This window comes from Rattus norvegicus, chromosome 10 (genome assembly GCF_036323735.1).
Source record: "Rattus norvegicus strain BN/NHsdMcwi chromosome 10, GRCr8, whole genome shotgun sequence".
NCBI classification, from domain to species: domain Eukaryota; kingdom Metazoa; phylum Chordata; class Mammalia; order Rodentia; family Muridae; genus Rattus; species Rattus norvegicus.
In genome coordinates, this window is record NC_086028.1 from 104,089,789 (window position 1) to 104,201,705 (window position 111,917).

Here is a 111,917-nt window from a genome sequence, read left to right on the forward strand (position 1 = left end):
CCAAATTCCCTCTGGGGCCAGTGTCACTCCCCATCCCCCCTCCCATGGGGGAGGGTGGAGTGCTTGGAGGCCTTAGAATTTCCAGCGCCTTTGGCTACTTGTTAAAGAGAGGCTGGGGTGTAGTTACGGTGAACAAAAGAGCAAAAAACTGGCCAGATTTTGGACCGGTAGAAGGACCAAGGAGGGGCCCAGAGGCCAGTAAGCATTCCGGAGCCACCTTTGCTCTGACGGACCACTCTTTGCCCATAGACTCAGGCCAAAGCGCTTCTGTGTTCTTGAAAAGACCAAGGAGCCGAAAGGTGAGGTGAAAGGGACTGGGACAGCGGATGGCCAGTCCCCAACTGCTGGCTGAAGAGCCTGGCTTGCACAGGGGATATCGCCCTTGCCCTCAGATGTTGACCTGCGAGACAGAGAGACAAAAATTGGAGGAAATGACACAAAGTAGTGGCAGCCAGGCACAGGGACACACACGTTTTGGCAACACTTGGGGGACTGAGAAGGAGAACTAGAGTCAGTCTGAGGTCACCTTGGGCTGTACTGAATTCAAGGCTAGCCTAGACTACATAAGGAAACACTGTATCGAAACTCAGAGAGAGAGAGAGAGAGAGAGAGACAGAGACAGAGAGAGACAGAGACAGAGACAGAGAGACAGGCAGAGACAGAAAGAGAAGGAAGAGGAGGAGGAAGAGGAAGAAGAGGAAGAAGGAGGAAAGGGAGGAGGAAGAGAAGGAAGAAGAGGGAGGAAGAGGAGGAGGAGCAGGAGGAGGAGGAGGAGAAATGCAGGAACAAAGAAGCAAAGGAGTCCAGGGCCATGGCTCCTCACTTGAGAGTGCTTATTGTTCTTTTTTTTTTTTTTCTATTCTTTTTTTTCGGAGCTGGGGACCGAACCCAGGGCCTTGCGCTTGCTAGGCAAGCGCTCTACCACTGAGCTAAATCCCCAACCCCGTGCTTACTGTTCTTATAGGGGACTGGATTTGATTCCTAGCACCCAGCCTGAGTGGCTCATGACCGCCTGTAACTCCATCACCAGTATTGGATGCTTCTGGCCTCCAAGGGCACCTGAATTCATGTGCCCGCGCACATAAAACACACTTAAATTTTTTTTTTTAAAGTATGATTTCCCACTATAGTGTGTGGTGCAGATGTGAACCAGGCATTGCCGGGAAACAGGAGAAGAATGGGAAAGTAGTTTTTTTGCTTCAGAGACAGACAGTTCAGACAAACGTTAGACAGGGTGGTTATTTTTAGCACCTTGACAAATCCAAAGTCATTTTTTCTTTTTTTCTTTTTTCTTTTTTTCTTTTTTTTTTTTTTACTGTTGCTAACCTAAAATAGAGTGTGCTATCCCTAAAGTGAGGCTGACATTTTAAAGGTAGGACTGAGGGGTCAGAGAGATGGTGTAGTCAGTACAGTGCTCTCTGGATCTGAGTTCGTGCCCCAGAGCCCAAATAAAAAGCCCACCTTGCGGGGGAGGGGGGGTCGATGTGATCCCAGCACCAGGGAGGTAGAATTCTTGTGACTCTCAGGGGCCAGCATAATCTGTCCGGTCTCCCATCTCCATAAGATCCTATTTCAAAAGCACATGGTCAATGAGGTTGACAGGTGGACCCACATCCACATCAGGTGACTTGCAGCTACCTGTGACTCCAATTCCAGAGGCTCCAGCACCCTTCTTTGACCTCATCTACCACCTACAAACATTCACTTATATGCACACACATAAGACATACACAGACACACAGGCATGCATGCACACACACAGACACACACAGATACACACACATACCCACCACACACACACACACACATACACACACACACATACACATACCCACCACACACACACACACACACATACACACACATACCCACCACACACACACACACACATACACACACACACATACACATACCCACCACACACATACACACACGCACATACACACACATGCACATACCCACCACACACACACATACATACACACACGCACATATACACACACACACGCACATACACACACATTCACATGCACACCTAGACTCACATACACATAAACACAGAATATGGTTGATTCAGAATGTTATAGCATGTCAGATGCCTGTAACCCCTTTCTTTCGTTGTTTCAAATGAAAGACTATTGAATTTTACAAGTCTAGGAGAGTTTATAAGAGAAGTGGGTAACTTGGAGAGATGGCTCAGGGGTTAAGAGCACTGACTGCTCTTCTAGAGGTCTCAAGTTCAATTCCCAGCAACCACATGGTGGCTCCCAACCATCTATAATGAGATCTGATGCCCTCTTCTGGTGTGTCTGAAAACAGTTACAGTGTACTCATATAAAATAAATCTTAAAAAAAGAAGGAAAAAAAGAGAGAGAAGTGGGTAACTTAGGAGCCTGTCTCTTAGAATTTCAGGCACTACGTAAACAGTGATCAAGGGTGGTGATACCTCAGATGTAAGGATTGAAAGTGTCATTAGAGAAGACCAGCGCCAATGCTTGGTGAGCAGGGGAGGCGACAGGGGCCTGAGCTACAACTAGGGGACCACCTGGTGGCTCCACCCACCTGCACCCACTCACCTGCAGCAGCACTTTCACCCACAAGCCACCCCATCCATGTGTAAGAGCTACCCCCATCCGTGTGCAAAGGTGCTGAATTGCTCTCAACATTCTATTTATGGGGCTGGAGAAAGGGCTCACTAGTTAAGAACACTGGCTGCTCTTGCAGAGGACCTGGGTTCAGTTCTCAGCAACCACATGGTGGCTCACAAACGTCTGTAACACCTGTCCCAGGGGATCTGACACCCTCTTCTGGCCTCTGAGAATATTAGATATACACATGGTTCTCAGACATACATGCAGATAAAACCACTTATACACGTGAAATAAATTAATTTGGAATCTTCTTAGTTTTATTTGTTCATTTTTGAGAATATACTGGATCTCTTTACATAGCCCTGGGGGTCCTGGAACTCACTATATAGATAGACCAAGCTGGTCTCGAACTCACAGAGGTCTACATGTCTCTGCCTCGGCCTGTACCTCCACCTCCACCTGTTCCTCTGCCTCAAGTGATGGGATTAAAGGTGTGCACCACCACACACAGCTCTGTAATTTTTACTTTTGATTGTGTTAGGGATGGAACCCAAGGCCTCATGCTTGCTAGGCAAATGCTCTACCAGTTGACCCCCATCCCCAGCAAGATGCTGGCTTTCTCAGCCACAAGTAGGCTTATGGGTAAAATATATATGTGTGTCCATTTCTGGGGTGAGAAAACTCCTCATGTCTATGCTCCCATCTGCAGCTGTCTTCTCCAAGTAGAAGCCTATAAGGCAAACCTGTCTTTCTCTCTGGCTCTAGCTTCCCTCTTGGTATCTTCTTTTTCTTCCACCTATTTGAGTACTGTCCCTATGGGTGATGGAGGTCCCACCATACCGCATGTATTTAGCCCAGGGCTGGGTCTTGGCGAATGATAGGCAAGCTTCTCAAATGAACCACAACACTAGCCCTCCACCTCTTCTCTTGACGTGGGTGGGTGGGCTAACAGATTCCCCTGCACGACTTTGGCATGCTAGATACCCCCTCCCCAGGGCCTGTGGCTGGACTGCGCTGGTCTTACTGAGGGCCAGTGATGTACCCATAGAGACCAAGGAAAGAGAGAGGAGGGAGGCTGGAGCTGGGTCAGAGGGCCGAGAGAAGATGCTGGATTAAGAGGGCGTCGTGTTCTGAGTGAGGTGGGAGAGCTCTGAGAGGAAAAGAGAGAAACAGTACAAGACGGGACGATTCTTCTGGAAGGACAGGCAAGTGGGGTAAGACCCTGTGACCTGACAACATAAGTCGCTCTACGTGCCTTCTCGGTTGACTCCCCAGACTTATCTGCAAGTTGATGATAAAGGAAAAAAAAAAAAAAAAAAAAACTTCCTAAAATGGTGCGTGGGTTCACAGCTATGACCTCAATACTGGGCGGGCTGCCCGCAGGGAGGCCATTTTCTTTTTCTTTCTTTTTTTTTTTTTTTAAGATGTTTTATTTATTTTATGTATATGAGTGGTCTATCTATACCTGCCTGTCAGAAGAGGGCATCGGATCTCATTACAGATGGTTGTGAACCACCATGTGGTTGCTGGGTTTTGAACTCAGGACCTCTGGAAGAGCAGTCAGTGCTCTTAACCGCTGAGCCATCTCTCCAGCCCTTTCTTTCTTTTTTTTAAAGATTTATTTATTACATATAAGTACACTATAGCTGTCTTCAGACACACCAGAAGAGGGCATCAAATCTCATTACAGATGGTTGTGAGCCACCATGTGGTTGCTGGGATTTGAACTCAGGACCTCTGGAAGAGTAGTCAGTGCTCTTAACCACTGAGCCATCTCTCCAGCCCAGGAGGACATTTTCAGTTGCATATCAAGTTTGAAGGTTCTAACCCTCCCCCAAAAAACAAACAAAACAAAACCCTCCACTTTCCTTTTTTTTTTTTTTTTTTCTTTTCTTTTTTTCCGGAGCTGAGGACCGAACCCAGGTGAGCTAAATCCCCAACCCCTAACCCTCCACTTTCCTAAATGGATGGGGCAGCACACACGTGTGATCCCAGAGTAGACTCAGGCGGGTGGAGTTTCAACTCCAGGGTGAGACCCTGTCTCTGAAAAAGAAACGATGAAAAACCTGGAAACCAGGGGCTAGAGAGCTGACTCAGCAGTTAGGAGCTGACTCAGCAGGTAAGAGCTGACTCAGCAGTTAGGAGCTAGCTCTGCTGCTCTTGCAAGGACTTGGGTTCAGTTCCCAGTACTCAGATGGCAAGGTTTACAATTATTTGTACGTTTGGTCCCAGATCACTCAATGCCTTCTTCTAACCTCTGCGGGCACCAGGCATAATGCAGACCAGCCTTGGAGAAAGCACTGCCACTCCGGACCCTGACTCTCCTCTGTGGGGGTGGGGCAAGGGCTGAAGTGAGGTAAGAGCACTGCACCTGGTTACTCCCCACCATCAACTCCAAACAGCCTCCTCCGTCTCTCTGGTTTTGGGGGGTTGGGTGAAGGAAGAGGGTCTCAGAAGATGGCCTTGAACTCCTGGTCCTTTCCCGAGTGTCAGGATTCAGGTGTCTCCCACGCCTCATTTATGTGGCTCTGGAACAAGGTGAGAGTTGGGCAAACACTAGCGAATGATTGACAGCCCTGGAGAGTGTCTTGGGTACTCTCCTGACAGATGGGAGGTGGCAGTGCTTCCAGTCAACAAGCGAGAGGTCTGTGGAGAGGTCTTCCAGGCTAGGATCACACACTTGGAGCTATCACACTTGAAAGAGAGTCCAAGCCCAGAGCTAGGGCCTGGCACCATGCTGAGCTGTCTCCCTCTCCCTCCCACATCTGAGCACACCCAGCAAACATGTGCTGGGAAGACCCAGTAAACACTTATTCCAGGTAAACTGAGGCAGGGTGCCTTTTGGTGGAACAAGCCTCCTGGTACTCATGATGAGTCTGCCAGGGGAAGCTCTACCATTGCAGACCCACCCTTCTTGCCCCATCTCCCCCAGCACATGGTGTTCTCTCCTCAGCGACAGCTTGAGCAGAGCGGAAGCCCCCCTGCATCCCCCCTCTTTCCGGCAGGTTCCTGGAGAGCCAGACGCTCTTCTCAGACATGGGCATCAAAACTGGCCACACTTGCCAGCAACAGGAAGCTGTAGAAGCAGTTGTGGGGGAGGGGTCTTGGGCAGGACTTAGGGAACTGGAAGCTGGAGGCTGTCGGGAGGTGGGCATGGGTTTAAGGATCTCTGTCTCTGGGAGGAGACTGTGCTAGTGCGACCTGGGATTCCGATCAGCACCTCGATGAGCCTCCCCACCCAACTGGGGAGTCTTAGCTGCAATCAGCAGGTGGGGTCCATCCTTCTGGTGGGGCTGTTTACTCAGGACATTCCAAGGCTGACAAGATGGTGAGTTAACAAGAGCTTGGACCTACTTGCAGGTAGGGTGCGGCCCTGCCATAGCTTGACAGTTCTGTGGCACTAAAAAGCATTCCCACAGACGTTTCTTTTTTTTTTTTCTTTTTTCTTTTTTCTTTTCTTTTTTTTCGGGCTGGGGACCGAACCCAGGGCCTTGCGCTTTGCTAGGCAAGCGCTCTACCACTGAGCTAAATCCCCAACCCAGACGTTTCATTTCTTAATCCACACTCTTCAATTGGAGCCTGGCTTCTAAATCTTGGCATGTTGACGGGGCTTCAGGTAGAATAGAGGCTGCGAACCTCTGGCCCTCACACAAATGCTGTCCCGTGCACACACTAGAACTCATACACAATGAACTGGTTGACAGATCGACGGGCTAGCGGACTGTGGCTACAGATTTTTCTGGCTCTGAGTAAAGCAAGCAACAGACTGTTGGAGTGCAGGCTTCTGTTTTGTAGAGCAAATAACACTTCGCTTAGGAATGAACCAGGGACCTTGAGGCCCAGGTGTAGTCCCGTTCCACACTATCCAGGGACATAAAGAAGATAAGAGATACAATAACTAATTTAGAGAGCCGGGCGTGGTAAGGTAGGACCCCTATCATCTCGTTTATGTGACACTGAATGCCTCAAATCCCGACAGAAGCTTACCAAGGCATCCTCGTATCAGGAGCTGGGGGGTGGGTGGGGTCAGGTGACAGGACACCCCTCCCCCGCAGCCTTAGAGCTCTTCTCTCTGTGGTAGGGCGAAGGCCTTGGCCACCACCCATCCAGTACCTGCTTTTTAGGTGATGTCTGCTTGGCCCACAGCTCTTTTCATTTTGGCTTTCCTGTTGTCCCATCTCCATCCATCTTTAAAGAGGGGGGGCTCCGCATCTCCCACAACATACCTCCACTCTTCTTCCCTTTCCCCATAAGCCTGCGAGCTTAGCATTCCATAGCCCACCTGCAGGCAGCCTTGTGTAAGGCGCAACTTCACAGCTTTCTGCCCCCACCCATGTTGGTACAGGGACTTCAGACTGAAAGGGAAGGAGGAATAGAGAGAGGGAGGGAGGGAGGAGTGCACAGAGGGAGGGAGGGAGGGAGGGAGGGTGTCCTGGTGGGGAAACAGGAAGCCTTGTGATGCTTGGCCCCAAAGAATTGCCACATCTGAAGTAGGCTGGATGGGCCAGCATCCCAGAGGACGGAAGGCTGACTTGACAGTGACAGCCCAGCTTCAGCCTGGGCAGGGTGGTGTCACAGGGAGGGACCCTGTAGGGCCAGGTTCTTCCTCTCTCTTCCTCAGGCCTTCTGAGATGGCCAAGCCAGGGATCCCTGCCCTCTTCCCAGAAAAGAGAGGGGTTTGGAGAGCAGGCTACTGCAGCTTTGGATTCTTAAACGTCTCTGGCTTCTCCTTCCCCTCCTCTGGCTCCCCTTTCAAACCCCTGTCCCTTGTCTGCCCCCTCCTCTGCCCCACCCCACCCCTCTCTGGTCGACCCCCTCCTCCCTGCCCCCACTGGGCTCTGCAGGACCCTCAGTGAAGCACTCAGGAATGTAGCTGATGCTAGGAGTCGACGCCCCTGGCTGCCTGGCTGCTCATACCCAGTCTATTTCCTCTTGGCCCTGGGCATGTGGTCATGTGCTTCTGCTCATGAGCCAGTTGCGATGAGAACCCTTCACCCCTCTGGTCCGCCTCTCCCCAGGAAGCTGCCTCAGCTAGCAGGGAGGGGTGAGAGACCCAGAGCTTGCTGTTCAGCTCAGAAGGGTTTGCTTGGGGATGGTGGTTTCAGGTTCCCTGGCCCGCTGGTCTGGGATGGGAGGCACAAGAGGCTCGGGTTTCCACCACCACCACCACCATCCTCTGCTTCCTTTGGTGTTGGGGAGTGGCAGCCTTTGGCCATGATGTCATTGCCTAATCCAAACAGAAGGGAGGCCGTGCTCTGTGGCGAGCTGCAGGCCAGTGCTGCACAGAGTGAGCGCTGCAGTAAATCTCATGGTAAGGCAGTCTAGAGAAACCACTCTACTTCTCCCAGGTCCTCTTCTCCTTTCTGTGCTCCTGACTGGCCTCCCCTCCCTTTCTCCTCTTTCCTCAATTCTTTGGAGATGCTGTAGCATCCCTGTGACATCACCCCTCAGCCAGGGGGCCACAGGGGCTGTCACCTCTAGATGCAAAGCCAGCCCTATTCTCTCCAAAGGCAGAAAGAAGGAACAGGCTTGGGGCGGGTCTCATCCTAGCAAGCCCATGAGGAAGAAGAGGGAAAGCGAAGCTTCTTGGAAAAGGAGGCTTCGAGTCCTTCATCCCCTCTGCCATTCTCAAGTTCGGATCCAGCTTCTCCGCTTTGCTTCTGCCCGCTCAGCTCTTCCTCAGCTACAGAGGCAAGAGGGACCACTCAGGACCATGGTATCCATGTGTGCCTGGAGCGTCCTGGGTAGAAATGGGCCCGGTGACTGACCCTGTCATCTGGTTCTGCTCTGGTGTTCTATGACCCGGGAACACCAGTGAGAGCTAGTCATCCCGCCTCAATTCCCTTGCATGCTTCTCCTGGCTACAGAGCTGTGCCACTGTACTCAGGGTGACCGGTGATGTCAGTGGAAGTGAGGTGAGCCGCAGCTCCCAGCACAGGATCCCTGCTGGGTTCCCTGCAGAGATGAGGGATGCTGTGGGCTCTGCCTCAGCACCTGGCCATTGGTGCTACAATTCTGGTGCCGAGAGGAGGCAGGGAATGTCCCGGATTAGTGATTAGTCCCTCTAATCACTCTTGGTAGCCACACCCTCTCCCATTAAACATCCCTTCCCTGTGGAGTCTGCTCAGCCCTCACACTCCTCCACCTAGAATCCTGGCCATCTGAACAAGATAGAGACCGTCCCAGTCCCAGAGCTGGGACAGCATGGTGACAAGAGAGTGGTCTGGATGAGGGATAGAAAAGGACACTTCGCCCAGTAGCCTACCACAGTGGCCTTATTTTATAGACTGCCGCAGCTTGTCTTACGACAGACTTGTTCTCAGGTCTGTCTTCCCAATCCACTGAATATCTCTTTTACTTGGTTTTGTTGAGACCAGGTCTCTGGCTGGCTTGGAACTCACTATACAAACCAGGCTGGCCTTGAACTCAGAGAGATCCAGAGTACTGGGATTACAAGTATGTACCACAGGGCCAACCTCTGAGTGAATATCTCTTAAGGTTATATAGTTCATATAGGCTTCATTTCATCTGTTAAAAGTATTTCTTGAGGGTTGGGGATTTGGCTCAGTGGTAGAGCGCTTGCCTAGCAAATGCAAGGCCCTGGGTTTGGTCCCCAGCTCCAAAAAAAAAAAAAAAAAAAAAAAAGAAGAAGAAGAAAAAAAAAGTATTTCTTGGGCACACAAGTCAGTCATGCATGTGCCAAGACTAGGGATGGGACAAACAGGACCCTTCCTCTTGTGTGGCACGAACCCCTGCTCAGTAGGAAGTAAAAAGCATGGGCTAAGAAGATGGCTCAGGAGGTAAAGTGTTTGGTCCGCGGCTCTGATCCCATGTAAGAGCAGAGCACGGTGGCTGTGCCTGCATTCCCCGAACTGGGGAGCTGGGGTCAGGTTTATCTCTGGGGCTGTGTGGCCAGCCAGTCTACCTGAACCAATAGCTCCAAGTTCAGTGAGAGGCTCTGTACACACTGAACACACACACACGCTCACACACACACACACACACACACACACACACACACACACACACGAAATACAGAGTATAAGGGGCACCATGCAGTGGTGGTGCCTAGAACCTTGTAGGGGCCCAAGTGAGGAAACAAGGCCTCTTGCCTCAGAGAAATAATGGTTCAGAAGAAGGGTTGGAGTCCTCCAGATCGCAGGGTAGGCACACTTGGAGAGCCAGTGTGCTGGATGTGGAAGGCCAGGGCCCAGGAGCCAGGCTGGCTGTGAGGAGGGGGTGGGGGTGGAGCCGGCGGTCAGCAGGGTCTGAGATGAGCCTTGGTGGAGGGAGCCGGCAGCAGCTGTTGGTGGTGACTCACTGCTGAGCAGGGAGATTGGAAACACATGTTCCCTCGGAGAGGCAGGCGTATTCATTACTCAGAGACCAGGGTTCCTGTTGAACCTGAACCTGGGTGGGGGTTCAGTTGGCAGCAGGAAGTGGTGAAGCCCAGCTCACTGTTGTCACCTGAGGGACTGTGGCTCACCTGTGACCAGACCATAGGAGGCACTGAGGGTCCATTTCTTAGATGATCACTGCAGAGCATCCCAGCAGCCACTCAGGTTTCCCTGTTGTCCACCTGAGAGGAAGTTCTTTTGTAGTAAATACCAGACATCATGACATCATAGTTCCACTTTTTTTTCTTTTCACCCGCCCCTAGTTCCGCTTTTAAAATTGTGTGTGTGTGTGTGTGTGTGTGTGTCTGCACTCCCCTTACTGCCTACCTAGCACGGCTCCTCCCACTACCTGGTGTGGCTCCTCCCACTTCCCAGCATGGCTCCGCCCCACCTGCCTTGTCCTGTGTGTCTTCCCTACACATCCTGGACAGACCCACTGTCCCTCCAGCTCCACCAGCACTCTTAGTTCAAATCCTTCCTTGCAGTCTTTTCCTCTCCAAGGCCTGTTCTCCGCCTGAGCTTAGCTAAGGATCTCACAGGTCAACTGACTGCCCTTCCTGACCCCTCAGCTGTAGTCACATCTCCAACAGGTGTGCAAAGCCTTAGGGTCTGCGGGATGGGTCTGCACAGGTGGGAGAGGAAAAGAACAGTGTTCTAGAGAGATCAAAATGTCCCCTCAGGAGGCCCCCAGGTGGGAAGAAGACAGTTGGGCCATCAGAGCCTACCTAGGATACAATAGACCCCCTTGACTCTTCCAGAATGGAAGAAGCTCTTAAGGCCTGGCCCCAGAGGGCACACCACACTTTCTGACCCCTTGGCCCTGATCCTGAAGCTTGAGAGACTGTCTGTCCCGAGAAGGTCTTGTGCAGCCTCACTCCCAAGCCCTCTGTTCTTCCCGGCTCTGGCCGGCCCTGGTAGAGAGGGGAATCGGCTGTTCAGAATCCAAACAGCGGGCAGCTGCTCCAGACTGGAGGGACACATCTGGAAGATGTGTCCTGGCTGCTGCTATCATGACAGCTGCCAGGGAAAGTACTGCTTTCAGGTTCTCTGTGAGCTGAGAAGGAAAACAAGAGTGGGAGGGGAAGGGGGACTTGGCTCTCAGACTCAAGGATGCAACACCTTGGCCTGGTTGGCAGAGGGAGAAACACAGCAAACAGGTCTACAGCTGAGACAGGCGGGCTTTCCTGACTATCTTCTCTCTCCTCTGGACCCCGGGCGACAAGAGCTCAGTCTGCTGTTCTGAAGGGCTGTGACATAAGGCAGTTGGTACTGTGAGCATAGTCCTGAGATGTGCAAAGATATTGGTGGGGCCCCCACAGTCCCAAATTTCCCCAAGGAAAATGTCTGGCACCACCACACCATTAAACCCAGCCAGCAGTCACAGGGTGGATTTCTTTGAGTCTGAGGCTAGGGACGGCTACATTGTGATACTTTGTCTCAAAAACCCCAAACAAAAATCAGAGAACCACAAGGTCCACCTCAGCTGGAGAGGTGAGTCAGCCAATTACTGACTGCTCTTGCAGAGAACCTGAACTCCGGTCCCTATTGTGAATTTGGTTTATTGCTTGTTTCATGTTAAGTGGGTTCCCAAAATTACTTGGGAATTCACAAGTCTGCATGTAAGATGATGAGGATCCATGCCCCCCAGTTGGCTTTGATTGGTAAAGTTGCTGGCAGGGCAGGGAGACAGAGGCAGGACTTTTAGGATTCCGGGGGTGGGGGGTAGGGGACATGGGACAAAGGAGGATTACCATGCTAGGAAAGGGATAAGATCCAGGCTTGGAAGCGGCAGAAGAGAAAGCTTGCGATCATGTGAGAGCCGGGGAAGAACAGCCCCAGGTCCCCCATGCCCCATAGGGTCTAGGGTAGCAAAGATGAAATATAGGTTTTAGTGAGTAATAACTCAGGATTATAAGGCTTCCTGTGTGTCTCTCACATCCAGGGTCCACAACATCGGGGCGGTATCAAGCAACTCGCACTGCCGTTGCCGGGGAGGTTAGAGCGGGTTAGTCAACAATGGCAACTGTTCCCAGCATCCCACAGCAACTCGCAATTATATGTAACTCCAGTTCCAGGGGACCACCCTCTCCTGACCCTGTATGCACATGGTAAACAGACATGCTCACACGCAAAACACCTGTACAGGTGAAAACTGTCCATCGAATGGTGGATGGATGAGCGTAGCTATGCAAGAGCCTGTTACTCAGCCTCGAGAGTGAGGTGTTTATGTGTGTTCCAAGAATACTAGGCAAGGCAGAGGTAATGGTTCACACCCACATCCCCAGTGCTCAAGCAGGAGGATTATGGTGCTGAGGCCAGCTTCGCTTATTTAGCTACACAGACGTAGAAGAAAAGAACATGGTGCTGGGTGAGGAGAGGCTCACTAAAGCCCACTCCTGTGACAGTGACTGTGGAGAGCCGGGGTGGAAGGGACAGGGACCTGGGGTTGGGAGCTAAAGAGTAGATAGTTTCTTTATAAGTGGCAAAAGTATTGTCAAGTGGATTGGTGGTACAAGGCTCGGTGAATGTGTAAACCCCAGAGCCAGGGGCTGCAGAGGTGGCTCAGTGGTCAAGAACGGTGGTACTCTTACAAAGGACCACGGTTCTGTCACCAGATCCCACATGGCGCCTTGCAACTAACCCTCTGTAAAAAACAGGAGATACAGCGTCCTCTTGTGGCCTTTATGGGCACTGCATACACGTGGTGTGCATACATGTGGGAAGGCAAAATACCAATACACATAAAAATAGTTTAAACCTCTCTACAACCCCAACTCCCCCACCTCACAGGGTTATATACTTTAACTGGATTTGCTATGCGTATGCGGATCATACCTCAGTATCACTATTAAAAAAGAGGTTAGCCAGGCACCGTGTAGTACACACCTTTAATTCCAACACTCAGGAGGCAGAGGCAGGCAGCTCTCTGAGTTTGAGGATAGCCTGGTCTACATAGTGAGTTCCAGGATAGCCAGGGCTACACACAGAAACCCTGTCTTAAACAAAAGCCACAAAGAAGAGGAGGTGGGGGAGGGAGAGGGGAGGGAAATGGGAAGGGAGGGGAGGGGGAAGATGACATCTTGTCCTGGGGATGTCACTCACCTGGCAGAGAGCTTGCATAGTGTGCTCAATTCTGGATTCCATCCACCAGCACCACATAAACAGGGCATGGTGGTATAAGTCTGTGATCCCAGACCTTAGGAGGAGGGGGAGGAAGAGGGGGAGGGGAAGGAGGATGAAGAGGAGGAGGAGAGAAAGAGGAGGGGGGCAGGAGGATCAGACACTTGGGGTCATCTTAACAACATAACAAGTTCAAGGCCAAATAAGGGGGAAAGAAATGTAAATTGGGCCTTGGCAGCTGAGTCATTTAAAAGCCAGGGACAAGAAGCTGTGCCTGGAAGATGGCAGACATCTTGCCTAAACCAGGGAGGAACAGAGCACTGGCAGATGGTCAGGCTGATGGACATTGGTGGATGGGCAGGCAGGGCAAGCAGGGCAGGCTTGGCAGGCTGATGGGCAGAGGCCTCTTCTGAGACACTGGAGGGGGGGAGGGGAGGTGGTGTCAGGGGACACGAGAGCTGGTGCATAAGGGTGGACACACACTTCTCCCAGCTCTCTCCAGCCAGAGAATGGTGGGCGCAGCTCCAGCATTGGTCAGGGGTCGAGGTGGAGTGGAGGAAGACGACATAGAAGCTATGGCAGGATGTGGGAAAAGACAAAGGTCCAATGCAGCTTCTCTCAGGGGAGACGCCAGGAGCATCGTGAACCCTACCTAGGAAGACCAGAGTGTCCCCTGTCTCAGTCCTGCCCTCCTCGTGGCACCTGGACATTTATATTCAGCTCTTGTCCTTCTCATTCCGAAGCAAGTTCCTCAAACCCAGAACGTCCTTGGTGTCCTGACCAAGAGGGAGTGCACTGGACAAGCGTTCCAAACAACACCACTGCTGCCAACTCCCTGGGACAAGAAACCACAGGAGCCTTCCATGCTGCTCACACTAGTCCAGCCCTCACGCTGTGGGCTGTGGGCTTGGGGGCTATCCTCTGACTGAATCACCGGGGAGGGAGGTGTCAGGATGAGGTAAGAGACGTGTCTCAGTCGTGTGGTGCCTCACGGTGATGATTCTAGCATTTGGGAGGTCGAGGCAGGAGGATCACGGGGTCATCCTAAGCTACATAGCCAGCCTGGGCTACATGACATCCAATCTTCAAACAAACACACAGAATGCACCTCCCCCCACCCCCCACCCCCACACACAGATTCTCACACTCAGCCCCAGAAAGGCAAGGGTTTGCTGGAAGACTGAAAGTTGGTAGCAAAGCTGTCCGGGGGGGGGGGGGGGTGCTGAGGGAAAATGGCAGCGGCCAAAAGACTGAGGGGGTTGATTTGGGAGACACTGGGGCCAGAGGTGAAGGCAGTGGGCAGCCACCATGGATGCCATGTGAGGAGAAAAGAGAAGAGGGAAGCAGCAAGGGAGGGGGTTTCTGCCAAGTCCTGAGGGCAATGGCTTCAGTAGATGCTCACACCACCTCTCTTTCTTTCTTCCTTCCTTCCTTCCTTCCTTCCTTCCTTCCTTCCTTCCTTTCTTTCTTTTAAAGATTTATTCATTTTATGTATGTGAGTACACTGTCACTGTCTTCAGACACACCAAAAGAGAAGAGGGCACTAGATCCCATTACAGATGGTTGTGAGCCACCATGTACTCGCTGGGAATTGAACTCAGGACCTCTGGAAGAGCAGTCAGTGCCCTTAACCACTGAGCCATCTCTCCAGCCCTCTTTCTTTTTCTTTCTTTCTTTCTTTCTTTCTTTCTTTCTTTCTTTCTTTCTTTCTTTCTTTTCTTTCCATCTGTCGTCCATCCGTCTGTCTGTCTGACTGACTGATTGTGTCCCAGGTAGCACAGCCTGGCTTGGAGCGCCTCATCCTCCTGCCTCTACCTCCTGAGCTCTAGGATTTTCAGTGTGCGGCCACCGCCACACCCAGCTGAGAACTTTTACTTTATGTGTACGAGTTGGGTTCTTTTTTTTTTTTTTTTTTTTTTTTTGCTTTTGTTTTGCCTGCGTGAATGCATAGCACCCCGTGCGTGCCTGGGGTTCGTGGAGGTTATAAGAGGTCACTGGATCCAGTTCCCAGCACCCACCCAGTAGGCTCACAACCGTGCATATCTGTGGTTCCACGAGGGTGCTGGGAACTGAACTCAGGTCCTCTGCAAGAGCGGCAAATGCTCTTAACCACTGAGCCTTCTTCTCCTGGTCCCACTGGTAGAGAATTTATCCTGGTCTCTTGAGGCAGGGTCTCACCTCTCCCAGGATGGCTGTCTTCTCACTGTGTTTCATCCCATGGTCTCCGGATCTTGATCTTACTGCTTCGGCCTCCCAAAGACCAGATCAAAGTATTCATTTGATTCAATTCAAAGTATTTTCAAGTATTCATTATCTGACAAGCAGACTAACTTTAAAAAAAACAAAAAACAGTTTCAGGTTTACAGAAAATTGATCTGGCAGTACACTGCTCCTGACTGTCCCCTGACCCCTCGGGTTCCCCGCCACCATTTGCCTCTCTCCAGAGTAATATATTTGGTACAGTTGATCCTATATTGAGAGTGAGTGTCCCTCAGCCTCTCCAGGGTGTTCTGTGGGCTCTGCCAAGTTGGGAGAGCATGGAGCCACTTTGTCAGTGTCTCTCAGAGGGCATCGCTGTCTTCAATGTCACCTCTTTGCCTCCACCTTTGGTGTTCCTACCCAAAGGCCAGATGACATTCAGATGGGGCTGACACAGCAGCTGCTTCTGCAGTTGCCCCTTGCCACCTTGCTCCAGCCGAGTGCCAGGGGTCCCTCAGGATTCATTAGGGCTGTGGGCTAGCATGCTCTCTCCCCTCCCTGCTCAGGGCACTGATGGAATGGAGAATCATGAAGAAAGGCAAGCAGCCCTCAAGGCCAAGGTGGAGCTTCAGCTATCTGCTAATGCCACATCTTCTGTCAGCTGACACCTTTGTCTGCAGCAGTGGAGGGGACAGGATCAGGCCAGCAGTTTAGGAAACTCCACTCTGCTGCCTGACAACTTACTTACCAACTGTTTGCTGCAAGCCCCCAAGCAGAGGCAATGCCCTCTATGGCAATTGAGCACTAAGGAGTCCCGAGGCAGAGCTGCTCTCACTGTGTAAGACTGGACAGCTGTGTTGTCTCTCCAGGACATCTGAGAAGTGTCACAAGCAGGGCTAGAAGCCCCAGGCTGCTCACCTGTCTTGACAGATGTGGCATCCATGACTCACTCTCCTTCCTAGAAGTTGGACCCCACAGACCTCCTGTCATTTCTTTTTTTTTTTTTTTTTTTTTTTGGTTCTATTTTTCGGAGCTGGGGACCGAACCCAGGGCCTTGCGCTTCCTAGGCAAGCGCTCTACCACTGAGCTAAATCCCCAACCCCTTTTTAAAGGCTTTTTTTTTTTTTTTCTTTTTTCTTCAGAGCTGGGGACCGAACCCAGGGCCTTGTGCTTGCTAGGCAAGTGCTCTACCGCTGAGCTAAATCCCCAACCCCCCTCCTGTCATTTCTTAATGCTGGCTTCAGCCGCTTGGGGAAGGGTCTGACTCTCTCCAAAGGGAGCATCCAGGACCTCCAGCCTTTCCCAGAGACAAAGAGCTTCTTTCCCTTCAAGGCCGGCTTCCACGCAGAGATGGTCCAAGTCCCATGCTAGCAAAGTGGGTTGTCACTCAGTAAACACCTGCTGTATGGCATGATTTCTGAAACCCATATGAAAAAGATGATGTCATGACATGTTCCATAATCCTGGGCCAGGTGTGTGGAGACGAGTGGGTCCCTGGGGCTCACTGGCCAGCTGGCCTAGCCTACTTCGTTAATTCTAGGCCAGTGAGAGAGTTTAGCCCTCCATATAATATGAGCCTCAGACCTCCAGATACATGTGAACTTATGTGCAACCATATATATATATGTATATTTGCAAGTGCACATAACTACATGCAAGCACATATGCACATGGGCACGCACACACACGCACACACATGCACACACACGCACACACACACACACACAGTACCTTAGTTCTAAGAAAAGAGCCTCATGCATCTTGATAGCAACTGTGCCAGAGACAACCTCTGAGAACAAGAAAAGCATTGTGGGGCTGGGCACCACCTCCCATAGGCCCCTCCCCAGTGCTGCCCCTGCTTAAAGCGGACCCCTCTTGCACTATGGACTCATTTTGCATGGCTTTGTGTGTTATCACCTTCCCAAACACACAGCCTGATTAGCCAGACACCTGTCCAGTCACCTTTCCAAAAGCAATTCTTCTCTTCTTTTGCGACAGGGTCTCCTATGTAGTCCTGTCTGTCCTGGAACTCAACTATGTAAAATCAGGCTGGCCTCAAATTCACAAAAAAATCCTCCTGCCTCTGCCTCCTAAGTGCTGGGATTAAAGGCTTGAGCCACCATGTCGGCCTAAAAGTAATTTGTATTGAAGTAGAAACCAGTCACTGCTAGGTTGGGTTAAACTTTCCGTTTCTTACCAACAATGTCTCCAGTTCTGTTTGTCTAGACCAGGGAGACAGGCTGGGGAAAAGCTGACTGCGTGTCTAAACCTCTCACATCTGGAGCAATTTCCACATCCTATTTGAAAACCCCCACTGCCCATTCGGAGGAGCCAGCTTTGACTGGAATCAGAGGGCAGACAGAAGCTGTACAGAGTGGTCCGTGAGGCTGATCTCAGCACTCAGGAGACTGAGGCGAGGGAACCAGGGGTCCCATGCTGGCAGGTGAGGCAGACGGAGTCTCGTCCTCAAACACCCCCTCACCCCTGGTTTCATGAGCTGCGACTGGGGTAGCCTTCTCTCCCGAAAGCAGGCAGCATAGCGAGCCACTGTCCTGGGGTGTTTCCAGAACACTCTGGTATTTTCTGAGGTTTTCTTTAGTCCCGCTCAGCAAAGTGCTCTGTGCCAGTGCTCCCTTGAGGGTGGGGGTGGGGAGAGTGTAATTTTGAAAGTTAACTTCAACAACTACAATAAAGATAGCTGGTAAGAAAGCTGTTTCACTGGATATGCCCTCCTCTGGCCAACCCCCACATCACAGCCCACCAGCAGCCATGCCTCGCTTCTCCCAGGACCCAGGGGAGGCAGTCTGTGCTGGCCAGGACGGCCTCAAACTCTGGTTCAAGCCATCCTTCTGACTCCACCCTTCTTCCATGCAGTTGGGACCACAGGTGCACATGCCTGTATCTGGCCCCTGTTCTTATCCAGAATCTGTCTCCTCAAACAGCTTAGACTCTTTGGATGAGCTGAGCTATCCTTGTTCCAGCCGGCCCCTGTCCCCGCTGCTGGCCTTGGCTTTGGAGGTTACTTTGCACCTGAGACCAAAGCCACTCAGCAGAGAATGGGCACATGCCATGTCCCTCCTCCGGGTCCTCCACCCACCATGGGATCTGAAGCCCCACCCATTGAATCAGGCTGGCTTTTGTTACCACCTTGCCCAAAAGAGTGGGCAAAATAGGGCTGCGACATCCAATATCAGGTCATGAGGATGTGAATCTTTCACGCCTGTTCTCTCCCTCCCTCCTCTCATCTCTGTGCTCTCCTCTTTCTCTTCCTCTATCATGGGCTCTGGACCTCTTTCCTGCTGTCCCCACTGCCTGGCAGGGTGAGGGTAGGTGACTCCCAGAAGAATTCTGGAAAAGGTCCTGGCTAATGTAAATTTCTTCACTTAGATTCATGGTCTCTCCACTGCTCTGGAAAAGACAGTACCTTGCCAGTCTCTGTCCTCTCATGTGGCGCTCTAGAGCAGTATCCCCCTAAGCTGACCACAGCCTCCCCCAACATCCAGCAAGCTCCTAGGTGTTCAGCAAAGTCCTTGCTTGGCCATACAGTTCAGATTCTTTTTTTCTTTTTTTCTTTCTTTTTTTTTTTTCTTTTCTTTTTTTTTTTTTTTTTTTGGTTCTTTTTTTCGGAGGTGGGGACCGAACCCAGGGCCTTGCGCTTCCTAGGTAAGCGCTCTACACTGAGCTAAATCCCCAGCCCCTACAGTTCAGATTCTTAAAAGACCAGCCTCCTCCTCCATTGACCTCAGGGGCTCTTCTCTCTGACCTTCCCAGGAAGCCCTAAGCCCTGCTGACTCGAGAAAAATCCATTTCTGGGGAGAGAAGGAAGGTGCCAGGGTCTCTACACAGCCAGGGCCAGCTGGCTGGGTAACAACCTTCGTATTCAGTTCTGAGAGCCTTGGGTTGGCAGAAGCAGGGAGAGATATTGAACCACTTCTTTTCCTGGACTGAGAAGGCGTTTATTCCCCTCCCAGGAAGCTCAGGGTCGGTCCTCAGAGGTTCATTTCTCAGGAACGGGGGCTGAGAGATCTGCTCAGTCAGGATTCCTTCCTGGTGCACTAGTCAGCAGCCAGCATCCATCATAGCTGAAGACATCTTCACATACTGCTTCATTCAGGACTCACAACAACCTAGGGTGGGGGGGTCCTCTGTCCATACCCGAGGGTAAGGTTCAGAGGGAGCAGTATCTCCCTAAGGTCACATTGCTGAAGGGCAGGACTCTAGAGCCTGGACCTTTGGTCCTAAAGGCACACACAGAAGGCACCGTTTATGACATCGGAACTCGGTGGTCCCCTCGATGGCCAGGCAACAGCTGCAAAGCGATCCACAGGTGTGGTCCACGGGGAAGGGTGGTCCAGGGTTCACTAAGGCTCGGCACTGGCTTTTGGGTGCAGATGGCCTTTAGGATTCCTGAGGATTGCACCCTGTAAGTGGCAGTGAGGGGCTGCCCAAGGCCTTCCCTAGGTGAGTCTCATTGTGGGCTTAGAATTGTTCCCCCAAGAAAGAAGTGGGAACTGATGTACGTACAGCTGAGGAGGGTAGATCAGGCCAGCTCTGAAGACCAAGAAGTCTCCAGGATAGACCATCCCCACCACTCTCCAAGCCCGTTGCCATGGCAACACCACTCCTGTGTTACTTGTTCTCACCATCGAAGAGCCTCCTGCTGTGACACCCATCTGCCTTCAGGGGCTTTTTGCTGAGGAGGGCGAGGCTGCTCTAACTTAGATCAGTTGTCCAGGACATCCCAGGCTCACAGGAGACCAAGGAACTAGTTACCTGATGCTGGTTCCAGGTTCTCCCAGTTCCCAGGTACCACCATTTTGGCCAGATGGTGCTTTCTCTTTATGGAGCGGTCTCCACAGGAGACACTGTCACACCTTGGGTGTCTTTTGTCTAGCTCACCCTACTGTCAAGACCAAGGAGTCTCTAGGATAGAGGCAACCCATTTAGAACTGAAAGCTGACTCAGAGATAAGCTAGTTTTCTGAGCTCCCAAACAATTTAGCACCAAGCCACGCAGTCTCCACAGGGTTCTGGAAATTCATGTGGCAGCGCTGCCCCCATTTCTCCCCTCATCCCCGACCCCTCCCAGGGAAGTTCTGCTCCACCAACCAAACTCACAGCCCAGGTCACAGCTTAGACCCTGGCTGATGGCTGCTGCTAACAAGGGCCCTGCTCCCTTAAGGCCTTCTGCTTATAAGGTCACCCGAGCTGTTCCTAGTGTCACAGCCCATTTGAGTTTCTCCATCTGCATAGAAGCTGAAAGCCGTGCTCCATCAGAGTCATGTTAGAGATGAAGTCACACAGACTAAATAAATCCCCGGAAAACCACTTGATCATTTCGACAGATGCAGGGTCCCTGCAGTGGGGCCTTATGCTGAACAGAGAGCCTTCACTGGCTCGACTCCCAACATAACCTGGGGGAGTCGAGCCACAGCTGGCGAGAAGGCAGGGTCACTGGATGAACGAGGAGGAAACATGAGGGACCAGAGGAACTCCGGCTGAAGGAGCCTGCTGAAGCCAGGCCAGGGGAACTAGAGGTCACCCAGGGATGGGGGAGGCCAGTAAACCAATCAAACATCTAGAGCGTTGCTTCTTGCTAAGCCGGTGGAGTGTGCTCTCTTTGCTAAGACTGGAGTTTGCAAGCCTATGTATGGCCTAGGAGAGTTTAAGATGGGCTTGAGTTTGATTGATTGCCTGCTCTTCCCAGACTGTCACAGGAGTTGGGGTGGCCAGGCAGTTGTCTCACTCAGATCCCAGGAACAGACACACTTCAGAAGGCCTGGCCTGGAGCCCAGAATCTCTATGTGGCATCCCCTGTCAGACCTGTTAAACAAATATGCTGACTTTGGCTACCTGGACACTCTGAGGTAACAAGGTGACTGTTTATCTCTTGGCCCCTCACTGTATTATCAGCACTACCACCTGGAGAGGCAGGTGGCTTCCTATACCTGGAAAGGCAGTTGTCACAGCACCACCACCTGGAAAGGCAGGTGGCTTCCTGTCACTACACCTAGAAAGGCAGGTGTCACTACATCATCATCAGCACCACCTGGAGAGGTAGGTGGCTCCATCACTACCACCTGGAGAGGCAGGTGGTTTCCTGTCACCACACCTGGAGAGGCAGGTGTCACTACATCATCAGCACCACCACCTGGAGAGGTAGTGACTTTGGCTCAAGGGTGGGAGTTTAGGAGATGCCTTGTCTGAGGAGAAGTGGAGCCTGGTTGGGGGAGGGTACCTTGGAGCCCAGTCCCAGCCTGTCCATCCCCTAACTAGAGGAAGGTCTCCACTAGCCCCAGCAAACTGCAGATTTTGGTCACTGTCCCACACCAGCTGTTAGGATCATCTTCCTTCTCTTCATTTGTCTTGTCTTCCTCTTCTTCCTCTCGACTCTTCAGTCTCCCTGCTTTGGCCCCTTAGACTCTTGGATAATGCTATGATCAAAACCCTCCCCCAAACCCACCCAGACAGATAGCTCTAAATTAATTAAATCCAGTTCTTTTTCTTCTTTTGGGAGGTGCGCAGTGCCACGGCGCACATGTGGAAGTCAGGAGACAACCTGTAAGAGTCGATGCTCTCCTTCAACCCTGTGTGCTCTGGGGCTGGTTATTCAGATGGTCAGGCTTGGCAGCAGGCTCCTTTTCCTGCCAACCACACCCGGCCCTACTGCCGATTTCTAAGCGGCCCAGGCAGTGGGTTTCGGACGCCTCCCACAAAGACTGTCATCAAAGTGGCCAAGCACCTCTGTAAACACAAACTAGGTTCTGTCAAGGACCCTGAGGCATTACAGGAGCCCAGGGAAGATGGCAGCCTTCAGAACCCCGTGGCCATTCGAAGCTAGCATAGTGAGGAGGATACAGCACTGTCGGAGGACGTGCTGCAGGCCCACCCGCTCTGACATCATAGCACGTGGGGTGGGCCTCAGGAACAGCACTCTACTCCCTTAGCATCAGTACCTACTGCATCAGGATTCGTAGCACCGGTATCCATGGGCTGTCAGTCAGGAATGCCGGTGGGTTGAACAGCGCCCTCTCCATACACCAATGATAGTACTAAGCCCGTAGCTCCCCGGGGCTTGTGGGTGTGACTTTTGGACACAGACTTCACCGTTCACGAGGCCAGGGTCATGAGAGGAGATCACTTGTGTTTTGGGAGGCCCTGAGCCTGACTGGTTTCCTTGCTGGAGAGAGGAGAGCAGTAAAGTGGTCAGTGACATCAACAGACAAGCAGATGCTGTCTGAGAGTAGGGAGAGGCACACCCACATACCAAGGGGACTCTGGAAACACTGTCCCTCAGAGGCTGCTGGTGTAACTGATCCCAGGATAGTTAGATCTCAGGCTTCTGGTCTCTGGAGCCATGGGGACAAAAAGTATCCCTGTCATTTTTTAGGACCTACTTCATGACTTTGTTTTTCCTAAGTGTTGGGGTCAAGTACATACCTGGATTCCCATTCTTCCCAGGTCTGCTGGGGATCCAGGTGGGGCATGGGTGGCAAGCTGGTTGCCAGCTGTCACGGCACAGATGGGGCAGGGGGCTGGGTCTTTGCTCTTTCCCTCCCCTGGACAGCATGAGGATGCTCTAGGGTCTTGGGACTGCCCTCAGGACCTTTCCAGCCTCCAGCCTGCACTTGTCATGTTCTGTTTTACCCACACGGCCTTAGGATACTTCCCTCCTCTGGTCTTGGCAAGCACGCCCCGAGGTAGTCTTTGACAGAGCCAGGGTTCTGTTCCTCCAGCTGAAACCAACTCATGTCCTCTCCCTGCTTCAGGCATATTGTTCTTGGCAAGCCAGCTGTGTGTGCCTCTGTCTGGTTCCTGTTAGGCTCTACATGATGTCTATTACCCCACTCCCCAGGTTCCCCCATGCAGGGTCATTCACCAGGTCCTCCTGACACCAGCTAGCCACGCTATGATCCAACTACAGGACCCACATTAAACAATCAAAGAAACAAACAAAACCCAGGGTTTGGCTCAGGCACACAGAAGTCCCCATCAGATGTCTGTCTGGACACCCAGAGCTCCCCACATCCCCTTCCTCACATGTACGAATTGTCTACAATGCTCTCTCAGAAGTCAGGAAAACATATTACTATGGCCGATGGGATACAGGAGACAGTGAAGGTTCACAGGTAAACAGCCACAGGGACAAGGACATGGGGAGAAATCAGGACGACTCCAGAGGACAGAGCTTCTGGGCCATGCAGTTTGGAGTGTGCGGCCGGCCCAGGAGCACATCCCCTGGGCCTGGAGGACCTGGAGGGCCTGTGAGGACTCTGGATCTGTCATGTGGGGACAACTGACTCAGTCTTGGTCTCTCTGGTTCTACTGACTCACCCTGGAGGTCAGGGTACAGCAGGGGTTTCCAGTTCTCTGCCAGTAACCACAGCCACATCGCAAGGCTACCTGGGGGCTACTGCGTCCCCCTCATTTGTATAGGGTTCAGGCAAAGTCCAAAGAGCCTCAATATGAAAGACAGGCTCCTCCCATGCCTTCTATGCAGGGCATTCTGAAGGCCCTGAGAGGCGTCATGGAGGAAGATTTAACTGTGGCAGTCATGTATCAGCTGAACCCCTGTAGACAGATGTAGCCCTCCCTCAGCACCCCAACTCTGCCCAGGGCAGCTGAGGAATGCGCAGGTCAGGTGTGATAAGAGAGGCTTCAGTGAAGACACAGGGCTTCCCCTGCGGTTAACTTGCTCAGCTCTGCTCTGGTGCCCTCCAGTGGCTTTCTCTCAGGCCTGTGGCTGACACAGCAAACCTCACTACAGAACTCAGAGGTCTGGGAGGTCACCACCTTAGGAGAGAAAGGAGCCAGCCAAAGCTAGAGGCATGATGGTGTGAAGAGCAAAGAGAGGCAGGGGACTTTAAAAATGTTTATTTTATTTTATGTGTAGGTATGCCTGACTATACTGGCTGGTTTTGTGTGTCAACTTGACACAAGCTGGAGTTATCACAGAGAAAGGAGCCTCCCTGGAGAAAATACCTCCATGAGACCCAGCTGTAAGGCATTTTCTCAATTAGTGATCAAAGGGGGAGGACCCAGCCCGTGGTGGGTGGTACCATCCCTGGGCTGGTGGTCCTGGGTTCTATAAGAAAGCAAGCTGAGCAAGCCAGGAGGAGCAGGCCAGTAAGTAACATCCCTCCATGGCCTCTGCATCAGCTCCTGCTTCCTGACCTGCTTGAACTCCAGTCCTGACTTCCTTTGGTGATGAGCAGCAATGAGGAAGTGTAAGTTGAATAAACCCTTTCTTCCCCAACTTGCTCCTTGGTCATGATGTTTGTGCAGGAATAGAAACTCTGACTAAGACAATGACTGTCTGAGTTTATATGCACCACATGTGTTCAGAAACCTTTAGAGGCCAGAGACACTCACCCCCCCCACCCCCCACCCCCAGAACTGGAGTTACAGAGTGTTGTGAGCCACCATGTAGCTGCTGGGATTTGAACCAGGGTCTTTTTGAAAGAATAATATGCACTCTCAACCACTGAGATATCTCTTCAGGCCCTGTTGCTATAAAATTACAAAAAAAATGCTCTCTTTTACCCCCACTAGATCCGGCACTGTAGTGCCCCAAGATATCTGGTAGATATTTTCATCTCAAACAGCAAAGCGTCTCACCCGCTCTGCTCTGTCCCATATCACACTGCCGATGGCTTCTCTCTGGGCCTGGCAGCAATTTCTCTACCCATCTAGTTCCCAAGGCAGGTTGCCACCATGCCAGACACACACATCCCAATTCCATGGTGGCCTAGTGTCTCTGGCCGCCACATACTCTCCTGAACTTAAATCGCCACGTGAAAGAACACACAACATAATAACCTCTGATCCAATTGATAACATATAATTGCCCACCTAAACATACAAAGCCCTGTACACATTCATCTCTTAAGAATATTCATTGGGTTGGGGATTTAGCTCAGTGGTAGAGCGCTTGCTTAGCAAGTGCAAGGCTCTGCGTTCCGTCCTCAGCTCGGGGCGGGGGGGGGGGGAGAATATTCATAACAACCTTTAAATGTGCAGAGAGGAATCTTAACATCAGCTTCCATGTTCTCTCTGTGGCTTCTCACCTCTGCCTCCCTTCCAGTCTCCTCCTCTCTAAAACTATCCCCCCCTGCCCATACTTCCCCAGGGAAGTCAGCCCAGATCTATGCCAGACTGCCAAATGAATGGCAAAGAAAAGGGATCCTCTAACCCTGTATTGCAGGGACTCTGTCTAGGGAAGGAAGGGTGTCCTGGGAGGGAACTGAGGTCACCTATGCATATATGTACAGGATGGGAGGGTCCTGGAGGTTACTTGTTTCCATTTTTGTCTTTCAAGGTTTGATTAAGGATTTTTTAAAAAATGCATTTGAACCAGTGGCTACACAGATCTCAGGCCCTGGAGGAGAACTTGCTACTAGTACACTGCTAAATGGACGTAAGACTTTTTAAAAAAAAAAAAAATTGAGACAGGGTCTCTCTAGGTAGCCCTGGCTTTCCTGGTACTCACCAACTAGACCAGGTTGGCTTTGAACTCCCAGAGAACCTCTTGTGTATGCCTCCTGAGTGCTGGGATTACAGGCGTGTACTCACCTTTATACGCACAGATTAATGCCTCTCTCAACCCTCATCAGACAAGCTTTTTTTGCAGTCAATGAGGTTTAACAGAGAGACTCACACCAGCCGACACGTGGAGAATAACGGCACTCTGGCAGCGGATAGAGGAATTTGTTTGTGGCTTACAGTTTCAGAGGGCAGGACAGGCAGGCATGGAACTGGCGTATGTGCGTGCCTGCCCTCTACCATTTGGGTCCTGGGGAGGGAACTGAACTCACGTCCTCAGGCTCAGCAGCAAGCCCCACCGAGTTATCTCTCAAGTCTTGCTTGGTTCCTTTTAACTCTTTTTTTTTTTTTTTTTTCAGAGCTGGGGACCGAACCCAGGGCCTTGCGTTTGCTAGGCAAGCGCTCTACCACTGAGCTAAATCCCCAACCCCCCACATCAATTTCTAATTAGGAAAATGCTCTACCAGCTTGCTTGCTGCCCCATCTTATGGAGGCATTTTCTCAATTGGGGCTCCCTCCTCTCCGAGGAGTCTAGCTTGTGTCAAGTTGGCATAAAAGGAGCCAGCGCACAAAGTCATGAACACGTGTGTTCAAAAAAAAGGTCTGAAAATCACTGTTTGGCCTGGTAACTTCGATAAATGTCTGGGCAGACCTAAAAACTTGTGATCGTCCTGCCTCAGCCTTCCCGGTGCTAAGATGCCAGGCAAGCAAGCGCCAGCATGCCTGGTTTACACACAGGGATGACAAAACCTTTCCGAATAACACTCCACCTTTGCAGCTGCGGCAGGAACTTAACTTTCCCTCCACACAGGAGCCTCTCCCTGCAGCAGGAGCCTGCGAACTGAGCAGATTGTCTCCAACAAGCCAGGGCAGTGCTCCTGATTGGGTGGCATTTTTTGACCATCTACAAGTCTAATCTGACCATCTACAATCTAAAGGGCCTCAGCTTTCTAGCATCAAAGGAAAACACTGCAACAATTTACTTTAAAAGTCTTAATCGGTTTTCACCTAGGAAACAGAAATGTTTCCTTGTATACAACTGATGGGATGTTCTGGGTGGGTTGAGACAAGGAAGGATGAGGAAGGCAGGCAGTGACTGGTCCCTTCGAAGTTACTGTTAACGGTGTGAATCTAGAGCTGCCCACTCCCTCAAGCCTTGTGTTGAAGGCTTGTTCTCCAGCTGCTGAGTTCTCATAAGGTGGTTCCATCCAGAGGGTGCCAGTCAATGAATGAGTTTGTAATGAGGCTTTGAGGTCAACTGGGGTTAAGTGAGGGCAGACTGAAGCCTCTGAATGTGTGGGCTAAATCTACCTTCCCTCCTCTCAGTTGTCTTGCTCAAGGCATTCTGTCACAGTGTCGAAGGGATGGCTGATATGAACATACCCCCCCCCCCATAATGGCTGAAGTTTAAAAATGCTGACAACATGAAGTGCTTGTGGAGACAGGATTGATGGCTCTCATGGGAGGAGAATGTCCATCAGTCAATGCTGAGGGAGTGCCAGGAAAGCTCTGCATAAGCTGTTCCGGCCCGATTTCTGTTTCTGTGATGAAATACCTTGACAGAAAGACAATTCAGAGGAGAAAGAGCTTATTTTAGTTCCTAGTTCTAAGTTACAGTTCATCACATGGGGGCATCCAGGCAGGAGGATGTAGCCCATCACATCAGAGAGAAATTAATGCACAGATACTTGCTTGCTCATCCTCAGATAAGTTTCTTCAACCCTATTTGCTAGCAAGGACTCCTTGCCTAGGGAATGGTGCTGCCCACAGTGGGCTGGGTCTTCCCACAACAGTGAACTCAGAGACATGCACACAAGCATGCAACCCAATGCAGACAATCCATCATTGAGACTCTTCCTTCCTCACGGTTCTAGGTTCTGTGAAGCTGACCAACGAGGATGACCTCTTGATCTTGAGAAATGAGACCTGGGGGTAACACACACACACACACACACACACACACACACACACTCACTCACTTCTTGTTGGCCATAAAGGAGATGGGGAGGGGCAACTTGCTGACTATGGGGTCATGAGATTGTGTGGCTGCCTAGATTGCCTGGCATATGTTACCCTTGGGATTCCTTAACCCAAAGGGTGGGTCCTATGGAGCCAGGTAGGGGGGAACATATATAGTTATGGGTTCCTGGAAAATCTGGCTGAATTAGAAAGCTCTACTTGGAGTTGAGCCCCTGAAGGCCTCTCCTGTACTGGGCAAACTTAGGTATATACACAAAGACACAGACACACAGACACACAGACACACAGACACACATTCTTGTTGGCCATTAAAGGAGATGGGGAGGGGCATCCACTGCTCGGGACTAAAAGGTGACACTCCCAAGGGATGTCCCCACAGCGAGTCACCCAGCACCTAGCTCTCTCTTCTGCCTGATTTCTATCCTCACTGTCTTCTGCTGCTGTGAGTGACTGAATATCTACTGATGTATCTAGAGTCTCTCCACGTATCCGTTCTTAGAGATACTGGACTTTGTCTTTGTCCCCCTGCCCTGGTGCCGGTTCAAGGGCTTCTGGAGGAACAGCTGGTTGCCACGCCTCTACCTTCTCCCTCCACATGCCCTCCGATCTCTTCCTGCTGCTCTTTAGCCTCAGAGTCCAAGCCCGGCAGCCCCTTCTCGGAGATGCCCGTTCTCAGTCGGATCAGACCTGTACTCACCAGCTCAATATCCCTGGTTGCACCCCACTCGGTTCCTCCGTGGTGGTCCTGGGCCAGGGCTGGGATGTTTGCTTGTTACTGTCAGTCTCCCTGATGGGCTCACAATCTTACTCCCTGTCCCCCAGAACCCAGCTCACCTGCCCTCCAAATACTGGAGGGAGCCAAGGATACCCACCCATCAACAAACAAACGTTGTGAGAAGCACGTGCCACTTTAATGATTTCAGATTAGTGACTGTGACTGATGGGGAATCCCACAGGACCTCCTTGTGCCTACAATTGGGGGCCCTGAGACTCTCAGATCTGGAGTGAGTACTGGCTGAAACCTTCTAGTACATTTTAAAGCTCATGGAGACAGTGGAAGCTAAGGGAAATCTGGTGGCAGGCTGCTGGAGGTTCCTACAGAGAGGCTGGAGGCCAAGGAGGGAACACAGGAATGTCTGAGTCCCCACCGCTGAGATGTACCATCTACTCCGTGTCAGTGGAGTTGGTGAGGTAGAAGGGGCGGATGACCACGCGGAAGCTGCTGAAGGCCCCTGAGGCACAGGGAAAGAGGGAGGGGGTCTTGGAACTATTGGTCTCCTGGGTACCTGGAATAGGGGCCTTAGAGCCTATAAAAGTGGTGACATCTACCACACTGTAGCCTCCACAGAGGATCAGCGCTTTGTTCTCGTAGCCGATAGTTGGATCGGAGTAACTGGATGTGGTGAGGCCCAGTACAGGGAGCTCGTCAGAGGTACACGAGAAGCCATAGTTCCAGCAACTCTGGATGGTGGGGAGGTAGGTGGCTGACCAGGAGATCAGCTTGTCCTTGAAGAGGAAGCTGGGGTGTTGTGGGGTCTGGAAGTTCTGGTAGCTGCTGTAGCGGGATTGTGAGCCATAGTTGTATGTGTAGAACTGTCTGTATTTGTAGCTTTGTGTACTCCAGGCACCGGCCATCAGCAGGCTACTCCAGGTAGAAGAGGTGTAAAGCCGGGGTTTGTAGACATCCTCGGTGAGGTTCAGGCTTCTGTACTTGGCCAGCACTTTGAGAGGCACTGTGTGGAACTCCAGGGCCTCCATGGTCTTCCTCTGGAACAGGGCCTGGTGACCTTGGTACAAGGACAGGTTGAACTGTAGCTCAAACAGCTCCTGGGGCAGCATCATAGGAAAGCGGATCTGTTCCACCAGGCGCTCTACATCCCCGTGGGAGGCGCCGGTCGCTGTGCTCCACTGGTCCACTGCCTTCAGCAAATCCAGTTCACTGGACACAGCCAGCTCGCTCTTGGGGAGGAGAGCTTGGATCAAGGCATTGGGAACAGACAACCAGGCCTCGGCCTGTGTCAGAGGCTCGAAGTTCCAGGCCAGGAATTGCACACACAGATCTTCCAGCACAGAGTCCCCGGTGGCCTGCGCATACTCGTAAAGTTCCAGGGGCGTATGGAAAGTGGGGTCCTGGGGGAGGAGGGTGACAAAAAGCCGTCCACAGTAACCCTGGAGCTCTGTGGCTCCATAGGCGGAGGCCAGCTTGTGCAGACACTTGACAGAAGACATGCTGACCTCGATTCTTCGGGAGTAAAAGTACCTGAGGGAGGGAGGGAGGGAGGGAGGGAGGGAGTGAAGGAGGGAAGCCAGGTGTCTGGAGTCAGCCTGTGTTGTGTGCTTGGCCTGCTGCCACCTCAGGCATTGGGCATCGGTGGTCCTCAACCTCACACGGACTGGCAACAACTTTGGGATGTCAGGTGAGTAACTGTTGGCAAAGACACCTACAGCTGCTTTCTTCCTCGTGTGTGAACACCCTCACCTGAGGGGTTTCTGTCATCTCCTGGTCTCTCTGCTGTCACTATGAGCCTTAGTCAGCAGAGGTCTGGGCATGGGTCCCCTGCTGGGTTCCTGTGGTAACCTCTCTCCCTAAGTCAGGTGACAACCGTCTCCTCAGTCACCTTATTTCTGTTTCCCTGTTTCTATGAGCCACGTGGAGGGTCGGAGCCTACTGAGGCCACAGGGACCTCTCTTTGTGCCCAAGTGTTCAAACAGGTCTGAGGTCCCTGCCGTTGACTTCACGGCACCCCAGAGGCTGGGATGGCAACTCTCTCCTCTGGCCTGACCCACCCTACCCAAGTGGCAAGAGACCCTTCATGAAATCAGCTCATAGAGAGGGCATGGGATAGTAGGATGCCACCCCCAACCTCCCACTGCTGTTGAAAGAGGGAGGAGCAGGAAGAAGGGTTGGCACTAGCTTCTGATCTTCACCCCACTCCAGAGTGGACCCTTGGACCTCATGCCTCCCCTGTGTTGCTTGCCCAGTCTTAAGTTTCAGACATTAGCAACAAGTGGCTTGAGGGACAACTGGAGGGTGCATGCATGCATGCTTACGACTGCAGAGGGATGCTGAAGTGGGCTGAGGGGAGCGGGAGGGGAAAGGAGGGAGAGAGGGAGGGTGGGAGAGACACAGAGCACAGACCTCAGGCCACAGCTGGGGGCAGGGCACAGAGGTGTAGGAAGATGGATGGCATCTCCCCCACTCTATGGTGTCTTATACATTGACTTCACCAGCAGGACACTGGATCCCTGCCTGCTCTGAGCACTTAGGCTGGAAGGGAACAGTTTTAATCCAGGTTTAATTGCCAGTATTGTTCTCATAAATGTCATGTTCCTTTATAGAAAGCACCAAGCCGTAAGAGCGAAAGAGAATACTTCTAATAAATGTTCCGCTTTTAAACCACTGCTTTCAAAATGAAAGTCTGAGAAGTTCTGGGTTGGGGGATCAGAAACTTTTTTTTTTTCTTTTCTATTTTTCGGAGCTGGGGACCGAACCCAGGGCCTTGCACTTGCTAGGCAAGAGCTGTACCACTGAGCTAAATCCCCAACCCCGATCAGAAACTTCTTAAAACAGCGTGTGGTGATTTGGAGAGGATGTTTAGAGTCATATAGTGAAAAGGGCATGTATTTGCATGCATTGAATGTGGGTGAGAGTGCATGTGTGCACACCACTTTAGTGTGCATGGGATGTATGTGTGCACACCACTTCCGTGTGCGTGGGATGCTTGTGAGTGAGAACAGTGTGGTGGTTTGATCGAGTATGTTCCCGAAGGCTCAAATAGCTGAGTGTTTAGTCACTGGAGAGTGGGTCTGTTTGAGAGGATTAGAAGGATTAGGAAGTGTGGCCTTGTTGAAGGAAGTGTGTCACTGGGGGGTGGGCTTTGAGGTTTCAAAGCCCCAGTCTTTCTCTGCCTGTGGATCAGGATGTAAAGCTCTTGGCTACTGCTCTAGGACCTGCCTGTCTGCTGCCGTGCTCCCTGCCACGATGACAATGGACTCAAATTCTGAAGCTTAAGCAAGCCCTCAAATAAATACTTTCATTTGAAGAGTTGTCTTGGTCACGGTGTTACTTCATAGTGACAGAACAGTGACTACGACAAGAAGACACATAGGCACATGTAAAAGGAAGGGTCAGATGGATGCACATGTGTTTAAGCAAGTGCAGAAAACATATGGATTCATGATTGTGTGTGTGTGTGTGTGTGTGTGTGTGTGTGTGCATTCATGTGCATGCAGAAGTAGTAATTGAGTATTCAGATGTTTGAGTGTTCCATGCTCCCATGCAAGTATGGGAAACATTTGGATGCATAAGTGTGTGTGTGCATGTGGACGCTTGCATGTGTGCACATGCATGTGCATATGCATATATGGATGCAGAGGTAGTGATGTCTGACTGTTTCATGCTTCCATGAAAAGGCAGGGAACATTCAGATGTGTGCCCGTGTGATTCTGAAGATAGATGTGAGAATTTGTGACCCTTTGTCTGCAAGGGCAGACGTGTGCAGCATGAAGAAGTGCGCATGTGGCTGTGTGATATGTGAGTGTGTGGGACAGACCTGCTACCTTGTGGCTCCAACCTAGCATAGTGGGTGCTCTGGAGGTAAGGAGGAGCGTGCAGCCCAGGTACTCCCAGAGCTGAAAGCTTGGCTTACCTGAGGAAGTCTCTGACGACAGGCATGCACTCAGCGTCCACTCTCATGATGACACTGCTGCCCACCACTTGCCACAGGGCCTGGGCCTCGGGGTTGGTGCGCAGGATCAGTGTGTGGGCACAGAGGCTCAGGTCCCCATGTCCCTGCCCTGTCACCTGGATGAACAGGTCGCAGTCCTGCTGGCTGTCAAAGATCTGGCCCAGCGCATCTGGGAGCTCTCCAGAGAGGTCTAGGATGTGAATGCCCCTGGAATCTGGGATGGACAGAGGCTGTGTAAGGACATGGCCTTTGTGGATCATTTTCTCTGTGACTTTAAGTTCCATTAGACCCCCAGGAGTCAGGGTCCTCATCTGAACCAGACATCCTGGTACCTGCCTCTGCTCAGAGGGCTTGTGGGAAGATGCAGGATGGGACAGGCCTGAAGGGAGGCTGCAGATGCTTTCTGAACTGCACAAAACAGCAGCTGGCCCTGCTGTGCCCTGCTGTACTCAGAGGCTGGCTCCTTGTACCACACACTCAGGCACTTCCTCTAGAGGAGTCACCCACCCTGAGGCTGTGCCCATCCTTCGCAAGCCCCCAGTGACTGCAGAGGCCACCCCCCTATGCCCAGTGAAAAACCTGATAAGTTAGGGTCCCATTGCAATCCTACATTAAAACTTGAGGGTTCCCAGTCCCAAGGGGAACAAGTCCTGAAGGGTCTCTGGCATATCTCAGGGCATCCCCACCTTCCCCTGCCTCCCAGACCCTAATCCAGAACTGCATACCACACCGTGTGTTGCTCTATACGGGCGTGGCATTTGGAGTGCGTGGGCTGGCTCCTTGTGTCTCCTCACACCACAGCCCCAGTGCCCCCTAGCTTCTACCTCTGGTGTCCGTTTCATGCTGTTCCCCAGTCAGTGGGGCCTTCCACATGCCTACACAGCTTATTCACACTCATGAGGCTCCCCCAGTCTGAGATCCTCCACCTCAGATCAACCTGTACCCAAGCCTGTCTGACCTTGTGGGATTCAATACCCCCAGGCCTCAGTTCTCCAACTCAGGACAGAGAGGCATGTCCCAGGAACAAAACTGCCCTGCCCCCCCACCCCCACCCCCCAGGAGGAAGCCACAGACGGTAGCCAGGAAGCAACACTCCCACTGGGCCTCAGGCACTGGAGATGAAGACTTTTGATGGAGTCGGTTAGTGTCCTTGAACATAGCCACCGAGAATCACTTCAGCGCCATCACACACAACCTGTGCGGAGGGGTGCTGTGCAATGTGTCAGAGCAAGTAGTAGCCGTAAGACACCGGCCCTTAGAGAGCCAACCCTCCAGCACAGTGCCATTTGTACTTGGAATACAGTCCCTTGCCCGTAATCTAGCCCTGCTAGAGAAGCTTCTCTGGCGTTAAAGTAACACGGGGGGCTCTCTTGGAGGACGCGTGCTCCCAGCCACAACCACAGTGCCACTTGCAACTTTGTTTACACGGGGGTGGGGGGCAGGGCAGCTCACCGTTGGAGCAGACCACGCCCGCGTCCTTCTCATGCCCGCAGTGGCTCACCATCCAGCCCAGGGAGCTGCAATTGGCCAGTGACGACTCGTTCCCTGTGCATTCCACCTCATCCAGCATGATTGGTCCCTTTCCTGTGGGCACAAAAGGAAAGCCAGGAGCCGCTTGGAGTAGGAACCGGACCTTTGGCGGGGACTGGGGCTGCTCACTGGGGCGCGGGAGGGGATGCCTGAGGAGCACTACTCAGGGACCTCAGCCACACCTGGCCCGAAGGCGGCTCTGCTCAGTGCTTGAGTAGCATTCTCATAGCCCAGGGCCCGGCAGACGACGTGGGCATCCAAAAGGTTCCAGAGGTTGTCGCACACTGTCCCCCACCGGCCTCTGTAGAAGATCTCCACGCGGCCCTCACTGGCTGAGGCCCCATTAACCAGGCGCATGTCTCCATCCTTTGCACCTGTCAGGAGAGTGGAGATTAGCTGGGAGGAGGGCTAGCCTGGTCTGATGCCCACTCCCCGTGTACTCAATGCTCTGTGTGCTCTCTCGTTGAGCAAAGGTCACCCCAAACAGGGTGGAGTGGCCTTCTGGAGATGCCTTGAACCACTTCAAGGGGCCCTCCCCGCACGTGCATTCGTGTGTGTGTGTGTGTGTGTGTGTGTGTGTGTGTAAGGTTACCCACTGAAGGGCTGGAGAGATGGCTCAGTGGTTAAGAGCTCCGACTGCTCTTCCAGAGGTCCTGAGTTCAGTTTCCAGCAACCACATGGTGGCTCACAACCATTTGTAATGGGATCAGAAACCTTCTTCTGGTGTGTCTGAAGACAGCTACAGTGTACTCACATACATAAAAACAAATAAAAAAAATCTTTAAAAAAAAAGGGGGGGGGCTGGAGAGATGGCTCAGAGGTTAAGAGCACTGACTGCTCTTCCAGAGGTCCTGAGTTCAATCCCCAGCAACCACATGGTGGCTCACAACCATCTGTAATGGAATCTGATGCCCTCTGCTGGTGTGTCTGAAGACAGCTACAGAGTACTTATATATAGTAAATAAAGAAATAAATCTTTAAAAAAAAAAAGGGGGGGGGTTGGGGATTTAGCTCAGTGGTAGAGCGCTTGCCTAGGAAGCATAAGGCCCTGGGTTCGGTCCCCAGCTCCGAAAAAAAAGAACCAAAAAAAAAAAAAAAAAGTTACCCACTGAAGAAGAGTGAAAACTCTGATGAGCCCACAGAGGCCATGGTCTATCTAGCTCTCATCTCTGGGTCTTTTTCTCCAAGAGGACACCTTGGCTCTCAGCCTACTGAGTGAACTTGGGGGGGGGGGGAGAGGCTCTTTCCTGGCTCTCTGAAACGCTGGTATGAAGGGGAAGGTGGGTCCTGGGTTCCTAGACACAGGCAGAGAGCAGATTAACCTCGGCTTACGATGGGTGATGTCTTGACACCCCAGTGCCACCTGTCTCATGGCCTCTGGACTGTCCCCACTCAGCAACAGGACATTGCCATGCTGCCTGCTCCCTCCAAAGTGTGGGGACGAGGGAGCTGTGGTGTGGGGTCCCATTGTAAGAGAGGAGCGGGGTGCACAGCGCTGATATCCCAACTCGCACATACAGTTGCTACCTCATCCCTACAGTGTCTGCCTAGAGGGGACAACACTGGACTAGAGACAGTCTGCCCTCAGGCACAGGTAGCCAAGGGAGTCCTGCTCCCTGCTCTCTGGGACTCCCGTCTCTGTCCATGCCGGCTGGGTGCTTGAATTGGGGTCACCCATGCTAGAGCGAGATACTCAGCTGAGGGTCCAGGATGGGCAAGGCTTTCAGACCCATGGTGCAGTTTGTAAACTGTTCCACAGGGACTCTCTGGCATTCTAGCCTGTGACCTGAGAGCTCAAACTCCAGGACAACACAGGCTGCACTCTCCCTCCTTGGCCCACTGATGAGGTGAAAAAAGATTCCTTGGTCTCTTCTCCAACACCTGCATTTCGGGGAGGGGGCAGGGCCCATACAGGGCCACCATTCAGAATGACTGAGGATCCACATGGCAGAGAATCCTAAGACATGGTGTCTTACAGGATGCCACCTGGCTTTTCTGCAAAGATGGGGAGGGGGTGTGTGTGTGACCCACACAGAACAAGGCACCAAGGCGCACGGTCTTGACTTCTGTTTTGGACCTTTCGCTGAGCAGGACTCACCTTGAGTCCCTGGAACCAGCAAGAACACAGAGAGGAGCCACAGAAGAGCCATTGCCTGACCTGGAAGCCCAACCTGCAGCAGAAGGAACAACAAAGTTAGACTGGCCACAGCTCTCCGGAGGAGACTGGTAGTTCCATGGTCCCCTGTCAAGTTTGTGGAGGACAGGATGGTGTTGTGGGTGGTCCCTCTTCCGTAAGGCCCAGATGGCCATGAGATGACCCTTATGCAGGCCTCTCTCTCACATGCTCTATGGGACAACCTTCAGGACAGTAAGTCTCCCCAGATGAGGCAGGTGGGTTGAGGGCTCCTGGCAACGAGAACCCAGGAAATAGACAAGAGGCTATCCCTCAACGGTTGGTCTTATCTTCAGGCAGCAGCCCCCTTCGGGGTGTGCCCCAAAGGGACAAGATATGCCAGTCTGGGAGGGTGTTGTGGATGAGGTTGGAGCAGGGAACTCTCAGGAGGAAGTGACAGAGACAGTTGCAGAGGTCATGGCGTGATCTGGGGATGAGTGGGAGATGGGTCAGGGTCAACTGCCAAGGTGCTGACACACAGGGACTCAATACTAAGACTCTCTCGCCTGTCTGTAGAATGGGCCCCACCCAGGCACTTTCTCTCGGGCCCTGCATGAAGGGGGCTGACCTAGAGAGCAAAGTGCAGCAGCCCTGGTAGACTCATTCTAGTCCCGAGGGCAGTGAGGTCGGGGCTGGTAGTGGACGGTGCTGTAGAGCTCTGTCTCCTGGGCAGGAACTCAGCAACGAATCTCAAACTGTTTTGTTACTCAGACCAGGGGCCCAGAGACCAGCAGTAGAGGTTATCCCAGGATCAGTAGAAACACCAGGATTGTCCTCCACCCCAGACATTCTGTACCAGAGCAGCACGAGCAAGACCTCAGTGATCCAGGGCTCTTGTAGCCATCTTGGCAAGGGTGAAGATAGTCTAAGACAAACTCGTGCCCTTCCCTTCGGTTATCGTACTACTGAAGCAAGGACAGAACTGGAATTCCCCCTGGGAGTCTCATGCTGAAAGGAGAAAGCTGTTGCCTGGTGACAGCCGGAGGGGAAGCTTGTCTCCAGGAAATATCAGCCCAGTCTGGGATTTACAGCCCAGGCATAGGGCAGACCAGTTAGCTATACATTCCTCTATGTAAACCTCATGTTAATATCCCCTATAGACTCTGGGATGTTAATGGGGGAAGGCCACTGGACTCTTCTCAGTGTGGCTGGCGGAGTCTGGCTACCAGGGGAGCATTCTCACTATAGGCTCTGACCGCTGAACTCTATAACTCGATGATGGGTGGGAAGCTTGATCCTTAGTGCTGTGCACCCAGTCTTATCCCAAGGAGGTCTGGGTTCCGGGAAACCTGAGTCCCAGGCAAAGTGCCCTGGGTGCCCACCCCCTCCATTTACTATAAGCTGTGGTTATAGGGTTTGTCCATGCTGGGTCAGGAACTTTAGGCCTTGGGAACATTGCAGGGTATGTGGACATTTTTGTCCACTGGATGACAGGGGCTGTTTCTGCCTGACTCCTTTGTGTGGGAACTTGGGATGTGCCTGCCTATGCTGGCTCATTCAGTACCACTGTGTAGGTCTGTTTAGTCCTGGGTGAGAATCCACAGACCCAGGAGAAGGCCGAGGGATGAACTGTACCCCACTCACCCCTTCAGTTGTTCTTTCAGTGAACATCCTGCCTAACTGTTTAGAGGCTCTGCAGGTCTAGGTGTTCCTGTGTTCTGCGACCCCCCCCCCCAGAAATTATGCTGTGTAGAGCGGGGACTCACCTGGGAGCAAGAGACAGGTAGTCAGTCACCTGTCCAGGCAGCTGCTGCAGATGGTCCTGGAGCCTCCTTGCTGGCTGCAGCTCGAAGCTTTCTGTAGACTGTTCAGCTGAGAAAGGCCCCACCATGTGGTTTTCCTCAGCCTCTTCCCCGGAAATGCTTTATAAACCTAGTCTAGTTTCGATTTCCAGAAAACACATGACGGAGGCTGCCTCTGGGGTTGGCTGCAGACAAGGCTAATAGCCCTCTGCTTGCTGCTCTGCAGGGAGGATGGCAAGCACCCAAGTGCCCTGTGCTGAGCTGATAAAACAACAATGTTGCGGCTGAACAGATACATGTCCAGGCTGGCCAGGCAGGCACCCTGGGAGGGCAGCTTGGAAGGGGATGGAACAGATATATCCCCTTGCTGGCCTGGTAAGCACAGTGGGGGGCAACTTGTCCAGGCTGGCCAGGCAGGCACCCCGGTGGATGGTGAGAAGATGCTGCAAATGGGCCGGGGAGCAGAGGCTCAGGTCACACAGTGTCTGTGAACATGGATGTGGGCTGCACAATCCTTTCCTGGATCTGGGGAGGCTGGCTGTGCTCACTGCACAAACCTTCCGTGCTCAGAGCATGCTCGGAGGGAAGGTATGTGGGCCACAGAGTGGTCCTGAGGGATGGGAATCGAGATAGAAAACAGGAAGCAGGGCTAGGAGCTAGGGGTGGCTTGCTGGTTAAGAGCATTGCCTACTCTCTCGGGGGATCTGAGTTCAATTCCTGGCACCCATGTTGGTTGGCTTGGAACAGGCTTTAAGTGAACTCCATGGGATCAGACTTTGTAGGCACACACATACACCCAAGTGTGCTCATGCATGCACACACGCAGTGCACATACGTTTAAAATTTAAATCTTAAGAGGTTTCTTTAATACCTGTGGTGGCAAACACCTTCAACTGGGAGGCAGAGGTAGGTGGATCTTTGATAGTTAGAAACTAGTCTGGTTTGCGTTGTAAGTTCTAGGTTAGTCAGAGCTACGCAAAGAAAGCCTGCCTCGAAGGAAGAAAAGGAGAAAAACAAACAAACAAAAAACCCAAAACAACAACAACAACAACAAAACTAACAACAACAGAGATGGTAACCTGCAGCCAGCCAATCTTGACACTGTGAGTTTGATCCCTGGAACTCACTGCAGGAGAAAACTGACTCCTGTAAGCTGTCTTCTGATCTCTGTATGTCTACCATAGCCTGTATGTGCATGCACGTGGACACACACAGTAAATAAATGTGAAAAATTATATAAAATTCAAAGAGGACTGGGAGGTTGCTCAGTGGTTAGGAACACTTGTTCTTCTTGCAAAGAACCCAGGTTCCCTTAGGAACTCCCACATGGTTGCACACAATCACCATAACTCCAGTTCTAAGGGATACAACGCCCTCTCCTGATCTCCATGGTCACCAGGCACATATGTGGTGCACACACATCCATGCAGACAAAACTTCCAAATATATAAAATACATTAAAATTAACCTTATGATAGGTTTATACAGTGACCTAAATCCCAACAGCTCCCTGTGGCTCCCCCAGCTGCCAGCCCCATAAGGTTTACTACCTCAAGACACTCAACTCTTGAATGCTATTCAAAACGTCCGACACAAATGACCCAGGAGGCAAAGTCAGGTGACTTCAAATTGGTATAAAATCACCCTGTTCCTTTCTGATGTATGGTTCAGGAATTTACCTGCTGTGTTTCTGTCCTTGGTGTCTACTTTTTTTTTTTTTAAGGATTCATTTATTTTATGTGTGTGAGCATTTTGCCTGCAGGCAAACACACCATGTACATGTGTGCCATACACCTGTGCGTATGGTGGCCAGGGTATCAGGTTTCCTGGAGTTGGAGTTACAGACGGTTGTGAGCCGCCATGTGGGTGCTGGGAATTATACCTGGCTTCTGTGCAAGGAGTATTCCTTATCAGTTGAGCCATCTCTCCAGCACCACCTCCCAAGTGTCCTTTATTAAAACTTCTACATCAATTCTGGTCTGGCAAATCCTTTTATCCTGTGCTTTGAGCTCTTTGTCCCAGGTATGACACCAGGGAGGGAGGCCCCGAGGTCCTCTAAACCCAGATAGTAACTTGTGAGTGGATACACTGGGGTTCCATACACACCTGACTCGATAATGCGATCTCCCTCCCAATGGCCCCAGGGACCCTTTAGGGTTCAGACCACCACAGGCTCTGCCTGGCTTACACCCATTCCCCTTCCTCCACAAAGACAGACAGACAAACAAACAAACAAACAAACAAACAAACAAACAAAAAAGCAAAAGACCGGGTCTTGGTTTCTACTCGGGGAGTCCTCAGTCAGTGCAGCTCAACCTGGGCTGGCCATCTGGTGTTCAAAAGGCCCAGGGAGTTCTGGGGTAAAGCCCTTTTGGGTTCAGCAAAAGGCTTTTGGCCTCAGAGTTCAGGGGTTGGACACTCAAGGACTGGCTCCCTTGGATGTGAAGTTTCCATTGGCTATGGGGTCATTCAGTCCTGGGAAAACCACGCAGAGAGCTACAGGCAGGGATCAGCCTGACTCTGCAGATGTCCAAGCTTGTTGAACCGGGGGCTAACTTGTGGCTTCTGTCACCTTTGGCTGAGAGTGTGAGAGGGAGAGTGGAGGTGTACCCTGGAGAAGAGAAGTGGGGGGGACAGTCAGCCTACCTGGACTGCCTGCCTGGTGGCTCCAGGAATCAACAAGTCTCTTTGGTGCCTCCATCCTGGGGCAGGCCCATTAATCACCTGGAGCCCGGGACCTAGGCTTCTCCTGGGGGAAAGGATGCCAAGTTACAGAGGCTGTCACAGGGTGTGTAGTCTGTGGCAGGCCCAGTTGCTCTATGGTTCTCGGCCTTCCTAATGCTGTGACCCTTTAATACAGTTCTTCATGTGGTGGTGACCCCCACCATAAATAATCTCATGGCTACTTCTTCACTGTAATTCTGCTACTGTTGGGAATGGCAGTGCAAGGATCTGATGTGCAACCTCAAAGGGGTCATGACCCACAGGTTGGGATCTGTGATGGTTTGTTTGTATAAGCTCGGCCCAGAGAGTGGCACTATTAGAAGGTGTGGCCCTGTTGGAGTGGGTGTGTCACTGTGGGCATGAGATTTAAGACCCTCATCCTAGCTGCCTGTAGGTCAGTCTTCTCCTGGCAGCCTTCGGATGGAGATGTAGAACTCTCAGCTCCTCCTGCACCATGCCTGCCTGGATGCTGCCATGCTCCCACCTTGATGATAATGGACTGAACCTCTGAACCTGTAAGTCAGCCCCAATTAAATGTTGTCCTTACCAGAGCCTCCTTAGTCATGGTGTCTGTTCACAGCAGTAAAACCAAAATTAAGAAAGAAGTTGGTACCAGGGACTGAAGCATTGCTGTGATTGGCCTGACCATGCTGGGTTTTTGTTTGTTTGTTTGTTTGTTTGTTTTTAAGAATGTGTATTTGGAAGGGTTGGGGATTTAGCTCAGTGGTAAAGCGCTTGCCTAGCAAATGCAAGGCCCTGGGTTCGGTCCCCAGCTCCGAAAAATAGAAAAAAAAAAAAAAAAGAATGTGTATTTGGGGGCTTTGGATTTGGAAAGCAGTGGAATGCTTTAAGTGGAGCTTAATGGGCTAACCTAGTAAGAATATGGAAGACTTTGTTGCTGGGAGTAATTTGAACCGTGCAGACCTGGCTCAAGAGGTTTCAGAAGGGGGCTGGAGTGATGGCTCAGTGGTTAAGAGCACTGACTGCTCTTCCAGAGGACCTGAGTTCAATTCCCAGCAACCACAAGGTGGCTCACAACCATCTGTAATGGATTCTGGTGTATCTGAAGACAACTACAGTGTACTCATATACATTATATAAATAAAATATTAAAAAAAAGAGGTTTCAGAAGAGAAGAATTTTAATATGTGGCCTAGAAACTGTTCTTGTGATATCTGGGTGAAGAATCTGGGTGCTTTTTGCCCTCATAAGAAGAGTCTATCTGAGGCTAAGGTGAAGAGATTTATATTAATTACATCGATGAAGGAAAAAAGCCCAGCAGAGACTTTGTTCTCTGGTTCAGTCTCATACTTTTTTTGGGGGGGTTCTTTTTTTTTTTTTCCGGAGCTGGGGACTGAACCCAGGGCCTTGCGCTTCCTAGGCAAGCGCTCTACCACTGAGCTAAATCCCCAACCCCTGGTTCAGTCTCATAAAGAGAATTTTGAACAGGCATAGCAAGCTTAGAAAGGAGAAGTATAAGATATATGGTATTGAAGGGGCACCAGGAAGTGAAATGTAGCTGAATCCTGTGTTCAAGGACATTAAATTGAATTAAGGGAGTAGTGACCTTGGGGCAAGGTCCTACCCAACTAAATTTAGGTTCATTCAGGTGTGGCTAGGTCCAGGTGAGGTAGTACAAGCCTTTAATGCCAAAAGATAAAGCCAAGCAGATCTTTGAGTTCAAGGCCAGCCTGTGACAGAGCAAGTTCTAGGTAAAGAAAAACTTCCATCCAGGCTTGGTGGACCACACCTTTAATCCCAGTGCTTAAGAGACAGGCATGCGGATCCCTGAGTTGCAAGTCAAAGGAGCAAGTTTCAGGTCAGCCAAGCTTAGGCAGTGAAGGAGTTGGAGAACAGACAGCTGGCGATAATACAATAGAACAAGGGAACCATGTTCCAGGTCCTGTAAACAGAATTCAGCAGCTTCAGCCATGTCGCTCTGACTTTAGAGGCCAGCATAGAAGGCACTACTGGGACGATTGATGCTGGTCAGCTGGATCTAAGAAATTAGTGGTGACTACGAAGAGACCAGCAGCACTGAGGAAGTGTTTTCTGAGAGCACAAAGAAGCTGTGCTCCAGAGATAGACAAGGTTGTACCTCCTGCTGCAGCTGTACTTGGTAATGTGTAAGCGTCACTTAGGTTTTGAGGGCATGAAGGGGTCATGAAGAGCAGCTGAGGCTTGACACTGTGAGAGGCCATGGAAGGTCATTGGTGAAAATATAGTCTCAGTTCAGTTGATGGCCCAGGACTGAAGGGGTCATGCAAAGGGTCTGAGTCTTGGCACCAAGAAGAGAACCCATGAGAGGAAGACCCCAGGGTATTGGAGATGCCGGTACCATGGGATGATCACCAAGAACAGCAGCAGCGGTGGAGTGGATCAACCTGAGCTTAGAGTGCTACAGAGGGCAGAGCTGGAGAAGTGACACCAGCCCTTTGGAGAGCCCAGAAGATCATGTGTGGATCTCAGACATTGGATCAAGAAGCTGTAACCTGAAGTTGCCTTGGAGGCCCCTGTAGGGTTATTGGTCCCTAGTCCATCCGCTCCGGTGGACAGGCACAGGGCTCATCCACTCAGGGAGGCAGGACTTGGGAAGTTGACTGTGCTTACACCAAGCTGTCGACCGGTGGGTGTCTGGCTGTGGGAAGCCTCAGGACACCGCTCCGGGGGTGGGGAACCACAGTCTGAGGCATGGGACCCAGCTGGAGCTGGCTCGGGGATCCCCTGGCCTGCAAGGAGTCCAGGGCCATCAAGTTCTCAGGCTCTTGGGCTGGAAGCCTCAGAAGAGCAGAGAATGGAGTGGGGGACCCTCAGACTGGATATGGCCCAGGGCTGAGGGGGAAAAAAGAGGATGCTCTGGCTGGTCCATGGGGAAGAGTCTTTGGCTTGATGAGTGTAGGCTGAAGGCTTGGTGGTGGTGCCTGGGAGTGTAGAGAGGCCTTCTACGGGAGATTAGATGGCAGCTCTGTAGGTGAAGGCCATCTCTGTGTGTGGCTCTGGTGAATCCCGATGAGAAGAGACAGTTTATTGCTTTAAGACATTTATTGTCTTGGCAGAAAGTGGATGAGTAAAACCATACCCCACTTCTCAGAACCTCATTATAATGGGGATCTGTCTTGAGCCTACAAGACATTTAGTTACTTCCTCTTCCTTTGGTGGGGCTTGCGGTGTTGTCCTTACGTGACTGATGGCCCTAAGTCTACGGAGGGCAGTGGCTAGTGATGGAGGGCTGTGGCTAGTGATGGAGGGCTGTGGTTAGTGATGGGCCTGGTTTCCCAGGAGTCAGGGGAAACACCTACCATCCCTTCAGGGTCATGGGGGTTTCCAGTCTTGGCTCAACAAACCAGGCTGCCTTTCACAGGCCCCAAGACATTTGAGATGCTAGAGCCATGGGCTATTTGCTGAAGAAAGTTACTATCAGGGGGTGGAACCAGCCCAAGAGAGAGATGTTTGTTGCTCTCAACAAAGATGAAAAGGGAGTTGAAGAACTTTCAGCTCCCCCTGCACCATGCCTGCCTGGATGCTGCCATGTTCCCACCTTGACGATAATGGGCTGAACCTCTGAACCTGTAAGCCAGCCGCAATTAAATGTCGTCCTTATAAGAGTTGCCTTGGTCATGGAGTCTGTTCACAGCAGTGAAATCCTGACTAAGACAAGAAACGCTCTTCTATGTCTATTCCAAAGCCAACAGACGGGTGGTCAATGGGCCCAGACATTGTGACACGGGGGACTTCCCTCCAGCCACTTGGTGATACATGTGATACATCTGGAGACTTCTGAGGGGAAGAAGGCAGGTTCCACTTCAGTTACCCAGGACAAGGCATGATGGCCTGGCCATCTTGTCCCCTCCCCCACCCCACCCCCAATCTGTGCTTACCTTTAACCACAAGGGTCTGAGGGTTACAAAGACCTTTCCAGGGAAATGTCCTGAAGAGGTCTGGGTCACGGTGACCTATAGCAGACCCCAAGTTCCAACCCAACACTGTGCACAGCAAATCACAGACCCTCAGTGCCAAGGCAGCTGTGGACTAAGACCCCAGCAGAATAGCAGCATCGGAAAGAAGTGTCCAGCTGGGTGGTGGCCATGCCTTTAACCGCAGTACTTGGGAAGCAGAAGCAGGCGGATCTCTGTGAGTTTGAGACCAGCCTGGTCTACAGAGCGAGTTCTAGGACAGCCAGGGCTACACAGAGAGATTCTGTCTCAAAACCTAAATAAGTGTCTAGTTCCCAGAAGACATGGGGCTGCCCTCCTGTCACCTCGTCTCTTTCGCTCTGCACCTTGGCTTCCTATGCCCAGCCTCAGAAGCCAGGTCCGTTCCCCATTTCTGGCCACAGAACACATCCCTGCTGCAGCCCTGAGCAGTGGTTGGGGATGATCTACCCTCTGCATAGAAACTAGGCGGAGAAGACGCAGGGAGACATCTGCATCCTTCCTCTTGCCTACAGAGAAGTGAGGCGATGGATCACAAGAAGAAACTGAATTTCCCAGGAGCTCTCACATCTGACAAGGGAACAGCTGAGAGGCCTGGTGCCAGCCATGGGAGACACTCGAAGGATCCCACATGGTCTGACTTGTCAGACTACCTGCTGAACAGTCCAGGAGCCAGGACCAGGCACAGTGCTGGGTCAGCAGTGGGCGGGACCACACCTTGACCATGTGGTGTGTGCGCATGCGTGCATACATGTGGTATAGGGTGTGTGCGTGTGAGAGAAAGCATGCACAGATGCCACAGGGATCATATGAAGGTGACCAGCTTCTGGGTCATCAGTTCCCTCCTCCGCCATGGTTCTACGATCACTCAGTCTGTCAGGCTCGTTAGTGAAGTCTGGGCCTTTTCCATGTCCCACTGCCTGATGTGGCCACAAGCCTTTCTCTGCTTGTCACTATTCCTTGTCTTGGCCTGCGGAGGTTGGGATGCCAAGCCTGGCCTATCGTGACGGCTGTGGTCCATGCTCCAGCACTCCGGGTTCTGTTCTGACTGCAGTAACCAGAGTGGGAAGAGGTGGAGCAGGACAGAGCTTGAGGCTGGGCCAGGCTCTCCACACCACCAGAGCCAAGCCTGGGAAGCCTGGACTGGGCTTCACGTCCCTGCCTCACTTGGAGAGGTGAGGCGTCATTTCATGACCCCAGGGCTTGCATCCCACCTGTTCAGACATCCTGAGGCAGAGCCCTTGGCAACAGCCAACACAGACAAGAAAACCACATTCCCCTGACACTTTATTGTTTACAAAACGGAGAGACACAATCATTCTGCTCACATTAGGGAAAGGAAGGTGTGTGGAAGGCTTCTTAGCAAGGGGGCCCAGGTCTCTCCACCTCTCATCTCTTTCAGTTCAGAATCACACAATCTAACACAGCTGACACACACCAAAGTTTGGCTGAGCTCCCAGCACAAGTACACCAAGACCTCAGCACAAGACAGAAACAGCCTGTCGGACTGAGGGCAGTCAGGCCCCAGTGGCAATGGCTCTCCTAGCTTCCTGTGGAAGGGGTTTGCGATGCTCATCAGGGCCCTGAGCCCACGACAGTACCTGCATCCTGTGTTGCAGACAGCTAAGGTGGCTGTTACCTACAGAACAACCTCTGAGCCCGACTCGGCTGCCTAGGCTCTCTTGAACAGGGACTGAACAGGAAAGCAGAAGACAGTGAGGCTCCCCTGGAGAGAAGGTTACCAAACACTCACCAAGAGCCAGCGAGGGCCGATCTCTAGTCAGACACAGTCCCTCCCTCAGCCACTGCTGAGGGGTGAGAGCATGGCAACTTTTGGAAGTTGCTAGAAGACAGGGGCCCAGGATCCTGAAGCCCGTTCTGTAAAAGCTGGGGCTGCCATCGTGGCTGTAGGGACAAGCCCCTTGCTCCTGCAAGTAGGTATGGGGACTCCTTCACCGTGTGGTGAAGTTTAGTGACTCTGTACTTCAGGAAGAGAAATTGCTTTAATAAAAATAAGTTGGTAATCAGACTTTAAAAGGCTGTACAGCACAAAATCCTCCTGAGGGGAGAAATGAAGTTATGATCAGCTCGTAAGGAATCCTGTGCTAGAGTGGCTTCAGAGTGTGGGCAGGCGTCTCCCAAGGGGTGGGTCCTCACCCTGTCATGTAAACATTCACTTTCCAGAGTATGGAATGCCAGGGTCTCGTGGAGGAGGAGGGGGCCTCCGAGTGCCTGTCTGGCAGGCCCACCTCACACTGTCTCATACTCCCATGGTTAGGCTAGGGTTTAACACCTGGCTGCTTCAAAAACACTGGACAGAGAACTCATAGAAAGGTCAGAGACCAGGGAAGGAAAGGCATGGCTGGATTCAAAGGCCAGAGGCTCGGAAGGTGCCTGCAGCAGTGACCAGTCCCTACCACCAGGTGGCAGTGCAAGTGAGCACCTGGGGTCCAGTGCGGTCCCTGCTCCCAGTCTCCAAGCAGCACGCACACCCGTAAGGGCCAGGCGCAGCTCCCTATTCTGGAACTCTAGCCAGGCACACAGCTCTTAGTTCAAAAAAGGAAAAAGCAAACGAGTGGAAGAGCTCCCGGTTTTTATGAAACTGAGTCCTGGTGTATTGCGGTCACCGGCCCCAGCCCTGCTGGGGTGCAAGCTTACTCTAGATGAATTCTATTCCTTCATACTTCACACTGCCGATCTTGGTCTCTGGAAGCAGGAAGCGGCCGTCCAGCGTAAAGGCCATGACATAGGTGGCAATCCTGCCATTGTCCTCTTCTGACTTGAGAGCCACGATGATCTGGTCATCCGTGTTGGGGATGAACTTGAAGGATGAGAAGCCATGGGTGGGGACCAGCGCCCCCACTTGCCTCACAGAGATGTCCCTGAAGTCCTGGGCTGCGCTCAGCAGCAGGTTGCTGCCCTTTCGCTCGTCCTCCCTTTCGCTGTAGCGCTCGTGGCTCGCCCGTCGTGGCAGGAAGAACCAGCGCTGCAGTGTGTCGCTCCAGCAGGCGGACTCATGAATGAGGTAGCCTGAGGTGGCAGTGCAGACCCACAGTCACCACCCACTCTGCTGGCTGCCACCTGAGGCTGCACTTTGGGGGCTCCACTCCATCTCCCCTCTAACTCTAACTTTGGGAGAGCATTCACACCTGCTATGGATGACCTGGGACAACCGTGGAGCCACCACAGCCCAGTCAGAGAGCTACCCTGAGTCTGCAGTGCACCCCTCACTGGCTGTCCTGGGCTCCTGCAGGGCCTGCAGCCTTCACCAGCCGGGTTTGCTCTTGCTCCCTGTGTGTACATCACAGGACACACAGAAGGTCGACTAGTCAAAATAGGAGCCTTCCCTCAGACTGAAGGACGCACAACTTCAGCATGGGAGAGCTCTCTGGGACTCGGATACCTGCTGCCCTCTGCCCCACAGCTGACTCAGCTTCCTCCAGACAAAAGTCATACTCCTCAGAGCCCAAGGGGTGGCGGCTCAGGGCTGCTTATGACTCACTGGATATGGCGAATGAATGTCATCCGCAAACCCGAGCCAGCTGTGAAAGCTGTACTTGGGGGCTTGAGAGAGACCACTTACCTGGCGGTTGGATCCCTGCGGCAGCTCTCAGGGCATTGTAGCTGGACACCCAGTTCTCGTGTTCCACACTGCCCCTGTGGCCCACCACCTTCACCCACTCAGGGTTCTCGTTCACCACCTCCCCCGTTGTGGTCGTCCACTCCTTGCCCAGGCCACCCACGTACAGATGCTCGTCCTTCACAGCCAGCCATTCCGCTTTGAAGCCTGGGGCAAGAAGAAGGTGAGCTGAGACCCTGGGCCCACCCCCTACACCCGGCCTGTCTCCACACCCTCGTCTTCCTTACCCCTCTCTCCTCCAGGAGATCCATCACTCGTGTAACAACTCTTGAACCACACTAGACCATTCCCAGGCCTCCTGTGCTACTTCTCCACACCCACTTCAGCTTCCGAGGGCTAGGAGCCCCATCCCACTTCTCATGTGACGCCGGCAGCCTCAGGAGCTGCAGCAGCAGTTCAAGCAAGCAGGCCTTGCAGCAGACCACTGAGGGCCACAGCTGACAGCCAACACGGGGCTACCCAATCCTGCCTCTCACTAGCCAGGGTTTTAGACCATTATCATGCGGGAAAACAGCAGAATGACTGGGCCTTCGGGACGAGGCAATGATCGTTTCTACCTTGTCTTTATTTCAGCGCAGTTACTCCAAAGCTGCCTTCAACTAACCGACTTTACAGCCTCCTGCTGTGGCTGGCGATGGAGCCTGCACTGTCTCAGCACGTTCTCCTTCCTCACATCCCCAAGCATGCTCTCCAGCACTCCTTCGAGCAAGCTCCTTAGCCCCTGGGACCTAGGGCTGCAGGAGGATGGCAGCTTCTGACATGCCCTAGAGTGGCTCTGGAGGGACTGGTTCGGCTCCAGGTAGCCCCAGTGACCTCGAGTCAGAGCTGTCCCATCTGCTTGGGTGAACGATCACAGCTCAGCCACAGCATCCCATTACTTGTGTTCTTTCTGTTCAAGAGGGAGAACTACCCCACAGAACAGAAGTTTACAATGCTGACGGTTATGGTTATGGGCAGGAAATGGGCCAGCAACAGAGCCACGGTATCTAGGTGGAGACGGCCACTCCTAAGAGTCCCAACCTTGGTCAAATAGAGAGACTTTTACCGCCCAGGCAGGGCGGGGCAGACAGCAGCAGCCTTCAGCTGGCTGTGAGGCACAGAACAGATCTGCCAGAGCACAGATGGCTCTGCCCCTACCGTGCTGGAGCCCTGAGTCCTACCTGCTACAAAAGACGCTAATATCAGATTGTGTTCCCAAGAGTCACTGCTGCTCTGCACAGACCCTTGAACTGGGTGGGCTCGGGGCAAGGCTGAGCAGCAGCAATTGACCTGTGCTCCCAGTAAAGTGAGACCAGAGCTTGGGATGGCAGTGAGCCACTGGGTTCCGAGCCCTGAAGGTGGGTCACCTGATGGGAATCATACTATATGACCTAAGACAGCTCTGAAGGCATGACACGGACCAGGGTCCAGAGGGGGAAGGATAGCAATGGACATAGCCTGGGCTCATCTGGAAAGCTCTTCCCACTAAGCAGCAGTGATCAGCTCAGAGGTCTAGACACAGCTTCTTGTAAGCCCGGTGAAGGCTGTGCTGTGGGCCAGGCTGGGTCAAGGGTCACTTGGCTGTGCAGGGTCTTTGACAGGCACTTGGATCTGTCTGTGCTTCATCTTGAGTGTCACTTTCACCTTGATGGGATTCATTATCACCATGGAAACACACTTCTGGCCACGCAGGTGAGGGAGTTTCTAGATTGTGTCAACTAACTAGGGAAGGAAGACCCGCCCCACACAGGTGGCCCCATGGCCTGGGCCATGGCCTGGGTTGGGGTCCTGGAGAGAACAAGAAGACAGCAATCTGAGCAGCAGCACTCAACTGTGCTTCCTGGGGATGCCTCACACCGGCCACCGTGACTCCCCACCGACTGTGACCGGTCACACCCTCACACTGAGCCAAAGTAAACCCTTCTTCCCTTGAGCTACTTGTTCAGAGCAGGAAGGCACCCGTGCGGCAGCTGACCAGAGCTCAGTCCACAGCAAAGGGCTCACTTACCCTTCTCCACAGCTCCATCGCCATCAGAAAGGATCACCCAGGGCACTGCTTTGGTACCTTCGATCTGGTAGATGACCCCCGTGCGGTCATCCACAGAGTAGAGTTTCCCGTTGAAGACGATCAGGTCCGAGAGCTCCATGCCCCGCCCCTTTTCTGCCAGGTGGGACTCCAGGACTCCACGGTCTTTATCCCACTCCACACTGACCCTGTCCCCACTGTCCGACAGGGTCAGGTAGCCTTTCTTAAGGTAACTAAACCAAGTGTTCTCCTCCTGGGCCTTGGACCCCGTGTCCAAGTCAGCAATGACTGCAATTCGGTACCGAATCCCACCTGGAGTCCTCTGTGGGGGTGATAGGGGGTAGGTGTCATTGTATTGAGAGATGCGCTCCTGCCTGAGCCTCCAGTTGTGTGCGTTGTGGATGGGGGGCCTGCCCGATACTGGGGTCTGATGGTGGGAATACAGCAGCCAGAGGAGGGCAGCACCCACAAAGGACGTCAGAATCACCCTCCAGCGGGGACGGAAGCGAGGGTCCGTGGCCTTGGTCATGGATGCCAGCACTGGAAGGCCCCCTACACTGATCCGGAGGGAGTGCATAGGCTCATTCCATTCCCGCTGGTCAAAGGGCTGGATGGGCATCAGACTGCACACTGGACAGGACCTAGATCAGGGAGGAAAGAGCAGTGAGTGAGCTGTGGAAGACATTACCTCTCCAGTCCTGAGTCACACAGGCTCAAGTCAGCCTCATCCAGGACAGACAGCTCTTCCAGGCAGTGCTGTCCTGGCTGAACCCTGACCCCAGCAGGTAGTCAGAGTGGAAGCCTTAGTGAGGGCTGCTGCCTGCTGGGAGACACTGGTGCAGATCTGACTCCCTCACTCCCCAGCTCCCAGCTCACACCCCGCTCGCAGGGACAGCAGCAGTCACTGCTGCCCAGCCCCAGCCTCAGCACCTCCACAGCCTCTCGCCTAGCAGCCTGGAGCCATGGAGTCTTTATTCTGGCAGGTTCTACAATGTTTCAATACAAAGAAGACATGAGGCAGTGCTCCCTCTGCTGCTGGTTTTGGTTCAGTTGTTTCTATCAGCACAAGCAGGTACAGGGACTGAGTCTTGCATGTTGCTCACCTTATGAACTTGGGCTATGTTGGCTCCAGGCCCAAGCTGGGCTCTACACTATGGCACAGCTGTAGGTCCAGAGCACTGGAGGAAACTGGGAATTTCACCTCCACACCACTCACTGCCTGCCCTGCCTGCTCCTAGCGTAGCTCAAAAGCTCAGTACCACACAGCCTGCAAGGCCGTGCTGGCTGTGGTGAAAGTGTATGTAGCTCCAGGGTGGCTGCTCACCCATAAGGTACAGCCACTGCTGCTCTCGGCCCCTCCACCCTTTATCTGGATGTAGCATGGCATTTCCCTTGTGGTTGCAAGCACACCAGCCATGGCCACTGCCACAATCTGAGGCAGCACATCAGGGGACTTGATGGGCACACACTGCCAGGCGGCACCTGGGAAGGGCTTGGGGTTCCAGCAGCTTTGGTTTGTGGGGTACCCATGTACTCCCACTACAAGGCTCTGGTGTCTGGTGGCTTCAGGGTGCTCTGTGCTGTAGGTCACCAGTCCTGGATGTGCTCAGGCTTTAGTGCCGAGGGTCAGGTCCAAGGAGAACAGTGATGCAGGGCCTGCTGCTCAGCAAAGGCAGAAGGCTCTGTGCACTTTGAGGTGCTGTGCTATGACCACTTGGCAAGGTAGCCATCTTTTAGCAATGGCTGCAGAACTGGCCACCCCATAGTGTCCCCCACCCAGGCTCTGCTTCACACACTCTTCCCTATCACCGTGGCTTCAGAGGCTGGACCCAGGATATCAGTGCTGTAGCCTCACACTGGACATGGTGCCGGGCCCTGACAAGAGTCAGATACTGCCACGCTCCAATTCCAACCTGCACCTTAGACACTATTTCAAAATATAAGTCCGAGTTCTCCAATTACAAGGTGACTAACCCTCAGGAATAGCCGAGGCTACCACAAACACTACTAGCAAGTTAAAATTCCCATGGAAGCCGGTATAAATGACACACTTCAAACGGTCACACGTGCCAAGAAGTGCCCTCAATCCTTCCCTTCCCTAATGGCTCCTCACTGGCAGGTCTGTCCCATCTGCAGGACCACAGCTCACACAAACATGCCGGTCCCCCAGCCCCTCTACAGCGACTCCTGAGAGCCCTCTGCCACCTCCCCAGCCAGCACCACTTGCTGTGTAACCGCCCATGGCTCCATGGCCCTCCCTCTTGGTCCTAACCACAAGGTCCACTTCCAGAGCAAGCCTCACACGCTCCATGGGCACGGAACACTGGGAGCCATGCTGTTCTGTGTGGCGGCTTCGCTCTCGCCCAAGGAGTCCCAGGAGACTCCCCATCTGCTCTCCTTCAGCTAGGAGCTTCACCCAGTCAGGGCTTCAGGCTCTGGCTCTGCCACCCAGCTCTGAGCTGGGAGACAATCAGCGTGCACCTACTGAAGGGCTGACAGATCAACAGCACCATGGGGTGCCTTCTCTCTTCTGAAAGTGCGTAGCTCTAGATCAAGGCCCTGATGAACAAGCTACTTAAGGGCCCAACATGAGCCACAGGCCCAAAACACATGGCTGCTGTGCAGTGGTAAACACTATGACACGTCATTGTCCTTAGTCTCTGGAACCCACAAACTTGTCCCTGTTCAAAACTCTGCATTCCTGTGAGCCACCACACACCTTCACTGTTGGGCTCGAGTCAGCAGCCCACCTGCTCCAAGAAGCTTCTGTAGCGGCTGAGGTGGGGTACAGCCCAGATCCCCACAACTCTGTTCAAGAAGAGCTCTGTGGGCTGCCCCAATGGGCTGACACTGGTTCCTTGGTCCCTCCCTTGGTTTGCAGGCATCCTGTTTACCTGGCAGGCTCATGTGTGCTCCTGGACTGCCCTCTCAGGGACACTGGGCACTCAACTTGTTTTGTGAACAGAGGATTTGGGAGTACGTGCAGGAGCAGTCTCCCCAGCCCTGCTCCAGAGCCCTGGCCACCACCTCAGGAACATCTCACTCTGGCCCTTTCCTCCCTCCTCTTGCTGCCCTAGGCACAGGTCTGCATGCCTGGGCTATCTGTGCCTCTGCAGATGCTGTCCTAGAGTCAGGGAGACTTCTCTGCTGGCCTAGGGGCTAGCAGATCCCACGTTCTTTATTCTAGGTATCCCCTGGCTGCAGGCCAATTGGTATCAAATAGGCTTCTTAGCAGAGCCCCCAGGACCATTTCAAGAGCATCTGCACTCCTGTCCCCACACCTAGGCACTAGCTCAGCTTGTTCCTGTCCCCTGCCATGCGCCTCTCTCACCTGGACTTCAGACCTGATGCTCCAGACCTTCAGAGTCCAAACTGTTGCTCTGCCACTTAGCAGTGAGAGCTGACTGTCACACAATGAACCCCCTTATGTGGGTCCCAGCATTCTCCCCAGACCTGCTGACAATTAAGCCAGATGCAGAGGAGGGGCCTGCCTGTCCTTCCTTCTTACCCACAAGCTCTCCTTAGCAGTCACAGCCTGCAGAGCACCTCGCTTCGTTCTTCAGCTTCCCACAAACTCTAACTTCAGACAAGAGCAGCTCTGGCAATCCAGAGTCCATGTACTCAGACCATGGTGCGTGTGCTCCCTCCTCCTGCACACGCATGTCCTCTGACCACACAGGGCCGTGTGGAACCTCCTGAAAGTGCCATGACAGTCATCGTGCACTGTGCAGCCCCCTCCCAGCGAGGTCCCCTCCTGTGGGAGACTACTGCTGTCCCCTGTGGGGACCCGAGTGCAATGGGAGGTGGTTTGCTTTCTCAGGACACAGCCTGCCCTGAACTCAAGACAACCCTCCTCCAGCCTCCTGAGTGCTGAGCCATCACGTGTGTTTTCCTACAAAAGGCGGAGGAACCGTAAAGGAGGCAGCAACATGACCACATAAGCAGAGGCTGGAGTCCTGATGTGGACCCAAGCTACAGAAACCCTGCGAAGCCATGAGGACAAAGTAACTGAGTTTCCCAGAGCCTCCTGTGGCGAGACAACGGGACCAAGACCTCTGAGCCGTGACTCTCTAGAGCCCAGGTCACAGTATATGCCATTCTTTATAGTGCCCTAGGAACAACTCCACCCCACCCCATGGTGGCCCAAGGACCACCTGCACCTAGGCCAGCCCACGCATCAAGGGAAGGGATTGACCGAGAGGACTCTCCAAGAGCAAAGGAAGCACAGGGATCGCTGGGGCTCACGCAGCTTTGGTTCAAGAAAGGAAGGTACGATTTCCACAACAGCAGTTTCTAGAAACTTCTGCCTGCCTTCCAGAAGCCTCAGTGAACATCCCTGCCAGATATCCCTCCCCTGGTCTTCCTCTTTTCTATGCTAGGAAAAGAGCGCCAAGTCAGCTAGTTGCCTTTTCACTGATGCCCTCAAAATCCTGGCTGCTTTGTCCCTAAGACTGACTGCAAGGGAGAAGATGGACAACAGTCCCATAGAAGGACAGGGTTGGGCTTGCCTCCTCCTAGGCCCCACAGGAACCCCGAGGTCATTTTGGGGTCTGCATGGTTGTGACAGAAGTAGGTCCACCTGGCCTGAGGCATGACATGTTCTGACACGAGCTGTAAAGTCAGGGTCCCTTCAGGCGGGTGCTGGCCCTGAACCTGCAGACAGGCTCTCCCCCAAGCTCAGAGGCATCCTGCAGCTGCTCTTGTTCCTGAGCCAACCGTGCTCCTATGTTACACGGCACCAGGTCCCTTTCCTCCCCACCCCTCTTACACAGTAGGCGTTGAAGAGCTAACTACCCCCAGGCATAAGACAGTAAGGCCATACCTCACGTCCTCATGAGACACACAAATCCATCTGTCTACTCCAAAGGACACTTCTAGATGACCAGAGGGATAAGCAACACGGAGGAAGTGTTTTACTTTGTGCACCCAGGAGCTGCCAGAGCTTCTGCCTAACGGTGAGGAAGAGCATGGGTGGAGGGCACTTACCTCCATGGGCACCCTCGGGTCTGTACACACCCTATAGAGCTACAGCCAAGGTGGCCTGTCTCCTTGCTTCCTTCACAAGTGGCCTGTGTGACAGGTGGAGGCTCAAACAGGTTCAAGGCAGTTGACTCCTCCCCTCCAGGATCAAGGAAGGGCAGTTCTCGGTGCTACTCTCTTGCCACACCTCATTCCTGCAGAAAGGGCTTCCCCACTCCTTCCACACCAGGGTGGACAGGCCTCACGTTTACTCTGTTCACTTTGGAGCTTGTTTCCTTACCACACGGTACAGCCCAAAGCCCATGGCCGGCACTGACTGCTGGGAAGAAGTAGGCAGATACCTTGGCTTCCCAGCAGCCTCAGATGGCAGGTCCTTATGAAGCACAGACCTGTGTACAGCCACAGCTAGGCACTACGACATGGGATCTGGCTCCTGGTTTTGTGCTTTGCCGAGCTCAGCACTGTACCTTCCCCACTTAGACCAGGTGGATAGCCCAGGGAAAAGAGAAGAACGCCAATGTGTGCTCTAAGGACTTCAGAGACCACTCCTCCTCACACTCAGATCCTTCTATTTTTTTTTTAAGGTTGATTTGTTTACTATATATAAGTACACTGTCGCTGTCTTCAGACACACCAGAAGAGGGCATCAGATCCCATTACAGAGGGTTGTGAGCCACCATGTGGTTGCTGGGATTTGAACTCAGGATCTCTCGAAGAATAGTCAGTGCTCTTAACCACTGAGCCATCTCTCCCGCCCTCAGATCCTTCTCAAAGCCAAGTGTGGCTCCGGGATCGCTGACATCTGCACCACACCCCAGGATGCACACACACACACACTGAGTCAACTTCTGTACTACTGGGACAGCTGAATTTTTCAGCCTGTTTTTTAAGTCAATTACTCAGGAGGAGTGTAAGTGTCACTGCGGCTGTAACTAATTACTGCAGACCCGGCAGCTGAAACATCACACACTATTATTTCCAGCCCTGCAGAAAGAAGTTTGGCTTGGCCTCACTGGGCTATACCCCAAGACTGGTTCCTTTCTCAGGCTCTTGGGGAAGACCCACTCCCAGGCCTTTGCCTCACTCCCCGCCTATGGCCCCTTCCTCCTTGTTTAGAGCCAACGATACTGACAACACCAAGGGTTCTTCCCAGTTGTCCCCTCTTGGTCTTCTGCCTCCCTCTTATGGCTTTAAGGGTCCTGAGATCCCATTTCCCCTTGGGAAAACCTCCCTGTTTCCCGGTGAGTTATCTCCAGCCTCAACTCCCTTTCCTATGCAATGTAGCAGGCTACAGCATGCTCACAGGCTGGGGGTGAGGTAGACACAAGCATCTTAAGGCTTGTCACAGTTCACACCAGGCCTTTCTCAGAGTGGGCAGAGAGGCTTCAGACCCATTGCTGCTCCCTAGCGCCCTGGGAGGAACATAGCAAAGGAGCTGCTCTCCAGGTCAAAGTGGCACCTTAAACACTGGACGCCAGCGTGCCTGAAAACACAGGGCTTTGATGATCCCAGGCCAACCCAGACCAGAACTCAATTCCAGAATGCACGGTTACATCCTGAGGTACAGCTACACTGTCCTGGAGCTTCCCCAAGCGCTGGCTCCCGGGACAAGGCAAGACCCTCAGAACCATTCTGATGGTTCTCAGCTCACACTCACCTGCACTTCACTGCTCACAATTGCTCACTCTCAATGCACAGGAGCTGGCTTAAGCTCATTTCCTGTGACCCTGTCCACACCAGACACAGGTGAAGCACTTAACGGCTACAGTCACTGAAGAGGAACAGGGGGAGGGGGGGACTCAAGAGAAATGCCCGCCAACAGGAACCCTAACACCTCTCCATGCGGACTTCTCCAGGATCAGGGTTATTATTTTTCCTATCTTGTGTCGATGAAAAGAAAGGTCAATACGAAATGTCTTTAAAGTCAGTATACAGGGTTTTAACTCCTCCAGTGTTGGCATTTAAGACAAGCTTTCCGGGACATCTCAAATGGACTCACTGGCTTCCAATGAGTATCTCCATGCCTCTTTGGATAGAGAGGGGAAGGAGTGTGATGACCACCCATGGTCCTCAAAGAGCAGACACTAACACACTGGGACACCTACCGGCAGCCACACCGCAAAGGATGCTCTGAGACATCAGTCACATGCATATGTGGGAGCTTCACGGGCACATATGCCACAGTCGGGGGGGGGGTGACAACAGGACACCTGCCTCTACCACTCTCTAGACCTTTCCTCCTGTACCCACTGCTCAGCAGGCAAAGAATGTTGTGCGCTCCTGGCCACGCTGGTGTAAAATGGCCTGAGGTACCAACAGATTAAACCAATGCGTTCACAGTGCTGTAGGCTGTGCAAGTAAGACTGCAACTGTAAAGGGCTTAGCTACGTACGGTATCACGTGGGAAAAGGGACTGAGGGACAATATGGTCACACTACATGGTTCAGTTGCAAGAAGCATTTACCTTTTGAGAACAGGTGAAATGGAACTAAGAGAGCAAGGAGGGGCTGGGGATTTAGCTCAGTGGTAGAGCGCTTACCTAGGAAGCGCAAGGCCCTGGGTTCGGTCCCCAGCTCCGAAAAAGAGAACCAAAAAAAAAAAAAAAAAAGAGAGAGAGCAAGGAAACACCCAGAATTACGTCTCTAGCCAAACGAAGATGTCCGGGCTCTATGTGACAGAGATCCCTTGTCTTATCCAGAAGGAACTAGGCTGTGCTCCCAGGTACCAGCAAGACTGCTAGGCTGTGGTCTGGGGAGCAGCTCAAAGGAGGGTGCATGGCTCAGTCCAGAAGGATGGTCCTCGGTTAAGCTCCATAGAGGGGCAAGGAGAAGGAGCTCCTAAAGTAGTAACGGCAGTACATCTGCTCCCGTCAGTCTTGTGAGTTTTTAAGTTCTGGTCAGCCAGGTCCCACTGACACTATGAGACCAGGTTCCAGGTTTAAGCTTCATCAAATATATAATCCTGAGATGGAACTGGGAAATGGTGCTCCTGAGTGACTGCAGGGAAGGTGCTTGGGTTTACTGGAGGCGGATGAATGTCATGGGTGCTAGGAGCAGGAAGCACTGTTAGGATGGACCAGAATCTAGCCGAGATTGGGGTTGTATGTGCAGAAAGGGATTAGGGGGTGCGCAGAAGGGGCAGGGAATGTGTACAGTTGGGAAGTAAAAAATGATGGTGCACTATGCTGCCTCCGGGAAGGTCCATCTTGGAGGACGGCAAGAAGAGCCAGGACAGGTGCGAGGAGATGGGCGGTTACAGGTGAGGACGGGCTGGGTAGGTGGGTCTACTGGAGGTGATCAAGTGCCTGACTGGAGAGGCCTTGCCCAGGCCAGGGAGAGAGAGAAGGGACTCGCTGGCGGCATTTGAAGCATGCTATTAAGAACAGGAAGAAGTTTCACACTACTTCTCAGGGGTACAGTACTGTACACTCATCAGAGAGGGGAAGTCTCCCACACTGGCCAGAGAGGGAAGATGTCTGTCTGACCGGCACCAGTCACAGCCTAGCTGCGAGGGGGAGTTTGAGGTGCCTGGGGCCAGGCCGAACGGATGCAAATGGAGACAGGCCCCAGAACACAGCGAGGGAGGGCACTCGGCCGCGGGCGCGCCGTCACTCACCCACTGAGAGCCTGGCTCCGGAGCCCGCGGGCTGCCGCCTACCTGCGTAGGGCCGGACAGGGCGGGCGGCCACTTCCGCCCGGCCGCGCGCTCCCGGCAGCCTCTGCTCTGCGCCTGCGCCCCACTCTAGCGGCGCGCTCCCGGCAGCCTCTGCTCTGCACCCGCGTCTCTGTTCGGCGCAGCGGCCACGTCTTCCCGGCAGCCTTTGCTCTGTGTCTTCCTTCTTACCCTTACCTGCCCCCCCGTCTTTGCTCTGCGCCTGCGCGCTGCGCGCGGGGCGGATGGGAATCGTAGTTTTACGCCTGGGCTTGGGCTTGGGCTTGTTCTTGAGACGTTGAAATTCACTGCTGGAGTGTCTGTTGTTCCCCAGTTCCAGCTGCAGGGTTCTTTGCCTGGTCCCTCCAACCTTCGTTTTAGGAAGTTTACATGTTAGAACTCCTCTCTGCAGTCCTAGTTCTCAGACCCTCTTCTGAGCTCTTGCAGCTGGTCATAGCCAGTGCTGACCAGTTTCCATAGCCAGGACCAGAGGATGGTAGTATGTTCCTGTCGCCGACTGCAATCTGCAACCTTTACCAACGGAGGACCCCTATTCCTCTTTTCCCAGCCTGCTTAGCCCTGAGCTCTGTGCTGTGTGAACAGGCATCCTGGTACGGACCGGTTCAGTCCTAGACAGCGGTGGCATAACAGAACTCATTTAAAAGCCCTCATCAGCCATGCAGGGTCAGCCCTGCCTCCTGACTTCAGCCTCATCTCCTGGTCTCCCAAAAGCCTTCTGGAAAGATGCACAGTGGGGGGCAAATTCAAAATATGTAAACCCCACATGGTGAAAAACAGCCCTTTCTTCCACCCCTCCCTGTCCAAAAGCCAAGGTTGTTGCTAGATTCTGGTGATTCCTCTGAGACACCGATGTCCTATGGGACACACAGTAATGGTAGAACATATACTAAATTACAAGTAAAAAGTGGAAATGTGCTGGGTTCCCCCTCTGTGCTTGGGTTGGCAGGCAGATCTTTCTTGAATTCGCTGTTTCCTGTCAGACCAAACCGAGTCCCAATCAGCCACCCTTTATTTGTTACAGCTTTTCCAATCGGAATATCCTCTCCTTACACCTCCAATGGGAGGCAAGGTCCCGAATACGGTGTTCATCTTTCTCTTGACTTCCTTTGTGGACTTAGCACATAGCTGTTCAGCTCTAAATAATACATTTCTGCCCCGCTTAACCTTTATGAAATGGTGGCAGAGTCAGTGTTCCAGGGGCAGTATAATGGCACCAAACGTCCTCTCCTTGCCCGATTACAGAGCTGCGTGTACGCACGTGCGCACACATGCACACTCAGGTTAATATGTTAATATATATTTTGCTTTGACTGAAGCAGGATCTCACCGTGCAGTCCAGGCTGGTTGCAAACCTGCAATGATCCTTCTTCCTCAGCCTCCTGAGTGAGATTACAGGTGTGTTCCACCATGATGTCCTTTTCTTTTCACACACACACACACACACACACACACACACACACACACACAGAGGAGGGGGGAGGCACATGCATCTGTGTGGGTTTATATATTCACAGGTGCGCATACATTTCCCTAGAGGCCAGAGGACAACCTCAGCTGTTGTTCCATCACCTGTCTTGTTTCTGTATGGCTGTCCAGCGAGCCCCAGTGAGCCCCAGTTCTTCTGCCTCCCTTGCACCGGGACCACAACATCACACCCATCATTTTCATAACATGATTCCTGGGGACGGGACTCACCTCTGTGCCCGAAAGACTTGCACTTTGCCGGCTGGCTTTTCCTCTCAGCCCTGTCACACCTCTTAGACCACGTGCAATTCTTTTGTGGCTACGGTAATATCTCTTTAAGAAGAAATCCATCCTTTCCCCATTGCTGTTGTGCAAAATGAATTTTATCCGAATGGTGTTTCCATAGACACACAGGTCTGTCTGGGGGCTGCTGGGCTGTGTTGGTAGACATTTCTTACTGGCTTCGACTCGACACTTCTTCATCAGCATCTCTTTGCAAGCCTCCTAAGTTGAATGACACACCCACTGCAACTACCCAGCAACCGACCTTTAGGGATGTTGAATAGAATTTCTTTGAACCAGTAGCATTAGGAGACCATCGAGGTTTTTACTATATATAGTCTTCTACCCAAGACTGTAGAGAAGCTGTTTTATTCCACCCTAAAATCTCTTTTGGGATGCCTGAAATCTCATATTTCAGCAACACTTCGGGGAATAGCCTTGTGTTATTAGAACACGGCTATAAAACGTATCTAGGATAAATTCCTAGGAGAAAAGCTACTGGGGCCAAAGTACCTGTTCGTGCAGGAGTGAGCACATGGTTCTGTGGAGCAGCAAGCCTGTGCAGCAGTCCTCCTAAAGCTCTGCAGTAGCTCCATGCTCAAGCACAACTAGAAGATCTTCATTCTTCTTTGCATCCTGGGAAGAGGCAACACAGTCTCCATAGGACCAGAGAGGGATGCTGAGCTTCATCACCCTCCATGGGGTAACAAAGCTCAGGTAGCAAGAGAATGGCACATCAAGCTCACGAAATCCTTCTGTGAGAACCTTCAGAGCTGAAGACCCTAAAACCTAGAGAACTCGTGAAATGTGTAGCCCAAGATGTTCTCAAACTAGCTACATATCTGAGGAGGATCCGGAACTTCTGATACTCAAGTTTCTACCCCCCAAGTCTCTGGGATTGCACGTGTGCACCATCACACCTGGTCTGTGTGGTGAATGGATGGACGACGGAAGCCAAGGCTTTGCACATGCTCAGCAAACGTTCTACCAGTTGAGCTCCAGCTCCAGCCTGGGAATATTATTTTAGTGCTTGGGCTTGATGAAGAAGAGACTTCCTATATAAACATGATTGGACAAAAGGGATGGGACCCAATGGGACTAGGCTGAGTGGGAGGACCTGATGGGAGGACCTGGTGGGAGGAACTGGTGGGAAGATCTAGTGGGAGGAACTGGTGGGAAGATCTAGTGGGAGGAATTGACAGGAGTGTTTGCTTGGTGTCACCTTGACCTCTGGATGCAGCACTACTGGTCAGGTGGGGGACGAGATGCCTCCTAGCATGAAGTTCATGTATCAAGGTATCACCAAGCAAAATGGGTCAGAAAGACTTTTAAAAATAGGCAAACTTTCTCTTTTAAGAAAGACTTCTTCCAGGGGCTGGAGAGATGGCTCAGCGGTTAAGAGTACTGACTGCCCTTCCAGAGGTCCTGAGTTCAATTCCCAGCAACCACATGGTGGCTCACAGCCATCTGATGCCCTCTTCTGGTGTGTCTGAGGACAGTGACAGTGTACACACATACATAAAATGCATGTTTTTTTAAAAAAGACTCCTTCCTTTTATTTTGTGTATGATTGTTTTGGCTATACCCATGTTCACCGTGTGCTTGCCTGGTGCTCATGGAGGTCAGAAGAGGGAGTAGGATCGTGTGAAACTCAAGCTACAGATGGTTCTGAGTCTCTACATGGGCACTGGGAATCCAACCTGGGTCCTCTGCAAGATTAGCAAATGATAACGACTCCTGGGCCCTCTCTCCAGTCCTACAGCAAAAAAACAAAAAACAAAAACAAAACAAAAACCCTAAAACCCAAACCCAAAAAACCCAAAAACCAAAAAACCAAAACAAACAAACAAAACCCAAAAAACCCCAAAAACCAAAACCAAAAAACCAAAACTAAATAAATAAATAAACCCCAAAAAACCAAAAAACAAAAAAATCCAAAAACCAAAACAACAAAATAAGCAAACAAACAAAAAATCTTTAAAAAAGAATGTTTTATGCATTGCTCAACAATGCCATACATGTGTACAATGAATCTTGATCATATCCACTTCCAGCTCCCTCTCCTACTTGGTGCTGCCTGCTGGGAGTCCTGGCTTGATCCATAACTGTCGGGCTGTATCGAGAAGAGAGCACTTTATCGCACTCCTCCCAGTTACCTTGTTTTTTTGGTCTTTTTGTTGTTTTGCCTTTTTTTTTTTTTTTTTTTTTTTTTTTTTTTTGGAGCTGAGGACTGAACCCCAGGACTTTGTGCTTGCGCACAAAGGCAAGCGCTACCACTGAGCTAAATCCCCAACCCCTATCGCACTCCTCCCATCATCCTCCAACTATTTCCACCTCCTCTTCCACAGTTCCCCAAGCTTTGTGGGAAGCGCAGTTCAGATAGATGTCCCATCAAGGGTCGAGTACCCAACAGCCACTTATCCTCTGTACTTTGTAGGTCCGAGAACTTCTTCGACGGCCAGCTTCTACACAGAGAGGAAGAGAAGCTTATGCGGTGTTTCTGGATTTCGTGGCTGGATCTCTGGGAAAGGGGTTCTACTTTCTATGGGGAAAGAGGAGTAGAGACAGGAGGGCTGAAGAAAGTTGAGAGAGGTTTTGCTTCTGAGGGCCTCTCCATCGCACCTTATTCAGCCCGGAGGACTGTACACCATGCCTTGAGATATCATGCTCTGTGCCCTAGCACCTCTGCCACATTCGGAACAGGAGTAGGGGTAGTAAGGACATGAGGAAAGGACTGACACGTAGACACACATACAGAAAAGCTCGTGTCAGCTGGGCTGTGTGAACTCTGATGGAATGGAACCGATAACTACATCAACCCTGGACCTCAAGTGTGTTTGTTAATGTACAGCACAGGAGTATGTTTCTGAGTCTCTGTGGGAGGAGTCTGTAGGCCAGCGGTCTCTGTGGGAGGAGTCTGTAGGCCAACAGTCTCTGTGGGAGGAGTCTGTAGGCCAACAGTCTTTGTGGGAGGAGTCTGTAGGCCAGCGGTCTCTGTGGGAGGAAGCAGCGGCTGCTAGTTTCTGTAAGCACTAATCAATCACTGCGCTTGGACGTCAGGATGTGCCTGGGCCTTGGTGTTCTTGACAGCCATGTCCATGTTAACCGTGAGCCTCCACTTAGGGCTCCACTTAATCAGGGCTTCCTACACCTCCTTTCAGACTATTTTAGTTCCTGTGGCTCTGTATAACGTTTCTTCACCCCAGCCATCCCTTCTTTCAATCTCTCACAGGTCCCCGTAGTTCAGTGCTCAGGACTGTGCCTTCCACCAGGGGGCGATGTCACTTTATTTATCAGGAAAGATACTCCATCAGGTTCATTCTGTGCCTCAGTGTTAATTGACACGGTTTACCAAAACGGGGGGAGCCAGTAGTGATAGAGAAACTGAGGCACGGGGAGGTTAAATGGCTGAATGAAAGTCAAGAGGCACGTGAACGGCCACGGCGCGAGTGTGCTGACCTTACTCTTGTCTTCTTTCAGCTGCTGATCCTGAGCTCCACCTGACGGGGCCTCCCAGAATACAGGCGGCGCCAGACAGGAGCCATGAGCACGGGCCAGGGGCCAGGACTGGTCTGGATGCCAGGTTTCCTTTCCCATTTCAGCAACTTCTGAGGATCTCTGAGCGGTTCCCTCGTCCTCCTCTTGGCAGTGGAGCACCACCCATGGAAGCCTGCCTGTCGCGCTACCCTTCAGAATGGAATTGAAAAGTTTGCAAAGCCAGCCTTTGCCCGTGGGATGGCTGGACAGACGGGACGAGAATAGCTGGCTTGGCAGAATGTTAGGGCCCCAGTGGGAGAAGTCATGGAGCTGCTAATGACATGCTGCGCTCCTCGGGAACCCAATGTCACCCTACAGAAGCCCTGGCCCCACGGCCCTTTCCAACAACCAGAGAACAGCCGCAGGAATGAATTGACCAGGGAGGAGGAACGAATTGTCAAATGGACTGGGGAGGTGCCTCAGCGGGGGGGGGGGGGGCATCTGAGATTGAGGTCTCAAAGGTAATAGGTGAAGAGTGACCAACACCCATCTCCAGCCCCTACCCATCTGGACACACACACATACCACACACACACACACACACACACACACCCGACAATGCTCACAAACACAAATGGAAAAAACACCAAACAGATAACACCACATACACACTTGCACACATATATACACAAAAATAGACAAATAAATAGAGCGCGACAGTATGTCGGGGCACAGGGCATGCTCCCCATGGTAGGCTGCAGGGGATGCTCCACTGACTCTCGTGTTCCTCTCCCAGGAGCTGCTGTGGTCTGATGAGAGAGAGCCACTTGGGAATATGGAGGAAGCCTTTGATGCTTAGCCCAGGCTCCCTTGAGTAGGTGCAATGGCTAGGGAATTAAGGGTAGACATAGCTCGCTTTGGAACTTGACAGGGAGACCCTGGAGGGGTGCTTGGTCTTGACATCTGTCCCATGTTCTCAGGATGATGACCTCTGACCCACGCTCCGCTGACCCAGGCTCTGCTGACCCAGGCTCTGCTGACCTAGGCTCTGCGTCATCTTGGGCTTCATTTGTTAGCTGTTGATGTGCTTCTCTCCATGACCCTTGCCTTAGCCCTGGAGGGATAGCTTTCGCTGTGTGGAAAGCACTTGGGTTCTGGTTGCTTAGGGTGCTTGTGGAAGGGATGGGGGTGGGGGGAGACGGGGAATTCTGCAAAGCAGTCCCTGTCTTGCTAAATTTCCTGTCTTTCTTACAGTTTCAAAGCAGGAATGAAATTGAGGACAAAGGACTTCAGGCGCCTGACAAAGTGTCCAGCTCGGTGACACACTTTCTTTCTTCTGTCATACTGGCACGGGTTGGCCTTTGCAACCTGGCCTTGTGAGTCCTCTTTGCTTGTTTGCCTTTTAGACTGGGTGGTGGGTTGTGATGACACTCCCCAGACCCTCCATCTCTGTTCCCATCCCTTAGAATTCCCCACGTCGCCCGAGTCTTCTGACTTGGGAACCATGGGAAGCCCGAGGCTCCCTTTGCTGTATTTAGTACCATACTTCTCCTCTCCTAGTCTGTACCTCAAATAAAATAAACACATCCCCTTTAAGTCTCTTGGGAGATGTGGGGGCTCAGCCTAAGAGTCTGGAAAGAGGGAGGTTATACTTAGAATACTGGTACTTATCATGGACATTCTAACATGTCCTGCCTACGTCAACCTTTTTATTAGTCATGTGAGAAGCTTCAGGTCATGATTCCTTCTCCAAAATTCCCAAAACATGACAGATATGGTGGTACACATATCTAACCCCAGCAGTTGGGAGGGTGGGTCAGAAGGACTGGTATTAGCTGAGAGCCAGCCTTGGTTACTGAGGGAGGCTCTGCCACAGAGGAAAAACCAGAAAGAAGAATGGGGAGATGGCTTAATCCTTAAAGTGCTTTCCTTGCAAGCATCAGGACTCAACTTCCATCCCAGAAATCATGCTTTTAAAAAAGTATGGTAACAAGTTAATAATCCAAGTGCTGGGAAGGTGGACACAGACAGAGAGTTAGGACTTGCTGGTCAGCCAGCCTTGTTTACTTGATTGGTCCCAGAACAGTGAGATTCTGTGCACCAAGATCCAAGGTTTTCCTCCGACCTCTACATCCATGATTACATTCATGAACATGTACTGGAACACACATGTACACACGCACACTCTCTGGCCACACACAAAAATAAGTAATTCTGTTTGATTATTTACAGTGTCTCGATATGTATCTCTGGGTGGCCTTGAACTTGCTATACAGACAAGGTTGACCTCAAACTCACAGAGTTCCATCTACCTCTGCCTCTCAAGGGCTGGGATTAAAGGCGTGCACTAGCATACCTGGTTAATACATGCCACTGAAAAAGGAAACCACAAGCTGAAAAACAAGCAAATGAACCAACCCCACATCTCCCAAATACAAAACCACCGGAGTCTTGGTCTCTCCTAAGTTTGACATAAACTTGATACAATGTATCGAGCTGTATCTTGAGCTGTCTTGCCACTGCTTGACCTTCATTTATTTCTCCGAAGAACAGTCAGGGCTGCTCGGGTTCCCCTGGGTTAGCTGCTTTTTGAGAAATCTCCATCTCATTCTGAGTCCATCTGCCCCAGTTGACTCCAGATTAGAGACACCTAACCTATCTTCACTTTATCAATAAGGAGTCAAGAAACCAGTTGGGTAGATGTGAAACCTCCCAGTGGAATGAGCCAGCTGTGGAGTTGGCCATCATCTGGTGGGTCTCTAAACCTTTCTTCTGCTTTTGACCTCCAGGTTGGCATCTCAACATCAACATTAAAGAGTGCTGCCTTTCGGGTTGGGGATTTAGCTCAGTGGTAGAGCGCTTGCCTAGGAAGCGCAAGGCCCTGGGTTCAGTCCCCAGCTCCGGAAAAAAAAAAAAAAAAAAAAAAAAACCAAAAAAAAAAAAGAGTGCTGCCTTTCCAACCTCCACCACTAAACCCATCGTGTGTGTGTGTGTGTGTGTGTGTGTGTGTGTGTGTGTGTGTGTGTGCCCCTCTCCTGAGCTACATGCCCAGCTTTATGAATCCTGCTGTCCTGCTTTGAGCCAGGTTTTCAGTAAGCCAAGTCTTCTGGGTGGCGCCATGACATGGAGAAATGCTACATTCTTCCCTCACAAGGCTTCCAAGACTCTCTGTTGCCCCTGCAGCATCCTAGGGGAAATTAAGCCCCCCCCCTTCTGCTGCTTGTTAATGTTAGGAACAGAGAGACAGGGGACAGGCTGGGTCCACATGCTGGGTGGGAAGCTTCGTGTCCCTTACAGGAATGAGGAGAAGTTTATCCTTGTGTTTTCCTATATAGATAACCAAGAATGCGATTTCGCTCTGCCTAAGATATGTGCCAAGAAATAGGAACTCTCCTCAGGGCTGCTAGGCCAGGGCAGGTCACATCTCTGGTTGGAGCACATCTGCTTATTCTCGACAGGCGTCCTTAAGTGCTCTGCTGGGGTACTAGAGGGCCAATAACGTCTCTCCTTCTCATGAACTGGCACTTGGATTTGGAATTTCTGGAGAAGCCTATGGGAATTCACAGGCTTCTGTCTGACGTCAAATCTGCCCTCTTCTCCTTCTGTCCCATTCTGAGATTTGCCCTCTGCCTCTCTATGCCCAGCCTTGGGAGGGGATGACGGGAGGCACTGGCTTGCACCCCTGCCTTCCCCCTTCAATTTGTTGGCCTTTTTATGCTGGCACAGCAAAGAGTAGAAAAGTTCAGTCTGTTTGTTTTGCCTGGGATATCCCAAACCAGCATCTCCTCCTGCCAAGAGAGAGGAGGGGGGAAAGGAGGGGTGGGAGGGGGAGGAATGGTGGGAAGGAGAGAGGGAAGGGGGAGGAAGGGGAAGGGAAGAGGGAGGGGAAGGGAGGGAGAAAAGGAGGGATGGGAGGGGGAGGAATGGTGGGAATGAGAGAGGGAAGGAGCAAGGGAAGAAGGGAAGAGAAGAGGGAGGGGGAAAGGGAGGGAGAAAAGGAGGGAAGACGAAGGGGTAAAGAGGAAAAAGTGGGTAGAGAGAGGGGGAGAGAGAAAGGGAGAGGGAAGGGAGAAGGAGGCAGAGAGGGGGAGGGAGAGGGAGAAGGAAAAGGAGAGGGAGAGGGAGAAGGTGGGGGAGAGGGAGAGGGAGAGGGAGAGGGAGAGGGAGAGGGAAAAGGAGGAGGGGGGGAGGGGGAAGGGGAGAAGGTGCTTTCAGAGCCTGATGTCACCAGGGCAGTTTCATTTCTCCGTTCAGTTCAGATCCTCTCTCTTTCAGAGTTGTGATAAGATTCCAGAGCAAGCTATCTGACTCAGTGTTTGGGGATGGAGAAGAGGAGGGACTGTTCTGGAGAAGCCTGGGACATGATTCCCACAGGAGGAGACTCAGGAGGGCATGTATGTAGAATTAAGAAACGTTCTGAGCAGAGCTGCCCAGCACCACACTCTAGGGCTTCACTGGAGGACCTGGATCTTCCAAAGCTACCCATTCACCTTTGCCTCACAAGGTTCTCTAGACTCTGACTGACCTGATCAATTGAGCGATCCCCTTTCAATACATAGTTGCACGAACACACAACCTGATGCCTTGTTACAAAAGGATTATGAATATCATCCATCCCTGGAGTACAAGTAGCCCAGATGGAAAGTGTCTCAGATGGGACCGCTGCTGGGACTCAGGGTTGCCCACACGCCTAAGTCAACGCGCCTACCACCAATAAAGAGTCTCAGCCCTATTTTGCAGTTCTCTGTCCTCCGTGGGGTATCCTCGTCCTGGGCTCACAGTCACCTCCACATCTGGAAAGACCTCTAGATAAACAGAAGCGTCCACTTCTATTCCCTCCACCCTGCGCCAGCTCCCCAGGGCGTCCAAGAAGTAGGGAGAGCCAGCCAGCCCGCCAGCCAGCCAGCCAGCCAGCGGGCATACACACAGTTAATCCTTGGCGGCTGCTGTTTGGATAGAAAGCACTAGGAGCGTTCTAGTCTCCTCCGCAGCTCACATCTGGCTGGGGTTGGCGCTTTGTATTGGTCCCTCTTTCTTCCTCTCTTCCTCTACTTTTGAAAGAAACCACGTTTCCGCTTCTGGCCAAAGAGACCTTGGAGGCAGCTGAGGAGATAAAGGTGTTGGGACTGCTGTGGCTTGCACTTCCCACACCCTTTCCTCCCCCTAAAGCCCCCCCCCGGGGGGGGGACTTTTTTCTCCCTAGGGCTTTCTCTCTCAGCTTTGACACGTCTGTGCTTCCCCTCTGACCTAGCCTAGAAAAAGGCTCAGCCCCTGGGAGATGCTTTAAGAGACCACTTCTCGAGAGCCCTGAGAGGCGGGAGGATTCGATTGGCACAGCCGGCTCAGCTGGAAGGAGGTAGGTGGCCTGGACATTGGACAGACCGGGAAGGACTCGATGCCTCTGAAGCTCTGTCTTCGTGGCTTCATCTGGGTGGCATGGCTGAGCGGGATCTTTCTCTGGAGTGAGATGTGACGGGGAGCTCATGGCAAAGGAGCAGACAGAGCAGAAGTTTGGGGGACAGCATTGAGTTATTCTTGCTAACACCCCCCCCCCGCCCAGACTGGCTGTGTAAGGAGGCAGCCTGTTGGGGCTCCCTGGAACGTGCAGGGGGCGGGCTCTTTGGAGGAGGATAGGATGCAGACAAGACCAACTGCACATTCTTCCGCTGTTTTGTGGGGGTGTCTCTCTTTCACCCCGATGCTCTTTAGAGAGTGTGGAAAGAGAAAGAGCATATCTCTTTTCCCGGCTCCTGCCACCCCATGCCCTGTCGTATCACCTGGGACAGCTAGGATCCAGGTATGTCCCATCTATCAGTGGTCAGCTGGAGCCCCAACACTGAACAGGAAGTGTGGACTTTGGCCCCTTCTTCTAACAGCCTCGCTGTTCCTGGAGGGCATCCAGCTTGGGCAGGAAAAAACAAATATCCCTTCTCCACGGACCTTCCTGGGACTTAAAGGGACTGCCTGTGGTGCTAAGAGTAGGGCTAGGGCTGCAGTCTCTAAGATGCCCCAGGACCTTTGCTCAGCCTGTGTCCACCTAGACTCGAAAGTCTGGACATCTCTGCGGGTGTAGACGTTACCTGAGTTACCAGTTAACCTGAGTCTCGCCCTCTCTATCCCTGCACCCACCCAGGCAGCTCCCTGCCCCGGAAAGCTAGGGAGCCTCCTCCCAACCACAGTTACTCCAGGCTCCGCCCTTGTCTCTCAGAGGGTGGGGTTGGGGAAGCTGCCGCTCCGATTCCTTTCTGCCGGTTCCCTGTTTCTTGGAATAGAGACCACAGAACGTGCTTCTCCAGCTTTGACAACAGGGTTCGGGACATGGTTCAGAAGCAGGGCGTGTAGTGCCTACCGTGTGAAAGGCCAGGGGTTGCATCTCCAGTACTGGAAACAGCAACAACCAAATACCACCAACTTTGATTTTCACCAAGTGTATTGGCTCAGGGCTGTGAGGCAGGAAGGCTGAAGCTAGTCTGAGCCATCCAGAGCCAGATGGGTCCAGCGGACGGCCGACAGCCGGCACTGTAGAGTGAGATGCTGTTTCAAAGTAACCAAATGAAAAGAAAAACAACAACTGAAAAAGAAAAACTGAGAAATGTCATTGGGATTCCCCTGGGAGCAAGTGACCTCCTTAGAAACTGCCGGGCTCTGCTTTTTATAGTGCACCGACTGTGTGCTGCCTGCACGGGAGCTGGCCTTGTGGGAGGAACTCTTTAGTCTCTACCAGACCCCTCCAGTTCTCACTAGAGAGGAGGGAAACCTGCAGAGGGAAGCAGAGGGTTGAGAACATGGGATCCTCACTGCTGCTTCGCTGTCCTGCTGCTCTGCCTGTCTCATAGCTCTCTGTCTAAAGACCTGCCCCCGGGCCCTACACCCTACCAGGAAGTAACCCAGCTAAACGGTGTCTTCCCCTCCCAACTCAACTTGGATTCTCTGCCCAGGCAAGGAGACAGTGAGTTTTGGTTTTGTTTTGTTTTTATTCTTTTTTTTCCGGAGCTGGGGACCGAACCCAGGGCCTTGCGCTTGCTAGGCAAGTGCTCTACCATTGAGCTAAATCCCCAACCCCCGACAATGAGCTTTTAACTGTCCCATTTTACTTCCTAGAAACTCACACGTGCACACCCCCTGCTCGCCCACCTGCCAAGAATTCAAAAGAGGTGTTCAGAGGTTGGGGCCCAGGACCTCCTCCCCAACCCCAGGAGGGGGCAGGCCCTACCCGCTGTCCTGTCCTGGAGGGAGAGGGCAGCTCACTGCTAATTCCTGGCTGTAACCTCCCTATTCGGAGCAACCAGCACAGCATTAATTTTTTTTCTGAACACACTCCTTTCTGTTATTCTTCCTGGTGCCCGCCCCTCTGCACCCCCCCCCCCCATAATTAGCATGACTCATAAACCAAGTATTCTGGCATTGAACTTCACCCATCAAAACAAAGATGAAAAGAATTTCGTAGAAACTTTGGGTTCACTTGGGAAACCCTCACTCACTGTTTCTTACCCACGGGGGTCAGGCCCTTTGGTGGGTCATAGTTACTAGGGCTGAGGGTGGCTGAGGCTCTAGGGTTTAGGTGAGGCTGAGTGACAATCTGAAGCCAGGAGGGCAGGTCGATGTCCACTGGAGGATGCAGCCTCTGATTGACCACCACTCTCTCTGGAGAGAAGGGCCTGGGCTCTGGCCTTGAAGGACCCAGAAACACCGGAACACGGGTGGTGGCTCCTAGGGACTGTTATTTTCTCCCGATGTAGTCACTGAAAACCTGTCTTCCACTAATGTCAAGTGACCTGTCACAGTGGCTGTCTGGACAGGACCCGGCCACTTCCCTGACTCATTCACGAGGTGCAAGAGACATTTTGGCTTCTCTAGAGAGCAGTTTGCTGGAAGCCAGTGAGCCCCACAGACCCTCTGGCTCTGGCACTGGCTCTGGCTCTGGCACTGGCTCTGATACTGGCTCTGGCGCTGGTGCTGGCTCTGGGACTAGCTCTGGCACTGGATCTGGTTCTCAGGGACCTGCCCTGAGTCTTGCCCTGGCAGGACCACTGATGGGTGACTGCAGTCTTGGAGGCCTTAAGAAGTGGTTCCTCTTTCTCTCCTCCTCAGGCAGGAAGGGATATGCCGGATCCCTGGGCAGGGTGAGGTTTCTGAACCTGGAAGGGCACTGTGTGGCAGAGCCCTGGTTAAAAAGCCATGGTGTGGGGTTGGGGATTTAGCTCAGTGGTAGAGCGCTTGCCTAGGAAGCACAAGGCCCTGGGTTCGATCCCCAGCTCCGAAAAAAAGAACAAAAAAAAAAAAAAAAGCCATGGTGTGATGTTGGTGCGGCCAGCAGTAGCTCTTTCCATACTAGCCGGTGAGATACCTTCCCTGCCCTCACTAGGCAGAGGCAGGGGCTTTGATTCCCCTATCACCAGTGACCACTGGGCATCCCCAGCCTGCTTCGGAGGACTTTGTGTATCTATAGCCACCTCCTTTGGCCCCTTCCCAGGCACACCACTGGTACTCCATTCACTGACTAGGCCTTTGTGTCTCACCATCTTTCTGGCCAAGGTAGGAATTTCCCTTGAAATGAGACAGTTGACCAGGAGACAGCCAGCAGGCAGAGAGCCGAAGCCCAGGCATCGAGGATGAGGGAGGAGCCAATAGAGGAGAATGGTGCAGAGAAGCCAAGCTCCTGGTGCCCAGGGCTGAACCAGACATACTTCTGGCTGCTGTGGCCACATGTGGTAGAGAGCCTCACATCCTGGGACTGCAGCTCCTCCCCACACCATGGGGCATCTGGTTACCAGCTGCCTGTTGCCCTGGGTACCAGGGAAAGAGAAGATCCCCCTGGGGGAGCTGCCAACCATGGGTGGGCCTAAGGCAGATGCAGGCCAGAAGCTAGGCTGGGACTGCAACTTCCTCCCTTACATTACTGGGGCTGGCTCTTCCTGCACAGGGGTTGTTGCTGGGTCGTTAGCACTAGAGCCTGAGCTCCTGAGAGCTTCAGCAAGCTATGTTCAGCCACCGTCCCCAATAGACCAATTACGGAAACAGACAGGTTTATCAGCGCGGCCACATTAGGAAGAACAAATGAAAGAGGCCCAGTGGCCTCTGAGTCTGTCTCTGGGGTCCTAACATGAGGTTCAGATGTAAACAGAGGCTAAGTGTGCAGAGCTAAGCTGTACTGGCCAAGGCGTGGCGGGCAAGGTCAGCTCGCATGGCTGACCCATCATGACTTCCGTCTCCTAGTGGGAGACACCTGGGGTGGGGGTGGGAATCTCAATTTCACGGAGTCCGTTGTTACAACAGTCTAGGGGCCGCGTGTCTGTTTGGAATATCTTCGTTTTTACCAGGATACAGAGCTGGGTTCTGATGGCTGAGTTCTTGTGGAAGATGGGGGGATCTGGAAGGTTTCCAGTATCATGGAGCTATGGAATCTTTTGATATACATAGCATCTCCCTCCTTGGGCCTGGGGCCCTATGGAGAGCCACTTATGAAAAGGAGGTATAGGGCGTGAAGCGTCTACAGGACACTTGACCAGCTGCTGGGGGAGGGGGCTGCTGTGCCGGTGGAGGCGCTGGAGAAGTGTCTAGACTCAAGTCCTAGAGGCTATTGAGTGAGTGTGTGTGTGTGTGTGTGTGTGTGTGTGTGTGTGTTGTGAGAGAGACAGAGACAGAGACAGAGACACAGAGACACAGAGACAGAGACACAGAGAGACACAGAGACAGACAGAGACAGACACAGAGACAGAGACAGAGACACAGAGAGACACAGAGACAGAGATAGACAGAGACAGACACAGAGACAGAGACAGACTAGGCTAGAGCCTCGGAGGCTGTTGGGGGGCTGCCTAGGTTAGAACCCAAGCCTCCTCTACCCTGTGGTCTCCTTCAGTCTTCACACTTCCAGAGTGGATCCTCTGGCGCTGTCCATTCATAATTGACTCCTGGGGTTGGGGATTTAGCTCAGCGGAAGAGCGCTTGCCTAGCGAGCGCAAGGCCCTGGGTTCAGTCCCCAGCTCCGAAAAAAAAAAGAAAAAAGAAAAAAAAAAAGTACATAATTGACTCCTGACATCCCAAGGAATGGGAAGGGAACATTTAGCCCTTCCCTCAGTAAGTAAGGTTTCTTCACACCACTCCTTCCGGCTGACCACTGGGATGTGGCTTCTGGGCCTTGTAATTCAGAGTACACACTGGCTTTCCTTGTTGTTGTCATCAACAGCAGATTCTCCCTATGTTTGTGAGGCTGGCCCGGAACCCAGTGTACTCCCCCTCCCCCGACCAGGCTGGCCTTGAATACCACACAGCCCTTCTGTCTTTGATCTTCCTTGATGACTCTGCCGGCACGCAGAGATTTTTGAACACTGAGCCAGGGAAGACAGTGAGGGGTCCTGGTGCCCATACTGTGCCTGGCACCCTGTAGGAGGTGCTCAGCAGTCCTCTGCTGGGTAAATGATGACCGACTGTTTTCTCACGGATGCCTGCGGGTGTTCCAGATGTCACTAAGGAAGTCAATCAGGTGGGCGCCCCAAACCAGAGCCCAAAGTGTGGGAGCGGCCAATGCCCAAGGGAAGGTCGGCATCTTCCTGCCCTAGATGCTGCTAACATCAGCCCACTGCCCTGCCCGGGGTGTGTTGCAGGCATTCATAAACAAATGTTCACGAAGGAGCGAAAGGATGTGGGATGTCAGGCTTCAGCAGGAGGATGATGTGTTTCTCAGCAGCTCCACGTGAGCCACGAATGCTTCACAATTCCTCCCTCCCCCTTGCCTGTCAGCTTTCCTATGCATAGCCAACTTCCCTGGAATAAACAAAAGGCTCTCTTGGTCCCCAGGGCGGGGCTTATTTTGTCTTTTCTAAGTGGAAAATAATGTGTACTTACTGCGAGGGAAGAGATGGGATTGTTGTAGGCGGAAAGAGGAAAACCCCCGGAGAAGGCCAGGTAAGAGCGTGCAGCAGTGTTGCTCCCAGCCCCGCCCCCACGTGGTGGCTATTGGGAGCGGCTGGGTGAGTGGGCTTCAGGGTCGCTGCTGTGGGCGGGGACGCCACACTTGTAACTGCATTTTCTCTCCTCGTGGTTCTAGAAACTTCTGAGCCCATAAATAATGTATCCTTTGGCACTAATTGCTGCTGCTGGTGGATCTGTGCTCCCCGACCCCCCCCCCGACCCCCGTAGGTTCCCCCTTCGTCTTTCCTTCCTCCTCCTTTAGACTGAAGCAAGCTTTTCTGATCAGTGCGGCCCATACTTCCCGGGGGGGGTTGAGTTTGCCTCTGATCAACAAGCGTGGTCTTCGTTTTCCGCCCAACTGATTACTGCCATTTATCTGATCTGTCTCCCCGGTGGCCTCTGGGGTTCGTAACCTTGGTGCGGAATCAGAGTCTTAGAAGCTTTCTGGGTGAGGAAAAGGGGAGGATTTGGGAGAGGCTAGCTCCAGACTCCAGCGAGATTCAGGCCACCTTCGATTGCACTTGGGTCTCACTCATGACTCTTGCCTCGTCTGAACACTTAGAAGATAGGTGATGGCTTTGCACTTGGGATAGACTGCAGTAAAAATGCCACATCGTGGGGGGTAGGGTGGGGAGAGGCTTCAATGGCAAAGTGGTTGCTGACCTTGAGGAGGATGCAAGCTGTGCTCCCAGCACCCACACTGGGTGGCTCACAAGCAGCTATAACTCTAGCCCAAGGGATTTGGTGCCCTCTATATATGACACACGCACACACACACACACACAGAGATACACCAGATCAGGACTAGATGCTGAGGGAGGGGCAGTGACATCAGGTAGGGGGCCAGGCTGGTTCTGAAGACACGGCTATGGGTGGGGGGAGGCTGTTAAGGGGGTCATCCATCTAAAGACCCAGAACAGCTGCAGGTAGCTGAGTGATGGGGAAGGGGAGGTTCACGTTGACACTCAGGATTTAAACACTTCCTTTCTGGTCACTAAATATCCTTGAAGTCAAGAGGCTTGCTCCTATTTTAAAGTTGTGGCATCCGGGAGACCAGCTGGTGGTAGGCAGGGAGACCTTGGGCCATCTGGCAAGGACTTGGTGCAGAACATGAGAGACCTTTGGGAGCTTGGCTTAGATGTGGAAGGTGTATGAAAGGCCTGGGTATTCGCAGCTTCCACGGTGATGTCTTTCACCCAGCTGCTAGCCCTAGGGGAAGAAAATAGTGTGGATTGGGGGAATAGGAGGAGGGGATGAGGTAACTGGGGTGGGGGGTACAAGGGTCTCATGGCAAGGCAGGCCAGGGTCACGAAGCAGACATCTGGGGACACGGATGCTAAGGGCATAGTCAAGAAAAGCCCAGGCAGCCGAGCCGCCCAGTCTGGTGAGAAGTGTGAAAGCATCTGCCATCTGACCTGAAGTTTTATTGTGTTTAGTCTTAGCTAATTGAAACAGCCCCGTGTGGCTGGCGTGTTGCACAGCGCAGACTTGGACCTCGGCACCACTACTGGGTGAGGATGGGGTTGGGGCAGTATCAGTTGAAGCTGTGACGGGCAGGAAGGGTTTGGAGTAAAAGGAGCTAAGAGTTGAAGCAGCCTTGGAAAGCGGCTTTTTTGGGGGGAGAGCAAGAAGGGTAGATCCATGGGAGGACTGGCAGAAGCCTGTGAGTTCAGCATTGGGGAGCCAAAACAGGATGATGATGAGTTCAAGGCCAACCTGGGCTACATAACAATTCAAGGCCAACCTGGGCTACAGAACAATTCAAGGCTAACCTGGGCAATATCGTAAGAGCCTATCTCCCTCCCTCCCTTTCTTCCTCTCTTTCTCCCTTCTTCTCTCCCTCCCTTCCTTTCTTCCTTTTTTCTTTCTTTCTTCCTTCTATAAGGAAGGGGGAACCCAATAGACAAAATAGACCAGAGCCTGGTACAGAAGAAAGAGTGGCCGAAACTCGCAGGTCTTTTAAGACTTATTTTTATTCTTACATATGTGTATGCTACATGTGTGTGGGTATCCTTGGACCAAAAGAGAGAGCCGGATCCTACGAGACGGAAGTTACAGGGGTTGTACTGGAAACTGACCTTGGATCTCTGGAAGAACAGGAAGTCCTCCTAACTGCTGGCCAATCTCTCCAGACCCAACAAGTAGACAGTTTAACATACTCACACTGGGCGTGGTCTTATGCCTGTAATCAGAGCGTTCAGGAGGGCTGCGGTAGGAGGGTCACCTATGTAGACTGAGTCTACATAGTCAGTGGGTTACAGAATGAAAACCTTTTCTCAAAACAAAACAACAAAGTAAATTACTAAGGCACTCGGGACATTGCAAAGAACGTGGTTCTGCCCGGTGGTGAGTGTGGCGTGAGCAGCCTGGGCTGGAATGGACAGTAGCAGCAAGATTGACAGGTGCCGAGCAAGTCATATTGCTGACCCAGCAGCTGTGTGTTAGAGGGTAATGTTCCCGCTTGCAGAGCATCCTTGGGCGGTTCCTGTGAAAGGCTAGGGCTTGCGCTAACCAGACAAAGGCCAGTTGTACTGCTTGCAGAGGGCTGGGCACGGTGGAGTCCAGGTTCTTTCCTTACTGGGTCCTGGGAGTGGTCAGCCCCCAGGGCAGCGTCATTCCTGGTGCCAAAGAAATGGGCAGTGGGCCAGGCCACCTGCAGAGTGAGGCCCTGGCACAAGCCCCTGGGGCCTCTTTTCTCTCAGATGGTTCTTAAAGCTTCCAGCCAGAGTGAGCTCAGCTGGGAGGTGACCTAAGGACACCTGCTCTACTAGAGATCTTTGTTCTCTGGAGGATGCAGAGTTTTGCAGGCTGGGCTGGTCAGGTACCTCTAGGCTGGAGGCCTTTCAACCTCAGGGCAGGGTCTAGGAAGTCTGAGCCTGGTTTCTGTCAGGACTGAATGGGTGCAGAGTGGGGAGATGCTTTAGGATGGGGGAACTCCTCATCTTCCCTCTCATGGTTTTGCCCCAAACAAGACCTCACATCCATCCAGAGCCAGAGTCCTTTGCTCGCAAGCTGGCTGTCCTGGAGGAAGGCATCTTCCCCATTCAGAGGAAACTCCAAGCCTTAAAAAGTAAGCTCCCCCAGCCCCCTTCTCCAAGACAGGAACAGGAAAAGATATCCAGGCCCTGGAACACATGCGAGCCCATTCCCCGAAAGGAGTCCCCGCTCCCTCGCCGTCTCCCTTAAGCAGCTGGGGGAAGAGTCTCAGAGCAGGATGTCCCACAGGGTCCCAGCAAGGAAATCATGTACTGAAGAGGCTTCTGCAGAAAGGCGTGGACATGGCTCATGAAGCAAGTGGAAGTCCCTCTACCGCCCTCTTGCTCATCCCAAGTTCCGGTGTGCGAGGGATAAATGGAGAAGCAAGGACTAGGAGTTGATGTATGTCACACAGTAGGAGAGCAATGAGGACATCGCACCTCAACGCTGCATGGTCTCCCCCTTGGCTGACTCCTGTGCTCTGTGGTTGAAATCGATTCCACCCAGTGTCGAGCGGAGACTGAGCAAATCCCTGGGTTCCCGGTATTTGAGAGGACTTTGGAGGCAATGGCGGACAGACACATGCCTGGGAAGAGCAGTAACAGTGGGCGGTGTCCATGATGTGCTCAAACAAGCCGAGTTCTGTGCTATCTATGCTCAGTGTGGCCAGGAGCCTGGAGCCACAAGTGCAGTGCAGTTGGATCCAGTCTTAAGGTGCAGGGTGCTGGGACCCAGTGCCCTCTTCTGCCGGGCTTCCTGAGTCCTGAGTGTGAAACTTTAGGGTAGGGTCCAAGCCCCGGCAAAGCTGGACAGAGATGCTTGCCTGCCTTGTCTGGGAGGCAGCCAGAGCCCTGGAAAGCATCTGGTGGGGCCAGCGGCAGGAAGGACGAACGACTTTCGAGGCTCCGAAGGAGGGCTGCTGGTGGGTTGGATGTGCCGGATACAGGGAGGAAGGAATCTAAATGACTCCCAGATTTCAGGTTGTTTGTTCATGGCTCCTGCTTCCTCCCCCGCTGGCCTCATTTTAATCTAGAACAGAGTTCCCCCTTGGAACTGGCAGCCATGCCAGACATGTTCTGTAATGTACTTCCCAATATGGCAGCAATAGCGCCATGCACGCAAGTGTCCGGAGCCCGGGAGGTGACTGGCAACTGTCACCTGGGGAGCAGAATCTTGACTTTATTGTTATGATGATGATGATGATGATGATGATGATGATGATGATGAATAGAACTCAGTATCTCATACATGTTAGCTAAGCGCTCCACCACGGGATCTAAATCCCAAGCCATCTTGAGATAGTCTCACCAAGAAAGCCTGACTAGTCCTAGTTTTGAGATGTTCGGGCAGGGGCAGTAGCCCATTTGGTAAAGTGCTCTTGTTAAAAAGCATAAAGACAAGAGTTTGGTCCCTGGAACCTTGTAAATGGCAGCGTGGTGGCCAGGAGTCCTCTCAGTGTTGGGAGGTAGAGTCCGGCTCTCTGTCTCCTCCTAGTGCACCCTAGGATGACAGGCAGGTGCCCCGCGCTGCTTCGTGCTTGGCTCTTGTCTTGCTTTACTCGATTTCAATACCACAACGGCCACTGTGAGGGCACAAGGTCTAGGATGCTCATCAGTCTTCATTCAACCTCGAGTGTCGGTTTGTTTTTCTCCCTGGACTGTACGGATTGTGCCCGAGATAGGGACTATGATTAATTTATGGCTGAATCACCCCCCCACTCCCCACCCCCAGCTCTTGCACAATGCCAGGCCAATCTCAGAGCATTCCATAAGCCATGCCTGTGTTAAACTGCCAGCTGAGAGGGCGGGCTCCAGCTCTCCTTCCAAGGCTCCTGGCTATTCGAGGAGATTACAGGCCTCTTGCCTCTCTGAACTGCTGCTTACCCTGTGAGGATCACAGAAGAAAACAGTGTTTACAAAGTGCTTTTGTCAATGGCACTGAGCTGGGGGGGAAGAAGGGAGGATACCGAGGCCAAACCCACTCAGGCAGCCTCACACACCAGGAGGCCAGGGTCCCCACACACCAGGAGGCCTTGCTCCACAGAGGCACAGACCCGCCAGAGACAATAGGACAGACTTGAAAGGAATGTAAGGGAACTGAGCTTGTGGATGAATACTGTTTCTGTAAAGGACCCATGAAGTCTAGGAAGGGACAGAAAGTCCCGGCCAGGAAGTTCTCTCACGTGCCACGCCCTTCTCCAGGCTCTGTGAGTTGCTCCTCTGTCTTCTCTTGCAAAGGGGGGGATTCCTGCTTTCTGGGATGAAGGTTGGGTGGAAGCGGGCGGGGCGGGCTGAGGAAGGATGCTGGGCTCCGTCTGTGGGACTCGGAGGAAGAAATAGGATAACAGTTTCCCGTGGAATCAGCTCTCCTCAACAGAGAACAAGGATGGCTCACGCTGGGGTTGTCCTCTGTGACTGCTACTGCCACACAAGCCAGAGAGACAAAAAGACATGGCTGTTCCTACCTACGTGTGGTGGAGGAGAAAGTTTATTGTAGATAAAAGCCCGAGGCAGGGACATCTGGGAGAATACAGAGTGGACATGACCCTGAGCCACTGAGGAGAGGGGGGAGGGGCTGGAGAGCAGCTACCGACCAAGAGGGGCAGCCTGGGCCAAGGGACTGTCCAGGAGAGTGGATGAAAAGACCAAGCAACCAAACCGGTTGGATTCTATAGGGAAGGGGGAGCTGGGGGAAAAGGTAGCCCAGAGGGATGCTGGGAGAATCTCGGCTAGGTCTGCTTTGAAATGTTAAACAGGCACTCAGCCTTTTGTTTGAGATCTAAGGAGGGTGAGTACAGACTGCAGGGATAGGGCGGGGGTGGAGTGGAGGTGGGGTGGGTTGTCACCCCTTGGTTAGGATGTCCTACCCTTCTCTGGACCTCTTCCTGTGTGGAGCCTCACTGCAGGGAAGCATCTCCCTTTGCAGGGAGACCCCTCTGGGCTAGGAACGGAGAGGTGGTCTGTGACCAACTTTGGTTAGGTGTTGGGCAATACTGGTTTTTTTCAAAAGTGACTGCAAGAATCCTATGTGATGGGGCTGACTTGGCCGTAGGGTTTGGTTAAGCGACTGTTAAGACGGTATGGAGAGGGGAGTATCTCAGCCTTGACTTGAAACTGCAAAAGAGCCTCTGTGTGTGTGTGTGTGTGTGGTGGGGGAGGGGGAAAGGGACTGCCCACCTTACTGCCCAACTTACTGTAAAAGCTTAAGGGCTGTTACCCCATCGTGTCACATTCCTAGCCCAGCTCTGGGCACCCCGTTTTCTGACAAACATGTTTAAAATCTCCTTTTCTGGATGGGAAAGAGACACATCAACCCTTGCATGGTGGCCATAGCACTGGTTCCTGGCTGGGGGTGATTGTGCCCCTGTGTGGACATAGGGCAGTGTCTGAAGTTGTTGTTTGTTACAAACCGAGGAAGATGTTAACAAGATGTGGGTAGAGGCTGGGATCCCACAAAGCACCTTTAGATGTACAGGAAAGGGTCCAAACTGAGGGGACGGGACAGTCAGCTTCAGATGTCAGCAAAGTCAAGACCAAGAACCCATGAGGAAGGGCAGCCAAAGTTAGCCTTATGTCAGCTTTCATTCAAATGGCCTCAAAACATACATGGATAGATAGATAGATAGATAGATAGATAGATAGATATAGATATAGATATATGTAGTATAAATGTGTATATGTATACACACATATACACACATATATATTCAGATTTATAGAAAACCAAATTTAAACCTAGTATGGTGGTTCATACCTACACTGCCAGCACTTAGGAACCTGAGGCAGGAGGATCAAGAGTTTGAAGCCAACCTGGGCTACACAGTGAGACGGAAAAATGAAAAAAACCAAACCCAAACAGACCCAAGTTTAAAGAAAGGAAAATTTCCCTTTTCCAGATGCAAGTCTAACACTTACAGGGGGCAGGAGACTAATTATGAAGGTACCAGGGGAAAACAGGAAATACGGAAATAGAGAAATAAACAGATCAAGGGAACTTAGCTGGATAAATATTTGTTGAGTACTAGTGAAGTCCAGGGTACAACTTGGCTGGGCCAGGGACATCCATGTCTGACCGGGAGAGTCTCAAGGGCCAAGCAAAAGTCTCCAGGGCTGGAGACACCTGATACATAGAACTACCAGGAGGTTTTCCCAGGTCAGGGTTGGGGAGGCGTCTGGGAGAGCATGACAGCGCACAGCATGAAGTGGGTCTTGGTTGGGCCATTTGGGCTGGTTCATCTGAGTTGAGCTTGTCCTTGCTCCAGTGCAGCCAGACACTTAGGAGTAGGCCCCAAGCCAGCAGTTCCCTCCCTGTCTTCTCATTGTGTGTGCTGTGCATGTGTTGTGTATGAGTGTGCTGTGTATGTGTTGTGTATGAGTGTGCTGTGTATGTGTGTGCTGTGTATGTGTGTGCTGTGCATGTTGTATATATGTGTATGCTGTGCATGTTTGCTGTGCACGTGTATGCTGTGCGTGTGCATGTGTGTTCACGTGTGCTGTACATGTGTGTGCTGTGTATGTGTGTGCTGTGCGTGTATATGTGTGCTGTGCATGTGCATGCTGTGCATGTGTGTGCAGTGCATGTGCAGGTGTATGCTATGCTGGGCATGTATGTGCATGTGTGTGCAGTGCATGTGCAGGTATATGCTATGCTGGGCATGTATGTGCAATGCATGTGCATGCTGTATATGTGTGTGCTGCGCATGTGTGTGGTGCATATGTATGCTGTGCATGTGTGTGCTGTGCATGTGCATGTGTGTGCTGTGCTGGGCATATGTGTGCAGTGCATGTGCATGCTGTGTATGTATGTGCTGTGCATGTGCATATTGTATATGTGTGTGCTGTGTGTGTGCAGGCTATGCATGTGTGTGTGGTACATGTGCATGGGTGTGCTATGCACATGTGTGTACATGTGCATATGTGTGCTGTGCACGTTCAGATGTGTACAGGAGCACTTCTGTGAGTAGACATGAGAGTGTGTAGAGGCCAAAGAACAAACTCAGTTTTCCCTCGGGTGCCATCTGCCTTGCTCTCTGAGACTGGTCTCCCATTGGCTTGGGGCTCACCAACCGAAGCAAGTCTGGCTGGCCAGTGAACCCTGGCATCTCTCTGCTTGTCTCTGATTTCATGATCCTGGGACTGTAAACTCAGGCCGCCAGACCTGGCTTTTACTTATTCTTATTTAGTACGTGGATTCTAGGAGCGGAACTCACGTCTTTGTGCCTGCCAGGCTAGCGCTCAACCATGGAGAGATCATCCCAACCCCCTCTGTACTCGTTTACAGACGGCATACTAATGAATGAATATTGTCTCCCAGAAAGATTGGCCTGGACGGAATAGAAGTGATTAATGAGGACATGTTCTCATATCTACCCCTACCTCATGGGCCCGGGAAATTAATTGGAAGGATGTACAGAATCTCAGCCGGGGCCCTGGTGCCGCTGCAGGCCCTGTTAACTGCTTATCAGTCCAAACAGGACGGAGGTGCTCCTGGCTAGGGAGCAGGAATGCAGGGCTGCGGGCAGGTGCCCAGGTTTGGGGGTGTGGCTGGGAGGTGGCATGCAGAGCACTATCAGCAGACCCTTGGCAGCACTGGGGTGTGTTGAAAACACAGAGCCCGGAGGCCCTGGTCTGGTCAGCCGAACGAGAAGCCGAAGCTTAAGAGGAATCCTAGATGTGAGAAGCCAAAGGCTGGACCATAGACTGAGGTGTGTAGCCATAAGGAAAGAGGGGCAGGCTTTGCTTGCCCTACTCCAGGAGCTTAGAGATGACAGGAAGATTGGGCAGAGAAGTGGTAGGGGAACACTGGGATCAGGGAGGGAGGGGCTTGGAGGACAGTCTCCATATTGGAAGAGAAGGGTTCTCTCCTGAGGGGCTGAGAAACTGGATTGAGTTGTATGGATTATGAGTCCTAAATTAAGCTCAAACGAATACTCGCTCGGCGCCCCCTGGTGACAAAAAACAGCTGATGCCAGTTGCCCCACACTCACTCGGGATTGGTTTGACTCATTGTCAGGAGTCAGCAGGTGATGGGATCTCTTTTCCTGAGAGGCTGGTGCAGATGACCCTGTGCTCGGTGATTCAGCAGCTCATGTTGTGGGGTGTGAGTGAGTGTGTGTGCGTGTGCATGTGCATATGTGCGTGTGTGTGTGTGCGTGTGCATGTGAGTATGCATATGTGCGTGCGTGCGTGCGTGCGTGCGTGCGTGCGTGCGTGCGTGCGTGCGTGTGTGTGTGTGTGTGTGTGTGTGTGTGTGCGTGCGTGCATGTGTGGCTGAGCACAGACAGCTCTCACTGTTGACTGTTTCTCTGCAGAGTCCCTTCCTAAACCCATGCCCTCTGCTTGTATTTTGGCAGGAAGATGGGCTCCCGTGGACAGGGATTCATGCTGGGATGCTGCCTGCTGCTGGCTGTCACCTGGGGCCCGGTCCTGAGCCTTGTGCCACGAGTTCAGGAGGAACAACAGGAGTGGGAAGAGACAGAGGAGCTGACATCTCCCCTGGATCATGTGACAAGGTGAGGGACTGAGGTAGCACAGCAGCAGGGGCTCTCGATCTGACCGGTCAAGTCTGTGAGGTTTCGGGGGGCTCCGGGTCAAGTCTGTGAGGTTTGGGGGGTTCCGGGTCAAGTCTGTGAGGTTTGGGGGCTCCAGATGTGGTTGCTTCAAGTTTCAAAAGGCAAAGATGAGGCTGAGAGGAGGTCCTAAGGAGGCCGACCCTGGAGGTCAGTGACTTGAGCGTCTTGTCTGATTCCGAGGATGGCAGTCTAGTCCCATCGCAACGCCAGGGCAGCTGGGTCTACAGGAACTTTACATCTCTGTCATGGAGGGCCCCCACTCTGCCTTTGCCCTTAGCTCGGCCTCCCAAGAATAAGTACCAGGACTCTGGGAGTGCATGCAGGCAGGAGGCAGGGACAAGAGGCCTCAAGCAATGTACTCATCTATAAAACAATGATACAGCCTAGAGGACTTGCTGTGGTTCATTTTCTCTGCCAGTTAAAGAACTTAAAAAAAAAAGAGCAAAACAAAACATACAAAAAAAAAAAAACCATACAAACAACAATAACAACACCCGAGAACAATCTCAAGCAAGTGGCCCCAGAGAAGTCTCAAATGCTACAAACAGCAGCAACAGCTGAAGAAAGGTGTTTGTTGGGGGTGGAGGAGGAAACACACACACATGCAGCAAACACATAAAGAAAAGACCCCATGCAAAGCAGAGGGGGAACCTGGAAAGCCAAAAAAAATTCCACTCTCTTCCCAAGGACTGGGATGGCCGACCGGCTTGTAACTGTAGGGTTTCGTGTCCTGATCTGGCTTTGAGCTTATTGAGCGGGTCTGAAAACTGAAGCCTGGTTGGGATACCAAGCCTACAAAAGCCTTTGTTTTAAGCTGCCAGGCTTTTGTCTCAAGTCTGGAGGGAGAGGAAGAAGCCATCTTGGAAATTCAACACCTTTATTGTGGCCCCTCTCCCTATCTGTCTACCTTTTGGGGAGTCAGTCTGTCTAATTCCTCGTCTCTTACTAGGACCAAGCTGGTGAGGATGGATCCGCAGACCAGGTATCAGCTTCCCTTAAAAGGTTATAAAGGACTTGAGAGGATGTCAGTCCCTCGCCTTCATGTGTGTGACCCTCGGTGGTCTACAGACCTAGGACTGTGGGAGACATTTTGTAGGGTCTTCAAATGAGAGGCCTGCACAAGGCTCCATGCTAACTTGGGGTTTCCTGCTCATCAGCACAATTTAACACTCAAGCTTCCAGACAGAATTTAGGGCCAAGGACCCCAAACCCTTTGTTTCTTCTTCCTCTCCTCTATTTTCATTCAGCAAGCATTAAGTAGCTGCTGTCAATCAGGTCATCTTCTGGGTCCTAGAAAGGCATATGGAGGACAGACCTTGGTTTCTAGAAACCCCACGGCCACAGGGAAGACATACACACACAAAATACATTACAGGCTCCAGAGACAACTGCATCCACAACGCTGTGCCAGGGTCCTCCTGGGTGTGGGAGAAAAAGGCAGAGTGCTGTAGGCTGAGGTAGGCGGGTAGAGCAGGACGGGAGTTTGGTTTGGGGTGGTGGGAACTGGGTCCCCGGACTTGCCTCCATGTCTGTGACCCTCAGTGGTATACAGACCCAAGGCTATGGGAGATATTTTGTAGGGACTTCAAACAAGAGGCCTGCACAAGGCTCTGTGTATAGGAAGTTTTAAGCCTGAGCCTGAGGCAGCTGAGTGTGAGGAAAACTCCTCTCATGCAGCCTTCATTCTGTGGGGAGTAGTGAATCCTACAGGAGAGGTTTGTATTCAAGGAACTATGGAGGGAACTATCAGAGAATGCATAGCTGCTAGAGAGACAAACTCTAGGACCGCTGTCCGCATGGTGCATTAGAGATAGTAAGGTCCCAGGGTGGTCCTGGGGGTGCTTAGGGTAGAGATTGACTCTCCAGGACTTGCTGGATATGGAGGAGAGGTCATGTGGGCAGAAGGCTCCTGAAAGAGAGAGAGGTGTGAGTGTCTTTCTCCAGGAACTGGGTTTTCATATGGTTGGACTCAGGGCATGTGTGGGTCCATGTTCCAGATGGTCTGGGGATAGAATGGATCAGGGTCAGAGAAGGGCTGGCTGACTTACTTAGACCCCTCTGTGTCCCGTGGAGCCTCTGGGAGGAGAGCAAAGTGCAATGTTGCACATGGCCATAAGGTGGCAGTGCAGAGCCATTCCCATCCAGAGGCAGCTGTAGCCCAGAGGTAGCAGAAGAATTGAATGGAGACTTTACCAGTGAGTTGAGGGTAAATGTGTTCCAGATCCATAGACCAGTCCTTTACCACCGAAAGACCAGGTCCTGAAGGCGTGGCTTTGCCATCTAAGGCCTGAGGTCATTGGCTTTCGTGTTATATTTGCTTTGGATATATTAAAACTGGTGTGTGTGTGTGTGTGTGTGTGTGTGTGTGTGTGTGTGTGTGTGTGTGATTGTCTACAGTTTGAGTCAGGATCTCAGAATTCCTCCCCATGCCTATGCTAAACAGAGCTTGCATTTCTAGGGGAAGGGGAGCAAGGTGAGGCAAGCCTTGTGTCTACAGCAGCAGGAGAGAGCTCCTACCACAAACACTTCAACACTTCATGATTCTGTGATGGTTTATTCCCTCAGGCCTGAAGAAACACACAAGAGGTATAGCCCTAGCCTGCGTGAGGGCCTCCCCACTTCCCGGTGCTATCGATGCTGTGATTCCAACCCTCCAGTATACCAGACAATCCCTCCGCCCCAGATCAACATCACCATCCTAAAAGGTGAGAGGCTTCAGAAATGGTGTGGGGGCCAGTTCTCAGAGGCTGCTTTCTATAGATGGAGAGGGAGACATTGCTGGGTGGGGCTGGGGAAGAATAGAGGATCACTATAATAGAGCAGAGGTGGGTGTCATCTGGAGGGACGGAAGACATTTTGTTTTTTGAGCTGTAACCCCGTTCCATGAGCAGAACTTTAGAGGTGGCTCAGTGGGTAAGAGCAAATCAGGAGGACCTGAGTTCAAATCCCCAGCACCCATGGAAAAGGTAGGTATAGCCATTTGTGCCTGTAACCCCTGTAACCAGCTTGGGGAGGGGCCGGGGCAGGCAGACTCTAGAGCCAGGCTTTCTGAAGCAGTAAGGTTCAGCAGGAGCGCTTACGTTCGCCAAAAAGTGAGGGGGAGAGAAAAGAGGGCACGCGCATCCTCTCTGGCCTCCCCAGGTGCCTGTAGGGTGTGTATAGGTACATGTCACACACACACCACACAGACAGAAAGAGAGGCCTCGGGGATTCTGCCCATCCCCGTTTGCACAGGACGTGCAGACCTCTAAGTTCTTTTTCTTGACACAACACCTAAGCTATTTCTCTCAAATGCGGTGCCTGTCTCTCCAGATAGCTTCATGTAACCCCAGGGATGCTTGCCACCTGGACCCCACCCCGCTCCCACTGAGTCCATTTACTCAGAGTGAGCCCAGGCCTGGCCATGCAGCCTGCTGCTTGTGGACAAACCCGTATGCTCTTTGATCTTTGCCAGAACTTTCCAGAAAGAAACTGAGAAAGTGTCCTCTGGATATACGTGAAAAAGTTATCTATCGCTAATGATGTGAAAGGCCGGACACCTTTTTTTTTTTCTTTTTTTCGGAGCTGGGGACCGAACCCAGGGCCTTGCGCTTGCTAGGCAAGCGCTCTACCACTGAGCTAAATCCCCAACCCCAAGAGAGGCCAGACACTTCCTGGTCCAGGAGCCTCCTGCTGAGGGGCGCCAGAGAGGATGCTGGGATGTGTAGTCAGACCACGGCCCAGGAGCTGTAGGCTGACCTCCCTTGGGACCTCACATCTTCTTGTTCTCTCTTAGGTGAGAAAGGAGACCGAGGGGATCGAGGCCTGCAGGGGAAGTATGGCAAAATAGGTTCTACGGGTCCCAGGGGCCACATTGGCCCCAAAGGGCAGAAGGGATCTATGGGAGCCCCTGGGGACCACTGCAAGAGCCAGTACGCAGCCTTCTCTGTGGGCCGAAAGAAGGCTCTGCACAGTAACGACTACTTCCAGCCTGTGGTCTTCGACACGGAGTTTGTGAACCTCTACAATCACTTCAACATGTTCACCGGGAAGTTCTACTGCTACGTGCCCGGCATCTACTTCTTCAGCCTCAACGTGCACACGTGGAACCAGAAGGAGACCTACCTGCACATCATGAAGAACGAGGAGGAGGTCGTGATCCTGTATGCGCAGGTGAGCGACCGCAGCATCATGCAGAGTCAGAGCCTGATGCTGGAGCTGCGAGAGCAGGATGAGGTATGGGTGCGCCTCTTCAAGGGCGAGCGTGAGAACGCCATCTTCAGTGACGAGTTCGACACCTACATCACCTTCAGCGGCTACCTGGTCAAGCCGGCCTCCGAGCCCTAGCGGACACCCCTTGGAGCTTCCACGGACTTCTGACCTCCTTGCCTGTCACCTGGCTTATCCCTGCATTCTACGGACACTGGAGTCCTGCCCCAGGCTGACCCCGTTACCTCTCTCCTCCATCCCGGCTTCCTTGGCCTTGACTTCCTCAGTTTTGGTTTTTGACAAGATGCCCTTGGCCACCGGGAAGCCCAAAGGTCCCGGATCTGGCTGCCGATGGATGAGATCATTGGGCGGGGAGACTGTGTGGACATTGGGGGACCTCCAGCTTCTCCTGTGTACACAGCCTTAGACGACCCTGTGCTGTGTTGTCCTGTGGCCACAGGGTGTTCCAGAGCACAGCCCCTGTGTGTTTTCATTCCTGGACGCAAGTAAGCAAAGGTCGTGGGTTTCTTAGGGACGAAGTAAAGCAGAAAAGAGAAAGAAAGCTGGTGTGTTAGTTTTGGCTTTCCAGCCAGCTTGGAGAGAGGAGGGTGGGGGTGTGTGTGTTTGTACTGGGGAAACTGAGGCACAGAAAAAGCATGAATGGCTACAGAGGAGCTGCAGTTTGTGAGTTTGGAAACCACATCTGACTTAGCTCCGGGCCGGGCTTTCCTGGGGACAGCAGGACGGACTTCTGCGCTCTGTTGACATGCTAGAGCTTTCCCCAGTGGCTTGTCAGTCTTTCAGAGTCACCCTAGCAAAAGGGTTGGGGGAGGGCAGCAAGTGTCCTCTATGGTTGACTCTAGGCTGGTGGCAGCATCCTGCTTGCTCCAACTCACAGGATCCTGACAGTGGCTGGGGACCTCAGGGACTCCTGCAGGTTTTCTCTATATGAGAAATAAAGCTCCTACTATGTGCCAGTACCTCTCAGCTCTGCTCCACACTTCCCCAGCCACTCTGGAGCGCAGGACGGGTGGGCTTTCTTGCCTGTTGGGGTCTCGGGTCCCCGTTCTTCCTTCCAGATGGACTAACCACGGAAGGACCAGGCCTCTGCTTTGGGTGCCATCAAACCGCCCCTCACCGCCCTGTGTCCCGCTCCTTCCCAGTTCAGCATCCCATGTGGGTATGTGAGCTGGTGAGTCTGATAGACCTGCCGAGCCCTGACACAGCCTCGCAGCCTATGGCCATGTGATAGGGACTTCCTTTGGGTCCCAGAGCTGGGGGCGGAGGTGTAAAAATCTTCCTAAGTGGTAGAAGAGGAAACAGGAAATTCATATCCCGCTGCCAGCTCAGACTCAGGGATGGCCTCGGGGCTGACTCTCTGATTGCAGAGAATCTGTGTTCATTTCCCATCTCACCCCAGGTTGATCCCCAGGGCCCGGGCCACTGGATATCTGCTTTGTGCCAACTAGGCCTTGCTTGCTGCTTCCTGGTGGCCCTTGGTTAGGATCCTTCTCCTTCTGGAGCTCAGTGTGTACGTAAGCCGCCTCCGAAGAGGCTTCTGCTGGTCAGACACTCCAAGCCGCTTTCCGTGGGCGCGCCTACAGCAGAGGCTGCTGCCTCCTGTGCTCTACCTTGCTCTTTCCGGAAAACATTAAACTCACCATGGAGATCCACAGCAAGCTTGGCGTCTTTGTCTGCTCATTGGGTAGAGTGCTCCTCCTTCCCTCCTCCCCATCTAGAGTGCTCGTCATTCCCTACTCCCCATCTAGAATGCTCCTCCTCCACATCTAGAATGCTCCTCCTCCCCATCTAGAGTGCTCCTCCTCCCCATCTAGGGTGCTCCTCCTTCCTTCCTCCCCATCTAGAGTGCTCCTCCTTCCCTCCTCCCCATTTAGGGTGCTCCTCCTCCCCATCTAGAATGCTCCTCCTCCCCATCTAGAGTTCTCCTCCTCCCCATCTAGGGTGCTCCTCCTCCCCATCTAGGGTGCTCCTCTTTCCATCCTCCTCATCTAGAGTGCTCCTTCCCTCCTCCCCATCCCTCTGCCCCATCTAGCACCCACCCTTCTGCTTATTAATCCGATGGAGTCCTCAGCTTTATACTCAGGGACCAGGCGGGGCCCAAATTGTCGCATTCCTACCAAGGAGACGTGGATCTCCTGGCGTGGAGCATCTAGAGCTGCCCAGTGTGTGGGCAGGCCTGGCCTGGAGACTCCCAGAAGGTAGGGGTTTGTTCTTCTGCACTGGAGTGAGACAGCAGAGCAGGCAGCCCCCTCTGGCCTGGCCTGGGGCCTAAACAACTGAATGATCATCCTGGGGCTGTGTCACAAATGTCCAGAAACCAGGTGGCTGCGAACAGACAAATCTCTTCTCAAAGTTCTGGGAGTCAGAGTTCAAAATCCAGATGTGAGCAAGGCAGTGCTCATAGCACAGGCTGGGGATGCCGCTTCCTGCCGCCTGCATCTCCAGGCATTCGTTGCCTGGAAGGAGGGACCATATCACTTCGATCTGATTTTCCTGTTCCAACTCCACATGACCCCCTTGACACAGCTTGTTTTCCTTTCAAAGATACTTGGAGCTGCATTCAGGGTCTCCTTAAGTCTGGGACTCACTCACTCCAGGTTTTAACGCAAGCACATCTGCTAAAGAGACCTGTGAGTGGACACGTTGGCAGGTGCCAGAGGCCAGGGTGTGTGTGTCTCTTTTGGGGATCCCAGCGAAGCTTGCTGTGATAACTCACAGGTTTAGACACTTAACAGTCTCTTGTCATCCCTGTGGAGAAGGGCAGACACTTCTTCTCACTACTGGCCACCAAGGCCAGAAGCCACCCCCGCCTTTCCACCTACCAGCAGCTGGCTTGGAAGCAGAAACCAGCAGCTTGGCAAACAGCTGGTCTTCCGCCTTTGCCTGGTGCTGAAAGCCCATGTGGTCACGCCCGGCCTTGGGATGGGGCCAAAATGGAGCAGGTGGACACAGGGCCCTTAGTAAAAAGCAAGCTCCTTTCTTCACTGTATAGAGGCTGTGGGGCAGAGAGAGGCCTTGCAGTTCCCCGGATGTGAGGTCCAGGGCTTTTCCCAAAGGGGCCTAGAAGGAACGTTCCAGCCTCATTCAAGAACCACTGGCAGACTGCTGTCCTGTCCTGTAGCCCATGTACACTCGATCCATAGCTGGCCCAGCCACCATGGGGAAGAGGGCAGCATTTGCTCTGCGGTCCAAGTGATCCCCATGACAGATCTCATATAAGCCAGGATGATCTTACACTCACTATATGATCAACCTGACCTTGAATTCCTGATCTCCCTGACTCCATGTCCTGAATGCTGGGGTAACAGGTGTGCCCCAACATGCCTGATCTTTTCAAATGTTAGTGTATATTAATTATAGGTAATAAAGAATTTCCTTATGACATTTTCATACACATGCACACTGTATTTCAGTCAAATCCAGCTCACAGAATCCTTTCCCCCTTTACTCCAGCAAATTCCCATTCTATGTGTGGGCGTGCTGGTGCATGTGTGCATGTGTGCATGTGTGCGCGTGTGTGTCTTCCAGTGAGTTTCACTTGGGTTTATTGCAGGAACATAAACCTTATCAGTGAAGAACATAAGACTTTCCCTCAGGCAACTGTGTATAAGTCCTCAGGGTGTGGCTACACGAGTTCATCCCAGTTCCAGAGCGAAGCGCCCAAACGCCCGGTTGTGTACAGGCTGTCACGGCTGCTGCCTGCTGAATTTGAGTGTGCAGCAGCCATGTTGTGGCCACAAGTCAGTGGTTTTGCTTTTGCCGTTTTATTTATTCATCTGTCCATCTGTCCATCTGTCTGTCTGTCTGTCTATCCACCTGTCTATATCTTTCTGTCTGTCTGTATCTATCTATCTATCCATCTACCTGTCTATGTCTGTCTATCTATCTATCTATCTATCTATCTATCTATCTATCTATCTATCTATCCATTATCTAGGCTGTATCATGCTGTGCTGAGATTACAGGCATGCCTTTTCTGGTATCCCTCACACATAGGATTTAATTATCTGCATATGGGTGTTCTGCTTACATGCACGTAAGCTCAGCACATGCATGAGTATCTCTGAAGCCAGGAAAAGGTGTCAGAACCCCTAGAGCTCAAGTTACCGATGGTCATGAGCTGCTAGTGTGTGGGTGCTGGGAACCGAACCCAACTCCTCTTCAAGAGTGGGAAATGCTCTGAACACCCCCACCCCAACACTGTGCTGCCAGCTTTTTCTCCAGTCTCAGAATAGGTAAATCTTTTGTTTGTTGTTGTTGTTGTTTTTCAAGACAAGGTTTCTCTGTGAAACTTTGGCTGTCCTGGAACTCACTTCGTAGACCAGGCTGGCCTCAAACTCAGAGATCCTCCGCCTCCGGATTGCTGGGATTAAAGGCGTATGCCATCACTGCGGGGCTCAGAAATAGGTGAATCTTATAAAGTTGATCCAGGGCTGGAGAGAGGGCTCAGTGGTCAAGAGCACTGTCTGCCCTTCCAGAGGTCCTGAGTTCAAATCCCAGCAACCACATGGTGGCTCACAACCATGTATAGAGGGATCTGATGCCCTGTATGCAGCAGAGCACTCAGATATTAAATAAACAAAATAAAATTTAAAAAATGTTGATCCAACATCTCCTAAAGCTGGGTGGGGATACAGCCAGTGTGTGTTAATGCATTTGTGTGTGTGTGTGTGTGTGTGTGTGTGTGTGTGTGTGTGTTTGATGAAAACATTTTAAAATTGCCAACCACGCTTACACAACACTGTGATTACTAGGAACCTCGGAACTGCACACTGCTGAGCTGAGTTGTGTAACAGAGTGGTCACAGTCACATTCACACTCACACATGACCACACACCCATGCACACTAACTTAAGTCTCTTACACAGCCAGGGTGCCCACTGCTCTCAGTTGAGGGCTGGAGAGGCCTGGAGAGTTCTGAACCAGCGTCCATTCATCCATCAACCCAGACTTGGCGAAGGTAGCATCAGAGTCTGAGCCAGTAAGGTAGGACAGGAGTGCGAGGGTTAGCCCTTCCAAGAACATTACTGAACAAGCATTTTTCAACATCGTGAGTGTGAGATCATTCAAGTTTGAGAGGCTGACAAAGAGGCCAGGGGAACATTCCAGAGGAACACGTAATGGAGGACCATGCCTTTCTCAAATCCCTGCTTTGCTGGGAAGGAATCAGAAAAAGCAGGGTGACCTCAAGCGCCCTACCTCAAGAGTCCCCAGTGTCCAGCCCCTCCCAGCACAGGATGGAGTCTGGCCCATTTTTCCTGGAACAGCTAGCTGGTGCAGACAAGAGGCTGTAGTCAGAGAATCCTACAAACGGGACTGGAAACGGTGTGCTCTAGGGAACCCGGACTGCTTCCTGTTCTGCCAGAGAAGATGTCCTTCTGACTGCTCTGTAAAATGGTTTTTAATAAGCTCTATTAATTATTAATATGACCCAGCCAGCCCCCCAACAATCGAGTCAGAGTCCTGTGGATTTATTTAATCAGTTCTTGCACAATTACTGGTGGGAATTACCACAAATCTATCTTTCTATATGTTAGACTGTCTACTTCCCCAGTTGTACTCTCCAAATACTTACTGTTTGTGTCTTCCTGGGTTATTTCTACTCCACTGCTTGTCCTCAGGGTCCATTTTGCTTGGGCACGTGTTCCTGGTCTATCATGGTCTAATGGAAAGCCCCTGGCCTCTCCATCTTCCTCCTTCACGTTTCTTCATCCCGGTCCCTACCTGAGACCCCCAGCCTGGTAATGGAAACCCCCGCCTCTCCTATTTTCTTCAGTAACTACCTGTAGTCACCTTTATTTAACCAATAGTGCTAAGTTGGGGGGCAAAGATTACATAGTATCTCTGGTGTATTATGGGAGGATCTGCTCATCAGGGGCAACCTGATCATAGGGGCCAGGATTTAACATTTGAATACATAGTGACACAATCTTAGGAGCCAGAATTTAGCATTTGAATACATAGTAGCACCAGACCAACCTCCAGCAGAGTTCAACAACGGAGGTCACTAAGTTAAAATCCACACAGGCGGAAGACCTGCCTGCTAAAGAGAGCAACCAGAGAAAGCACACACAGGCTCTTCAGGCAAGAAGGAGGACACAGAGCTGTCCCCAACAACGTTTAAAACAGCACATTAGCGACGGTTAGAGGGATGGAGGAAGACTGAGAATTGCAGCAAAGAACTGGCAATGAGAAGGAACCAGATGGAAAATTCTAGAAGTGGAAAACCAAGTGAAACCAAGAAGCCTGTGGACGGATTTAACCACATGCTGAACAAAGCAGATGAAAGAGGCTGGGGAGGAGACAGTGAGTCAGTCAGAGGACGGCGCCCGGGAACAAGCATGAGAAAGATGGAGGCAGAAACAGAAGAAAGAGGAGACCTCAGGAAAACTCAGTCTGGTGAAAAGGACTGAGGGAAAAGGCACCATGAACTTAAAGAGATGGAGTCAGGACCCGGGGGCAGACAGGCCATGTGTCAAAGGCACAGGCTGGTTGATATTGACTGTGGACTTGTTGGATGGAGACCCTCTCAGAAGATGGTCAAAGCTCTCGTGTGTATCTGGGGGACTGGTTGCTCATCGGGGCTCTGACAGTGCAATCCATTAGTGGGTACATTATTCAAGTAGACTGTCGTAGGTGTGGGGACTGTCGAAGGGGAGACCTGGTTAGAGGAAGTGGGTCACAGGGCTTGTGTCCTTGGGGATTTATCTTGTCAAGGTCCCTTCCTTCCGGTTATCGTTTATCTATGCGTTCTGTCTTGCAGGATGTCAGCGTTTGTACGTTGACAGCAGGAACACGGATAAATCTTTCTCCATTTACATCTTTTAGCCAGGTTGTCGCAGCAACTGTCTAACACAAGCGTTAAGCTAGACATGGGCGAGGTGTGACCAGAATGCACCTGGCTTGTCTCAACACTTAACTTGTCCAGTATCTGTCAAACGAGAGACTTGGACATCACTGGCTGGCACGCTACCCCCCGCTGACTATCTCAGGATTCGGTTTGTTCAGTAGGGTAGCCATGACTCCAGGGCTATCAAACTGGACAGCAAACACCAGTTATGATCAAGATAGTGGGGGTTGTGTGATGTCAAGCAACAGAACACCGGTCTGACGGGGCTTGCTAAACTAAATGGGTCACAAAACAAAGGAATCTGGGGGGCTGGAGAGATGGTTCAGCGGTTAAGAGCACTGACTGCTCCTCCAAAGGTCCTGAGTTCAAATCCCAGCAACCACATGGTAGCTCACATCCATCTGTAATGGGATCTGATGCCCTCTTCTGGTGTGTCTGAAGACAGCTACCGAGTACTTATGTACATCAAATAAATTATTTTTTAAAACAAAACAAAACAAACAACAACAACAACAAAGGAATCTGGGGAAGGTGTGAGTGTGTGTGTGAGTGTGTGAGTGTGTGAGTGTGTGAGTGTGTGAGTGTGTGTGTGAGTGTGTGTTGGGCTGGGGGTGGGTTTGATATCGTATTGGTAGAGGTTGAATAAGAGGAGGGGGTGGGGAGAGAGGGTAACCAGAATGCATATACTTATATAAAACTGACAAAGAACAATCTCTTTTAAAAATAACAACACCGACAACCTTGGAAAACAGCTTAGGAGTTCCTCAAAACTGTTAAATATAGAGTTGGCGTGACTCAGAAATCCCACTTGTAAGCACATACCCAAGAGAAACAAACAAGCAAACAAAACGCTTCCACACAGAGCCTCGTGCACGCGTGTTCAGGGAGGCACCACACTGGAGCAAACCAGAAACCGCAGGCACGTGGGGCAAGCATGGGAGAGGGTGATTACTTGGCAGTAGAGGGGGTGACTTGCCAGTGTGTGCCACAGCAACGGATGAACCTAAAACACGCTGAGGGCATGAAGTCGTTGCAGAGGGTCACAACAGGGCGCCACTTCACCTGTGAGGAGTGCACACAAGAGGGAACCCACAAAGGGAGATTGTAGGCTACCTGGGGCTGTGAATACCGGAGAACAGTGGCCAGAGAACAGCCATTAGCGGGACTTTGTAGCGAACTGTTCCAAAAGTAAATCTTGGCCATAGCTGCACATGTAATCAATACACTAAATGCCACTGAATTGGGTACTTTTCCGTGTGTTTGAGACAGAGTCTCACGTAAGTCGAACTGGCCTTGAACTTGGAATGTAGCCAAGGCTGATGCTGAATTCTTAATCCTCCTGCTTCTGCCTCTCAAGGGTTGGGATGACAGCTCCCATGCCCAGCTGAATCTTTCATCTTAAATGAACATATTAACAATATATTATGTCTCGATGATGTCAGTGAGGCCTCTCGGGCTGGAGAGACAGGTCAGACTGTAAAGTGTCTGCAGAGCAAGCGTGAGGGCCTGAGATCAGGCCCCAGAACCCACATACGAAAGCTGGGCGCTGTGGCGCGTGTTTGTGGCCAGCTGTAGTGTGTTTGTGACAACAGTGCCAGGAGGCAGACAGGAGGCTCCCGGGACTCGCTGGTCAGCTGTGAAACCCACAGCAGAGACAGACAAGTAGTAGGAAGTACAGTAGTCGGAGTCAGTGACGCCAAAAGCCAAGCTTCTAGCAAGATGCTCGCAGGACAGGAGGGAGGGTTTGGCTTTTTGGTGCCAGCTGCAGGGACCCTATCACTTCCCAGTGTGAGGCAGGGCAACTGAGTCTGGGGAGGTGGCTCAGAGGGTGAACGTGCTTGCTGCCGGTGAACGCCCAGGGAGGACGGAGTCAGGATCCCCAGCATCTGTGCGTAGAGCTGGGTGTGCCCACGCACTCCTGCACTCCCAGTGCTGGGACTGACGAGGGCTCAGAGCGTAAAGACGTCTGCAGCCAAGCCTGACAACCTCATTCAGTCCTTTAGATCCACGTGATGGAAGGAGGGAACAGATGCCTGCAAATTGGCCTCTGACCTCTGCACTCACGCCCAAACATCATACACATCATCAGTCTGTCTGTCTGTCTGTCTGTCTGTCTACCTCTCTTTTGTTAAAGACAGGGAGGCATCCCTCCCTGGTCCTTGCTGGCTTCCAGCCTGCATGAACGACAGAGAACTCCAGTTCCAATGAGCAACTCTGAGTAATGCAACAGATACATAAAGAGGATTCCTCTCACTGCCCCCTCTGGATGACAGGCACTTAAAAAAAAAGATTTATTTACTTATTTATTTTATGTGTGTGAGTACACTGTAACTGTCCTCAGACACACCAGAAGAAGACATTGGATCTCATTACAGATGGTTGTGAGCCATCATGTGGTTGCTGGGATTTGAACTCAGGACCTCTGGAAGAGTAGTCAGTGCCCTTAACCACTGAGCCATCTCTCCAGCCAGACACTTTTGTAGACTTACATATTACACAACACCACATACATCACACACACACACCACACATATCACACACACACACCACACACCACCACACACACCACAAACACACCACACACACACACCACACACCACACACACACCACAAACACACCACACACACACCACACATATCACACACACATACCACACACACACCACACACCACCACACACACCACACACACACCATATATACACACACACCTCACATCACCACATACACCACAAACACACACCACACACACCACACATATCACACACACCATAAACACACACCACACACACACACCACATGCATACACCACACACACACCACACACACTATATACACACACCATACATACACACACACCTCACACTACACACCACACCACACCACACACCACATACACTACACATATATATATACACACCATGCACACACTACACAAACCACACACACACCACACACACACACATACACCATACACACACACCACACACACCACACACACACACACCACACACACACACACCACACACACACACACACACACACACACACACACACACACACACACACACACACACAAAGGATCCTTTATTCTTTTGAAAAGACGTCATTTCAGGGCTGAGAAGATGGCTCAGAGCTTGTTGCTGCCAAACTGGACAATCTGAGTTCGATTCCTGAAATCCACTGAGTGGGAGGTTTAAACAGATTCCTGCATGTCCCCTGATGTCCACTGTGGTGCCCTCCTCAGAAACACACATATACCCCCCCACACACACACGTATTCACCGCACACTCAGTCAGGGAGACAGACATGGACGGTGGTACAGCAGGTGAAGTTACTGTCTCTGTGTGGGATTTGGGCTGCACAGGGTGGAAAGAGCTATGGAGGCTGAGGGCAGTGGGAGCTGCTCTGTCCCGATGCATTTCCTGCATTTGTTGCCTCCACAACCATCTGGGGCGCAGAGCTAAGTTATGTGCAGCCCTGTCATGCCCTGTCACCTCTGGCTTAGTTCAGACTTCCCCTCCGGAGAGGTCAGCTGTGAGGTCTGCCCTTTCTCACTGTGTTCACGCTGAACTCCATGCTGCTGACCACTGGAAACCCGAGGTCATCACCAGGGACATCACCAAGCATCACCGAGTGTTCCCTCCCACCCCCACCGCCTGTGTGTGTGTGGTGTGTGTGTGTGTGTGTGTGTGGTGTGTGTGTATGTGTGTGGTGTGTGTGTGAGATGTGTGTGTGTGGTGTGTGTGTGTGTGTGGTGTGTGTGTGTGTGTGGTGTGTGTGTGATGTGTGTGTGTGTGTGGTACGTGTGTGTGTGGTGTGTGGTGTGTATGTAGTGTGTTGTGGTGTGTGTGTGTGTGGTGTGTATGTGGTGTGGTGTGGTGTGGGATGTGTGTGGTGTGTGTGTGTGTGTGTGGTGTGTGTGTGTGTGGTGTGTGTGTGTATGTGATGTGGTATGTGGTGTGGTGTCTGGTGTGGTGTGTGTGTGTGGTGTGTGTGTGTGTGGTGTGTGTGTGTGTGTGTGTGGTGTGTGGTGTGTGTGTGTGTGGTGTGTGGTGTGTGGTGTGGTGTGGTGTGGTGTGTGTGGTGTGTGTGTGGTGTGTGCATGTGTGTATTTGTGTGGTGTGGTGTGTGTGTGGTGTGTGGTGTGTGCTTGTTGTAAGCCAGTGCTACACAGCTCTGGAGAAGACGTGAGGACACCATAGGGACTGAGCGACATCACAGCCTGCGACCCCTTCCCTCCTGTCTCATCTCTCCTCCCCTCTTCCCTTCTTCCCTCCTCTCCCCTTCTTCCCTTCTGTCTCCCCCTTACACTGACTTCCTGTCTCCTCTTGCTCTCTCTTCCTTCCCTCCTCCTCCCTGCCCCCTCCGGTCTGCTAGTGGAGCAGCAATGTCTTAGGTCATCCCTCCAACCCCCATCTGCAACCTTGTCTCGGGGACATTGTCCTGTTACTCCATGCTTATTGTATGGTCTCTGGATCTCACTTGACCACACAGCTGAGTCACCTATCTACCTGGTCAGGACAGCCCTGCAAGAATGGCCATCTCGGTAATGATAAACTGAATGCAGAGTTAATCACATAATGTATAAAACAGTGGCTTTTTTTCTTTTTTTCGGAGCTGGGGACCGAACCCAGGGCTTTGCGCTTGCTAGGCAAGCGCTTTACCACTGAGCTAAATCCCCAACACCTCCCCCCTTTTTTTAATTGAACACACAGATTCTAGGAGTTTGGAGCTTGGAAAGGACACAAATAATGGAGCAGAAAAACCATTGGAAAAGTATCATTCAGACTCCATCAATATGGACTATAAATGAAGAATAGCGTTCCTTCACGCCAGTGAGCTGGAGAAGCAGATGGGGCCCCCTTAGAAACCCACAGCTCCTGATATTAGCGTAGGTAAAGAAACATTTATTTTTATCTTATGTGTAAGAGTGTTTTGCCTTCCAGTATGTGCACCATATTGCATGCAGTACTGAAAACCAGAAGAGGGCGCCAGATCCTATGGAACTGGAGCTACAGTGGTTGTGGTCGCCATGTGCATGCTGGAAATAGAATCAGGTACTCTGTAAGAGCAGTCAGTGCTTTTAAGTACCAGGCCACTTCCCTGGCTCCAGTGCAGTATGTTATGTGACTTAGCTGTACCAAGAGGTTACAGAAAAATGATGATAATCTTAAACAAGCTATTCCAGAAAAGGGAAAAGAGGCTCTTCCCTATGTTTTACTGAAGCAATCCTAAGATATCCTGATTCCAAACCCTGATGAGTTTTCAAGACAGGAAAACTACAGAGCATTCTCTGAGTGACCTCAGAGCACTCCTGAACAGCACAGTCGCTCAGAGGAAAAGCACATACCTATGGGATTTCAAACCAGAACCCCTAACCTTAGCCCAGTGGATAAATATACAGGCAATTCCACTGGCCTGCTCTCAAAGACCTAGCAACTGTTTATGTCATCATCTGTGGTTACTGGGTGCATCAGGGCAGTGCTGAAGATAAAAGGACCCACCAGCCACCTCAGCTTTCTCTCTCCTTCCCCTCCACCTCCCCCTTCCCTCCCCCTTCCCTCCCCTCCCTTCCCTTCTCCCTCTTTCTCTCTCTCCCCCTTCCCTCCCCTCCCCCTCTCCCCTCCCTTCCCCGTCCCTCTTTCTCTCTCTCCCCCTTCCCTCCCCTCCCCTCCCTCTCTCCCCCTCTCCTCCCCTTCTCCCCTCCCTTCCCCTCTCCCTCTTTCTCTTTCTCTCTCTCTCTCTCTCCATGCCTCCTCTCTACAGGTGTACTCTCTTTTTCTCTGCCTCCCTGTCTATATGATTTCCCCGACCTTGTTCTCTGAGTGAACCCACCTGTGAACTTCCCCCAATAATCCTTTTATATTTTCAATTCGGATTGAATTGGCTTATTTCGTCAGAGGGGAAAACCTATTAATTTCCCTAGTAAACAGCGCTTATCCTGGGCAGGTAAAACCCTCCCAAAAGGCTCAGCAGATTAAAACTTCAGTGATTGAGCAGGGGTTGGAATGTTGCAGGCCCAGGGTCTAAATGCTATTCGTCCTAATAACGTTTCTTGCCCATCTCTGACCTAACAGCCTGTCACCAACAGCTACAGGAGGGGTCCACCTCTGAGTTGCAGCCCAGCCACCCCAGCCCACTTAGGTTCGAGGTTGGTTTGGAGGATGGACAGAGATAGATCATTAAGGAGAGTCAGTGGTGGGCTGGAGAGATGGCTCAGCGGTTAAGAGCACTGACTGCTCTTCCAGGCGTCCTGAGATCAATTCCCAGCAACCACATGGTAGCTCGCAACCATCTGTAATGGGATCTGATGCCCTCTTCTGGTGTCTGAAGCAGCTATAGTGTACTTATATATAATAAATAAATCTTTAAAAAAAAAAGAAGAGTCGGTGATGAGGCAAAGACTGGAGAAGTAAAGACTAAGCAGCCGTCTGTAGGCCACCATCAATGGGGAGATGTGCAATTTATAGGCCAAGTATCAGAGCTGATAGTTAATGAATGCAGGGAATAAAAATCACTATGTCAGGGCTGGCAAGACAGCTCAGTGGGTAAAGCCAAGCCTGGTAACCTGCGTTCAATCCCTGGTTCTCCTGTTGTGGTAGGAGAACTGATAGTTGTCCTCTGACCTTCACAAAAGCACCGTGGCTGGCATTTGAGGGCTCACACAAACACAAATATACTATAAACAGATAAACACAATCTTTTAAATTAAAAAAGAAAACAAAACTCCAAACTACCCACTGTACCAGTAGCAGGCAGGAAGTTTAAAAATAGATGCTGGGTTGGTTTCATTGGTAGGAAGCAAACAACCTCAAAAACTTAGTAGCTTGAGGCAGAAACAGTAACAAATTGTTACGTTCACCACTATCAGGTTGCTGGGCTGCCACTGGCCGGGCTTCTCACAGCTTCCTTCAGCTGGCAGGTCTGCTTCTAGGTGTCCATGTTGACCTTAGGCTACCCTTGCAGCTGATGTCCCAGGGCGTCTGTGTCTGCCTCTCTGTCCACTTTGTCTTTCGTCCCAGGAGTCATTTCTTCACAGAGAGACCCCAGCACGGTGCTGAAGCAGGAGGAGCAGAGGCTTTGAGGTTTCTTGAGACCCAGACTCAAATATAATACTGTGGCTACCTTAGTATTAAACAAAGTAAGTCACAGGGCTAGCTTAGAGGAGGGCTGGGGGACAAACATTGCCTTTTGGTAGGGGGAGATGCAGAGAACTTAGAGGCATGGCCCATCCCTCACAGGTACAGTTCACAGTGTCATTGGGAGGCAACCTGGCCAGTGAGATCTTGTCAAGACAGGAGGGGGTGTGCATGAGGTAAACGAGGTTGGGAGTGGGGAAATGAAGGGTTTATGGAGGAAGGGAGATTGGTAGAGCAGGTGGGTTGGACACTTGAGAGAGGGGAGGAAGGAGAAGGGCCAGCACAGCTCCCAAGGATTCAGCTGGGCTAATGGAGGTCCTTGGGTTCAAGGTGGACTCCCCATGGTCTCAGCTTGGCACCAAGGTGGATCCCAAAAGGCAGCGACCAGGGCCCTTGGTCAACTGTTTCCTAGATGCAAGGGATACAAGCGGTGGCAATCCCCACCCTCCCATGGAACATAGCACACTTACAGACTGAAATCCGATTGTGCAGAGATGACATGCCTTCCCAACCTGGGGTTTCGGTGACATAAACACATTCGTGACAGAATCCCAGGAGAAGCCAGCTGCCCACTCTAACCCTTAAGTGAATCCCAGAGAGTCTCAAAGTAGGAGGTCTTTCTAAGTACAGTTTTCTTAATAAATAGTTTGTTTACATTAAAGCCTTAACCCAAACACCATTGGGTTTACTAAGGGATAAAGGAGCAGAGGGGACAGAAAAGAGACCAGAGATCTGGGCACCATGGGCATTTGCCTCACCAAAGGAAGAAATGAAACTCACCCCCCTCTCTCTGTGCCGGGCTGGGCTGTGGCTCAGTGGTAAAGCAACGGCTTTGGTGCAGGCATTGAGATCTTTCTTCATCTCCAGTACACGGCAGGGGTTGGTGGTGGGTGAAGAAGAGCTAGGTCAGCATAAAGCTGTGGTAACTGTAGCAAATGGAGAGAAACTGTACCTTCAGAGAAGGGGAAAGGCAAAACGGAACCCTTAGGGACTGACAAGATGGCTGGGTGGGTGAAGATGTTTGCTGCTGAGAGGGACAACATGAGTTGAATCTCTGGGATCTACACAGTGGAAGGAGAGAACTGACCCCTGCAAGTTGATTTCTGACCTTCACACATACACCTTAGGAGGTATGACTGAACACACACACACACACACACACACACACACACTACAAATGAATGTGATGATAAGAAGTGGCGGTCTACATGTTCAGGAATGGGAGTGGTAAGAATAGAAAAGACCGTGTAAGCATGAGTTGTACCTGGAAAGGAGGATATGTCCCATTGTAGTAAAAGATCTGTCTGTCTATCTATCTATCTATCTATCTATCATCTATCTATCTATCTATCTATCTATCTATCTATCTATCTATCTACCTATCTATCATCTATCTATTCATCTATTGTCTATTTCTCTATTCATCCATCTATTTATCTTCTATCTATCTATCTATCATCTATCAATCATTTATATCTATCATCCATCTATCATCTATTAATCACTTATCTATCATCTATCATCTATCTATCATCTATTTATCTATTCATCTATCATCTATCTATCTATCTATCTATCTATCTATCTATCTATCTGGTATGTGCATGTGTGCATGTGTGCATGTGTGCCACGATATGTATGGAGGTCAGAGAAGAACTTGGGGAGTTTGTTTTCATCTTCCACCATACGGTTTTGGGGATCAAACTCAGGTTGTCAGGCTTGGCAGTAGGAGCCTGGTTACTGCTGAGCCATCTCACCAGCCCTCGTTAAGAAACTGAACAAGAGGGGTTGGGGGTTTAGCTCAGTGGTAGAGCGCTTGCCTAGCAAGCTCAAGGCCCTGGGTTCGGTAACCAGCTCTGATAAAAAAAAAAAAAAAAAAAGAAAGAAAGAAACTGAACAAGGCTGGTTTGTGCTTGTGTGTGTGAGTGTGTAAGTGTGTGTGTGTGTGTGTGTGTGTGTGTGTGTGTGTGTGTGTGTGTGTGCCGTTTGCATTCGGGAGCCCATGAGAGGGTTTGAATCCCTTGGAACAGTCAATGGAGGTCACAGGATGTGGGGGTCACGGTAGCCACACATGGTCGTGAGCCACCATGTGGCTGCTGAGAACAGAACTCTGGAGGTGCTCCTACATTCTGAGTCATCTCTCCAGCTCTGACAGGCAGAGACTTTTTGATAGGCTAAGGAGTGAGAAGGCTAGGCTGTTTCCATGACAGGCTTCAGATTGGCAGTTAAGGAGCGACTAGGCCTAAACTCTGTTTCCAAGAATTGGGTAATTCCAGGCAAGTCCAGGCCTTAGAAGCTGCCCTGCCCCTTGGCCTGAGGCAAGGACAATGGATCAGCAGCAGTTTCCAGACTCCCCCAGCTACTTCCTCAATAAAGTTTCCACACCTCCCCAGCAAGGTTCTAGCCCCCACGTCCTGGTAATTGGTGGTCTCTCTATCCTGGTAATGGGAGACCCCAGCACGCTGGACTTCTGCAGAATAAAACACTCTTTGTGTATATGTACTATTTGAATACAGGGTATCATTCTTCGGTGAATCATGGACCCTTAAAGTAGGAGCTAGAAGAAGAAGAAGAAGTTATGCAGCATTTAGAACTGGGAGCAGGGCTGGTGGCCTGTGTTCCTAGCTTCTAGGATTCTGAGAGAGGAGGACTTACTCCCAGTTCAAGGCCAGCTTGTGTTACATGATGAGACCCAGGTCAGTCTGGGCTACAGAGGATGCTTGTCTTTAAATCAAATCAAGCCAAACCAAACCCAGCCTTCTCTGCCGGGTTTACCTTAAGTCTGAGCCGATTAGAAACAGGCCAAACAAACTTCCCTTTAGCAGACCAAACAAACTTCCCTTTTGAAACCAGAGGAAGAACAACAAAACAAATCCAAAGAAAACTGCAGGCAAGACAATAAAGGCAGAAATTAAAGAAACAGAAAACAAACAAAAAGGTTTTTTTCCCGTCTTTCCACTCACAGGGAACAGTGAGTGCACACATGGGCTGGGGTGCTTATTTTAAAAATTTAAATAAAAAAATTCAAGAGTAAGACCAGGAGCAATTTAATACCCTACATTTAAAAACCTTGATGAAATGGACACTTTTCAAGGAAAATATCTAGTAAAAAAGATTGGCTCAGTAAGAAAGAGTAAGACCTGAAGTCCTTAACCAAACGGAAGCCAGAGGTTAAAGACCCACTTCTCAGAGGCATCGGAAGAGGCAGAGCCCGGATGACCCTGTGGTCAGGACAGCTGAGCCGAGCAGGAGATAACAGGGCCACACGCATCTGCCCATGTGGAAACCTTGAACCCTGCTCTGTGAGCTATGTGAAGAGCTAAGATGAGCAGCACACACGTGTGCTTCCTTCATGGATTCAAGGAGGCGTAGGAGTAGCCACGGTGTGTAACAGACGCTTCCCACCAGAAGAGGGGAAAAGCTCCCTGGGATAGCCTGGGATAGCCTGGGATAGCCTGGGATAGCCTGGGATAGCCTGGGATAGAGGAGCTGCTGTGTCCATACCCGGGCAGTCCTAAAGACTATGCTGTGTGCTGTCAAACCAACAGTTATACAGGCATTGCATCTGTCACAGGAACAGAAAGTGAGCCCAGCACAGTGTCTAGGAGGCTATGGGGAAGTTCCTATTATTCTGAAGCTGAGGGGGCATCCATGAGGAGCCCCGTTGGTAGAGAATATTAAAACAGAAAATGTGAGCTGGGTGTAGTGATTCACAGCTCTGACTCCAGCTCTCACTGGTAGACAAAAACAGATCTCCATGAGGTGAGGGTAGTCTGGTCAACACAGAGAGTTCCAGGACAGCCAGAACTATGTAATGAGAGACTGTCTCAAAACAAACAAAACAAAAAACCAGCCAAACAACAACAAAACAGAAATAGAGGTAGGAAGATGTCTCTGTGGGTAAGAATGTTTGCTGAGTGTTCTGGTTTCATTTCTGCTGCTGGGATAAAACACCGTGACACAAAGCAACTTGGGGAGAAAGGGCCAGCAGGTCTAGAATATCATCCGTCCCTGTGGGGATGTCAAGATAGGATCTTGTCACATCACAGTCAGGAGCAGAGAAAATGAACTCATGCATGCTCACTTATTCCCTTGTGCTCAGGTTCGTTCTCCAAGTGTAGTTCAGGAACTCTGACTAGGGAATGGTGCTGCCTACAGTGGACTGGATCTTCCCACATTAATTAACTTAAAAGAGCACCCTCCAGACAAGCCTATCCACCAACCTAGTGTAGACAATCCCTCAATAAGACTGCCTTCCCAGGTGATCACAGATTGTGTCAAGTTGGCAGTTAAAGCAGATCACCATACTGTATAAGCCTGACAGTGAGATTGGATTCCTAGACCCATCAGATGCTATGGCACAGCTCTGTAATCCCAGCATTCCTATAGTAAGATGGGAGGTACAGACAGAATAGGCAGGAAGTTCCTGAGTCAGCTAGCCCAGAGTAAGAAGCTTTTGCAGCAGCAGGCAACAATGTCAACACTGTTGCAACACAGTGGAAGGAAAGCACTGACTACAAAAGCTGCCTCTGGGGGCTGGGGATTTAGCTCAGTGGTAGAGCGCTTACCTAGGAAGCGCAAGGCCCTGGGTTCGGTCCCCAGCTCCGGAAAAAAAAGAACCAAAGAAAAAAAAAGCTGCCTCTGCATCCCTACAGTGGGCCATGATGGCCTGTGTCTGTGTCTGTGCATATTTCAAATATTTTAAAACATCCACCAGCAGCAACTGTTCTATGTCTTCATCATAAAAAGGAGAAAAAAAGTGTTCCCAGGCTTCTTATTGGTAAAGGTATTCATTTTAACATTTTAAAAGTTACAGTGCTTGTGGAGAGAGGCCCTGATGTTAAGGTCCTGTTCCCCAATTGGTTCTTGATTTGTCAGTAAAGAAGACCAGGGGCCAATTGTTGGGCGGAAGGTACAGGTGGGACTTTCGGGTCCCAGGAGAAAAAGGCAGATGTAGGGAAGAAGAGAAGAACTTTCTGCTGTGCTTTGGAGGGAGAAAAACGCAGCAATCATGTGAGGTCCACGGGGTGTAGGTGGGGGAGCCGGGGTCTGTGGTCTCTGCTACAGGCAGGTGGCCAAGGAATAGCCAGAGAAGTGTTGGGCAGGTGGAGAGACAGAGATAATGAATTGGTAAGACTATGCTTTCCCAGGTGGAGACAGTAATACCCAGCAGTTGTGCCAAGAAGGCAAGTTGTTAAGGAACAAACTGTATGTGTGTCTTTTATCCTCAGATTCAAGGAAGCCAAGTGGGGACTTGTAACGTGGCCCACTTCCTGGTGCAAAGGTGGGTAGAACAAAAGGGAAGCCGGGTCAGAGCTCCGGAGTGCAGCCAGTCCTGGATTAAAAGGCGGTAACATAAAACTGCAGGTACTGGCTCAGGGACACACACACCTGTATCCTCAGCTCCTCCCGAGTCTGAGGTGGGAGGATCACTTGAGGCCAGGAGATCAAGAGCAGCTTGTATCGACACAGCAAGACTCTGTCTCAAAACCAAACAAACAGGGCTAAGGAGTCAGCTCAGCAAGTGAGGGCTGTAGCTCACATCTACAGAACTCACATAGATGCTGGGTGGGAATGGCTGTCTGCCTGTAATTCTAGTCTTGGAAGACAGAGACAGGGGATACCCCAGAGCATGTTGGCTGGCAAGGCTGGCCATAATGGTGAGCTCTGGGTTCGATTGAGAAGCCCTGCCCCAGTGAATAAGTTGGAAAGCAATTGAGGATGGTTCTCGACATCTAACCCTAACCCTAACCCCCACATGCGCACCCACACCCACATTCATATATGTCCATATACATGCAAATGTGGACACACACTCAAACACATACATGTAGACCAGACACTCACATACATGCAAAATGCACATACACACTACATACACTCACACATGCACACACATACATGCATATCACACACTCATGCACACATGCAAATATGTACACACATGCACACTCAACACAACATGCATACCACACACTCATATATACACACATGCACACCACACTCACATATACACACACGTAAATATTTATACACATACACCACACACACTTGCACATGCACACCACACACACTCACATGTAAATATGCACACCCAGACTCACATATGTACACACACATGCATACCATACACACCACACACATACTGCACACTCTTATGTGCACACACACTTGAAAATGGAAAAGGAGTCGATGGCTTATTATTTATACCAATATACAAATCTAACAATAGATTTGTAAGTAGATGGTGAGGTTTTAAAATAATCTGACAGTGGTGGCCCACATCTTTAATCCCAGTACTCAGGAGGCAGAGTCATACAGATCTCTGTGAGTTCAAGGCCAGCCGGATCTACAGAGTGAGTTCCAGGACAGGACAGGTTTACACAGTGAGACCTTGTCTCAAAAAACAAAGAACATATAAAAAAATAACAAGAGAAAAGGGATAGTCTAGAGCTACCTAAACCAACAGGCTCAATGTAGATCTCTTATTTTATGCATGTGAGTATGTTGCCTGTATGTACATGTGTGTATTGTGTGCATGTTCCATTCCCCTGGATGCCAGAACTGGAGTTAGAGGGTTGTGAGTTATCATGAGGTGCTGGGAACCAAACCCAAGATCTCTGCAAGAGCAGCAAATGCTCTTAAGCCCTCAGCTGTCTCTCTCTCCAGCCCCCATAAAGCTCAAGTAAAATACTGCTCACCAAAATCACTAAAACACGGAATCGTTTTTATTTACACAACACCATTTTTTATAAAACAGTGTCACACACGCACACAGGAATGTTTTAGCGATGTATGAGTGTCTTGAAGCGTATTCTAGGACGTCTGCAGGATGCAGGGCAGCCTGGCAGCATGGGTGGAGTGTTGAGGGGTCTGTTGAGGAGAGGCATGAGTGTGGAGACCTAGCAGGGTGGGGAGGGAACTTCCTTCTTGGCTGCAGTGCTGTGAAGGAACACATCTTGCCAAAGGAGCAGAGTCTAACAAATGGGTCTGTTGAGGTGACGTGGTTCTTTTGTGATGCTGGGGATAAACCCAAGGCCCTGCCCTAAACATGAACGGATCAGCTTTTATTCTACCAATAGATGCTAGCTCTGTGGGATGCTGGCAGAGAAGGGGTCTGTAGGGTGGGACCAAGGTGACAGAATAGTGTGTGTGTGTGTGTGTGTGTGTGTGTGTGTGTGTGTGTGTGTGTACGCTGGTGCAAATGCCAGGGTGTGCATTTTCTGTGGGGTTCAGGCAGAGGGACTTCCTTATTACATTGGCACATGTGTGCCACCATGTTTTTGGAACTCCGCTCCTTTGAGATGTAGCTATTTCCTTAAAGCTGCAGAGCACTGACGTGGGGTTTAGCTGAAGGGATTCCATTCTGCACTGGTCAGGCCTTCCATAATGTTCATTTTATAACTGTTTATGCAATTACAAGAAAGCAAGGGGCATGGGACGAAAGGACAGGCATCCCAGGTGTCGTTCCTTCAGTGTAGAAGACAGAGCAGGTGGGTCAGTTGAAGGCATATTGGCTGGAGTCTGCCAGGAGCCATCCAGTGGGCAGGAAGCTGGGCCAGGCAGTGGGAGCCCGAGGTCAGCCCCGGCTTCTCTCATGCAATAAGAGACACTGAGTGCTTGGGAAACCGTAGGCAGAGGTAACAGATGGGAGGGTTGGCCTGTGCCTCAGCTGTTCTGGGGCAGATGCCTGAATGGAGGGACAATGGGAAAGAACGACATTTTGCAAAAAAAAAAAAAAAAAAAGCATTTTGCAAAAGCAAACAAACAGACAACAAAAAGCCAGTTCAAACCAGGGGAAAAACAGACAGCCTTGCAAGGCAGGCTGACATCCCAAAGTTTCTCAAGTCTCTCTACAGAAGGTCCCCATCTAATCGCTTTAGTGAGTTTCTGACCTCAGGACGGGGCAAAGCACTTGTATGGCCTTTTCACTTTCCACTCTGAATGCCGTCAGCAGATTTAAGGAGTCGCCCGACTGTTATCAGATAGGCTTTGCGCTAGATCACGTAGCCCAGCTGAGGGCGTTCACAGCAGTTCTGTGGGCTAAGTCGTGCTTTCCTGAACAGCGATAAAGGCAGTTTTTTAAAAAAGAGGTGTGTGTGTGTGTGTGTCTGTGTGTGTGTCTGTGTGCATGTCTGTGTGTGTCTATCTGTGTGTGTATGTCTGTGTGTGTGTCTGTGTCTGTGTGTGTGTCTGTGTGTCTGTGTGTTTCTATCTGTGTGTGTATGTCTCTGTGTGTATGTCTGTGTGTGTGTGTCTGTGTCTGTGTGTGTCTCTCTATCTGTGTGTGTATGTCTGTGTGTGTGTCTGTGTGTCTGTGTCTGTGTGTGTATGTCTGTGTGTGTGTGTCTGTGTGTGTGTGTGTCTGTGTGTGTGTGTCTGTCTGTCTGTGTTGGAAGCTAGAAGTTGACATTCAGTGTCTTCTATTATGTTCCACTTTGCCTTGTTTTGTTTTTCAACATCTGAAGCTTTTTTATTTTTTATTAACAGTAAGATCCAAGATTAGTTTTTTGTAGCCACAGCCAGCCCTGCAAGAACATCTGGCCCTTAGAGCTGACAGAGTTTGATGTAGCCGTGTTGGGTTTCTGGGGCTTTGGCCAAAATGCTGGTAGACCTCTCGGTCCTTCTGAGGCCCAGACAGGAGCACAGTGCCACGGTTCTTGGGAGACTCCAGGGCCAGCTGGTTGATGGGGAGGATCTTACCAGCAGCCTTGAAGATGTGAAGATGTGACTTTGGCCCAGACGCTTGTCACACGGTCACCCGAAGTGCACACACAGTCAGCTTGGACATGTCATCTGTGACCGTTCCCAAACAGCTGTTTTGTTCTCTCAGTCTGGAAGCTTTGTCCAGGACAGGGACAGAGACAGCCAGCAGGTACCACTCACAAATAACCTTTTCAATGAAACCTGATTGGGCAGCTTGATTAACAGCTGCAGGTACAGGTCCTGGCTCTGGGACTCCTTGGGCCAAACATTTCTGTTCTTGTTGCGGCAAATGTCAACAACCCTGATGGTGCATCTGCTCCCCCAGGTTCAGACAATTTACCTTATTTTTAAATGTGTGCCTCACGGGCATAGATTCCTGTGGAGACCAGAGTGTGTGGGGAGCATTGAATGC

General features: G+C 51.6%; 3 protein-coding genes and 1 long non-coding RNA gene across 10 annotated transcripts; 2 read left to right on the plus strand and 2 right to left on the minus strand.

The window, feature by feature from the left end:
• Nucleotides 1-28,721: 28,721 nt before the first annotated feature.
• Nucleotides 28,722-38,060, minus strand: Lgals3bp (galectin 3 binding protein). The gene is made up of 6 exons (NM_139096.2): nt 37,926-38,060; nt 36,145-36,217; nt 34,229-34,420; nt 33,969-34,100; nt 32,478-32,730; nt 28,722-30,088 (listed from the first exon to the last, which is right to left on the minus strand). Exons 2-6 carry the CDS (start codon nt 36,194-36,196, stop codon nt 28,993-28,995), a joined length of 1,725 nt encoding a protein of 574 aa, NP_620796.2. The 5' UTR covers nt 36,197-36,217; nt 37,926-38,060; the 3' UTR covers nt 28,722-28,992.
• Nucleotides 38,061-45,887: 7,827 nt separating this feature from the next.
• Nucleotides 45,888-59,066, minus strand: Cant1 (calcium activated nucleotidase 1). 3 transcript variants are annotated; one of them, XM_006247790.3, is made up of 4 exons: nt 58,900-59,066; nt 50,245-50,903; nt 48,201-48,404; nt 45,888-47,647 (listed from the first exon to the last, which is right to left on the minus strand). In XM_006247790.3, exons 2-4 carry the CDS (start codon nt 50,879-50,881, stop codon nt 47,277-47,279), a joined length of 1,212 nt encoding a protein of 403 aa, XP_006247852.1. In that variant the 5' UTR covers nt 50,882-50,903; nt 58,900-59,066; the 3' UTR covers nt 45,888-47,276. The 3 variants fall into 3 exon arrangements, with proteins under 3 accessions (XP_006247852.1, XP_006247851.1, NP_653355.1); XM_006247789.5 differs by lacking the exon at nt 58,900-59,066 and adding an exon at nt 55,249-55,361; NM_144754.2 differs by having other exon boundaries at nt 45,892-47,647; nt 58,858-58,910.
• A 4,716-nt stretch (nt 59,067-63,782) lies between these two features.
• On the plus strand, nt 63,783-67,902 carry LOC102548791 (uncharacterized). Its single transcript, XR_010055485.1, has 4 exons — nt 63,783-65,011; nt 65,118-65,304; nt 65,392-65,513; nt 66,370-67,902. It is a non-coding gene; the product is annotated as an uncharacterized LOC102548791 (long non-coding RNA).
• A 1,330-nt stretch (nt 67,903-69,232) lies between these two features.
• Nucleotides 69,233-90,465, plus strand: C1qtnf1 (C1q and TNF related 1). 5 transcript variants are annotated; one of them, NM_001007675.1, is made up of 4 exons: nt 69,233-69,493; nt 84,380-84,538; nt 87,164-87,303; nt 88,374-89,348. In NM_001007675.1, exons 2-4 carry the CDS (start codon nt 84,384-84,386, stop codon nt 88,922-88,924), a joined length of 846 nt encoding a protein of 281 aa, NP_001007676.1. In that variant the 5' UTR covers nt 69,233-69,493; nt 84,380-84,383; the 3' UTR covers nt 88,925-89,348. The 5 variants fall into 5 exon arrangements, with proteins under 5 accessions (NP_001007676.1, XP_063125314.1, XP_063125313.1 ...); XM_063269244.1 differs by lacking the exon at nt 69,233-69,493 and adding an exon at nt 69,766-69,934 and having other exon boundaries at nt 88,374-90,465; XM_063269243.1 differs by lacking the exon at nt 69,233-69,493 and adding an exon at nt 74,430-74,623 and having other exon boundaries at nt 88,374-90,465.
• The last annotated feature ends 21,452 nt before the right edge of the window (nt 90,466-111,917 follow it).

Excerpts from the sequence above, each read along its gene's own strand:
- C1qtnf1 (XM_063269243.1), top strand. The coding sequence starts at position 74,601 with ATGTCACTAAGGAAGTCAATCAG. Across the intron at positions 74,624-84,379 it reads TCACTAAGGAAGTCAATCAG|GAAGATGGGCTCCCGTGGAC; the intron begins GTGGGCGCCCCA and ends GTATTTTGGCAG. Across the intron at positions 84,539-87,163 it reads CCCCTGGATCATGTGACAAG|GCCTGAAGAAACACACAAGA; the intron begins GTGAGGGACTGA and ends TTATTCCCTCAG.
- Lgals3bp (NM_139096.2), bottom strand. The coding sequence starts at position 36,196 with ATGGCTCTTCTGTGGCTCCTCTCTGTGTTCTTGCTGGTTCCAGGGACT. Across the intron at positions 34,421-36,144 it reads GCTGGTTCCAGGGACTCAAG|GTGCAAAGGATGGAGACATG; the intron begins GTGAGTCCTGCT and ends CTCTCCTGACAG. Across the intron at positions 30,089-32,477 it reads GTCGTCAGAGACTTCCTCAG|GTACTTTTACTCCCGAAGAA; the intron begins GTAAGCCAAGCT and ends TCCCTCCCTCAG.
- Cant1 (XM_006247790.3), bottom strand. The coding sequence starts at position 50,881 with ATGCCCATCCAGCCCTTTGACCAGCGGGAATGGAATGAGCCTATGCAC. Across the intron at positions 48,405-50,244 it reads CGATGGAGCTGTGGAGAAGG|GCTTCAAAGCGGAATGGCTG; the intron begins GTAAGTGAGCCC and ends TTCTTGCCCCAG. Across the intron at positions 47,648-48,200 it reads CGCAGGGATCCAACCGCCAG|GCTACCTCATTCATGAGTCC; the intron begins GTAAGTGGTCTC and ends CTGCCACCTCAG.